Consider the following 133,132-nt stretch of genomic DNA (forward strand, 5'->3'; position numbering starts at 1 on the left):
AAATAGTTTTAATTTCAACTTTGGTTTCCAAACAGAGTTGTCTATTTTAATTTTAATTTTTAATATTTTAAAATACTCATCTAATTTATTATTTATCAAATTATTATATATATATATATATCATTTGAAAGGGTATTTAGTTTATTTATTTTTTTGTTTAGTTGGGAATTAAAAAAGAATTATCAGAATCTATTTCGATTTGGTTTGAATCACCTATCCTTTATTTAAATGAGTGGAATTCCAATATCTTCCTTTGGAATTGGATCTAATAATACCCTCATTTATAAATTATAATATTGTTTTCATATAGATTTCTTATTTTGAATCCAATTCTACTCTTATTTGATAGTTTTTAACATTAATTTATTAAAAAAAAATTATATTTTCGTATTGATTTCTTATTTTAAATCTATTTATACTATTATTTGATAATTTTAAATCTATTTCCTCAGCGTGGGTTTGCTCTCTTGGAGAAGCAGACACAACCACAAGCCTAACTATTGACTTCATCCTGAGGAAGACTTCTTAGGAGTTGGGCGGCAGAGACCGACTGCCTCCAAGTCAAAATGCAACTTTTTTGGTGTAATATAAATTAATATTTCCACCAACTGCGCCCACAAATGAGAAGAAGCAGTGCCAATTAACTGGTCAAAAGGCTCCTAATGATGCAATCCAAGCACAATTGAGATGCTCACCAATTTACGATCCATGTATTAAGATCTAAATTGCTGCAAAAGCACTCCAAATCACTTACAAAAGAGAAACTGACCTCAATTGATTGATGTCAATCAAAAACCTTCCGACATAGGAAGAACACCCTCAATATAGACCGATAAAAATACTTCGATATCTTAAAACATCCAAATCCCTATCTATAGCTTCATCATTTTTCTTATACCCAACCCAATCATTCACCGGACAACTCTGATCATCTCAACTCTTTCTGGCATCACATAATCACGCAAGCATTGGGGTTCTCCTCTGCACTCTGTACACAATAGTACGTGGTCATACAAGGATTGTAAGCCTTGTATGCCTTGATGAGCTCTGCGGTCAGTTCATTAGGATCCTTTTTCTTCTCTTCCTCCTTCTTGGGTTCTTCCTTCTTCTTCTCCGGCTCTTTCGCCGGGCCGACCGAGACTATCGCGGCGCACCAGTGTTTCCTCAGCTTGCCCACCACAGCAATCGGGTCAACGATCCCGATTACAGTGAGCTTCATGTCCTTCATGTCCATAGATATCGAATCGATCCCTATTATCACACAGAATTATAAGTTTACGAGGAAGAATAGTACGATACACAGAGAAAGAGGTCCGATTGATTACCTTGAAGGCTGGAAACTGCTTTCATCGCCTTCTTCTTGTCCTTGTCATCGTGGACGTCCACTTTCACCACAACCTTCTGCCATCATGCCAAGGAATACATCTATATATTAGCCTTAACGCAGATCCAGTTAAGGAACAGACGCAGAGAGCGAGGTAGAGGAGAAGAAGAAGTCAGAACTGGAACCTACCTGCGCTTCTGCGGACATCTTTAGGACTCTGAACTGACAGGAGAGATAGATGAACACGGTCTTGGGACTACCGGTTGTCTTGGGGAGAACGATGTGAGGTAAGCATGTGAGGAGGGAGTCTCGGATTTATAGTGGTGCGGGGAGCCAAGTCTTCGCACTGTGCGAGTCAAAGTCTCCTTGGGTGAGGAAGGTGAGAGGAGGGCTCTTCTTCTTCCTCGTGCCAACGGCGCATGGCAGCCGCCGAAACAGTTGTCACCCTACCCTCAACATTAGCAAACGAAAATTGAACATAATTAATTCTTTAGCTGATTTATATCATCTAACGATGACTTTGTTGACTCAATTGGTTCTTTCGATCTTGTGGATCCTAAATATCTATTTTGTTGAATGACTCACTTGCCCCTACACCTTTTATTTACCTTCATAAATCAATAATTTGGATTTAAAATATTTAATATATAGATATGTGATATCTATCACCTTAAAACTACGATTAGGGTAATTAATATTGTCCGACGGTAGTCATCAATTGAATACAATGAAATAGATCAATTGTTTATTGTTGCCATGTATGAAAGAGGGAAGAAGTTTGTCGATCACTCATCTGATGGTGTTAAATTAATATATGTTTGTTGTAGGCAAAAAAAAAACTTACAAAGAATCATAGCATTCTGTTTTAATTTAATAAATTCAGGATAAAAATATACCTAAAGATATTATTTTACATAATATTAATCTTATATGATCGTCATTAGTTATAAGAGATTGAGTAATAAGGAGAGTGTCATGAGTTGACGTGTTGCTTCACAATGTAGCAATTATCAATATATTATATCCATTCAATCCCATATGGTTAGCAATATGGTATGGATGAAAATGTCAACTTGAATCTCACGAGGTCGACTACATGATGGTGGTAAAGAAGTTGACTCGATCCGACCATTACCCCAAAATTGTGGATCGGATATATCGATGGACAATCTTACTGCCCACTAATGGTTGAATGATATGTATATTCAATTTGAACATTTATATTAGCCTCAACCCAATGGTTGCTCATCACCAAAGTGTGTTCTCGAGGATGGAATCTATCTCACTTTCAGATTTTGATACTTCGAGAAATTTTTCACTGGGTCTCGATTCTAAACCCTAAATTAGAATTCGACTTAACACGATTTTAAAATCTTTCACTCGAGTCCAAACATCTTATTTACATATATAATGTGTAAATATTAATCAATCTCACTTGAAATCCATTATACATGATAGATTAATACGTTTTAAATACCATAATGGGATGAGATAAGATGGTATTCGTTAGCCACACCTCGACATAAAAGCCTTCTCCTATGATAATCCCAAGAGATCGAATATGACTAATAGATAAAGTTGTAAATAAAATATATGATGTAATACTTATATATATTCATATATTTTGATTTTATTCATGTTTTGTATGGTATGCATAGGGTTTGTAATACGTTTAACAACTCTATTTTGATTGATTTTTTTTATTTTCTAATGAAAGTACACTTATTAGGGAATGACATATCTAGTTGATGTGTTATCATATCCATAATATAGCAATTGTCAACATATTATATCAATTCGATCCATATGTTAGATAGGATCCGATCCTATATAATTAGTAACATGGCATCGATAAGAATGTCAACCCAATCCCATAAGATCGACTATCTAACGGTGATAAAAAAAGTTGACTCGATAGGACAATTATCTTATAACTATGGCTCGAACAATTCGATACATAATCTTACTGTCTAATACTGAGTGAATGATATATATATATTCATTTTCAACATATACTCAATAGTCGCTGATCATACTATAAAAAGTTCCAAAGTATGCTTTCTAGTGTTAGTGAACAAATGTGCCATGGCTGATGAATCAACATAGCCTGGTCTACAGGTCGATATAGGGAGTTTCCTATCGACTGAGCTTGTTATCGGGGTCAATCAGGTCCTCACGACGGGGGCCTTGATCGGCGTTCTCCAGTCCGGGGTAGCTCGATGGCACGCCACGGGGACGTTGATCGGAGATCTCGGAGGATGGGACGCTCGCGTGGCGTTGAATGCCTACAAAAAATGACCTTCGTCTGGTGATCCCCGACTTTGGCCCCTCCGACGCGCAAGTTAGTAGTAGTTTTTTGTTTCTTTCTTGCCTCCTCTGGAAGAACGCTGGCCCGAGGCCTTTATACTACCGTAAGGGGGTCGATCATATGTGGGCTAGCGTGGTGGACTCAGCACGACCTTGGTACGGATCCCGACTTAGCGTGTGGGGTGATATCGTCCCGGAATTACCGGGACCAGTCGTGTCAAGCAGTGCCTTGAGGTACGAGTTCTGACGCGACATGTGACGTCGGTTATGACATGTCTTAGGGGCAAAATGTGCCCTATCATCTAGGATGGAAACTCTCTCACTTTTATATTTTGATACTTATTTAAATCCTTCACAGTTTTCTACGATGATCTCGATTTGAATTCTCTCATTGCCTGACATCTCAACTATAAACTCTCGATTTTTATACTTATTTAAATTCTAACATAGTTTTACCTAATTTTATGTCTTAGAATCTAAAATTTTTAGAAACTTCAATTGGAGTAAAAACGTCTTATTTACATATATGATGTGTGAACATCAATCAATCTCACATTCGATAGATGAATATATTTTAGACATCCTAATGGGACGAGATAAGATGGTATTCGTGGGCCACGTCACAATGTAAAAGTTTTTTCCCATAATAATTTCAATAAACGATTATAGAATGTGACTACAACCATTGCTTATGCTCACGATAAAGGATTGATTTGAGTAACGATTAATCCCAAAAGCTTATGCTTATTTATTTTCGACGATAATGAGAGAGTACAGATAAATTAATTCGAAAAGCATCCATATCTGATTCCCACATCAATGTTATCACCCACTTCGCATAGTCAACCCCGGTCAAGTCAATAATAATTCCACATATTCAAGAAGTGGACCACCACAGTGCATAATTGAGTCTTCCGTTCACCGACGTGAATTTTCTTTATTTTTATCTTTTTTATTATTTTCGGTGGTCCGGAATATTGAAGATGACGTAAGTGCCGGCCCATCGCCAGTTTAGGCCCAGACAGCATACGATCCGATTCCGGACGTGGCGAACTCCAATTGGCCGCAAAAGGGAACCACACGTGACTAGGACGTGTTGGGCTGAGGTCATCTTACTTTGACCGACCACATCACCAATATCTCTAGAAACTAATTGGATGCGGACATCTACTTCCAATATAATACGGACGCGATATATATCACCGATACATCCCACTTGGGTTGGACAGTCGTGTATGGCAGCGTACTAAATGTTTGACTAGTCAAAATGTGTGAGAGACCCAGAAAGAATAGGTTACCAAACATTTCTTCTCTTTGATTTTTTTAATTATTTAATATAAATTATTTTATTTGATATTATTTAATATAATATGAATATGAGATGAGAGATTAGAAAGAGTGAAAACTGATGACATGTATTGGATTCGACTCACAACTTAATAATTTTATGTTTTGGAATTGATTTGATGATCAATCTTATATATGTTAATCTTGTTTTTCACATCTTGTCCAAGTTTCTTTAAAGTACATGAAGGAATTATGTGAAATCTTAATGAAACGAATTCCCTTTTGGAAACCATAGCCAAATGAGTCCGTAGTTGATTTGTAATAATTTTAACCTACAACTGGATTTCCTTAATCCTTATTTGGATACAAATAATTAATTCTATTGATTATGATTATGTGAGACATTTCATGAAATTATTACTCTCAACCATAATAAGCTAATTAATTTTGACTTTTCTCCGGTCTTCTGTGTACTTTTCCTCTTTGTCTCACTTTGGAAACTATTGGTATTTGATTTTGACACCTTGATTGTGAATTTGGACGTCTATCAGCCATACATTTGCGTATGGACGAATTTTTCTTTTTTTTTCCTTCACTTGATGGATCTTCTTTTTCTTTCATTTTTCTATGACCGTTCCATTAGGTCAGTCAATCCAACTATAATATTTTTACACTATGTTATCGTATTTTTAATAATAATAATAATATATTATAACGCAATACAAGTATATTATAACATAGTATTTTAATATAAATTTGATAAAATACTATGTTTGGTACTTAAAAATACTATAATATAATATTTTTGCACTATATTAATACTGAATTAAGATGTATACGGAAAAATATTTTATGCTAAAATGATACGCGAACAACGCAAGATGTGAGGATTGTTGTTGTTAGCGCGTTACTATCAAGTCAATGAAAGATTAGATTAAATATGTATCGGTAATGGTGAGATTATAGCACCGTTGACTAGTCTAAGCTCGTCATTGGCACAAAATTAGGACTTGAAAGCTTAGACTAGTCAAGTGGCCAATAGCTCCTCTCACCTTCTTGACTCGTAAAGGAAGACTTGGATGCTCGCAGTATCATTATAAATCTGAGACTCTTACATGCTTGGCTCAAATCAGTCTCCCATGCCTTGTTCTTCATCTCGCTCCTCATGTAAGAGTGCTAACGTTCCAAGTTGTAGTTTCACAGTAGTAATTCTTATCATCTCTCTCTCTCACTCACTCTCTCCAAATAATATTACTTGATCTGGTTGTAGTCGGATGTGTTGAAGGTGGAGCTCCACGATGACAAGGATGAGGGAAGAAGGTAACGAGAGTAGTTTTCAGCCATCAAGGTAAAAGCTTTGTTCGCCTCGCCATTCTTTTCTTGACCTTCGAACCACGTAAGTTATGTTTTCGTGCATGAACTTTAACGTGATTTTATATCATAGCTGGGATCGATTTGATATCCATGGAAATGAGCCAGTTGAGATATAGTGTTTCGTAAATTAGAATTAAGAGATCGAAGAGGTTGGGAGATGAGATTGTGAGTGGAGTGAGGAGTATAATTTCCTTTGTTTTTATGAATTATTGAGGTAATTGATTGTTTATTTTCTTTCATCAATGATTTATTTTTCCTTTTTTGTGGGAATTGAGAAGAAAAAATCCCAGCAAGTCTCATTGATGGCAGAGAATTGAGGATTTCTGAGAAGGAACTAATTATCGAGTGGGTGTCGTGAGACCACATCGCACCTCCTTCAGGCATATTTGGTCAAACCATATCTTCGCATGACTTTGACCAGTTCAACTTAAATAGTCAAATTGCAATTTCTTGGTCTTATTTTAGTTGGTCAACCAGCTGCCTTCACACTTAGACATGGAATCAACTATCAATCATAGCTTTTTTTAGCAGTCCAATTGGCCACTTGATTACATCACGAAAATAGTCTAAAATAGTATAGAAATTAAATTGTCATAAAAGTAGTTTGATGTCGGAAATGATGTCCAAGATGATTGTTTATCACTTATAAAGTCAAATTTGTAGTTGAGTCAAGCCTTTATTATTGTCTTCCTCCAACCAATCATCACCTAAAAGTGAAGTATAATACATTTTGTCACCAATCCCATTTGAGGAAGAGAAGAAAAAACGTTCAACCGAAGACTCCTCAATGTATCTGTGCATTTGAGGAAGCTGAAAACATGAGAATCAAGCACTGGGGTTGTCCTCGGCACTCTGCACGTAATAGTACGTGGTCATGGCATCAGCTTCTTTTTTCTTCTCCCGTTCTCCTTCTCCGGATCTGTTGCCGGCCCGACCATCTCGGCGCACCAGTGTTTCCTCACAGCTTGCCCACCACACTCATGGGGTCAACGATCCCAATTACAGTCAGCTTCTCGTTCTTCGTGTCCATGGATACAAAATCACGAAGAGGAAGATTACGAGACACAAAGAGAAAGAGGTCTGATTGATCACCTTGAAGGCTGGAAACTGCTCTCATTGCCACCTTCTTGTCCTTGTTATCGTGGACGTCCACTTTCACCACAACCTTCTGCAATCACACCGAGGAAAACAACTGTTAGAGATCCAAGGAAAAGAACACGAGGAACTGGTAATTGTTCCTGTAGCAGCAAACTTTCTATTTTAATGTATTAGAATTGGAACTTACCTTCATGTCAGCTGACATCTTCTTCAAGAACGAGAGGCGTGGATGAAGGAAAGCTACCACAGTAATGATACGAGGTAAGCAAGTAGAGTCTCAGATTTATTGTATGGGTTAAATAATCTGTGAATTTTATTTAACTTAAATTATTGATCAAAATATTAAAATTAAAATTAAAATTATATATTTATTAAATCTTTATAATTCAATCTTAATTTCATCCGTTTTCGATGTGAAACTAATTAAGATGTTACATTTATAATATTACGAGCAACTAAAATTATTTGGTGGACGACTCAAAGGCATTGCTACAGTCTATTCTCATCGTTAAAACCCACATTTAACATTATTAACTCTTATCTTCTCTTAAATTCGCCTATGTATTCTGAAACCAGTATACATGATTAACGATTAAGTATTTCCTATTAATATTATTTTTTGATGGTGGTGAACAGTCGAAGGTAAATCTAGAGTGCCGCTTGATCGACAGTTCAGGGTAGGACAGCATTCGGGTCTGTTTGGCGACGTGGCGAACTCGGACTGGTGATAGCGACGTGACGTCACCCGATCAGTCGACGTTGGTGTCAGCCAATCCGATTTCCAGAATATGGTCGGTATGCATGCGAAAGCATGGATGGTTCTAGAACGCTGTATTGGTTCGACCCACTGCCGGTGAGAGAGAACCGAACCGAACTTAGATTCCAATTCGGCCGAGTCCGAGTCAGGTACCCAAACCTGATTTCGTGTTTTTATTATCTTTAAGATGATCGATTTTGCATATGTTTCCTATCTGAATTCCTGTGAAATGAGTGCATCACTAAACCTTAGGGTTTTGAATGATTCATTGCTACATGCTTGCTTTTGCAAATCCAAAAAGTAATTAGGTCTGATCATATATAGAAATTAAGATATGACAAAATAACAATAGGCTTTCAATTTTCTTGACCAAGAATCTCATCTGATTTTAAATTTCTTAATTTAAATACCTGATTTATGAATTTTTAACTAGACACATTTAACGTTAGCTAGTAGCTCTTGATACCGACGTGGATGATTATACTACAATCACAATATGGTGATTGAGCGTATATCTTCGTGACGATCGATAATTTTATATGATCATATTTCAAATTAATTCCTATGATTCTTTTGATTTATCAGAAAGCTATCATCAGTATCCTTAACTTATATAAGAAAAATACTCTTTATCATTTTCGATGTAATTTTATATAATTTTCTTTTTATCCTATTTACTAGATTTGATTTGGATTGCAACGAAAGTGTCACATCGGAGTTGACGACGTCCATCCGAAACCGCGTGGCAACTGACCTTTCAAACTCGGATTCCAGAAAACGACGAAGGATTCGTAGCAGCTTCCGCACGGCTTCCTCGCAACTTCCTAAGACCCTCTATTATATTTATGATAAATTTCCGTCTCTAGCAACACCTCATCCCACGCCTCGTTCCTCGTCTCAACACTCGGCGGAGAGGGCTAAAAGATGGCCGCGGACATGAAGGTGAGTTCCAGTTCTAATTCTCCAACTTATTAGTATCGGGAAAAAAGTTTCACGATGCAATTGCCAGTTCCTTCTCTCTACCTCGCTCTCCGCTTCTCTTCTTTTTGTCTGAAGCTTGTAGTTTCATTCCTTGGTCTGATGGCAGAGAATTGTGGTGAGAGTGGGACTCCAGTGTGACGAGGATAAGATCAAGGCAATGAAAGCAGTTTGCAGTATTGAAAGTAAAGCCACAGTTAGCTTCACCACTCTTTTCCGTGTGTCCAACCCGACTTCTGAACCATGTATTTTTCTGTATCCTAACAGAGGTTGCTTCAGTATCAGCGGACATGGAGCAGAAGAAGCTCACTGTAATTGGGTTCTTTGACCCCGTTATTGTGGTGTCCAAGTTGAGGAAATGCTGGCACACCAAAATACTCGTCATCGGCCTGGCAAATGAACCGGGAAGAGGAAGGACGAAGCAAAGAAGGGAGAGGCGGAGAAGAAAAGAGCTGTTAATGAACAGATCGCCGAGCTTACGGCGCCATAACAAGAATACTAGAGGGCTCATCCTCCTCATAAGCCAATTGAAGCTTACAGACAATTCTTTGGATACGGTGTAGAAATCAAAAATATATCCCTCTTGCCTTCGGCTGACTCCCAAGCGCTAACATGTCTAAAAGGAGTACTCGTCGTTGGAATAAATACTTTGCTCAGCTTGTATGTTAAATGAGCCGATTGGGAGTCGATTAAATAAGTTTTGTACTACCATATTGCGTAAGGGGGCAAGAAAAGATTCAAAGAACAGCAAAATAAATCTGTTTTGTAGCATACGTAAAATAGTTGTCTGTATCACCTGTTCATTCAAATCCAAAGCTCCCGAGTGATACATCCAGTAGTCTTCGTTGCTTCTTTAGTCACACAAACCGCATCATGCCATCGATTCGAGGACTTTTTCTGATTCGAGGCGAAGGAGACGACCTATATTAAGAGACAAGAAAGGCTGTAGAGCAGTAAGCTAAACACATTTCGCTGGATCTGCATGCATGAGGTAGATCACTGTATCGCCTGAAATGGGAAGATTAATCAGTGAGCAGCCTTTCCCTTGTCTTCTCCCTGGTGACGGAGGACCGACAAGGGAGCTGACCTCGCCTTTGGTGCAGTCGACGGTACTAAGAAGCCCACGAGGCACTTGACGATCCTCTTCAGTACCTGCCCCCTATTTGGTATATACCGCGGATGGTGGCCCGGTCTGGGGATTGGACTCGGCTTCTCTCCTTCTCCATGACTGCGGACTGCCATCGGTAGGAGATTACGGCCTCGGGGATCCCGCTTTTTCTCTCTCTTTCTCGCCTATTGCTAATATACTTATAGGTGGGCAACGAAAACGAAGTGGGTTCTATGATTCTGTGGAAGTTTTCTCTGCAGCTTCTTCGGTGCTCCTTCGTGACGGTTGCTCGATCACCCAGTTGAGATGGGCACTCGGTTGCAAGCACACTGAGCAGGAGCATGATTTCGAGGAAGACGCACGGAGCTGGGGCGACAGAGTGATAGAGTGCTTGCAAGTCAACATAGGTTGTTTCTTCCTGCGGAGTGCAGAAACAATGGGAAGGAAAGAGATTGCAAAGAAGCACAAATGTGAACTTAAACCTTCTGGAAACAAAACAAATATAATTCTCTCCACGCGGAAATGCTTAGACGTTACCAACATGTCAAAGCTAGTGCACAATTTTCAAGTTTGGCATGTATGATTCCGCTAGGATCGAAAGAAACACGTAGTCGTTCTCGATATCAATGCATATCTTGAGTATAATGATCCTGAATTCAAACTATAAAAGATACCTCAAGTGTGTTTCTTAAGATATTAAAAAATTCTTAGGGTTTTTAAGCATTTAGCTTCGGAAGACTTAGCACTTATCGATATCTCATTTCCTAGACTAACATTAGAATCAAAGGGAATTTGTTGGGGATGCTCCTATGTAGTTATACAAGGTTTGAAACTGTTGTGGTCTTCATACCATTAGGCATGAAGTTGTATAGGTCGCCCTTGTAGTGATCTGACAGGGTGACTGACGCGACACTGAGGTATCCGTGGTGGCTCGGAGGTGGCTTTAGAGGAGTCTCTAGCTTTTTAAGGTGATCTCAAGATTGGTCCGAGGTGGGCGCTCTAGTCACCTTAGGGGTCCTACACTAATATCAACATTGAGGGGAGGGGGAGATTTTTCGATCCAACCCCTCTAACACTCAAGTTATTATTGTGGAGCTGTGGGGGTGAACGACATATAGTGATAGAGAAATGACCCTTGGGTAGGTGTCAGGGTTCGGCTTTATATCTGGGAGGCTGAGGAGACCATTTGTAACGACCTCAATGCCTTCGAAGTTCTTGTCATTTGTCCACATGAGCACTAGTCCAAATGACCCCCTACAGCCTGTCACTTATAAAGGCTGACCAAGGGGGGAGGAGATCTGATCGACCACTTGAGGACCATTATCGTAGGCGACCGAAAGGATTAGCTTGAACGGTCTCCCGTGGACTATTGTCTATGGGTGTCGATAGGTCGTTACCTCCCTCATGTTGTTGTTGAGTGGGGGTTGATTTGGCTTTTGTCCCCCACATCAACTCCTTTGTGATGGCCAACTAGCGAGTCATGATTGATGTTAGAATATTCTCTATCAATTGTTCTTCTTTTGAATGCATGTCTCGAGTTATATCGATTTGGATATCTAGTACATCAAGTTTATGCTTCCGCCATAGAGGATATCTTAGTATGGTTCGGATTTTCCGACTTACACACCTTAGGTTCATTTGACTCGAAGCCTCCGCTAGTAGAATCTTAGCATGAGTCAAATTTTTCGACTCACATACTTGGGGCACATTCAACCCGAAGCCTCAATTGTAGTGGAAATCTTGCCATGAGTCAGATTTTTTAACTCACGTGTTTCGGGCATATTCGGCTTAAAGCCTCCGGTGTAGTAAAAATCTTGGCATAAGTCATATTTCTTAACTCACATGCCTCGGGTGTAGGGAAATCTAAAGGCGACATCACATGCACAACGAAAGAACATAAAATAAAATCTTAAATTTTTCATAAATGTGTTCACGTGTGAGATAGATGTATTTTACCTAAGGAGAACATATATCCCTGAATCTCTATATATCGGTAAGAAAGGATAAAGGAGGTCAAGCGTCCTCCACTTTATCGGTGATCTACACAGCAGGGTTGTAACGATGCCCCTCAAATCTTTAGGCATGTTATCTAAGGAGGAGAAGGGGAGATGAGAATAAGAGGTGGCAACTAGGAAGCCCCAACCCTAATATATCTTATTCTATTAGATACTAGATCTCTATCCAATTATCTCCCTCGTATTACTGTCGAGTGGGGGGTGATTTAATCTTTATCTTCAAAGTTAACTCCTTTGTGGGGATGATGGGTTGGCGTGGGGATGATGGGTTGGCGTAATGATATTCTGTAATTGGAACCTTAAGATTTCATGAAGATATAATATTTTTCGACACCAATCATGAAATAAAAAAAATTGGATCGACTCTAAATCCACGTTCCAATCGAAGAAAGAGGAGTTTGATCGACAGCTACAATACACTCCAAATAAAAGAATTAGTGAAATTTTATTTCTCTATCTACTAGGTAACTTGAAAACCATAAATATAGATGGTGTGGTGATACTATTTGGTTCATAGAACAACATTAAATCCCCTGTTCTCATTCGTTCCCAGTTTATTCCTGCATCACTTGGTCAGTCCCGTCCAAATCTATGCAGAGAGTCTTTTCTGGAAACAATACTGAGAAAGGAGCCGACTCTGGATCTTGTTCAGCCGGCGACGATGCTGCAGATCCCACTAAACCGACAGAATAGTTCGACTCGGGAAGACGGCATATATTCCCTCTCCATTATGCAACTTATATCTTCCCATGGAGGAGACACTTGGAACGACAGCAGCTCACTCTGCTTCCTCTTCAGCTTCGAAGAGGTAGACAACAGATTGAGTTTCAAGTTGCATTCGAGTTCCCTCCTCTCAAACCTAATCTTCTCTTTTCGAAGGTGGTAAGTCAAGTCTGATGTCATTAAGGAGTCGCCATCCCCGGTACGTACCACAAAGGGGTGAGGTGCTGCTGCGGATGATCAAGAGTCTCCTCCCCTGTTTCTTCCCATCTGAGCCCCGCAACGCCAAGAACGTTGACTATTATTCTCCGGGGAATCCACCGAGAGGGAAGGAGACGCAGAAGGGGAAACAAAGGAGATCTTCCTGCAGCCTCCACTCCATGGTATCAAATGGCGGCGGGAAGCAGATACCTGAGTCTTCTCCGGGTTAATGGAATGAAGGTATGGAACTCTGCTATTTTGTGAGTGTATGGAACTCTGCTGTTTTATGATGAATGATATATTGTAATAAAACCTACTAAAATTTTGTGAAAGTTCAACAAATTGAGATATGTTGTATGGGTTTAAACCCATCCTATTTTTCCTCCATAGATTTCGAAAAATAAAAATCATCTCATATCCAATTGCTTAGTGTATTATTATATAAATAATAAAGTTCAGATTCCTTTTCATATGCGAACGTCATGTCATTTAATGTAAAGAATAAAAAAATAAGAAAATAAAATTTATTAACTCGGTGTAATCCATCCTCTCCCCACGAGTGATGTCGCCTTTCGCGTCACCATCCGGTGCACTGACCCGCCTGGGAAGCGGATGACGCGGTTTTCTCTGGACTCGATGACGCGCTGGCCGCGTACGTCAGCGTCGCCAGGACGGCCGATTCCCTCACCATCCGTGGCGGGCCCCGCGGACGTCCCCGCGGTCCACGGCGGGCCCACGCGTTCGCCTCGCACAAACCATACGCTACGGCAGGGCAGTGTGAATATGGACTCTACTAATGATAATTTTGGTGCCTACAGGAGTAATTTTCTTTACTTTACTCATTATTTATTAGCAATTTGACACAAACTAAGAAATTGGGTTCGCCTGCACTTGTTCTTTCGAGTCGGAAGATAGCGACTGAAGCAAAGTGAAGCGAGAAAGAACAGAGCATGAATGAAGGTGGTGCAAACACGAGAAGAAAGAGAAAGAAGCTATCAGTCAACCTAATTTTGTTCCGCTGCCGGGATATATTAGTCAAGCTATCAAGGTCGCTCATGACTCGATTGAATTCAAGTAAATCCAAAAGAAAGCCAAAGGAAATCTTTCTATTAGAGCACTGACACATCCTTGAGGTTTGACTCTACAGCTTATCTACTCGTGTTATCGAAATGAAAAGTCACGTAGAAATCCTTAAGGATCGATATAAAACCGCGTAGATTGCTAAGAAGTAAAATTTTCATGTCGACATCAACTCATCCTTCAGCTTCGATGGAAGTGATATCGCTTTGTCGAAGTGGGCAAACGCGTGGGATCGACGCTTAGCTCGCTCGATACAGTATAAATTTCCGCTGCCATCAATTCATCCTTCCGCTGCCATCAGTTCATCCTTCCTCGGCTTCGCTTCTTCTCCATGGCGGGGCCCGCACGTCCACCGGCGAAGTTTAGGCGAGGGGGTGTTTTGAAGGGCATCCTGAGATCGCTGTTTCTGCCGTGCCTCCGCTGGTGGCGTCGGAAGGCTTGAAGTCCCACCATGGCAGCCTCCGATGGTGGTGTTCTTGTTCTTGTCTGATTGAGTTCTTCTTGTTATCGTTTTCTCTTTTATCTGACGCTGTTTCATATCATGTAGAATTCATTTTAATTGATCGTTGATTTCGTATCATCACTTGCTACGTGCATCTCTTTGTAGAATTTGTTCGATTCAAATGATGCCCAAAGCTTTCCAGACTTAATGGATCATGGCATGCATTTAAAAGCTCCAAACAATTTGGATATTATTCTAGCATTTATTTATTTATTTATTTATTTTTGGAAATAAAACGTGAGGCTGAGCATCATCGGGCACTTCGTATCTGATCGGATTCTACTTCGCTACTAAGACAATGATGAACGACATGACGTGCTAAAACGAAATATAACGTAATAACCATGTGGAGTCAACTTGGCGTGACAATGCATTTCGCTGATGAATATTTTCTAGTCGGATGTGGGACCCATGCTTTTTCATGCGCGTTATTGATCGCATCTTTTCTATCAATTTATTCATAAGTAAAAAAAAAATTATTGAATAATATTAACTCAAAAAAATCTCTACCTAACGATATAGGAAAATTAGGAAAATCCTCTCTCCACTACTACATATAACATGAATAATTTTAACATAATCTAATCAAATAATAAAATTTTAATAAAAAAAATTAGATAATATATTTTAATCTAACAACGAAAATTTTAAATTTTAAAGGACTAAGAAATATTTTTTTAACTACTTATAACATATTTTAATATAGATAAAATTAAAAGATAAACAAATATGAGAAAATAACATTCTTAATCCAAATATGAAAATCAGATTTCATGTATTCTATATAGTTTTAAATCTAAAATAAAAAACCTTTAAAAGGGATAAAAAAATATATTAAAAACTTTATATAATATATTTTAATTCAACAATAAATATTTTAAAATTAAAAGGATCGATAAATATTTCCAAACTATAAAAATTTTAACGTTTAAGGAATCAAAATAAAAAAAAAATTATTTTCAAGAAAGGTACGAAAACGTATTTCTCCTCAACAGAATCCAACTCTTTGTTCCTCTCGAGCTTGGCCTAGTGAAGAATGAAGGAAAAAAATCTCACCACTTAAATAAGAGGAGATCAGCCCTTCATTTAAGGAAATATTTTTTTTAATTTTTTATATTTATTTAATATTAATTTTCGTTTAATATATTAATGGGCGAGAGTGGGATAAGGCAACCAATCTATGCCAACTTTGTCAGCTCAGCCATGTCCACAGTATAACCCACCCAACCCATAACTCTTCCAGGCTCCGATGGGCTCAAGGAAGGAAGGGGTTCCTCCACTACATAAGAAGACTGAAGCCCCAAAGAGAAGAACACAAGTCTTCCTTGTATCCAACAAGATGATGTGAGAGCTGACGTAGAAATCTTTGGTTAGATTTGCTTTCTGTAATCTCTGTGCAAATTTTGGAGTCTTGGCCCAATTCAATTAATTCAACACGTATGATCTTTGAAGTAACATGGCATTATAGCCAACATGTTGTGATCTCCATTCCTAGCACCATATCAATGCAAGTATCCTTTTTCCCAGGCTCGAACACTGAGCTAATTTGTCAAAAGAAACCTGTTAAGCTCGTTGTTTTGTTGTCCCGCTAGGTGTTCGGTGAAAGGTATGCAAAGGGGGTTGGGGGGGGGGGGAGGGAGAGACACCCCGAAATGACGTCGCAAACGCAAAAGGGTACTGCTTTCCTGAGCCTTCACCGCTACGCTTGTTCCTCTTTCGATCTTTTGCTTGGTTTGAAGGTCTCGAAGGGGTTTAAACGACCAGGAGGCAAAAGGCTTTTTGTCTCTCGCGGCTCAGCTTGGATCCTTCTGACAGTTCATTTGAGATGATTGTGTCGCCCTTTTCTCCCCTAAGTTGCCCCCCCCACCCCCACCCCCATTGCGTTCATGGTGGACAACTTCCTTCTCTGGTGCAGTTCCTGCTGCTACCACCATGTAGCATCCTTTCTTCTTCTGTATCCATCGGACCGTCTTTAAAATTCGTGCGTCCAACATGCTTTCTTCAGTTCGTCGATAAGCGTCGATCCTGAGAGCCATACACCCACGCCAAACCCATTTAGTAAAAAGAGGACGACGACGACGAATTCAGTGGGCTAAGCGGCTGCCGCCAAAGAACAGAGGAATAAAATAAAGGGCTAAGCGGCTCCACTTCTGACCGTGGAAACCCGCGCCCGCCGCACCGCACGAATCGCGAGGCATCTTCCCATGGCGGCAAGCGAGCCGAGCGCCAAAGCCGAAAGGGTAGCTCCCCACCGCCGCTCCTCTCCAACGGCTCGTGAGATGACGAGACTCTCCGGCGGCCCCCACGATGCTTTCTCCACTGTACGATCGTGATCCTGCGGTGGACAGTAGCCCGGGCACGCGGGTACGCTGGAACTCGGTCGCCGGGCGTGGAGGGTCCGTCCCACGTCACATCAACCGGTCAGATCAGACCGGTTCAGGGAAAGAGAAGGGAAGCGAGGGCTTTGCGGGACCCACGACGGGGACCACCATATGGACGGCCCAAAGTCGATGGGTACAGACCGGACCTGATCGTTGCTGCCGTCCGATGGCTACTGAGGGTAGCCCGACAAGATCCTGGGATTGAACGGCTGAGATCACGTGAGGTCAGCAGGGCCCCACCCGATTCAAGATTTGGATCATCTGGTCGGTCCGATTAGATTCTGCCAAAAGCGCCCGTCGAATACTTTTCTCGATGACGTGGAATCTCTCTCACCAACCGATACTATATTTCGGTCGAGACACCACGCACGCAAGAGGGACCTCCCGGTGGCGGTCTGCTTGACGGCTCTTCATTTGGTCCCCTGGTTCAGTGACCAATAGAATGCTGACACGATGGTGACATCAGCATTTCCATGGATGAACCATGGTTGCGGCAAATCACTTTCTTATGAATCCATGGACCTGTTTGGTGAATACATCAACTAAGGTCAAGTCAAGAATCGATCATATGGTTTTTCCTGAATATGAATAATTTATCAAAAATATAAAATATTTTTAACATAGTAGAAAATTATTTGTATTTAATTTTTAAAAAAGGGCGGTGTTGGGTTGATCAAAATAGACATTGAGTGAGTTGAATTGGACCCATTGGAGTTCTCATTCAAGTACATGTATGTACTCCAAAACAAGACCCACATACATACTTGTCAGATTCAGACAAGAGGGTAGAGTGAGACAAGAATGAAACATGATGTTTCACTAGTTGAGCTATGATGTATGAATGATCCATACTCCACTAAGTTCCATACTGAGCTACCTACCAATGAACTGTGGTCACCTTTAGTGGGTATCCAACTTGATGTCAACCTTTCATAACTTTCTACCTTCATTCCCAATGCAGCATACACCCAATAATCCACCACCATCTAATGGGTAAATGCCTTCCTATGTAACTCTACAGTTGTCCTACTTGTCTTGCTATGTCACCTTTGACAAGAATTTTTATTAATCTTCCTAACCCCCCCTAAAATAAAAAAGAATAAAGAAAAGATAAAAAGATAAAGGTAAAAATAATGAATTGGTACCATAAAATCCAAAAAGGTTTGTCTTTATACTCCTTTTATTTTGTACATAAAAAAAATTTGCAGTAGAGGGAATAAAGTGAGATCAGTAGCTGCAGCACATATTGTGGTAGTAGGTGTGTATGTGCAGCCGAAGCATTTGTACTTTTGTCTTATGGAGGAGACCTTTGTGGCTTTATTCTTCTATATCTTCCATCATGGATGGGTTATCTAAACCCTAGCTTTAGCTTTTGGGTTCAATTTGTACATGCCAATTCAAATCATTCTATGGAACACTAATCTTAATTCTAATCAACATCTTGGTTCGATTATGATGATGATGATTGAAAATGATTGCCTGACCTTTTACATTTAGTCATGTAATTTTGATTTTCCATTTGGCATCCTGCATATCATTTAATATAATTTTAGGATAGTAACGATAATTTTAGGATCACCGGCTTGAATGAATTCATGTTAGAACTAACTAGATTTATCTCATATTTTTTATTCCAGGATGATAATTGAATCGCATATATCTTACATTTGAATGAAACTATGTTCGTCATGATCAAAAAAATTATTTAACTAATCTTATTATAATTATTGGATTTAACAAATAGATAATTTGATATATTACCGCTCATCTTGTTAGTTCAACATGTCGATCCAATATTATTCGTTCATTGACATCATCACTGGTCGAGACTTTCTCATCTTATTAAGGTAAGCTTCATCTTGGATATTCAATTATCTAAATGCATTAATCGAGACTTCCTCACCTTATTCGGGTGAGCCTATGTGCGATAACCATAATGCTGGACGATCTCGATAAATGCCCTCATGATCCAATAACGATATGTGATTCTGCATTACTACCTCACAAATTAACTGCCCACTTAACTCCAATGATTATTCGAGATCTTTATAAAAATCTCTAAGTATACAATTCTCTTGAATAATTCAAATACACAAACATATTTTCTACTTCTGAAATCTCCACTCTGAACATCTGATATGTCAGACAATTAAAAATATATTATTAATAAATCAAATTGGTCGAATACAATTGACTTGAAACCAAATCAATTTCACAATAACCATGATTCAATTTGAGTTTGATGAAGTTATCTCCTAATGTTTCAAACGTTCATCTTACATATATATTCATACTTACACTTTTAAACCTATATTCAACCTAAATATTTCTATAAAAATTCAAAAACATAGATAAATACTATAGTTTTGTTGTTGATTTCCTTCAAATATATTTCATATATTTCTATATACGGTAATTTTATATTTCTCCCTTTAATGTTTATAATGAAAGCACTAAAAGTACCATAGTTAACAACAATTAACTTAAATTTATTGGACGGATACCAATCAGATAATGTGCAAAGCATACACATTTTGAGGGTCATATACTCTATTTTATATACGAACCAATAAGTATGCTATTTTCGAACTTCTAATGGATACCCCTTTTATCATATGCCATATAAAAAGTTCATAGGGATTCGATGTCACAAATATTATTATTTCTTATTTTATTAATTAAGTTGGTTTTAATATATTCTTAATCCATTCATACATGCTAACTTTAACATGATTGTATTGGTGAATTAATTTCGTGCATTATAATTATATTAATACAAAATGCCTTTGTCCATTATAGCATTGCTAAGACGAAACTTTCGAACAAAAGAAATCTTGAAAACCATAATATGATAATCTTGTGGTGCTTTCTACAAAGTTAAATTATTATTTTATTTATAAATGCTTTGGTGAATATGTATGTATGTCATTAATTGGAGAATAGGTAAGGTAAGATCTTTTTTTTTTTCGTTCAATTATAGAATCTCATTTTTTTGTGTATGTCATCAATAACTTGGATGTCAAAAAAAAAAATTGTTTGGATCTGTCTCACTTTAGTAATTATTACGCCAAATCTATCATGTTGCTTATTATTACTTCAAACTAGCGATCATTGCTATGTTAATCTGGGTATCGAATAGATCAAATCAGGAACACTCAATATTAGTTTTTTTTATGCATGTTTGAGAGCATGATACTACCTCATGAGGTCAAAAGCTCCTCATCGATAGAGTTCCTCTCGTTTCGTTTCTCAACTCCTATCAAACTTGGACTTATCGATTCATTTCCATCGGCAATCTTAACATATATCATATATCTATTGTTGGTCCTAATGTCTTTCTCTTTCTAAATAAAATATAAATTTTTAATGTCATATCTAAGTTGGTGCGTTGACGTTTGTTGCCATCAATAATTAGCTCCGTCTATTCAGATATGTACGAAGTTCAACTTAACTTTAAATTATGTGTTTGGCAAAAGAGGTGTATAAAATATTTCTCTTAACCTTTTTATAGCAATAATTATAACAAATTGTAATCCTTCAACTGTTTAGGATGAACTATATCATTATTTTTTTATTAAACAATAACAACGATAGCAAGAAAATTTTTAAGATCTATTATATGAATATTTTATTATCATTGATATACGTAAAAAGTCATAAATTTAATTAAATTTAGAATACTTGAATATTTTATTTATAGTTTCTATTACCTTAAAATATTTTAAGGTAAGCCAAGCGGATGCCAATCCAAAATAGCCATTCAAGAAAATAGTATATTTTATACCCCAAAAATGATATACTAAGAGAAAAATGATAGGCTATGGGAATATTCTAAAAAATTATGTTTGTATCCCAAAAATGATAGGCTATGGGAATATTCCACTTGTATCATAGATTTTTTTTCCTACTTATTTGTTATTAAAAACTATTCAAATCATGATAATTGAAGTCAATTATTACTTATTAAAATTATTCCTCTTTTGTCGGGTACTAATTTACGTATAAGAGGAATCATATCGAAAAATTCATCTGATTCAAATCTTTGTATAAGTCACATATGGAATAATCGATCAAGTCGATCTCAATTATCGAGGAAGTATTTGAGCCTTCGGTTATACCATACTTCTTATACATGTGAGTCTAATTCGAATTAGACTAATCTAAATATCATGACAATAGAACAAATCTAGCACTTCAGTAAAAGATTAGAACAAAAAAAATTTTTAAATCGAGAATTCATAATCGGTAAAATCTCTCAACTATCTAATTAGGCGAGGAAGATGTTAATTTGTTATTCTTGAAATATAATTAATCATGGATAGTATATCTCTTACTACTCCAATCATTGTAATCCCACCATCTCATCATGTTTCCTCATATTTTACCAATATGAATAATAATATTATATATATATATATTATATTTATAAGATCATAAAAGTATATAGCTTGGGAATTCGATCATAATTTAGTGTGCCACCCAGAAAAGTTTGCAACACAATTAATTAGTTCACAAGATTGAGCAGCAGAAAGTTACCCCCCAAAAGGATTTTCCACAAGATTAAAAGAAGAATAAAAAAAAGAAAGAAAGAAAGAAAAAAAAAGATCAACATAACGAATCACGAGAAAGAGACAACTTTTCTTTTGGTTCCTCACTTTGAATATTATATTTCTTTCACCTTTTTACCTTCCCTCTTCCATTGACTGACTGCTTCTAATCATCCAACTTGGCTGCCCCTTTTCCCAAAAGCCTCCTATTTAACACCACCACCGCCTCCCTCCTCCTCCTTGCAGAGAGAGAAAGAGCAGCAGCAGCAGCAGCAGACTTGTTCTTGAGATATGATGGCCATGGACACCCATTTTCTATTCCCTTACCAACCCTCCTGGGATTGGGATCCACACACCTTTGGAGCTGGAGATCTCCACGAACAACTCGTGCCTTTGAGTGGTAGTCACTACCCTTCTCTTCTTTGGTTTCTGCAAACACTGGCATGGTTTTGAGCTCAACGGCACTGATGTTTGCTTTGGTGATCATCGATAGCCATGGAGATGGAGTCGCCAGTGTCGTCGCAGGCCTCCACCGGTTACTTGCAAGACGCGGTGGCCGAGTGGAGCGACCGGTGCAAGCGGCGGCGGCTGACAGCTTCGTCCCCCGTTCATGATTCGACGACCAACGAAGGCCTCCAGAATCTTCAAGTAATTAAGACTCGAATTATATATGGAGCTTAACGCTGAGTTGAGTTTTGCCTAACTCTCTCCTTCTGCCTTCTCCATTTGTAGGGTTTTTGGGACTCAAGCTGCCATGGCGATCCCTCCTTGCATGATCTGAGCTACATGCTACAGGATAATGTCATCATCCCAGGTAGTGAGAATTATGTCTTGCTTTGGCAAAGAATTATAGGTTAATGGTAATAATTCTACTAGAAGAACTCCTTTAATTGCTCCATGTTCACACAGATGACTCTTTCAACGTGCTGCTGAAGGCCAACACAGAAGTCACCGGTCTGCAGCACCCACAAGAGCCACTTCTCTCCTCTTCCACCTCCTACGAAGAGCCACACAACTCCAATGAACTACATGGAAAAGATCCTCCTCAGTCATCAAGAGACACGAAACCTTGTAGCTATAAAGCAAAAACGCTTACTTTGAGAGGTAATTGAATCATACATGTGTATGAACCAAGAACATGCACGCAGCACACTCTTTTGACAGAGTCTAATTCTTGTGGGCATGACAGAATGCGAGAGAAGACACTGCAGTAAGACGACGAAGGCGAAGATGAGCGTGGTGTACCCTTTTGCTGTGGTGAAGCCCGGGGGAGCGGAGGGCGACGTGACGCTTGACGACATCAACGCGAGGATTCTCATGCGTCCCAGGCGGCCTGTGCGCCACCCGGTGGGGGAGTACGCGCAGGGCCCCCGTGTGTCGCCGGACGGCCCTGGCCTCTCCGGTAAGGTGGTCGTCAGCCTCACACGGATCCAAACACGTGGGAGGGGCACCATAACAATCATAAGAACCAAGGGATGAAGATGATGATGTATCTGCTGCCACTGCATGCATTCCTCATAATAATTGTACATATGTAGTGCAAGGGAGTCTCTGTGATTACCTCTCGAGATCATTTTTGTTCTAATACTTTGAGAGAATGGAAGTTTCAGATACGTCTTAGCATAATGTTTAGGAACGTAATTAGCTTCTCCTTCCACAATACGATGGAACGGAAGTATTCTGCATGCAAGCTTCAAGTGGTGATCTAGTGAATAGATCAGCGGGCCCTTGTTTGACCGAAGAACAACGTGATCTAGTGTGAGAGAACGTGCAAAAGCCATTGAAGTGCATACTGTTGGGTGATTCAGCTTCTACGAAGAAAAAAGAGAGAATAAAACGAAACACAGAGAGAGAGAGAGAGAGAGAGAGAGAGAGAGAGAGAGAGAGTAACAATTAGAAACACTGCCGGACGAGACCTCCGGAAGAAGCAAAGACAACTCAGCATCTGAATCTGATATATATGTTTCAAAGGAAGAGTACGAAGGCCAGCTGGAAGAACACAAGTGCCTAACCCATATAATTCAAATGCATGTTGAAGAAACAACTCATGAATTCAACTAAACCCTACTAAATTATGGATCAGGATGGACTCAATTGGCAGGTGAGAACACAGAGACAAAACATGCCACAACAAATAGTGAATAGAAAGCAGGCAGGTGGTGGGGAAGCGAGTCGATATCAAAAGTTGCATCCTGTCGTCCTCCCCGAAGTCAAGCTGGTTTGAACAAAATTTTCCTGGACACGATAATAAATGGTGCTTCACCTTCCCCCACTAGCCATTTGAGACCGGAATGAGAGCTTGTCCACATGTCCTCCAACGCAGGATGTGTCGAAAGGTGTTGGCTACCCTCATGAGAAGAAATGATTGCGGAGCACCGACCCCACATCGCGTGGATTGGAATGGCCCCACTGGGGCTGCAGCTGGTGATCATCACTCTGTTGCCGATTTGATAGATTCAGTGATGACTCGTCTTCCACAGTAAAGTCACAACCCTCGAGTCGTGTCTTCATCGCCCACTAATTATAAGCTGCGGTGCTTTTCCCTTAATTATACTCGGATTGCACATGAATTCCTTCGACTTTTTCGTTACTTCAAATAAGTTATGTTCTTTGCCAACGACAGGTTCTGTTTCCATCTTAGTCTACTGGAATGGCTTAACTCGAACTTTAGCTTCTGGTTTGAATGATAAGTGATGAGTACTCCATACTGTAGACCAATCAACTGTCCTTTTCGAGACTATTGAAACAATCCCATTCACTTTGCGGATGGTTTTTTGTGAAGATTTGACACGATATGGAGGCGGGGAAAGAAGAACCAAAGCCATCAGCTGTCTGCATGTACACACTGCCACCCAAAAGGCCAGAAGAAGGCGACGGGCATGGGATCCATTATGGGAGAGAGAGGTGCAGCTCGCCTCTGTCCGGGGGGGAAGGGGGTGGTGGCCATGCAACGGGCGTGAACCGGCTTCATAATTAGAGGCCTCTCGTAGTGCGTGCCAGTACACGCCATGGATTCTAGTAAGCGGGTGGAGCTCATGTGGCCACAGACGTAGGCAGACAGGAGGGCAGACGAGGCTCCAGCGGAGGCCCTCTTTTCTTCCCCCATTAGCGTTACTAGATTCCTCATTCATGTTTCCTCACAAGAAGAGCGAAGCTGGAACTAGGCTCTGTCCTCCTCTGCTTGTATAACTGCCGCAGCGCCTCTGCCATGGGTGTCTCCAGTCGAAATGTGGAAGTCCATGTACAGGTGTGCGAGTGGAAGCTGGGCATGTGCATGGCTATCAGAGAAGCCAGGAGCTTGAACGGAGCTCCCCATGCACATGCTGCCCTACATCTTCCGTCTCTTGTGCGATTTCGTGGAGCAAGGAAAAAGCAAGCCACAGTGATTTGGTTTGCTTGTTTGTTCTCTGTAGGGAAATAAAGGTTTGGTGGTGGTAAGGGTGAAGGATGAAGGAAGAAGGAAGATGCCTCAGAGAGTTCAATCACTGTTATGATATATCGGATGTTAATAACATATTGATATAGTTTATACTGGAGATCAATCTCTCGAACAATGCATAGGCCCATCAATCATGAGTTATGCTTTCGATGGTCGAAAAGGAATTTGCATGAAGAGACTATTATGGATGGAAATCGAGATGTGTTTTCTTGTTGCGAATATACGATGTTCATGAATCTTTATGTCGTGGTCGAGGTGTCAGCATGACTTGATCTAGTCCTCGATGTACAAGGTCGCCCACGTGGATGCTCGAGTGGTGAGGGCAAGTGTCGGGTTAGGTCGGGTCGAGTTCGAGCATAATCTTCTCTCTTAGCGAGTGGCCTGCTTCTCCACTGTTGGGCTCCTGTACACGTTGAGGTCGGGAGGGAGATTTTCTAACTCGACAATTCTGAAGCTCAAGTCAATAGTATATATAAGAGAGTTGAGAGTTCGAAATGCCCCCCCTCATGATTAGGGAGGGTTAACTTTTATATCTGCGAGGATAAATTGATCGTACAGGGTCAATTTACTACGGTCGGCTCCTTGGGCGACCGACTTAAGCTTTTGTACGAGCGTTGATCGACCTGCACGGATCGGCGCCGCATGACGCTGCCTCAAGCTTTTCGAGATGGTTGTATCATGATGATGTCGTTCGTACGGAGGGGGTGACAAGCGGTTGCCCGTCATGTGTGTGCTACGCGCCATATTATACTTGAGGTTTTACATTTGTATCATCGTGTCTGCTTGTTTGGGTCTACGTGGGCGATGCCAAATATACTATATCATATGAGATTGTGATATGTAATGAAGATTAAGAAGTCATCCAAATGCTTGCTCTGGAGAGTTTTATTCTGCTTGAGTGTTTAAAAGTGTTATTAACCTCTCCGTCGATATATGTTTTATTTGATGATTAAATAGTATTATAGTCAAGAATGTCTTAAATAATATGTAAGAAGAATTAAGTAAGATTATCTCTTGTGAACAATCTATATCTATTCGATAGATCAAAAAAAAATATTGAGGACATAGCATAGTCTTATTTTGTCTATAAATTATTATGACCTACCCAGACGCTTTCTCGAGATTCAATGGCTGAGATGCTTAAGATTATTGATTTCCTTAGAGACTTCATTAATTGGATATATGAGTGCATCTATTCTCCATAATAGACGTCTTCTTGTTCCAACGGCGAACATTCTAGATATCCAAGGGTGACTAAGAGATTAGGAAAGATGTTCTCTTACCTCCCTATTTATATATTATTAATATTCAACTTCTAATTTCTTGATGAATATTTTCAATGTATCAATAATGTGCTAGAGTTTAAACTATATGAGAATCTATCTACCCAAATAATTAGTTTGTGTCAGAAAATCAAAATTTTTTCTCCTAAATTTTTTTATAAAATAAAAAAATATTTTTATTGTGTTAAATGATGAAAGACTCGGACGTAAGATCTATTACTTATGTAATAATTCATTAATCAATTCAAATGTCTAAACAAGACTTTTATCCTAAAATTTTGATTGATCGAAATTATATTTTCTTTTAACATTAAATGAGTATAATTTTGTTGGGTTCAACTCATGATCACAATATTGACTTTTATCTAATATATGTTAATCTTGATTTATTTGACTCAGACTTAGCATTATAAAATTTCTAACATGTATCAGAGCTAAGTGGATAAAAATTTGATATGAATGAATAAAAAAAAGAAAACCTAGTTAGACTACGATTTGATTGAATAAAGATGAATCGCACCATTAGGGATAGATGTCGATGAATGAACCATCTCATAGTATCGAAAAAGATAGGAACTCAAAATTTAAACCTTTACGAGTAAGAGGAATATCCTAATCTCGATATTGAAAATATTAGGTTTGACTCATAATTTAAAAAATTAAAGTTTTGAAATTTGAATTATTTGATTTTGAATGAGAGGTGGCAAGTGATAAAGTTCGCATTAATAGGTGATATAATTTTTGTGGCGCACGAGAAAAAGAAAACAAAATAAAATGGGGTGGGCGATCCTTATGAATGGTTCTTATGGTCTATTGGTGTCGATCGCTTTGTGTTGCCAATGCTACGTGGTGTGTGGACTGCAGAGTCTGAAACGATCATCACGGTCGACATCCCGAATCTTGACGCAAGGATTTCATGTGTACAACGATTTTTTTCTTCTTTAAATAAAAAGAAAACAAAAAAATTTCCATGTGAGTGATGAAAACTAATAAATAATTTTCAAAAAAAAAAGAAAAATCGCCCATATCCAAATATAAGCCGCGGCTGCCTCGTCACTCGGCTCATTGCGAGCGCGAGGGACGGCCGCGGCGGAGACCGATGGTGTCCGTCTCCGCTCATCTCCCCTCCTCTTTCTCCTTCGGTACCGCCTCAAACCCTAGACGGGACCTATCTCCTTCTTCTTCCTCCTCCTCTTCTTGGGTTAGTCCTTCCATCTCATGTTAATCTTTCGCTTGATACGAATCGGGGATGGATCCGCTGAACCGACTAGGTTTTGTCGAAATGGAATTTGTAGATTGAACTTGCCGTGAGCCGGAAAATCGCTCCTTTTCCTCGCCGTGGGGATCCAAGTGGCTGTCCCGGTCTCCGTTTGTGCCCTCCCAAGGCAGAAGTGCCCGCCCGAAGAGCAGGTCAACTTCGTCTTTGCGTGAAAGTTTTGTTCTTTATAATTTCTGTTCTAAAGACGAGGAAGAACATGGCAAATGATTGGATCTTACCGACATTTGTTTTGCAGAGACGTTTGATCCAGAACTGAGGTTGGTGCTTGAACTCGCGACGGATGCTGAACTAATTGAGCTAGAGCACATTCTGTTCGGACCGAGGTGAGTTTTCTTTGTGTTACCACTTCTTTCTCCGTATTTTTAGAGTTTTGAAAAATAAAAAGAAGGTTTTGCATGTGGAGTGCAATTTGTGCTTTAAATCTCGATATGTTTGCTTGGTTTTGTATGTTCGGCCGATTAATGGAAGTATGATCTAATTACTATTTCATGATATCTGCAAAATGTTTAGTTCCCGACTCAAAAGAATTTTGATTCCCTTGCTCTAATTTCACTCTCTTGGTTTGTTACATGTGGTTTTATTGGAAATTGTTAAGAGTTTATGTATTAGTTTGGCGCTTTTCCAATAGCTTAGGCTTTTGGGATTTGTGGTCAGCCAATTAAAATCTTATCATGTTATCAGATTAAGTCATGCCCCCTGTTATTTCACCCCGTGTAGATTAGGCTGAGCTTTTGAGACAAGTTGACACACAAGCAAATTCTTGCCAGAAACAATGTAGAATTCCATGCGGGAAATAGTCTACATCCGAGTAGTGATTATCTTGCCCTCTTTGAAGGTGAATACTTTGTTGATCTGTCCCATGATCAGTTTCCCTTTCCACCACACTTCTTTTTTCTTTGGCTAGAGTTTGAATAACTATATGGAAATGTAGGTTTCCTTTAATCTACTTTTTGTGGCCAATGAATACCATCATGAATTGTTGAGCTGTGAAAAATGGTATCCAATTGCTCATAATTAGTGTTAAATAATTAATCTCATGTAAAGATTTCTAAATCTTGAAACACTTTGTGAATTTGCTAAAAATGTGCTCCTCATGGTTTTAGACCTCAGAAGCTATTCATGTGCCTCCAAGTGGTGGTAAAAATTTGGTTTGGCTATAATTGGGTTGAGCTAGAAACTTCTAAACATTAACCCGGCCATTTACACCTATGGTAGACTGAAATATGATATACCCACAATACCTAGCCCTGAAGATGAGGCCCACATGTGTGGTAGATGATACATGTGAAGCAGTTATAATGTTGGATTGAACCTGCTAGGTCAGTTGATTCATGAGGTTGCAGATTCAATCCAACCAACTAGACCTGCTCGGACCAAGTTGCTCTTTAGTTTGGGGCAGATAAGATGGATGGGGTTGATCAGACCTTTTATCTTCTGAGATGGCACTGCAACCTGTTCTAAGTCATTGGCTTCTAGGAGAATATCTACAGGTCTCTAGGGAGAATAAAATTTTTGAGTATGTTGGCTAGGAAAGATTTCCCATATGTGGGATTTAGACAAAAAGCAATAGTGTATTTTAGTAAAACAATATTATAATTAGTTGCATTTAGGTTTGGCAATAGTAGCCTATATATAGTTGATTGTGAACATCTCTAAGACATTTGTACCACTAATAAAATCTTCCACTTTCCTTTAGTTTTGCAAGTGGAGAGCTTCTTCTCTTCATCCAACTAGAGAAGCACTTGTTAGAGGGTATGAGTTTCCTAACACAGTTTTACCCTATCTAGTTATAAATGTCGTAAATGTAGAGAGAAGTTACAAAACCAAAGAATTATTTTTTTAGTTTTTGAGGCAAGGGTGGGCACATCTTGGGGAATGGGGAGAGGAGGAGGGCTCTAAGCCATCAGTAGTTACTAAAATTTCAATTTTGAAGTTTTGAGCTTTGTACTGATCTACTACACTATTACAGTTGCAGCCCAAGGAAGGAGCTCAACCCTATCTCTATGGTCATAAGATTTTAAAGAATTTCAAATCAAGATACAGCTTGACTATTTAAGTAAACCTATTGTCAGTCAGTCAGTACCTTTGGCTTAATTGGTAGTTAATCTTATGCTTCTTGTAAGGGATATAAAGGGTCACCCAGTGTGCAAGACTTCCTTCTATGGGGTCTAGGGAGGGTCAATATATACGACCTTACTGGTGCAAGCAGATTGATCTTCTGAATTTTGAAGGATATCAATCTTCCAATAAAAATATACATACGAGGGTATGTATACTTTGCCTATTTTTCTCAGCACATGTTCAGTTTTCAAAGCTCCTGTGTGGTAATTAAGTATTTGACTATTGACCTGCAAATCTCCTGTTTTGAACAAAATTTAAGGTTTATCTGCTGCAGCTTCTTCAGCCCATTATTAAAATCTATCACAAGCAAACGAGATGCTGATTTCACTGTGAATGGTGAATATATTGAAGAACGAGAAGATTTTATAGAACACCTAGAGTCACAATTCTTGTACCTTGCAGCAGATGCTCGGGCAACATTAAGGTTCGGAACTTTTAAGAATTCAGTGTCCTGTACTTGTTATTTGCTTCTTAGATTTTGATGTATGTTCTCATTTTATTGTTTTTATGGTGAACTCAATCCATTGGCGTAAATTTTCCGGTGCAAATTGAATCTTTGGTTTGTCCCTGATTATAGTGAGAATCCTGTATTACATTTACACCATTGTTTGTTGCTATCTTTGAAGGGGTTGGAGACCTTCCTACAGAAATATCTTACTTGGAGTTAGAAAAAAACTTGGCATTCCTTGCTCAAGTAAATTGTCAACAGAGGACCTTGAAGTAGAAATTTTTCTCCACTTGCTGAGTGAATATTCGAGGTACTTGTCACCATCCCTTTTGGCTATGGAAGTTAAAGATAAGTGAATTTGTTTGTGTAACTATAAATGTTGAAATGATGAATGCCTTAAATGACTGCAAATACTTTCATGGATATGTTCTTTTTCAACCAAGTGACTGTAGTTAGTAGTATTTGCTCAGCTGCAACATATAATGAACATAAAGGAAAATTGTTGCATGGAAGGCTCTAACCACAGAAGGATAAGGAAACAGTAAAAAGAACTATAAGCATCTACTTTCCAAGACTTTTAGAATCCCAGTAACTTTTTTTTATCAGTGGATGCATTTTTTTCATTGTCGTGCAGCATTTCTTGAAAGGTGTATTGTTAAATGTCTCTGTCTGTGGAACCATTTTGTGTTGTGCATTAATCTGGAGATTGAAAAATATCATGTTTGGGTTCTCCTATGGAAGCCTTTTCTTAAACATTTTATGATTGTTGCTTTGTATATAGCTTGTTGAATGAAAAACACAGGTCCTATAACCACCATAACTTACAAAGCAGAAGATATAAATAAGCAGAAACATTTGGCTTGTAGTTATCTGAACTATTTTTTCAAAGCCCGGTATTTACTGACGCATGACAGACTTTCTCCGACTGATGTTTTACGTACGTATGAATGACTATTTATTGTAAAATCAATTCTTTCATGCAGATTTTCCCATGAAACAGTCAGCCAAAACTTTGGGTTTGCATAAGACATCCTAATACAAAGCTGGCTTCTTTATTCGCCCAGCCAGCCACCAATCCAGAAAATAAGTTGCTGGCATTTACTTTCCATACTAGGGACTGTAGGTAATCCTTCTAAATAACGTGATCTAACAGGACAGGAACTGAACCCAAATTAAGAAGCAGAACTCTAATATCGACAGCTTAGATTTGACACGAACTTAATTAAGTTTTGACCCCAGAGAAACCTTGGGTGGATCAGTTTTTCTTTTAGCCTTAACCTAACTTAGACTTGTTTAACATGTTTCTCCTACGTAATTAACAGTCTTAATAGCTATAATAGACAATTGGGTATCTTGGCATTAGTTTATATCTGAGGATGTCTTAATTATGCTCCAACTGTATGTCAATATTAAGGATTTTAATCTGATATGCTTTGGATCTTCAGGTGTTTTTTCTTCTTCTGATCAATACTGGTCGATGCCTGTTTGCCAAGCTGTGCAGTCACATTTAGATGACTTTCTAGGTGACTAGCTCTTTGCCTATCACGGTTGCAACATTAGATGTTAGGGATAAATATTAATACAATGTAGTGCCACACTTGGCATCATGATATAGATACATGCAAATAGTGACAGAGGATGAAGTTCTTCATCTGGGATATGGTTACATTATATGGAATAGGGCAGCCCAGTGTGCAAGGCTCTCAGGATGCGGTGAGTGGTATTTACTAGCCTTACCCACCAGGCGGAGAGGCTACATCATCAATGATTTGTTTCTTGGGTATAGTGTTGCATTGGGGCCACCAGTTAAACTGGTTTGGTAGGTTGGTATATGCCAGATATTCACTAGTGATCTTGTACAAATTGAAAAAATAATGAAAAAAAGACAGAAATAGTAGATATATTTTTACTGAATAAAGTTCTATCTTACAGTGAGAACCTCATCAATAACCAACTAACATCTTTAATGGGTTGTGGAATTTGAGGAATGATTTCTGTTGTGGGATAGAGAAGAGAGACAGGTGGGGGGACGGAGAGAGTACTAAAGAGGCAATGCCACAATAGAAGAGAAGGTAATTTGTTCCAGTCCATTTTAGTTGAAACTGCTGGAACTAGTTGAAAACTAGTATTGATAGATGATCTGAGATTAGTTTTAAACTTTTAATAAAAAAGGTAAAAATAATTGTAAATGAGAAAATTGATATAAATGTCCTTTTGTGTGTGCCACCCAAAACTAGGCAAATTTCCTCTTGGTCCCTGATTGGACTGGTGTAAGAAGTATACTTGGTAAGTTGTTCCATCACTATTTTCACCTGTGACATGTAGGTTGCATCTGCTATGATGGATTTAATTGCCTGATCTACTTTACAAAGCAGACTAAGATGATGACATTTATCCTTTTTCTTTCATCTTAAATCCTGGTTAAGTTTGTGATAGTGTAGAAGTGAGAATAAATTTCTTTTGCTGAGGTATGAGTGCTTGTGTGATTCTTGTTTCTATATCATGACATACTCATGTATCAGATAAGTGTTTCTGGCTAAGAATATGCTGTCTGGTATCCTATTTGTCCAAGGCTGACACCAATGTTTATCATGTTGTGTTTTTCTCCTGCATTGATATTGGTATGACATAGTAGCTGGGTGTAACATAGACCTTCCTTTGGATTACTTGCTGATTTCAGTGAGGAGATTCATCCTGTTTCTCTTCCATCAGTTGGCAAAAAACTCTCGAACAGCCATGGAAGTCTTGAAGTTGGACTAAGTCAATGGAAGGTCCTTGCTCTTGGGGCACTGAGAGGTGGGGCAAAGGAGCTTCAACATGCAGTCATGAAGGTTTACTGTCTTTAACTTTTTTTCCTTATCACTACATGTTTTATCTTGTTGTATTTTAACTAACTAGATCTTCTATCTTCTATTAGGGATGTGGAATGTTAACTGTGACAAGGATATATCAGTTGGTATGCATGCATTTATCATGATGCCATATAAACATTTGTTTTTTATTCCATCATATTATCATAATCTCTCTTTTTTGTGTTATATGTTAGTTGGCCAGGAAATTTTCTGGTAAGATGCTTTTGGAGGCTGCCAACTATGAGATAAAGCATGAGATAATTAAGCGGGTATGCAGTTTGTCCTTTTGTATTACCAAAATATGAATAAATATGCATTAAGTTAATGTAGCTGGTGACTTTGGTATAACACTATCACTAAACCAATATTTTAGTTGATAAAATTTGTCGGACGAGGATTCAAATCCTTAACATTTAGTAAAAGTGGGTCTCATACACCATCATCAAACTGATATTTTAGATATATTCAAATCATACACCATAATGCAAAAAATTTGTCGGATGAGATTTTGAAGTCTTAATCTTTGATGAATAGATCTGATAAATCTTTTAGTTATCTTGCACTTCTGCCACACTTGTATATCTAGATTTGTGTTAGTTTTATCATGCACATTATGAAAGCAATTTCTCTAAGAATATATTTATTTTTATTAGATACTTAATTCTCAGAAAATGTTTGTTCAGCATCTGAAATTTAACTGTAGATCTAATATTTGGGAGCTTTTAACTTCTGACTTGGCATTGAAACTATATTTAAATTTAATGTGGAAGTTTAAATTTCATGTGCCTTTTACGTTTACACAGCTAAACATATATACCAAATATGCTAGCTTTCACACATATATAAACAACTAGATATGGATGTATAAGTTGTGCACACGCCTTTCAGGCAAGTTGAAAACTTTAGTGGCTTTATTAATTTGTTTATCAATTTTCTTGGCAATATTGCATATGAGAAAAGAACTTGATTGTTTGTACAAATTTTAAGCATCCTCTGTTTGTGATGCTTTTCTTCTGGTACTTCTTCATCATCATATTATGCAAACATGACTATTGTTGTCTCAATGTTATTCTTTAGAGTATCAAAGGATAATTTTACGAATGAGGGAATTATGGGCTTTAGTTTTATCAAAAAAGCAAGAACCCTGCAGTTTGTGTGAATAAATGTCCAATAACTAGAGATTTTTGGACTTTTAATTTCCTTTTCTTAAGATTCAGTGGTTATCATGAATTTGGACAAACATTTACCTCTTCTAGTTCTGCTATCCTATATTACTTTTCCACAATAAACATGTTTCATCTGTGGTGGTTGTCAGGGTGGACAATTGGCTGCTATCAACCTGGAGTCAAAAGCAGCTGAGCTTGCTGCAAGACAGGTCAACCTTTCATTACTTCTGGATAGACATGATTTCTTCTCCCACTCTAATAGCATTAATTAGTTAGGCAAGCAAAGACATAAGCAAGATAATCTATTAACCCTTGATACACTTAAATTATCCAAATATCTTTTGCTTAACATCTATTAAGCAGGGTTTGGCTCATGCTGCATCAAGATATCTTGGACTTAGAAGCGTGATGATGATCCTAGGACCAGTGTGAGAGTTATTTGTATTCTTCAAAGCAACTTGAGTAAAGATTTGATGCTTTTGTTTATATCGATGACATAACTGCTGGCTTTCATCTTTGAATTCTAAATGTAGTGAACTATACGAAAAAGTTAAATTTCTGAACTGTTCTTGAAGTTAGACTTGTTATGCAAACTTTTTGTACATGTGATTTTCAATAGTTCTATACTAAAACAATTAGAAAATATAGTTTTGGACACAAGAATTAAGTGACTTGCTTCTAATTGCTAGGTCTGCTTTAGATGGGTTGTTAGATATGACATTAGCACCTCTATCATTTTCCCCATTATTTGCTGAGACAGCTTGTGCTCACAAGGACTTCAGAAGAAATAAAAATGCAGACAGAAAGCTCACAAGGATTGTTATAGCATCACAAATCCTAGAAACTCCAAAACACTAGATATACATATGCTAAAAGATAGTAAAAGTGAGGGTGGGTGACTTCTGGTGGTTCAGAAATGGGACAAAAAAAGAAGATTTATTCGCTTTGGCCATGGCTAGTGGTTTGCAAATTTTGACTAGAGGGAATAATGCCCATGTGTGGCGTTGCTTGCAGTCAGCATAAATGCTGACAACTAGAGACTTGCAGATGGCCCTCTGCCCTCAAGAAGGAATCCAACATTAGAAGCGATTGTAAGAAACAAAAGAGCCCTCAATTGGTTTACTCTTTTTGTAGTATTTATTCTTGTTTCTGCTTAATACTTATCAGTGATGTTCCCAGCCAAGAAAGATGGACCAAGCATGCTTGAAATGTGAAGATATAACAATTTTGAAGAATCAATGTTTTGCAATTTCACAATTGTAATCTCATGTTTTTGAAAATTGGAATTAGGATAACTAGGATGCAAATACATACATGTATATACACAGACTCATCCCGATTAAACAAATTGCCATGAAAGCTTACCAAGTAATTGAGCTATATTTTTAAGCGAAGATGTCCTGTGTTTCTGCATTTATAGCGCTCATACGCTACATGATTGAAATTGTAGATGCCTTACTTTTTGTACAGGATGTGGGGGACATTTCTGGCAGATGTGGTGATTCAAATGCTGGGGACTGATTATGCCCGAATTCTGCGAGCAATTTATGCATTTGCCCAGGTAAAACTTCAATTATGTATGTGCACGACAATGCCCTTCCTGCTGTGAATTAAAGTGTTGTTCTTTGGGTAGATTCGGCTTACTCGAACGTATGGCTGGCGATCTATCGAGGATTGACAGCAAACCCATTTCTTGCATCTGTACATAACATCATCGAAACCTGCAAAGTAAGCTCTTGCATAGATTGAAGGAATCCACCATATTGCTACTACTATCTGACAGCATCCAGCATAGGAGCATTTGCATCTTCAGCTAAATGACCCTTTAAGCTGGTCTTTCATGTGAGATCCGAGTAAGCTGCCTTTTTTAAGATGCCATTATGCTGTTCCTCTCCATGACAGACATCTACTGTGTCATTCTTGTATATTTGGCAAAATTGCATTAAGCTATTTTCTCTCCGATGATGTCGAGTGACTCCTTAATGAATGATGCATTGCGGGATCCAAATTTACTATCTCCACCAAAGGTGGATTGACTCCATGCAGCTTGACAATTTCCTTGGTTGATAGATGGATGCATTGGTGGCCTTCTTGTAGGGTAGAACATGATCTATCACTGTACTACCAATGATCCATGCCTTATTCTCAATATTAATGTTGCTTGCACTTATTAAATATCACTCTGCTCAAGTTCACAAACTCCATCCAAGCCACCTAACTGTGTTATAAGATATGATTCACGTTTGAGAATACACCCCAAGTTTCTAGAACATGCATTCCATTTTTAAATACAATAATATACACTTCAGATGGACTCAAAAACTTCAATTTATCACAATCCAATGCATTTTTAGCTTCTCTATTTGCTCGTCTCTTCATCCATCTGTTTGATATGGTGATCATGGAGGGAGAATATGAACACACCAATCTCGGTGCCAACTATAAACCTTTCATGGCTAACAACACCTTTTCTCTGTTGATTTTAGAATTCAATCATGCTGAAAGCAAGTAGGCTTTCAGCCAATTTCATAAGAACAAATCCATATGCTTTTATCATAAAATTAATTGCTTAGGCACCAAGTGTGTGATCATACTGCACAGGCTTCTGTGTTCTCATCCAACACATCATATAGACTTCTACCAAGCTACTTCAGCTCAAAGATGTTGATCATGGCCAGGTTGTGCATCCCCTTTGAAGGTGCAAGGAAGAGGAAGAGAGGGGAGCAAAGCTTTGGGTTTGACTCGTTCTGTGACACAGGCAATCCAACTCATCTCACTGGCTCGTTCCAGGACAAACTTAAAGCCCTCCTCATGTTTGCCCACCCTGAAGCTGTAGAACAAGGAGAGCTGCAGTGCCATTCTTTTCAGCTCGAACTGCATCGCCATCCTCCCACAAGTGTTCGACTGTTTGTCTTGGAAGAGGACGTAGAAACATCAACCTGCCGTCGATGTCGCTACTGCGTCTCTGTTGGTACCATCAAACTCCAGATATGAATTCGCATTCAGTTCTTTTCCACAACATAAATTATTAGGTTCTAGGCAGAATTTTCTCAGTGATGAACTTTATCCAATATATACTTTTTATGTGATATGCTGTCTCCTCGGGAGATCGTCTGAGTAGGTTGGGGTCACCACATTATTTGCAGCAAGAGATTTCACTTTGTCTTACCCACCAAAGACACTTTGTCGGAGGTGCAGAACATATGCCTGCACTCCAATGTAGAGTGGTCAAAGAAACCTACAGCAGGATCGAAGCTGGTGAACACAAACCGCTGTTTGTTGCATGGAGTCCTGCATTCCAATGGTTTTGGGCATCTGCTTCTCATCAATGGCTTTGAAGGTGGTTCTCATTTCCTTTCCGGTCATCGGATTATGGATTTGTGGGACAGGATATGCACAGCATTGCAAGTCAGGTAGTTTCCTTCATCCATTTCCTTCTGTTCAGCATCAGTTCTTTGCATTTGTTTCAATTGCACACTAATACACAAAGTTTCTATGAGTTCTTGAACTTTTGAAGGAAGATAAGCGTAATCGATGCATCAACGAAGGGTAAAATGGAGCTCAGATTGGTCCATGGTGTAGCCTATGGTGAGCCGTGGTTCGGTCGATGGGGATACAGGTTTGGTCATGGAAGCTATGGAGTCACTGAACAGATGTATCAACGCTCTGTGGATGCCCTCCACGCCCTTTCTCTCCGTCTTCTGCTTCCTCATCTCGCTTGCTTCGGTCGTGAAATCCCAGTTATGGTCGGCAAGTATCAGTCGCTCTGCAACCAAGTGCTGCTCACCTTAGGCGACCTGTTCCGCTTCATGATCGAGTTGAAGACGCGCCTTCCGCCCAACTCCATGGATTACCATGGAGCCATCACTGAAGCGTCGTGCAGGTGGTCGACGAAAAGGGTGGAGATGGCGGCTCGAGTAATCGTGGAGCAGCTCAAGAACTCCGAGCTGAGGTGGGTCACGAGGCAGGAGATCAGAGACGCTGCGAGGGCACACATCGGCGACACGGGATTGCTGGACTACGTCCTGAAAACGCTGGGAAATCACATTGTTGGCAACTACGTCGTTCGTCGCACCGTGAATCCGATCACCAAAGTGCTGGAGTACTGCTTGGAGGACATATCCAATGTGTTCACTGGCCATGACAACTTAGCTTCAGGTAACCATTCCAAGTCGAGGATCAGGTTGCAGCTCACCAGGGCGCAGCTGATGAGAGACATGTTCTACCTGTACAAGCACATCCTGAAGGAGCCGAGCTCAGCAGCAGCCACCGGCATGCTCGATGCAATTCCGGTAGCGGTAAGGATGGTCATGGACACTAAGCAATTGGTCAAGGAGTATCAACAGGGACCGCCACCTGAGAAGGCCGAAGGTAGCCATGGGTACTTGAAGCTTTCGTGCAGCATCCGCATGAATGGAGCCGATGTGGAGAGAACGCCACCACATGAACCCATGGTTGTTCCTGCTCACGCGACCATCGGCGAGCTGAAGAGGGAGGTGGGGAGACACTTCAGGGCGGTGTACTGGGGACTGAAGAGCTTCGTTGCAGACTCCATCGTCGGTGTCAGGTGCAGGGACTCGGACTTGGTCCATGAACTGATGCAATCAGGAAGCAGCATCGTGGTAGAGGGGAGGATGGAGGGGGATGACGGAGAGGAGATTTACGAGGGTGGAAACGGTCGTCATAAGATCGTGGATTGCCTGTGTGGTGGAAAGGAGGAGGACGGAGAGCCGATGATCTGCTGCGACATCTGTGAGGTTTGGCAGCACACACGCTGTGTGGGGATTCCGGACGAGGATGACGTCCCTCCGGTCTTCCTCTGTGGTCGATGCGAGAACGACATGCTTGCCTTGAGGAATTTGACATGACATGCAAACATGTATCGTTAATCCTCCATTAAAACCTTCGAAACGGCCTTTGAAGGTTCAGCTTTTCCAAGGAAATGGCATCCCTTAAAGCCATGAATGAATCAACGTTCAGTTCGACCAACTCTTCCCCTGTGTTTTCAGCATCAGATTCAGATTCCTTTGTTATTTCTTCGTCTTCGTAGCTTTCTATGGCTGAAAGCTCTGTAATCGCAAGTCCTATCTGTTCCTTCAAATCCTTTTACAGAACAACATTACTTAGACCATTCCATTCCTGACGTTCCACCAATTGGGCAGCAAAAAGAATACTCAAGACGAGCAAATCCAGTCAATATAAAACCAGTTTGACTTCGCCCTAATCTTCCCCACCAACCACTTCTTCTGGTCTTCTCTTTCTTCTTCTCCTCTCTCTGTGTCTCCTTCGTGCCACCCACATTCCTCTGCTTTCCATTCTTCTCCTTCTATGATGCCCTGTCTCTTTCCTGCTACCGTCCATTATGCCAGCCAGAAGAAGGAAGAAAGCTGCAGATACGATCAAGGGTAGTCCCACATCGGCAAAAGTCTTCTCTTTGATTCAAAGATCGGCGCGCGACACCCCGCACCATGACGTCGCCGAGGGAGTGGTGGCGCCGAGCGGCGGCGGCCGCGAAGGATAAGGGCAGCCTATGCATGACGAGAATGGCCAGCGTCCGGCACCACCACCACTGCCCCCGCCGTGGTGGGCGGGAGGTGGATGCGACGGTGATCCGGGCCACGAGCCACGACGAGCGGTCGGTTGATTACAAGAGCGCGGGACGCGTCTACGCGTGGGCGCGCGCCGCCCCGACGTCGTTCCTCGACCCGCTCATGTGGTCCCTGGCCCACCGTGCCGCCCGCACCCATTCCTGGGCCGTCGCCCTCAAGTCGCTCCTCCTCGCCCACGGTCTCCTCCTCTGCTCCGAGGACGCGCCGCCCTCCGCCCGCCTTGGCCGCCTCCCCTTCGACCTCTCCGACTTCCGCGACCGCTCCTCCTCGTCCGGCTTCTCGGCCTTCATCCGCGCCTACTTCCGCTTCCTCGACCACCGCTCCCTCTTCTCCGCCCACAACAAGCCCGTCAAAGACGCCACCCTTACGACCAGCCCAGCCGCGAAACCAGGGGACGAGGAGGACACCGAGTCGGACGCTGACCTCGCTGAGATCGAGCGCCTCCAGACCCTCCTCGACCTCTTGTTGCAAGTCCGGCCGTACGCTGACGGCATGGGGGTGGGGCTCGTCCTCGAGGCCATGGACTGCGTCATGATCGAAATCTTGGAGGTCTACAGCAGCATCTGCAACGGAGTTGCTCACTTCCTCGTCGACATCCTCGGCCACGACTCTTCCAAACCCGTTCATAATCGACGATCGGAAGCAAGGAGACGGAGAGGAGAGATCGGAATGAGGGTGCTTAGGCGAGCATCGGCGCAAAGCTCGCAGCTTTCCGCTTACCTCGATCTCTGCCGCACCCTCGGAGTCATCAGCCCGGCGGAGATCGCCGCGGTGCAGAGCATCCCCGACGAGGACATCGCCGACCTCGAGCAACTGCTGCTCGGCGGCGTTCCGAAGGAGGAACAGGAGGAGAAGGAACTCGGAAGGGCAGAAAGCCGTTCCGGGACGGTGATCACCGAGCGGTGGGTGGTCTTCGACGAAGAGGTAGAGGGGCATTCCGGGAATCCCATCCTTAGCCAACGTCCGGAGAGATCGCGGCCGTCGTCTTCGTGGGTCCCAACAGAGGACAACGGCCGCGCCGGTGTACCGTTGTGGAATACCAATTTGACCGAACTGATCTGACTCATATGCCCTCCAACTTCCCATAGAACGACACGTATGCCATTGTTCTCTTTTCCTTTTGTTTCTTCCTCCTTTTATTTAGCTTCTTCGCATTATGTTTGATGGTGGTGATTTACTGAATCTGTACTTAGACGTCATGAAAGGAGGATTATATTAGTTAATAATCTTGTAAGAAGAGATCGGTTGGTATCATTTGCTTGCTTCGGTTCATCTCATCCAGTTTATTGGATGTATTGTAATTAATTTGTTAGTTTTTTGTTTAATTTTCTTCTACTGTCAAAAATATTAGTAGAAAAAGTCATTCACAAACGGTTTAACATAGTTCGGATCTATATACATAGAAATATTCAAGATGTGATGGAAATGTTCGGATCTATATACAAAATATTCAAGATGTCTTTAAGATGGAAATGTTAAACTTTTAAGGTATTACTTGAATACTCAAAGTCTAAAAGTACAAATGATAAAAAAATATCAAGATTTTTTTTTTTTATCAAAGCTAATCTTTATATTTAATCATAAAAAGGATAAAATATTTTATGAAATATTATACGGAGACAGTCTCTAATCGTTTTCAATCGTCTCCCCTTGATCTCTTGTCCAAATGGACGACAAGTGGGAATCGATCGTAAACATTTGTCTTGGATGCTTGTCCATGTGACTAGACCGATGAAAAATGATCTACGTCTTCCCCATTTATCTTGGATACCATATGATAATTATATATCTGATGATGATGATTAAATGATAATGTACTTTTCATCACTATTTAATATAAATAAAGCATGATTTTGATCCACATGATCATCTCAAGCGGGTTTGCTTGAAGCACTAAGAAAAATGGTTTTGGTTAAAGATTTCTTACGTTCAACCATGGCAACACCTGTAAGAAGTTGCTGCAGGCTACAGTAACATGTTTGAGGCACCAAATGAAAAGAAGAGGATGACAGTGCTGCTCGTTGCTTCACCACAACAGCTTTGCTTTTATCCTTCTTTCCCACTTTCCATGTGTAAATGTTAGAATCCTACCATCACCAACTCCAGCTTTACTCATCTCAGCCACAACAGGAGAGACAGCAAAAAGAGAAGGCTGCTTAGTACTGTTTCATTGTATCTTCACACTTGATAGATGTCACCTTGCTCTCTTTCTCTTCCTCCTCATATACTGCTCACAATGGTGCGTATGCTCAGTGTGTCAAAGATGCTTCCTCCCTTGCCAGTCCGGTCTTCCTAAGGTGAACTCCAAGCTAGGGTTTTTGAGTTCCTGATGATCATCAATGATCCCACAAAATTCAAGAACAATGTGATAGCTTTGCAGTATCTTATATATTTGAGTCCAGAAGGTAAAACCTCAGTATCAGAGGAGAATTCTGAAGGCCTGAGTTCATCTATGTCACCAGCACTTGGTTGTGCCCATGCATCTCTGCTGAAGCTACAGCAATATCAACCAAAATCTTTCATCAGGCAACAATCAAGAAACATAGACAGTGATCCAACATGCTCACTATCTTTCTCTTTTCCAGCAATCTAAACAGCCATGTATATATCGTGTTCGATTTAGCGAAAAAAGAGAAATAAACAAGGGAAAAACATAATTATGTTTTGGAAGTGTTCTAATGTTCTCTGATTAATTCCTTCTCTCCACTCTATGTTAGATTCTCTTATGGATTTGTTTTAGTTATAACACAATTAAAACTCTACTAACTTTGAAGAAAAAGAAAATAACTGTTGAAAATAATTTGCTAACTACTTTTCTCACCAAAAAACAATGATAAGCCCATTAGATAGCAAAATGATACATTAAGAAATCCTCTTATCGGCTTGCCCGAAAATAATCCTAAAGCCGAGAATAATCACAAAATCTTTTTAATTGATCCTTGGTTCTTCCAAATTACTCTTAGGGCATAATTTCCTCTTTTTGGATCTGTAAATCAATTTCTCACATATGTCACAGACAGCTACTTTACATGCAATTGAACCAAGTACAGATTCTGGAATAGAAAATTATTTGGACGGATATCTTTGATCTAGATCTGTCATCCTGCTCAAAATAATTAGGTTTGGATCAGTAGATTATGTCCCGATCACGGTTTCGACTCGCAAAACCTCAATTTGATTACCAATGTTTTTCAGGTTTGGGTTTAGTTATGTGTTCAATGGTCAAAATTAGAACAAGATGGTAAACTTTGGCTCAATGTTAGACATATGGATCGGAGATTCTGAGGGAAACAAACAACGAGCAAAACATAGAATTCAGAAATTATGATCGATATAATCTTTATTTCTAGAATAAATTGCTCATAACTATGAGAATATGCTCGGAACTATTTTAGTGAGGTCTGAAATGATTACAGATGTTAAACAAACAAAGATGCATGAGAACCCTTAAAGACCTAAGAGTGTTATGTAGATACTTTAGCCATAATCTCAGTAATTAGACATCCAAATGCAGGCATAATGAATGATAGCTTCAGAAGATTAGCATGACATTTCCATGGAAGTGTATATTGGAAGAACATCCATCCTTATTCGATTACAATAATTATTTATGACTCAAATGAGTATATTTCTATGGTTGAAGTTATCCATGTCTTATATCAGAAATATGATGTGAATCCATTTAGGAAATCTGGCAGAACTAAATTCTGAGTCATTTCTCAGAAAAAATCATATTCATGGAGCTAAGTTTAATGACATAAATACCAGTTATCTAAGGTTTGGTTCTTTACTTGCATCATAGATTTGCTTTCCTTTTCTTTGATATGACAATAGCTTGCTTTAGAGACACAGAATAAAGGTGTATGAAGAAAGCCAAACCAACCGAGAGAGTTTGTTCTCAGTTCTTAAAGATATAAAGTGCATGAGGATCCAATATGTGCTACACATAACTCTGTGGCAATCATGGAGCTCTCTTCAGCACTGATCCATTATATCATTCAGCAATTTTTTGTTTAGGATCTTGAATAGATTTTTCACAACAATGTTTACTGTGTGTGTTCTTCGTTTTCAAGTGGAAAGAGGTAATCAGAACTTATCAAGTGACCAGCAAACTGCTGAAAGCAAAAGACACAGAATCAAATTACTAGAAGTTTGCTCAAAAACAAGAGAAGCTTGAATAAGACTAAAAGCAGCTCTGGTAGTAAGAATGAGCATCAATAAATAATACAAGGCTCAGCAGTAGTCACATTTCTAATATGTATTATTATTATTATTAAGTTCTCCAGGCAAAAAAGAAGGCAATGGTTTGCTGAGTCCATGTCCTATCAGAAGGTTGCAAGGAGGAGAACTAAAGAGAAATGTGGAGGGGAGAGAGAGAGAGAGAGATGAAAAGGTGTGAGAGTTTAACAGGCCAAACAAGGCAAAAGCAGCCACAAGAGATACTAATTTGGAGATGAAGGAACATATTGGTTTCTGGGTATTAGTGCATGTCAGGTCAAAAACACATTTCTGGAATCAGAGCCATGCATTGGAAGGAAAGATAAAATAAAAACACCAAGTAAAGAAAAGGTCAAGAGGTGTTGAAGAACCATCAAAATGCCACTATAGTATAATGTAATAAAGCCAAAGGGAGGAGGGTGCTTGAAACAAGAGGTATAGTAGGTCTTTTTTGGTCCTATGTGACAATGCATCAGTGCCTAGGGTAAATCTTGACACTGCCATTGCACATAGGCACCATAAAAGTTGACTGTTCCTTGATATGATTTTGAACTTGTGTGTCTTACTTCTTTTCCTCTTCTGTCTTTGCTTTTTTAAGCCCTCCAAGTTGAGTACCATATCTCCCCATGAAATCTCAATCACAGAAAAGGAAGACAAAAGCAAAAGCTGCCATTAGACCCCTTTTCTTTTCAGGTAGATGTGGTCTTGATGATGAATCCCCATCAACCAAATCCCAAGCTCATGAGTTAAACTACATCTTTTGTAAAAGATCCAAGGCAAAGGTGAGAGAAGGTAGAGCTTGCCTTGATGGGTTACTCCACCTGGCAGCAGTGTTGGTAATGCTTGAAAGGGAGTCCAAACCATGACTTGGTTTGAGTCCATCTGCTGATGATACTCTCTGCTCCCCTAGCCGTCCGAAGTTAAGATCGTCATTACTTGGAGCTGAATCCTCCTCACCCGAGCCATCCGATTGACCTTCATGAACGAATAAGAAGAAACAACATTGAGGTCCAAAAAATTCATTAGAGGGCATTGTGTCAGACATCATTGAGCTTAGAAGGCTAAGCAGCATGAATTACCTGAGGAAGCCGCAGGCTTGTCAGTGGTCTTCAGTGTTCTATACATCTGCAGAGGCAAAGTTGGAAAAAATGCATAGACCAGTCAAGAGAGAGAGAGAGAGAGACTGTGAGAAGCATCATATAGGAAAAGAGCATGTCCTGTAGAAGTGACCTCACGAGACGGCAAAGGAAAGAGAGGAAAGAAAAAGAAGGGAGGGGAAGACCCATCTGCAATCCAAGTGCCGATATCTATTCTTTCCTTTTAAGGGATCTTTTCTTTCTTGTTTTCTGCCTTACGTTGATGCTGCGGAGTCCGAGTTTGGTGTTGCATTATTGTGAAATGATGACAACTTTTTCTCTCCTTACTCTCTTCCTTTCTCTCTCATTCGGCACAGTAGCCAACGGATGCAACGATATGCGTGACTGACTGAATGAGTGAATGAAAGAATAGATGTGTCTGCTTCTCGCAGAGGAGACTGCCGTACGCAGATAAGATGATAGGAGAAACAAAGAGAGAGAGAGAGAGAGAGAGAACGAGGATCCATGAAAGTCTTGGAGGTAAGTTATACACGATTATTGTGCAGAGCGTACCTGCAAATGGCTCTTGACATGAGCCAAAGTGAGGTCTTTGACATCCATGAGCTCGAGTACTGACTTTGGAGTAGCCCCTAATCATACGTCAACCACAATTAATCTCACCGATTAGCTTTAACACCCAAAAGTGTCAGAAGAAATCAACGCAGAAAAAAACTTCGAGAACATCTGCCCATCACACGACATATTATCCATAAGAGAGACATATCAAGTTAACTGCTTACTTTCATGGCCGCCGAGGAGCTCCACGGCATGGACAAAGCGCGCATGGAGGGTACTGGTCCACCGCATTCGGGGCGCGCGCATGCTCCGCTTCCCGGGGAGCTTTGGCAGAAACCTCGACCGCATCAAGTTGTGCGAGGAATCGAAGGGTCTGGTGCCATAGTGGTTGCTGTAGTGGTGCTGGTGGTGCGGATGTTGGAAGAGCTGGTGGTGTTGGTAATGGTTCTTGATCAACAGATCTGGTGAGAACCCATTGAACCTTGTCGGTGGCGTGACCATTCGGGTGTATGCTGAGACGCCACCGACCGGGTTAAGCAAGGACGATGGCATCATGTCTAAATTGGAAGAGAAGCTCGACGAGGAGGACGATGGAGGAGACAAGGAAGATGGCAAGTATGGGGAGGAGGACCACTGAGGACAATACGATGAGACCCGGTTGGGTAACCCATACTTGGGATCTAAAGGGAGGAAAGGGAAGGCACTGTTGTTGTAGACAGGGATGCCTTTGATTGGCCTCGACCCCTCCATCAAGCCATCGAGCGTGGAGCGGTTGCGGCAGCAGTGGTCGAACGGCGGCGACTGTCGCACTGATAACATCCTTTGCTGCCACGAGCTCTCCGCCTGCGGTGCTGCCCAAGGGTACGAGAGGGAGAGCTCCGTGTAGGCGTTGTTGCCGCCGCCACCGGCCTGGCGAAGCTCGATGGTGCTGTTGCCCTGGTCAATGGCTATCCCGCCGCCAGAGACGGAGGGCGCAGTGTTTGGGAGGCTGATGTGCAAGGAGAGGTCCGGCGATGGCGCCGACGCAGCTTCCATGAAGACTCCTTCAGCTGGCATTTCCATTCCTCTCCTCCTTTCTGCCTACATGCAACTGGAACAATCGAACATCGAAGCCGCTCTAGGTATTGTTCGGATAAGGGGAAAGCGAGGGAGGAGAGCAGGAAAAGACTCGATCTCTTTTCTTGCTTAATAGAAGAGCTAGGGCGGATCTGGTTTTCCCAAGAGAGGGAAAGAGGACGGTGAGGGTTTGGAGCTTGTGTTGTATTTGATCTCTACCTAGTTGATCTATACATATATATATACATATCTAAAGAAAGCGAAGAACAAAGAGGTGTTGAGAGATTTTGGAGTGCTCCTAGGTTTTACGAAGGAGGGCTACTCTAAGATCAAAGAGAAGGGCAACTGGTTGAGTCTCTGCTTGGATTGAAATGAAGGTCTTTGTAGGGACAGATCAGTGTGAATTCAGCAGTGCTGGGTAGGAATCACAAAGGTTGGCGCTTGGGGAGGGATTTGGGTTGTGGCTGTGAGGGGAGTATATATGAGGAGATGACTGTCATCTGGACAAAAGACTAGTCCTGGAAGAGAAGCATCCAAATTGTTTTAGTATTCCATTTCATCCAGATGAAGAGGAGACGAGGAAAAAGATAGAGAGAAGAAAAAGGAAGATAGGCGAAATGAGAAGCTCGTGCGGGGATTCCTTTTCTCCCACAGCCTGCGTTTGTGGACAGTCGTAAAATTCTCTCTTTCTCACTTCCCTTTTTTTAACGCAGAAAAAGACGGGGAGAGTGGCGTCTCTCTCTCTCTCTCTCTCTCTCTCTCATATACACACACTAACTGGATTAGACAAGAGAAGAAGAAATAAGTTGAAATATTCCATGAATTTGCTACCAGTCTGCTCCTTTCAGGGAACAATGCCAAAATGTTTGTCTTACACCCACTTGGAGGATCTTATCGCACACATAATGCAATGAAGCTGTGTGCATCCACTGTTGCACTGTAGCCGCGACTATTCAAAGCTTTAATTGGGATAACCTGCTGTCAATGATCTGGTCAAAACACTAGAAGAGCCTGTTGATGATGTACTAACCACTTTGCCGGTTGGACCTCCCTTGCCATAGCTTTGCTTTTCCGATGAATGCACAAGGCTTGTCAAGGAGAGCAAGATGATACTGCAGATACCAGGACTCCTCCTGTCATATGTATATTACCTATTATTAATACTTGATTACACTGTGACATCCAACAAAACAAAATGCATGTAGTTAAGATCTCTTTAAACTATCATGATGGTTCAGGTACTCAAAAGTGTAATCAAGAAGAAGCCAGTCAAAAGAAAATTCTTGCACTTGATTATTCTAGGATTATTGTGTTATCTTGACATGTTGACCTCCTTCACACAGTTGACTCTCTCCTGTCCTCCTTCCACATGACTGGAATTTCAAACCCCTGTGACATACAAAAGAATAAGCTTTTTACTCGTTGGAAAGTACAATTAGTTTCTTGATGTTTTAACTCGAGCTGATAGATCTGCCACAGAGTGCACCTTGAGAGATGATTGGAGCTTCCACCAGTGTGTAAACAAGCAATATTACATTGCACACAAACTCACAACTCCTGCAAGGAAAGTAAAGTCTTGAGTTACTTCCATGGAAAAGAAATGGCAGCTCACATTCCCAAGTTTTGAGCAGGCCGTGGGAATATAAAAAACATCTATGGCAATGCTTGGTGAACCCAACCCTATGAGTGGTGCATTTATGAGATTTGAAATGTCCATAAAATTCAAATTCAATTCATGACAGTGATGCCTCCATTTTTATATACAGACATGCATGTATAGATGAACTACATTTTTGAATCATTGGTGGTCAGATATGCTGCATCGAGTGGCTTGACTTTATCTAATAGTGTATCAATTTGAGTCCTTAAGAGGACTAAGTTGCAAGTGATGCGCAGGACGTTCTATATGGATTTGACTCATTCGATAGCCTTGGACATGGCAAAGAGTTAGGTCATGGCTTCACTTGCTTCAAAGCATTTGTTCCAAAGCGTCACATCCTTATTCACACCAATCTGGACCCAAGGAAAGAAAGCATTTTGTTCTAATGCATCCCAACTGATAAAAGATGCTTCCCTTTGGAACCTCACAGTTCATTGCTCACCTCCTTGTCAGAGAAAGTGAAGCTCCCACTTCTGACCTTTTCTTTTTTCTTTCTCACTTTCATTGTTGACTTGGTCACCCATTTACCATATGATGTACAAGATTAATCATAAATACTAGTTCATATTACTGTAATCATAACTAATATGGACTGCACCAAATTAATGTACCTCCAATAGAGTGACATGGTATGGCATGTCAATGGACATGCCTAGCTAACACACTAGTGCAAACACTACAGAATGAGTGTATTAATTAGATATGTCTAATCCTAACACATAAAGTTAGCAACTCGATGACTTATTTTGGTAGTTGGCAGGTCATGTCATCAAATTTCCATCCTTCCCCGATGATAGGACGTTTAGTTATCTGTAACTCTCGCCTTCTTAAAGAAATTTGTAGCTATATGATTGGATGCTCCTTTTCTACACATTTATAGTATGGATTTTTCCCGTAATTTCTTTTATTATGATATGTAATGCAACTAAACAACTTGAGGATGGCACACAAGCAGCAATGCATGGTGAGCTACCTGATAATGATGTGTCGGAATTGGTAAATATCTTAGGATTTTCGATGAATGAAAAAAATTTAGTATGAGAAAGAGTTTTGATTTTTAATTGACAAGAAATTCTAGTATGAGAAAATAATTTTGTAAAGGAAGAAAACCTAACAATTCAGATTTAATTCTTTTTTAAGACTCGTGTATTTTTAGATTTTAGTATAAAAAATAAGATATGAGGAATATTTTAGATTTTTTATTTGTCTCTAGGATATTTAAAGTTCAGACTCTTTAATATTTCTAGAAAGAATAAGAGAAAGGTTTTCAAAATTTATATGAGAGAATGTACAAGGGATTATTCTCGAATACGGATAATTATGGAGTATTATAATTGATCTCAAGGAATATTTTTTTTTCCATGAATATAAGGAGGAGTTGTATCGAATGTTACATCGATTTTATAATATATTTTATATTTTTTGATCGTTCAGCAATATTTTGTTTCCAGTAATATAACTGATATTTTATATTTTACATTAAGCAATGAACAGAATGTCTTAAATAAATGATAGGAAATGTCAAAACGATTTATGGGGATGAGTGAGTAATATATAGGACTTCAAATAGATGTCAATCTAACTCAGAGAATGTAGCATTCAACATTTAACACCCAATAAATTTCATGAAATTTACCAAAAATGTATGAACAAACAAAAGATGGTTATCTCACTGCTGTGCTCTAAGTAATTGCAAAGATTTATGTTCCTCGAGTCCTCTACGGGATGCCTTTATTCACAGGAAACGAAGTTAAAGCTTCACCTACACCTATTAGCCCCCATGCCAAAGCAGTGCTGTGGTATACCAGTGTACAATCTCCTCAGCGAAAGGGAGGAAGAGCCACAGGGTTGCTGAGAGAAGTGAATGGGATAAAGTGAGGCAAGGCTGTGTAAATGTGCTGTTATATTGCATACGGATCCATGCAGACCTATCGACAGATGCCATGTGTCTCCATGCAGACATTCTAAATAATTGAGCTCAAAACGTTGGGATTTGAGAGAGAAAGAGAGAGAGAGAGAAGGAGAGTAATGGACTGATTTGGAAGAAGCAAAGGAATGTGATAGATGCTAAGAGAAGAGAGATTCCTGGAGGTCACGTGAGCCGAAGAACTCATTACATGATCTTAATGATGGATGAATACGAGAGTATTCTGTGATGTTGCAAAGCTGTACTGCATACGCATCTCAAGAACATCTGGGAGAATGCAATGCTCCGTAGATTCTGCTCTCCTTGACCCCATCCAAATAGTTAACACCCCTCCTCGTCTTGTAGCTTCAGAAAACACATGCTATGTCACTTCTTATGCCCACCCTCTCAACCGTGACTGAATGTTTTGTCCCCAAGGATTGGTCAATCTTGAAGATATTATTATTATTATTATAACAGATATGATCTGACTAACACGTTAGCATTCTATGTGACTGAAACATTTGTATTTGTGATATCTTATAGGGATGCGACTTTCTCACTATGTATACGAGTTATTGATTGACACATGTTTAGTGAAAAAAAATAAACAAATAATACAGCACTCAGAGTAGTATAAAAGAGAGTTTTATATGTACACTCGATATATAAAAAATAATAAATAAATTTTATTTAATTTGTCTGATTAATCTGACTTATTCGACTTGAGTGTTAACTTGAGCGTCAAATGGGTGTTATCGAGATTGTGTCTGACTTAGTTTTATAGGAATTGAACATCCAACTTGATGAATTTTTCTACGATCAATTTGAAAAAGAATTAGGTTGAATTCGAGTAAATTTTCACCTCAGACGATTCAAGAGACTCGATGGAGGGTTTTAGAGAGGAAGTGAAATATCTAACTCTAAAGTCTGATTTGTGGAGTTACAAGGAAATAAATTACTGTGCCTAATTCAATGGAAATAAGTTACTTTGATCATCTTAACATCAGCCTTTTCTTCATATAGGTTTTACACTAGTATAGTGTAGCTTGGATGATAGACTTGTGAGACTGCTTCAAGTGTCGGATTCTTACAGATCGCCGGCATTTTTGAATTCGAGTCCACATTTGAATATCAGGATAATATCCAGATTTGGATTTAGATTGCATTGGAACGACTGGATCTGTTTCTTTGGTGTGAAATAAACTATAAAGAGAAGAATTCTTGTTCAAGCTTATTCATTTATGCTTCCCATGTTGACTCGTCTACTGTCATGTACACAGCACAAAGGAAAGGATACAGTTTCTGTGACATGTGTTACCTTTCCCAGATAACCTCTTTCTTCTAAGTCAATGGGAACAATAATGTTTCTTTTACAGACTCCAAGTCATTTATTACCCCTCATTTAATGCCTAGCGACCTTGTTACTATTTCCCAAGCACACTGTGCATTGTCCCCAAAAAAAAATGGTGGTTCCATTAAGGAACAGGGATTTGTACTGCTTCTAAATAGTTGTGTACATCTATATATGCCCCAGAGAGAGAGGGGTCTGAGGGAGTGGGACAAGGGAATGGAAACAAAGTGAATGACGGAAGCTATCATCAATAAATAATTGCATTGTCCATCGGAAGGTATCTCGCAGTTATATTTGGACTGACACCCACTGCCTACATCATAAATGTCATACTTTTGCCTCAGCCTCTCTCTCTCTCTCTCTCTTTCTCTATCCTTCCTCGCTACATATACACATGCATGTCATCTCTCTCTTTGCAGCTCAAATGTAGGCTGAGGTAATTAAACTCCATTAACGAATGTTCACTTGTCCGAGCCTAAATTGTCATATATGTTGACCGACCCATGGCTGTGTCACTGAATATTACGGCCACTTAAAAATCTGAATGGACATCACACAAGATGGTGGGGGAAATGCTGTCGGCAAATGGTTGTCTGCTACCGTCAGCTACAGTGAAGAGGAAATGTGGAACGCTTGCAGCCTTCTTTCGCTCTTATCTTGAGGAATAATTGATTTTAACGCATGTCATTCTCCGAGCGACAGGAGAACCTGCACACCTTCTCCTTCTGCTTGCTTGATCGATCGAGCATGAGGAGAGAGAAGCCAGCAACAGTGTGTTAGCTAGGAAAAGCCTCGAGAGAGTTTCCAAAACCCTAGAGACTGTACCTGTCACAGAAGTCTGTGTACAGCCAAGAGAATAGTTATTCTCACTGGTTAGAAGTTGATCGTCTTGTTCACGTAGGATGTGGAATGTTGGGTTGGGGTGCATTATACACCGCCCGGAAATCCGTTGTCTTCTTCCTTTGCTTTGACTTGTCCATCTAACTCCTTCCCGTGGCCTCATGCATGCCAGCGTAGACAAGTCATAACGCAACGATCAAATGGGTCCTCGAGAGTTGATTGATGGCGATCCATCACATGTAAGAAACAGTAACTTACCATTGCTTGTACTCCGATGACAATCCGGAACTGTTCCTTTTTCTTTTGGCCATGTAAAGTTCCCCCAGGATGGATATCACTCAACTGTAGTAGTCCTTGATCTCCCTCAGCTCGAAGGGACTGGATCTGCGTCCAAGCACTTAAGCCAACGTACTCATAGAACTGCTAGGCTTTCGAACGACCCAGTAAACATGGTGTGTTACTTTCTCCGTGAGTCACTGCACAACCTCAGGTAGAAGAAGCAGACCAAACATTGTCTTGGCTGGATCAAATGCCATCCGCATGATGGTATCATTTAGGTGGAGTCCCCGAAAAATCATGTCCATCCTAAGCAATTTATTCATAAGGAGATACATCGATATATATATATATATGTGTGTGTGTCAGTAGTTAGCAGTGGAAGGGAAGAAGGAGAGCTTAATGCTTAAAAGATGGAGACCTTTTGTTCGACCAAAGAAAGGCAAGCAGTGATGGGAAGTGAGTAGATAATTAAATGGAGGACTTCAATGGTAGCATTTGTCTTGTCAACTCTTCCCAAGAAAGAGGGAAGATGAAAAAGGAAGGAAGGAAGGATTAGCATCTCTTTCCCAATCCCAACGACAACAACTCTCCCTCAAACCAAGTAACGCCAAGTGCCAAAAATGACTATCTCCATCTTGTGAAGATTTCTCAGAAGGTTGTCAAAGAAAGCACCAACTTAAATGTTCAAGCGAAAGATATAGCAGGATTCTACAGAACTAGAATAACGTAGCCCAAGAAGAACCCAACAGGAAGAAGGTTAGCAAGAGCAAGAGCATTAAATGGGGAATCAGACATGGACAGATAGCAAGATAGCAGTACTCCACCCTTGTTCTATTATTACTCCTCATTGTCAGAGAGAGAGAGAGAGAGAGGACAGAAGAGTGAAAGATGGAGAGAAAGAGAGAGGAAGGAACATGTAAATGATTTTGTAATCCATTGCTTTATGATTTCACTGTGTATACACCTTTTTACTTTATTTCTTTTTCTGACAAAGAGGAAGTCATGATGGCCCTATGATAAGCAACACCCTATATTGTCTTCCTCTCTTGGGTCTTTTATTTTTATGTTTATTTCTTGGCAATTCATCGAGAAATCTTTTATGTGTATGAAAATGTGTTTTTATTTATCTTGACAATCAAACAATAAAATAAATAGTCAAATACAAGAAGTATAACGTCAAAAACTTGAGATTCGAGTAATGGATATAAAATCCACACAGACGTAAAGCTTAATTTTGTCATGTTTAAGAAAGAAGAAACCTTGTCGACCTATTTTATTTGGCCACTTACATATTTGCATACCTCGATATGCTTGACCCACATTATCCTAATTAGTCTATGTTTGATGTGGGCAGTTGATTTCCATCACAAACATATGGAATCATGGAGTGACAAAGCCTTGGCGTTTGCAAATGCATAAGACAACAACTCAAATATGTTCCTTGCATATGACTTTTTGCACACATAGAATAATTAGAATAAAGTAGGGAAGGACCACAAGTTCTTAAGGTTCTTTTGTGCCTGTATCTATCCCTTTGATGTGTATGTCCACACATATCCTACATTAGAAGATGTTGGTCCCGACTATTACGTCCTACAAGTTCATATAATGCTAAAATCTTGATCATAATTGGCATGAGTGGACCTCAATGTTTTGATTCGCGCCGGCACCGCGAATGGTTGTATTTATTTTAGTTACTTTAAGTAAAGTTTAGTTTTCTTCTTTTAGAAAATAAATAAATAAAATCTGCAATTCAAACATGTACTCGAATTTTCCACTCAAAATTTGCATGCTAATGCTCTTAAGCTTATATGGTTTCTTTTATGACTCTTATGATGGGGTGTAGTACTACAGATTAGTATGCCTTCGTCAGAAGTCTTTGCATTTAACTGGTAAGTGAACATCTTGAGGATGTGGACATCTAGAGGACAAGGTCAGGGAGCAATAAGAACTTAGGAATAGCATTGTAGATAAGGACTTCAAAGATTTAATAGAAGCATATATACCGATGACATGAATCAAAACTTGTTTGATTCACATGGATTTTTCTTGTTCTTGTCTTCATTTGTTCATCTTATTCTCATGGAATATGTTTGGACGGCTATGCCTGTATCTTTCTCATGAACTACTAGCTCCGAAGATCTTAAACAATGATCACAAGCTAGGAATAGAATCCAGAAAGAACATCCAAATAGATGGAATGGCTTGCTTTGGGACCCGAAAGCTCGATTCGGAAGGACGAACTATTAAGTAGAAACCAAGCACAAATGGCCTGCTCAAATTCTTCTGTTCCTTCTCAACATTAATGAAAGATATTGATGTGTATCTTCCTCTGAGAACATGCTTCCAACAAACAATTTCTTCCTTCTTCCTTCTGGAACTCATTTGTTTATCACTTCTCTACGCGACAAGGGATAACTATCAGAATCGCTCTAACTCGATGCGAAAATTCTTTTTAATCTATTTGTGATTGATCAATTGCAACATTCTAGTTTGTCATAGACTTAAATCAAATATATGATATTTTCTTTTCATTAAAGAAGTTAATATTTTTGATCAGATTTAAGAAACAATCTTTTTCTTTTGGTGATATTCTTGATTGATAATTTTTAGGATATTTAATTAAAATTTATAATATTTAATAGTATGAATTCTTCTCTTTTTTTTTCTGCATTTGATTTATTTTTCTTGTAACTTTATTACATATGCAAAATATTCTCGAAGAAATAAAATTTATTTGACTAATAGATCAACTAAATTATATAGTTTGTAGTTCATCACAGTTTGGTTTTCTTGAGAGAATTAATGGATCAGTGATAGTTACATTAGCTTTCAACAATCTTGAGACATGTCATGGGTCTGCGTCATCTTTTAACCAAAGTAAATTAAAAGAAATAATTTTTACTTCAATAACCACAATAATCCAATAATTCTATACATTGCATAACTATTTCTCAGTGCAAACTTATAGTGTTTAGCTTTTATTTCTCAGTGTTTAGCCATCACATTATATTTGTTTTCTCCTCGAAGAGGCTACAGTGAAGGAATCATACTCTCACGGAGCGAGCAAACACAAGAAGCAGCCTTGCCATTGGTCAAAATGTGGTCCCCGACGGTACAGACAGCCATTTAGTGGCACGCAGTCTCGGTCGCTGTGCGGAGGCATGTACAACCATGTCTCCTTATACAGTAGAGGATCCGGATCCGGCCCCGTAAGAACTCGAATTCCGACCCGGTTCCGAACCGAACTCTTAATCCTCCGCTACCCGAACAACCACAGGCTCTCGCCGCCTCTCGAGATCCCGCGCCTCGGCCCTCCTTGCCCCTAGATCTCCGGGTACGAGTAGCTTCCTCCCTTTGTTCGGGCATTTGCTGGTTTTGGCCTTTGGGTTTCTCGATTGCTTGATTTGATCTTGACGTGGGTGGTTCAGGGCTTGGTCGTGGCCGTCCGTCTGTTCGGAAGCTCCGCTCGATGATCCTGAGGAGCGACGATGGCGGGTGTGGAGGCGAGAGAGGAAAGGCTCGTTGTCGTCAGCTTTACCCACAGACTCTGTCAGGTTATCTATATTGAACGAGGAAATGAAGCCGATTGCTATTTTCTCCGTTTTTCAGTTTGGAATTTTCTTTACATTTTTTGTTCTAATGAAATTTATTAATTCTTTTATGGATTTTTATTTTAGATACCGATTATCGTTCATTATGTACATGGGGTTTAGATGTGTAGTAAAATGTAAATTGGGTGCAAATTGGAGTAGCAAAAATAGTTCTTGTTTTCTTTTTGATAGGTGGTCTTGTTGTTGGCTGTTCCATTGTGTCATTTTGTGTATGTGTTCCTAAGCAAGAGAGCTTCTTCACACCCAATGGGGCCTGAAGTTCTTTATTTTTTTTCTAAATAGTGGGGATTGAGCAACATTCTATATGCACTTGCGTCCGGTGTTGTTTATATTTTTGGTACATCTAAATACACAAACAAAGTTTAATATCATGCTTTTATAGTTGTAGGATGCATTTTTCGACCCTAATACCTTTTTTTGCTCAATGAATAGAATGCAAAGTTCCTAAATTCTAGACACCTCAAATGAAACTGATGAAGGTTCGGTCCTAAATTGTCCATTTCACTTCACCTTTTAAATCTTCTTTTTTTCAAATGGTAAATGGTGAAGGTGGGTTTTGATCTCAAGATCATGTAGTGATTTGACAAAGTTTTTACCTAGAAAGCCAGCAAGCACCTTTGACCTTTTAAATCTTGATCCTCTTGACTTTGGAACAAAAAGAAAAACATTCAAAAAATTGATCTGATCAAATCAGATAGGTGGTTGGGATTAAAAGGGGAGCACAATGGATGGTTTTGAGAGGACCCTTGTAATTTTTGGATACACTCATAGAATTTGCATTCCAAGAAATCTCTATTCGACAACTTCCTTCCCTAATTTGGAGCATACAGTAGCGATGGAATGCTTTCTGTTTCTATAAATTTTAGAACAGGAAAGTTCTTACTTCTAGATCTGTGAAATTCTGTATCAATTTCTAAAAACAAGAAAGCCTGATGGGTTAACTAGCTTATCAACTTCGTTTGATCTAAACCACTGATCAAAATACTTAAGCTGAAGTTAAACATAGTACACTCATCAGACTCAATTAGCTTGACGTCCTCGTCAAGGCCCAATATAACCTAGATCGAACTTTAGCATAGTGCATGTGAGGTTTAACTCAGTGGTGACTCCACACTGTGATGAGTTCTCGACTCCATCCACGGGTAGCCATTTCCTACTCGAGCTCTCTCACCCTGCTCAAATGCTAGGTCGGCTCTGATACCAAATGTCACGACTCGAGCCTGATGGGTTAACTAGCCTATCAACTTCGTTTGATCTAAACCACTGACCAAAATGCTTAAACTGAAGTTAACGTAGTACACTCATCAGACTCATATAAGCCAATCATACACATTACCTACTTTTGATGTGGGACTAATGGGATGTTACAACTGGTTTCACCAAAATCTTCATCATTAGAGTAAGTATTTCTTATTGCATCAAATTCTTTTTGTTGGGCACGTATAATATTAAGAAGTGCTAGTCGTTGACTGAGTGCTTCAAGACAAAAGTATACTCTTGTAAAAGGGACACCTATCTTGCATGTTGCCTATTGAGATTTGCTTGAGAATTTATATGTTTAATAGTTTCATGATCAAAATTTAAGATAAATTCTCTTTGGATTAATTAAGGTCTCGAATGTTGCAGTGCTTGAACAATAGTAGAAAATTCGATATCATAGGTTGAATAGTTCCTTCTTGTATTGTTTAGCTTTTTACTAAAAAATTGCAAGTGGATGTCCTTCTTGGCTAAGTACTCCACCAATACCATCATGAGAGGCATAAAAAATCAACTTTAACTATTTAAGAAAAATCTGATAATGTATAAACAGGCACACAGTGGACAATTTCATGTTTAGTAGTTCAAAACTATTGTTTGCCTCATCTGTCCATTGAAACACACCTTTCTTTATGCAATCAGTTAGAGGAGCTGCAGTGGTGCTGAGATTCTAAATAAATTGATGATAAAAGTGTGAAAAATAATAGAAGATAAGAACAATTATTGTAGAAGCTTTATTGAAGAAGAAGTGAAGAAGCTTTATTGAAATAACTTTAGCTTGAATACATTAACATGTCCTTCTCCTATTTATACATATTAGGAGAGAGAATTTTCCTCAACAGAATAGAGGATTTCCCTCAATAGAGTAGAGAGATTTTCTCATATAGTTGGGAAAATCTTATCTTCTATCATGCCCCTGCAAGATGGTGCTCCTGTCAAGGATACCAATCTTGGATCGACGTAAATAATAATTTACGAGCCAGAGGCTTCGTGAGTAGGGCAAGAGCAGATCGCTGCTGCTATTGTTGCTGTTGTTGCGGTTGCGACGGCGACGACTGCAGTAGAGGAGAAAGCTGCAGTAATAGAAAAAGTTATAGCAATGCTGTAGTAGAGGAATAAGCTGCAGTAGAGGAGGAAGTTGCAGCGATTTTGCAGCGATACTATAGCGGAGGAGGAAGCTACAACAAAGGTGCAGCAGAGGAGAAAGCTGCAATAGAGGTACAACAGAGGAGGAAGCTGCAAAAGAGGAGGAAACTGCAACGATGCTACAATAGAGAAGAAGGCTACAGCAAAGGAGGAAAGGTGGGGCAGTGCTGGTGAGCGTAGCACTAGAGACGCCATAGCGGAAGGGAACAGACGTTGGTGCAAAGTGGCAGTGGAGAAGATAGTTGCCGTTCGTCGAGTAGTAAGTGGCTCTGATACCATGTGAAAAATAATAGAAGATAAGAACAATTATTGTAGAAGCTTTATTGAAGAAGAAGTGAAGAAGCTTTATTGAAATAACTTTAGCTTGAATACATTAACATGTCCTTCTCCTATTTATACATATTAGGAGAGAGGATTTTCCTCAACAGAATATAGGATTTCCCTCAATAGAGTAGAGAGATGTTCTCATATGGTTGGGAAAATCTTATCTTCTATCAAAAAGGATTCCAACCCATGAAAACTCTGAACATCTTATATGGATGTTGGTGTTGGCCAAGTCTTGATAGTTTTAATCTTCTTAGAATCCACTTGGATACCTGCATGGGTTAATATGAAGCCCAAAAAACTAGGTCAGAGGTCATGAAGGAGCACTTCTTAAGATTTACATATAACTTTTTTGCCTTTAAGGTTGATAAGATAGTTCTCAAATGTTCAATATAATTAAGTTTGTTGCGACTGTAAGTAAGAATATCATCAAAGTAAATAACAATAAACTTCCTAATATAAGGGCATAGAATTTCATTTATTACCTGCATGAAGATGCTCAGAGCATTTGAAAATCCAAATGGCATAACTAACCATTTATATAAACCTTCTCAGGCCTTGAAAGTAGTTTTCCATTTATCTCTTTGTTTAATACAGATTTGGTGATAACCATTTCAAAAATCAATTTTATAAAAAGTCTGAGTACCAACAAACATATAAAACATATCATCCACACGTGGAATAGGAAATCTATACTTGATGGCAATCTTGTTAATAGCTCGATTATCGATGTACATCTACAAAGTTTCATTCTTTAGAGTCAATAGAGCTAGAACGGTGCATGGGCTTAAGCTTTCTCTAATATAACCCTTGTGTAGTAGATCCATAACTTGTTTATTCAACTCTTCATATCCTTTTAGACTCATCCGGTAGTGAGATTTGTTTAGTAAGATTGCTTCTGGAATTAGATCGATTCGATGTTGAATGTCTTGAAGAGGAGGCAGGCCACTAGGAAGTTTTTCAAAGCAAATGTCTTTGAATTCCTCCAAAATAGCTTTTACTTCAGGAGGAATTTCTATAGGTTGTATGCTTTCTTTAGCAGCTAACATAAATACAACTTCACTTTCTTCGCATTATCTTGTAAACATATTCAAAGTAATGAATTTATTTTCCTGCCTTCTGAGTTAAAGGTTTGGGAGCAAACTCTTTTTTGTATGACAAAAGCACAATTCTAACTCCGTTAAATTTATAAGTATAGGTGTTCTTTCTACCATCATGGATAGAACACCTATCATATTACCATGGTTTTCCCAAGAGTATATGATTAACATCCATTGGTACTATATCACACAACACGTCATCTTTATAATTTTTGCCCATAAAAGAAAAGACATCGATTAGTAACTTGTACCTCATTAACTTTCTTGAACCATGCAATCCGATATGGCTTAGGATGTGGTTTTGTCTTTAGGTTGAGCTTGTCTATCATATTTTGAGATACAATGTTCTCACGACTGTCACCATTAATAAGAAGAGAACAAATTCTACCTTGAGACTTGTAGCGTGTTTCGAAAATATTATTTCGTAATCATTCTTCATTAGAATCATCTCTTGGAGTAGCAACGACTTTATGGATTACCAAGCATTCGCCTTCTTCCAGTGCAATTTCTTTAGAAGCGTCCTCAGTGTATTCATTATATATTGGTTCTCCAATATCTTCAAGTTGTTCATTGGTATCTTCTTCTTCGGCAAAGTTGACTCGTGCATCAACTTGTCTATTTAGATACTCGTTCATGCAATGTCCTATTTGTTTGCATTTAAAGCAAGTAGGAAGGTGACTAGTGCGGCTAGATTGTCCTCCACGGTCAGTAGGAGTTAGCTTGGATGCATTTTTCATGATTTCGTTAGCTTTTGATCAACTAGCATTATAACGAGCAAAGTCAACTTTAAAAGAGGAATGTAAATAAACATCACAATACCTCATTGCTCCACTTCTAGCAAGTTTTATTTCAAATTTTAATGCTAATTGATAAGCATAAGATAACCTCCATAGTCATTGCATCTCCATTTATTCTCGAATCATAACTAGTAGGCCGTCGACATATCTTGCAACAAGCTATTCTTTCATCTCTTAAGTGTTATTTTGGGCCATCAACTTATAGAATTTTCAGTGTAGTTGATGTCAGTTTTGCTACATTGCTGAAGATTGTTAAATTGTGAAAAGAGAGTTTGAACGTAATCGGATAGAAGAAAATTTTCATGGAGCTGAGATTTCATCTTCTTCCAATATAAAATATTTATTTTCCCTTTTCGAAGGCATATCTCTTGCACCTTCTCCCATCAGATTGAAGCATAACCTCTAAGCCTTGTGGCAATTAATTTTACTTAAAGAATTTCTCAATGACACTAAGGCAATCAACAAACTCTTCAGGTTGAAGTCAACCATGGAACTCCGACAAGTCAATCTTGATATTATCATTTGCATGAAAAAACCTCTCCATGGAGTCTCCTGTAGCTTCTTTGGATGACAAGGGGATTCATGTCTTTGAATCCATCACTTGCAGAACCATAGCTTAAGCCTCTAGAGCCATGGGTTTCTTGATGTTTGAGGCACATGGTAAGCTCTTCAACTTGTCTCTTTAGTGTTACAATTTGTGCATCCTTTTCATCTTTATTTGGTTGCATCATTTTTTCTCCGTGTCAGCCTTTGCCCCTTCTAATTGCTATAAGAAGTATTCCAAGAGCATAGTATGGCTCTGATACCAAATGATGTGAAACAAAAAATGAAGAGAGAATGAGATGGTTAGAAAAGAAGTGAAATATGGGACGACAAAAGAGAACTTTCTCTATTTCAAGGGATACTAGGAGCTAATAACTCGAAATACAAAAGCTTGATAAGGTTTCAAAAACTAGAATGCCCCACCAATCTTCCTTCCTTCCCCTTTCATAGATCTTTTGTACATTGAGTCCTTCAACCACTTAATTAATGGGTCACAAGTTACCAAAAGTCAAGCACAAATTACAATACATAGTGCATTGTACTTTGGTGATTTTGAATTTTCATAATTATTTCAAGATATGAATCATTTTCTTGAAATTTGATAGGGTTGAGCTTGGAATTTCTTGTCTCAGAAATTTGGAGCATTCAATGTTCACCATGCACTGTATCAGTTTGTCACTATGATGAGAATAACATGTTCTGCTATACTTTGCAAGAGAACAAAGGTTGTTTCTCTGATAAAATTAGGGAACATTTAGAAAATAAGCATTCTTCAAATTAGAAATAAATTTAATTCCCACATGAATTTAGCTTGTAGTTTATTAGAATTCCAAGGACTAATATATTTTTCTTCCAAAAAGTTGTTGAGACCTGTCAAGATAGAAGCCTGTCTATGACTCTTTTTTGCTAATCTTTTTTCTACTTGCATAATCATCATAATTTATATAATTTATGCAGCTGAAGTTTCCAAATTTGACATGCAGCTCTTTCGCCGACTGTTGACATCACAGCCTTGTTATCAAGAAGATGGATTCTGTAGTTATATCCTTGAGTTTACCACGTGGACGGAGGATGGATGCTGCTAGTTGCAAAAAGGTGCTGCAGCAACTTATTTTGGTTTTTGGAGATGCTCTGACTCGATGTTGTTTGTTAACTTGGTATCTTTTCTAGTACAAAATATGTTTATATTCAAAAAGCATAAGTAGACTAAGAAAATAATAACATAATTAAGAAAAAGAGATTTGACTGGCCTTAGTCTACTAGTGATATTGCCTTATAGCTTAACACTAAGAAAATGATCTACATGTCCGTGCCTAAGTAGTTGAGACATTACATCCTTTTATGCAAGTTATGAAAGTGCATTAGGGTACTTTTGCCTTCTCAATTACATATATATTTTCTTTAATGTCTAGATGCCATGTGATTTGAAGAAACACAATTTTCTTCCATTGCAGGCTTGATTATCTTTCTTGAAGTATGATTCGGTTCAGAGTTCAGGGTCCTCCAATACTATTATTGATCTTCATGGCAATATGCTGTGCCAAAGGGAATCATGTCATCTCTCCAAATACTGCTTTTAGGTATACCAGTTGCTTTGTCACACATGGCAACTAATGTCTTAGATGATGTCTCTCAGTGTAAATGTGATCCTGAGTTATCCAGTGAACTTATAATGTTTAATATAAATGATATTGCCAGTTCTTATTTATCACCACTTTCCCTTCAAATAATTGATTGTGACAAACCAACCATTCATTGTATCTAAGTTTTACTTTCATAGCTTGAACAATTGTAATATATATTTTTTATTTTTTGACTTAATCAGTTCTACTCTTTTTGTTGTATTGAGTATGTTATCACCATGAAAACATACTGACAACTGAAGGCAAAATTATGGTTAGCAATTTCATCAAGTTGAGGGACACTCTACAGCATAATTCATCTGGATATCAGATTTAGAGTTAAAGGTCCACAAAGAAAATAAAAACATGACTTATAAAATTAAAGTTATAGTTGAAGTTCATATGGAAAGCATGCGGTTTATTTTTTCCAATTTGAATATCTTCTGCTAGTAAGCCATTTATTCATTTCTTATCATTAGTTTGTTTGCTTGTAGGTTTATCCCTCCAGACATGTCCTCCAGACATGTTCACCATGGGATATTACAACTTGCAGATTCCTTTGATGGTCCAACAGCATCACACTCTCACCATTTTCTTTGGCTGTATCTTTCAGAATTTGGAACTTGGTAATCTCTCAAGGACATTATTCTTTGTGCAACATTTCATCTATCATAGTTATTTTCATTTTTACCGGACCGGTACAATATCGGTATATCATCCTAAAAATATAATATCGACCTTGGAGTGGTAAATACCGTCGGTACATACTGTACCCATCCATATTCTATTGTTATTAGCTTGTGATTATTGCACATCATACCACAAGCTCTATTTGAGTGACCTTGGTGAGAACATCAAAACACCAAGTGCAGTTCAACCACATGCAGAAGAATCTCAGCCAACTCATCTTCATGTTGAGAAGCAACCAAATCTGTTGTTTCATTCCTCTCTTTTCTCCAGCATAATACCCAGCCAGAGGCCCACATCCTTCCCTGCTCAGTCCATACAGAATCTATTGAACGAGAAGAAAACAACGAAGACCATGTTCCAGTGGCTGGGAGAACCATCATAGTGTTATCAGTCCATCTTCTTGAACTCATCAACATTTTGTTATTTTTCAGAAACAGTTCCAGTGATGGAAACATGTTGACATAGACTTTTATCCATTTGGATTGAATTTGATTCAAAATAGTTGTTATCTGTGATGCTCAAATTATCCAGAAAGTAAATGATATGAGAATGTTTTTTATTAATATTATGTGTGATGCTCAAGTCCATGGTGTTGATCATGTGATGCTCAAATAGTTGTGATTCAAATCCAAAGTTTTTATCCATTTGGATTGAGTTTGATTCAAAATAGTTGTGATCTGTGATGCTCAAATTGTCCAGAAAGTAAATGATATGAGAATGTTTTTAATTAATATTATGTGTGATGTTCAAATCCATGGTGTTGATCATATTGAAATCGACAATATTTGTGACAGCATTACTTCTTGAATCAATAAGCCAGGAATAAATATGAGATAATTCAACAAGAAGGCAATTTCTGATCTAAAATTCTTTACATGATAGTTCACACTATACAGCACAAATTCCATTCACTCTAACCAGAGGAAGCACTAGAACTTATAATGCAGCATCAACCTGTGCCACCGAGCTACGGTTGTGCCGGGCCCCCCCGCGGCGGCGCCGATGGCCACCGTATCTCACACCATCCGGTCCATAGTACTGCCTCGTCTCAATCTGATCGATCTTGCACTCAGCTGGAGGGGTTGGGTATCGATCACGATCGTAGCAGTAATAATAGGTCATGTGTCTCCGGCGAAAACCATCCATTTGGGCTCGTTGCTCCGGTGACATGGTCGATGAGCCGTAGATGGCCGCATCAGGCCTCTCGCAAGCCGAAGAATGATCCATGGGGTTCACTGCACAGCCATGGATGACAAAATCTTCGAACTCAGCGACGTAAGGGGCGTATCCGTAGTTGACCTTGTAGCGGCCGCCGGAAGTAGCCCAACCGGAGCCATCCCATATGGTGGAATACAAAGACATTGGCTTGGAGGGGAAGCACCCCGCCATGGCCTCACTCCTCACTGTTTCCCTGATCGGGATGTCATCAATGTAGAATCTGCACAACATAACCATTGAGTTCAAGAAATCCACGTATGTTTCCGAAGGGATTGTCGCAGAATTTTCGTCGGATTCTTGCAACTCTTACGTGATTCTTTCGTGATTCCAAAGGATGGAGTAGCGATGGAAATCCTCGGTGGGGTCAAACCAGAGCTCGTATCGCTCTTCTCTTCCGACCGCTGTGCTCCCGTTTCCATAGACGTTGGTCTGAACTCTCCACTCCCTCCCCCTTATATTTCCCAAGAACTCGAAGTCCAGTTCGTCGTGGGTCTTCGGGAATACATCCCCATTCGACATCTACAGTTCAAGAGAAACAAGATGAGACATGCCAAAATAATTATACAGAGAGTAGTATGGAAAGCATACGTAGAAGGCAACGACGACGCCGGCGGCGTAGTCCGCAGGGAGCTTGATGGAGGCGCTGAAGAATCCATGGAGATAGAGGTCTTGGGAGGTGAATCCGGCACCTGAGGCGTTCAGAAATCGAACACACTATACCTTGTTAGATGATGGAAAAAGATCAAAAGGTGAGATTTTGAAGGGAAGCAGAGGGAGGAAGACCTGTTCGCTCGTCGAGGGAGATGCGAACCCTCTTCCCATCGCGGAGTAGGATCAAATTGCCACCACCGAACAGCTGGGCGTACCCCTCCTCGAACGAGAGAGTCGGGAGGCTCTCCAGAAGAGCAGCAGATGCATTGCAGAAGAATAGGAATAGAGGAGAGCAGACGAAGAAGAAGAAGAAGAAGAAGCAGAAAGCTGAAGGAAACAGTGTGCTCACCATCTCTCCTCTATCTCTGCTGACTCCCCTGTGTCTGATTTCAAATTAAAGGAGAAAGGTGGCTCCTTTCTTCTTCTTCTCTCTCTCTCTCTCTCGGTGGAAAGGGTAAGCAAAGGCTGCCCTCCAATGTCGAAAGGAGTGAGGAGTTGTTCCCTTCTTATTGCTCTTTGGATGCTTAGAATTTTCCCTTGTTAAAAAATAAATATTATATATATATATATATATATATATAAATAATATTGCAAATGTGAGATGTAGGATAAACTGAAGGAATCATTCCCCACATTATCTCTTTTGTTTTCTGAAACAAGCACAATAAACACTTATCTTGCTTTCTTTACAAAAATAGCTTAAATATCTGTACCTATAAAAGAAAGCTATATTATGCAAACTGAGGCACAGTAAAAATGCAACTTAGTGGATGAAATAGTGTTTTGGTAATGGATTTAGGTGAAACAGGGAAATGTTATTGAAGTGAAATGAAGGAATCAAGAAACACTTTTCTTGCTTTCTTAACATAATAACTTAAATATCCATACCTATAAAAGAAAGCTAAATTATGTAAACAGAAACACAGTAAAAAATGCAAACTATTGAATAAACAAGAGTTTTTATAATGGATTTAGGTGGGGAAAAAAAAAGAAATGTTATTGAAGATGAATCATTTGGGGAGAGGGGAACATGATGTGTTGCTGTGGACTTCTGTATTTGGTTGCTGTAGTTTATGGGTGTCATCAGTAGGTATCATTGAATTGGAGAAGTAAAATAGTGGGCAAGCCAGTCACAAGTTGCAGCTTAGTTTTGACTTCAAGCATCAGCTTTTATGGCACTTAGCAAAACAAGAGTCTGATGGAGCTAAACTATGACAAAAGTAACAATTCAGACACAAAGAAAGAAAGAAAAAGCTTAGTTGTCTTACTGTGTGGATTTTGCATCAAACTCGTGTGTTTTTGTTATTTTCCTCCTAATAACATGTATATTGGATTGAACATGACAAATTGTGGGGACAAGTAAGGCTTTGTCTATACTAATTTTTTTTATTTGTGTGGTCTTTTCTCTTACACTAAAGTTACTAACAGTGGCAAAATTTATAAAATACCTTGATATTTATTTCAGTTTTCTATATCACATAGTGTTTAACAAATATAAATAAGGTTCAAAGATAATCCATGCCAGTAAAAAATACTTAGAGGTGTTGAAGGATCAAGCCACTATGGGTCAGTAGATTAACATGATTTATGAGAATCAATAATTATTAAGACGATAGATACGAGTACCACGAATAGACTAATGAGTGGAATGAAAATGATGAATATGAGAGATCAATGAAGTTATGCTCAGAATGAATTTTCAATATTCTTGAAGAGCCTGATGATAATTTAAATTCGTCTTTCAAATATTTTGACTGTTAATAAAAAGAATTGATTATGAGAAAGTTAAAAAATGAATTAAAATGAATCATATATATATATATATATATATATATATATATATATATATATATATATATATATATATATAGTTCCGCAATTTAAACCTATTAACCCGTATTAATTGTTGGTGATGTTTTGCTTGTTGAAAAATCATTTTTATGGAAAGCCAAAAATTTAGTTGACTACTTAAATAGTAAAAGATTTCAAGTATTCTACTCATCTACACAATGCACTCAGTGTGCAACCACTACTTCCTCATATGCTCATGCCACCTACCTTCAATTATGATCCTATCTCCCTGAGGCATCAAATGAGTGAGCATGATGATGGAGAAGATAGAGCAAGTAGTTGCATTAATGGAGTGACCATCATAACACAGTGCATATGAGTGCATAAGTGTATACTTTTATTTATCGTACATGTGCTTTAGATAAATAAATAATGGGGCAGATTGCTTTGTTGCACCGTTGAAATAGTTTTAAAGATCTCAAGTCACATAGACAAAATCATTTAAACTATATGAGCACTTATGAAGGCTACTAATCAAAGATAAAGCAGAAAAAGGAAAAGAAAAAGAAAAATGATTGGCCTCGATTCTCTCAAAAAGTTGTAAATACATGAAACAAAGATCAAACGATCTTCCCTTTGTTTTCGATTTGTGTGTCGGAAATTGAATTCCCTTTTAAAGTTATCAATGTTATAAAGCAATGAGGCACATCCCAATCTCTATTTTTTCTCTTTTCAAATTAAAGTTACATTAAAAGTATACTTTTGTTCATTTTTATGTGTTTTGCTCATTTTTATGTTGTATTATATATATATATATATATATATATATATATATATATATATATATATATATATATATATATATAATGCGTGTTGTTTTCTATCTGGGTGTCTCCCTTCATTTAATAGTTTTGTTAGGATTTAAAGTCCTAACTTACATAAAAATCTAGGTAGCTCAATATCATCTTTACTAGCAAAGATTATATTAATCGATAAGCTTATGCTTTATTAATATGTTTGAGTAATATCATGAAAGTTTTATTATTATTATTTCTTTTAGAGGGATCAAGAAACCACTACATGTATAGCGTTAGACTAATCGACGCACATCCACCTGAGACAAGACTGGAAGCTCCTGAGCTAGTCGTCAACGTGGGAGAGGCTATGTGCGTATAACATCCTGCTAGGCAGTAGTGGCTTGGTGCTACTATTAGTGATTGCTTCCATGACGATGCTTCCTTTCGCTATTGAGGGAGGTTTTAGTTTTTTTCTTAAAATTGAAATTACATGTGTCATTATATTAATAATTTATTGTGAGTTAGTATGTTATGCAAGTAGACTCTAACATCTATTAACTCAAACAAGAGAGATTTATATTATATGTTTTTTAAAAATATAAGGATTATTTTAGATACGACGAAACCATAAGAGCTTAAGAGGTCCATGACCAAAACTACAAAGGCTAAAATGAATCTTAATCCCAAATTACATGTATCATTCTATTAATGGTTTATTATGAGTTAGCACGTCACATAAGCAGACTCTAATGTCTTTTAACTCAAATTTGATAAGGGAAACTTATATGCTATTTTTTTGAAAATGCAAGGATTATCTTAGATATGAGTAAACTATAAAGGCTTAAGAAGTTCATAGTCAAAACTATAGGGGCTAAAATTGACCTTAATCCTAAATTATATGTATCATTATATTAATAATTTATTATGAATCAGCATATCATGTGAGCATACTCTAATGTCTTTTAACTCATACTTAATAGGAGTGACTTATATATTATGTTTTTAAAAATGTAAAGATTATTTTAGACACGAGTAAATTATAAGGACTTAAAAAGTCCATGATCAAAACCATAACGGCTAAAATAAATTTTAACCCAAAAATAATTAATGACATGGGTTGCATTATCAATAATTTGACATGGATATATATGCGTACTCGCACATATACGATCATATATAAAATTATTAAATATTTTTAAATTATATTAGATGATTTTTTTAGAAAATATTAATATTTTGAATATCGTTTAAATAACATAGTCCCTTTTGATTTTTCTCAAATGGTATCTTTAATTAAAAAAAAATAAAACTATCTCCTCCTCCATCGTCGTTGTTACCTCTATCATCGCTTATTAACTATGTTGTCTGATACGTGTTGTCTCCATTGCCTCCATCTGTAACTCTTTTTGTGAGATCTTATCATTAGTGGAGAGGAGACGATGGGGAGGAGAGAGAGGGTGGACGAATAGGGAATGAGGGGAGAAGAGAGTAGACAATGGGTAAAGACGTGTGACGAGAGAAGAGGAGGAGAAAGAGAAAAAAGTGAGCGACGATCGAGATGATGACAAAGGTGAAGGTGATGGTGACGGAAAAAGGAATAATTTGGGTACTTTTTGAATTAAAGAGTATTGTTTAGAAAAAAATAAAGATGTTGTTTGAAAAAAATCTAAAATATGAATTTTTTTAAGAAAAATGAAATTCTCTCATTGGATGAGAGTTTTGATAAAATTTTAAATTAAAATTGTGTTAATATCAATTTCGATCATCAAATCATTGTGGTGCAATTGACTCAACCTAATTTATAATTTTGAATTGAATTAGGAAAAAAGTTAATTTAGGAACGAGGTAAAATCCAAAAGGTCCAAGAAGCTCGTGCTTGAGCTAAAAATGAGCATTAAAAGTTCAGAATAAGAAGGCATTTAGAATAACTATCTTTTTTAGCATTCATTATATAACCGATTAAATACCTTAACAAGAAAATATTCTGATTAGATGTCATATTGATTTGGACATGCATAGTTGATAGATCATTGATTCCAACTTGAGGATCCACGTATCATGACCCGATTAACTATGGATAATTATGATATCAATCGCCGAATATAACTCATATATATATATGTATTCGATGATGTGAGATGGTGGTACCATTTGCGTGCCAGCTTTTGGTGGCCATCATCCATGATGACAAGTCAGCTGAGCCGCGTCTGAATCACTTGTGAGTTGTGCAATTATTGTTTGTTTCAGGAATGGCGAAACATCAGAAAGCAAAAGGCAGCAGCGGCAGGCATCACGAGCTGGAAGACGACACCTTTCAAGGTTCGAATGAGAGACTGACTGCCCAATTCCTTCCCTCTTATGGGGTAATGTGGGCTCCCCAACCAGCAGCATACGATGATTAGGTCCGCTAAGACGATGACCATATTCTCCTCCTCCTCCTCCTTTCATATTATCGACATGGAAGGCATGCTCATGAGAAGAAGTCTCTGATGCATCCACTGGGTTGATGAACATCTGCCTCACCACTCATTTCTTTGATGCCTGCATTTGGATTAATTTAACACTCTTGATGCTCTTAAACATACCCAACTTGCAGGATACTATATATCTTTATTCATGTATTATGATCTGAGTCCACAGCTTTACCTGCTTTCCACCTTGCCTTATTCTCATCCTCTGCTTATCATTCTCTTAGGTGTGTACTATATACACATATATGCTGTGGACAGGAAATGGCACTCTTAGGGATGAAACATGGCTTGGAAATAAAAGTAGGCTGTTCTTGAAAACAACTTTTTATGTAAACATACATCGATCCTTCTCGGATCTTGCATTATCGGTGGAAGCGTCGTATCGTATCGCTCGTGCACTAAGTACACCCGTTCTATATCAGTAGAATCATAGTTCTGTTACTGATAGTGCATGGGTTGAGAATGAACAGATTTATTGTCATTCATCTTGCTAACTGGATTTTCTTCAAACCCATGTTATGTTCTTCTTTAGCACAGCACTCAATCAGGAATTCTAATGAAACAGGAAAGGAGAAAGACATTATGAATTTGATCATTCAATGAGTTTTACCTGTCTGAAGAGGACACAATAATATTTCTAAGAGAACTTGAGGAAGGGAACATTTGTCATTTGTGCTCTCCTTTAGACATACATGGCTGCTGAAGGGTGAGGAGAAGAAGCATCAGTTTATCTATACTTATTTCCACTACATCCATGACTTTGATCCAAGCCCAATCTACCAAGAGTCATGAACTAGTAGATTGCAAAGAAGTTGTTCCATCCACACAAACATCCACCAATGCAAAAGTCCATATAGCTTTTATTGAACAGATCTTTCGATAAGCAGCAATTCTGCTATAAATCTCCCAAATCCAACTGAGGTATGACACTATGACTCCAAGAGACTTCAGGAAAGAGCAAGAGCTATTACAGCCAGATATATTTACAGTTATCCTACCTGAAGCTCATCAACATGAAAACACATTGATTCTATCTTTGTCCAAATCACAGAAACAGCTTCTTGGTTAGGAGTAAAGCCACATACAACATTCTCCCAACCCCTGTATTAATGGGAGCCTCATAAACTGTACCACCACCATTTTATCTCGATAAAAAGACTAGAAGTAATCATAGGATAACATGTATATCATGGAACATATAGAAAGATCATATTAAAATTCTTAAAAGATTTTACAAAGAGAGCAAAATTAAGTCTACAGTAGATATCATGGACAAAATAAAATTTACAGTGATGCATGCCCGAATGGAACCTATATATTGTCTTCAGGTGCCATCAAGTGGATTCCAGTATTCAATTGGTCCCACTGACATGCTATCAGTGCTTCAAGTAAACTCATTTGATGAGCATTGTTTTCAGACACCTTACAATTGTAATGCAGATATTGTCACAAAGGATAAGTTGATAATATCCCAACAGATAGATCCAAATACTGCAACAAAAAATCCAACATATCAAATTTGGAACTGCTCAAATATCACAAAATTTTCTGGTGAAGCCAGAGAGCAACATATGCCCTATATTTTTCTTTTAAAGAATAATAATTTAAGGAATACCATAAAAACACACTTCCGAACAGCATGAAAAACGAAAACAAAAACAAAAACGAAAACAAGGCAGCCCCACCAATTCAATAACATTATGCCATTTGATCTCGGCCACGAACTGTTTTCCACTAATTCCACCAATTCCATCATCATCAATAATATGCTTCAAGTACAAGCACCTTCCAAAGAAAAGAGAGTGGGGATTATGTCAGATACTGCTGGAAGAGCGATGATGTAACATAGCATCCCAAGGAACATGTTGCTGAGCCCACCTTACTCATTTGTACACACTATCCTTCCTACTAATGGCTCTATGGACTATCACCACTAACACCATCTTGTTGTGTGTAGAATGCACCATGTTATAACTCTCTGTAGAAAATCTTTGTCATGAATCTGAGCTGGGTTTTGATACCAAGAACTTGGCAACTGCCTGAAAAAGCTGCTGCTCCTCAAAGGGCTTGGAGACATAACCATCCATTCCACATTTCAAGCACTCCTCATATGTAGCCTGGATCACATCAGCAGTCATGGCCAGAATCGGCAGGTGCCACTCAACTATCATAGAATCCTCTCCTCTGCTGGCTCCTCCGATACTGATTTGTTCATTTGCCTTGCTCTCCATCAAACGTATCTGTCTAGTTGCTTCAAACCTGAAGAATAAACCTTCCCTCGTGAATTTATTACACTATCAGTAAAGGAAACAAGAGAAAAAGACAAGTTGCTGATATTCCTATAATTTGATAGTTTGTTTAATTTCCTATTCATCTGTAGAGAATTGCTGAAACAATGAGGTGACTCTAATATGACAACTTTGCAAGTAATGGAGTATCCTAGCTCTCTTATTGTAAGATAGAAACACCTCATTGTCTGGTGCCATTCATAAATCTTCCTGTAAGATTGTCTCTAATTCATCTTATGTGACTTGCCTTTGTGTTGCCAACTCAATTTATAGATCTTTAGATATGGGTAAAAAGTCTTCAATGGTCTTCACTCATATTATACACATTTATTACTATTTTTATTTTATCTTAATATATGAGAAACCCTTCTTGGGTGGCTCTTCTCCTTTTATATGTACATATATATTCAGACAAGTATATACATGCATGTACATCTATATAGAAACATGTACATGAATATATGTTGCTACTTTTTAATTGAATACCAGTATCTCCTATAATGCATATATAAGTTCATATAGTTTGTTTTGCTTCAAAGTAATTTATGTTAACAGGGTCATCAAAGAGTTAGAAAATGAATAAATTGGTAAATTTATATTCTTTACTTGACCTTAAATTCTATTAACTGAGTGGCACAAGCAATGTGTGTGTACACAATCTTACAGAAAGATTTGTGACTTTATTTGAGGTGAATAAATCTCAGATATGTATAATATCTTTGCAAGTAATAGGGTATTCTAGATCTCTTATTCATGTTTGCAATTGAAAATTCTGTCAAACAGATTAGTGGTTTTAATTTGATTTCTTGTGTCTTATTTTGAGAAAATATGTAACAAGATGGATAATGGAGGAAAGAAACTTTATGACTAGAAAGCATAAAGGTCCAAATTAAGCATATTATTATTGCCTGGTTTAGGTATTAGACACATAGGTCAGTGCAAAAGTTACTAGTACGTAAATGTCAACATGCACAGAATTCTTCTTGTCAATACATATGTTAAAAATGCAAATGACATTATATAGTTTAAGGTGGAAAATCGAGATAAAAGTGCCGACCATACAAATAAGTTGGCTAGTTCATTGAAACTTAAAGGGCCATAAAAACTTAGTAAAATCTATAACCAGAAATTATATAATACCTAAGTGAATTAGATTCATAAAATCAAAAACTAACTTTATGCCCAAGGATCACCCAAACTAATCGATCCCAACTCTTTAAATTAAAGAGTCATCTACATAATATTCCCATGACATACAAATTGAAGACGGAGGAAAGTAACGAGGGATTAACAAGATCATGATTACAGCTAAGCATACAGATCAAGATCATGATTGCAGATCAAGATCATTATTTGCATCGATTGAACTGAACTCAATGGATCCCAACTCTTTAAAGTAGAGGCTTCTCAGTATCATGCCCATGACAAATACAAATTGAAAATAGAGGAAATTAGTGAGGGATTAACAAGATCTTGATATTGCTATGCATATGTTCAATTATTTGCATCCATTGATCTCAACTCAAGTCAAACTAGTAGCGTTTTAGTCACTTTCATATCCGAGGGAGTTCCGATCATTCATTTACATATGGCTATAATATAACCACAGCCCATAGCATCTCATGCCAATCCCATCACACTGTGGGGGTTGACAGACCTGACAACCTGAAAACTCAACCCAAATTAAACATGACATATGAGGTATGAATCCCCATTTTGGTTGCAAGTTCCAAGAAACTCACTGTGGATCCATAGTATGAAGGACTCGCCATGGATTCAGGCAAGGATGCACAGGCACTTACATAAAATTATCATAATCATGTACACCATCTTTCTGACCCCTACATGAATATGACACTTGCCTGACACATATCAGACACAATCAGTGTGATATAATTTTAATGAATTTGTGTCTCAATAGAATTCTTATCCTTATTAGAATAGGATTCCAGTTGAGGCTATACTAATATGAGTCTGATCATATGAGGCTAGGAAGGGGGCATATTGTGGTTGAAAAATCATGATATCATCTTCTTCCTCAGATAATTTCTCTTCAATCTCTCTCCCTGCTGCATCCAGCACTAAACCACGGGTGTTGAGGTGTTATAGTGTGCTTGTCCTCTCACATGGATTTCCAATGTGCATGGGAACATTCCGATCTCTGAAAGAAGGAACCTATCACCTCTATAGATTTGGCTTGGGAGTCATTGGATCTTGATCGAGATGATCGTGTGTTTTCTCCTGGCCAATGTCCAACATCGAAAGCCAAGTAGGCAGCAACATCCAACACTTCTAAGCCTTTGGCCTTCTCCTTTTCCTAAAGCCTTTGTCTCCATTGGTCCTATTATCTCCTGTCATCCATTGTTGCCACCAACATCAATGCCAACACCTCTATCAACCCACTGACTAATGCTTTCGACAGGATTGCGAAGCTTGTAGGCACCATGAGTCACTGTAGAAATGGCAATAGCACCAGTTGCATATTCCATAGAGTCAAGGTGGTCCGGACACCGGTAAAGATGATGTCACAAGTTTATTGTTGTTTAAGCTCCATGAGCTAACACAGATTGTTCAAGCGTCAGTGAGACAAGCCCCAATGTTTATAACTTTATATACAAGCTCCTTTAAAATGATCCTTAACTCATTTCCTATTCAATGAATCATGCATGAAGCTTGTTCATTTAAACTCTGTTTGTTTACACCCCTAACCCCAACCACTCTGGTCATGTATGTCCAGGCAAGATTTTAAAAGCAAACGTGGTACACAAGTGGTTTGGTCATTGCATAGTACAAGCATATATGTAGACACATATTCAACTATATTTAAAAACATAAAAATAAGATAAACCAAAAAAAAATCAAGGGTCAACTATTTAGATACATTTCAAGCAATATAATTGAATATTGTTATTGATAGCAAAGCATATCTTAGATCAAGCATATAATGGCAAGTTGATTTGCAATATATGAAATTACAATAAAGTACACTTGTAATTTCTATGGAGGGAATTGAAGATATGATATGCAAATTATATTAGATAAGTAGAAAAAACACAAATGATGTATATCTTATGCAAAACCATTGGAGTAAATATCACTTTGCTAATAAACTATTCATGGAAAATCCTATTAACAAATAACAAGCCCTTGAATATAAAGTATTTCAAGCAAATAACTATACTAGCTACAATTTCAAAATCAAACCATGATAATTAACTAAAAGAATTGTTTGACAAGAAAATAAAAAATCCATAGAAGAGTTCTCCAAATTTTTGGAGAAAATAACTCATTGTTTTCAGATTAAAAAAACATATCAAGCAACAAAACCTCCTTTTTCTGATTTTTCTATATATTTTCCCCGAATAAAAAAAACTTGTTCATGCATCACAAACACAAGAAAGGAAATAGGGAGAAATAAATTTTTGTTTCCTATTCCTTTCATGCAAAAGACAAACCTGAACTACCTTTTACCTAGGAAACAAACAGGCCCAAATGAAATTGTATATGAAAACTATTATTAAACATTAAAAACCTTAAAAAGACAAGCATAAAAAGTATTTGCATAGTTAATTAAGAAATGGAAATTGTAACTGAAAAATAATTATTCATGCGTACCCATCCATTTCAGGCATCTGAACATCCATGAAACAGGCATCAAACTTATGTGGCAGTTGAAGGAGTGACAGGGCATCTTTCCCACTTTCAGCACATTCCACTCTCGCCCCATATTTCTTAAGAGCACTTGCAGCAACCCTAAGATTTACTTTGTTGTCGTCAATCACTAATATGTTCTTACCTGCTAACAGGTTGCGAAGATTAGTTGGACCATTGGACAACTCTTTCTTCTGTTGTTTTTCCATTCCAAGCACCTGCTGAAGGCATGCTGCCACAGTGCTTGCCCTTAGAGGCTTGTTGATTACAGTATCAACTAAGGAACCAGTACTCATTTTATCATATTCACAAGTCACCAAAAGTATGATCTTTGGCAGTTCTAGTACACAATCATTCTGCTTAAGTAACAGCAACTGATTATGCAAGTAAACATCCATACCAGTGTACCATGAGTCCTTTTCAATTAATATAATGTATGGTTGTCTCCTGGAAGCAGTAAAAACAAACACAAAAATGTTAGTCAATGGAGATTGCAGTATATGAAAACAAAAAACGGGAAAAATTTTGATAAGCTCATTTGAGAATGGCTTCCACAATAGAGACACTAAGGTTTTACTTTCAAGTCATATATTCATAATTATGGGCAACAGTCAGCAGATGAACCACAAAGGCAGTTTTGGAGGATTGTCAGATTAAAAGAAAAATGGGCTTTGCTCAAGCATGTGTAGGCAAAGACCGAAATTTTTGAACCAAAAATTTTCAAACATTAAAAGCAAGGGTTATCATGTTGATAAGCATATGTCAGCACAACAAAATGTAGAAGCCAGAATGACATGGTACCAGCACACATCATTTTGGCCCATTCCTTGAGTTCCCAACATATAACTAGGACATTTTGGAATGTGTCAGCTGGCACAGGGGCATGCTGATTGGTATGATGGGAAACATGTTATGCTAAAACTGGAAATTCTTGAATGGAAAAAACAATTTTAATATCATCTTTAAGCCTTAAGAAACAAATTATGGTCAACAGCATATGTTCTGAGACTTACCCAGTTCTAAAATTAGAATTTTGTCGGGTCAAAGAATTAAGCATCATCTTGACAGTATTTGCAACCTCAACAGCTATGCCCAACCTCTTTAAATGATACCTTGTTACAGCATTTCTTACTGGCTTTCCATCAACTATAAATGCTTTCATTCCCCTAAATCCAGTAGGTAAAGCCTCAGAAAGAGTTCTCTTTGTGTCTGCAATTGCATCCTTGTTGCATCGTTTAAAAACAGCAGTAAATGTAAATGTACTTCCAACATTTGGTCGGCTAATGAAGTTAATTTGTCCACCCATCAATTCAACCAGACATTTAGTAATGCTCAGGCCAATACCAGTTCCTCCATAGTTCCTGGAAGTTGAGCTGTCAGCCTGCATGAAAGGTGTGAAGACACGATCCTGGGCACATAATGGGATCCCAATCCCTGTATCCTCAACACGTACTATCAAGGTGACAATATCAGGTTCTTTATCAGATGTTGAGGCCTCTGGCAAAATCATTTCATCTGAAAGCAGCAGCTTGAAATTTTCCCAATTGTTTCTGGTGTCTGCAGCTTCGAAACCACTTAAAGTATCGAAAGTGCAATCAGACATGATTTGTACCTTTTCTGATTGTGATAGCCCATTTAAGCCAGAATAAACTTTTTCATCTGCTCCAAGGTCTGAGTTATCAGCCAAATGAACTTGGACAAATATGTGGCCCCTTTCAGTAAACTGGCAGGACATAAATGAATAATCATATTAATAAATTTTGATAAAACAAATTTCTCGGATAAACTACTCAAAGAGCTAAAAATTAGTTTAAAAATTGCTGACATCAAATTTCTATTTAGACAGTTAAGTTCCAAATAAATATCCTGTGAAGTTTTAAAGGTAGTATATGACAAGTGACAAATAGAAAGTTGCAAATGAAATCATCAGTTGGCATGAATGGACTTACTTTAACTGAATTGCCCACTAGATTTGTTATTATCTGTCGAAATCTCCCTGGATCACCAGTGACAACTTCTGGAACTTTGTCCGATACAAATACAGCAAGCTACAATCAGCCAACATGGAATAACACAGAATAAGATCAGCATGCATGTAAATCCACGTCAGGAACTATGCTATCATACTAAGTCAATACAATCTCAAAAAGCCATCAGGAAATAGATAACTAGAAGAATGATTTGAAGCAATAGCTTCCATGGTGACTAAAATAAAGAATATATATCAAGCATTGAACATTAAAGGGTGCTAGACTTTACTTCAATGCCCTTTTCTCTTGATTTTGAAGAGAACAATGAAATAACATCATCAAGGATTGATCTCAAATCAAATGGAACTGCCTCAATCTCTAATTTGCCAGCTTCGATTTTTGCCCGGTCAAGAACTTCATTAATCAGTGATATCAATGCTTTTCCACAAACTTGAGCAGTTTGGGCATAATCTTTTTGAGTTAAATTCAGATCTGTATCCAAAAGCATGTCCAGCATTCCTAGCATAAAGGAACAGCAATGATTGGATTACCAGCTAGCAGATTACACACTCCAAACTCACAAACAAAAGAATGTCAGTACTCAGTACAAAGTAAGAGATCAAGATACCTAAGACACCATTCATGGGTGTTCTAATCTCATGTGAGACAGTAGCAAGAAACTGTCATTGGAGAAAAAGAGAAAATTTAGATCCATGAAAATGGAATAGGGATTTGAGCTTGATAAAAAAGAATGTCATGCCTGAGATTTTGCAACATCTGCAGCCTCTGCTTGAACTTTTAGCTCTTCCATCTTCCGACAATCTTCCTTAACATTGTCATAATGATTTTTTGCGGCAAATACTATGTAACCTCCAAGCATAATGATCACAAAAATACCAAACGGTGTTGTAATGGCTGACAATGGAAGGGGAGGTTTTTCCCTATACCTGCTCAAAGATTTAATTATTTTGGCCATGCATAAGCGTGAGAGAGGTTTGTGCACATGAACTAATTAATAAATCTAACCTGCAGTGCATCTGGTGCTTCCTGAATGGATCTCCAAAGTCAAGCATGCTGACATGTGAAAGTGGCATATAACCCTCTGGAATTTGAGGGCCATACATTATCAATGGTTCAGAAGCATTGGTGATATCATAAACATTTATAGTAATATCCTGATTTCCAGCTAGTTGCCTCAACAAATTTTCCACGAGTGACTCGACATCAAAAGCACCACCAAGATATCTGCCAAATGAAATTATGTCAAGCATGAAAGCAAGGAAAAGATTTTTCTGCCTAAAGATACAGTCAATTAATAAACCATTGCATCATTTTTTTCCAAAGTATATTTTAAATCCCACAGAAAATAAACTTAAAGGAGAATCAGAATAATCTTTCTGCTTTAGAATGATTATCTTGGAGCTAGCTAAATGAAAAGGTATACAAATAAATGCACACAAACTTATCCCTGCATACAAAGATGTTTCAATGACTTGGTCTCTTGACAACAGGTCACGATGGAGCCATCTTAATGTGAAGCAACAACCATTCAGACTGTGTGCACATAGAAACATTTTGTGAGAAGATTAAACTTGTAAAGTATAACTGGTGACAGGCTACCCACTTTTCTAATTGTAGAAAATAAGCTTTTTCTTCTCTTATGTTGTACATACATGATCATTAGTGAAGCAATAATGAACTTGCAAAGAATGTACCTAGTACATTTTAACTTACTGACTAAGGAAGAGATGAGCATCTTCATATTAAACAATCTTCACAATTGATGTTTAACTATGATGATCACATATGCTTATTGTTCTAAACTTCTAATGACTATCATAATAAGATGCACTTAAACAAACACAGACTCACCAGAATCTTTGTTTAAGACTGGTAGAAGTCTAAAGAAACAAGGTAGGTGACAAGCAACTGACAAGTTTTTTGAGTTCCAAAGTAGCACATACTTCAAGAACTGTCAGATCTCCAGTTCCAAATTGCAAATGTGGATCTACTTATAAGTCATCTAATCAGACTTGGAACTAACTACTAACAAGTACCATCTAGTCAAGATGACTAAAATAAATGTAAGGACATGCAGAAAATAATTGTAATCAGGCTATGCACGAGCGGTTATCTCACCCTGCAGTTGCTTCCACGCGTTGTTCTACTGTTGCATCCTCAGGAAGGCCAGAGCGATATACTGGAAATGTCAAAACTACACCAAGATGGTTAGACTCAAGCAGCCTAAAAGGTTTCGTAAGAACAGCTTTCCCAGTAGCCCTAGCCCGTAAAATATTCTCTCTATCCTCCTGCAATAAAACATAAGTAACCTGAAGTGAAGGCAGCAATGATATTACTTAAATATATCAGTCAGATGTTAAACCTCGCCGGACATCATATCAATTGCCTCAATGTAAGAGACAGTCTCCTGAGAGTAAATCACAGGAGCATATTCATCTTGCATGGGTGATGGCTCCCTTTTCATGGTCATGATCGTCCATCCCTGCCTAGTCTCAAATATCTCGCGTTGGGAATGAATGATTCTCTCTGCATATGCAACCCCATTCAACAATGGCCGTTCGAATGCTGTTTTGGCAGTGTAGTATGCAAATGTCTCCTGCAATCAAACTTAAAATCAAGAAACAGCACTAATGCTCAAGAAGTTAAGAACAAAGATTCAAGAAGGAACATTGTTCCATGCAAACACAAAGAATTACCATCAGACATTGGTTAAGCATCACAAGGGAACGAAGGGACAAATATTACAGCAAAAACATAGGAAGAAAAAGACCAAAACAATTTGACAGAGTAAGAAAAGGTGGAATTTAACATTGTTCTTGAATCAACAAATATGACTTGAACAACATATTGATAGTGGAAATATGAGAGAAACATATGTATAATTATCTTTTGTATACCTAAGGGAACAAATAATTGAGAGAAGCCAAAGAATCAACCAAGTGGAGAAACACAACCACAAAGCCCAACCAGTTCAGAGCAACACGAGAGCAATAATAAAACCCATTGCTTAGCAAATCTAGAGATGAAGATAAGGGCAGTCCACCTGATCAAGAGCTGGGGGCTGCTTCTGGTAGTAAAAGGTGGAGATGAGGATGGCGAGGGCGTGGACGTGGTTGACGCTTACTGCGAATTGGTCCTGGATCATCCTCGCACGCTCCTCGCACATGCTCACCAGAGCCTCCTCCGCCTTGGCCATATTCTCCCTCCGAAAGTAGCAGTGGGAACCCAACCACACGCTCACTGCAATCGTCACGCCCGCCACCACCGCCGCCCTCCGTTTCCACCACCACCTCCTCTTCCCTCCGACCGCCATCTCCGTCCGTTGCCTGTATCTTTTCCCACCCCAAAGCCCCACCAACTTCTGCAAAACTCCCACCTTTTCGATCTCCTTTCTCCCGCACCACACCCTGCAGCAAAAGTAGGCGCCTAACCTCTACTTAGCTCTAAGCAAACGGCATCAATTCTTGTGTTGATTTGCGCGAAAGAGGATGAAGGCGTGGTTAAGGCCTTCTCAAAAGAAGCAAAGGCTCACTTATCCCAAAGACAATGAACGAGAGAGAGAGAGCGCGAGAGACCCTACTCTTCTCTGTTCCCTCCAATTAAATATAGAAAGCAGCGAAGGCAACTCCAGTTTCTGTTTGGCACTAGCGACAACAACAGAGCACGTTCCTCTTATATCCTCTGTTCTCCAAATATTAAAGGAAGAAAAAGAACAGCTTTAAACATAGAAAGAAGGAATCGTATGGGAGAAGGGCATTAGGAAATACATCTCCTTTTCCTCCCCGGAGTAGGATTGGGAGACAAGATTAGGAAATACTCGAAACATTGCCCTTTCCCGACACAGTTGAATCGCAGATTTATCGCAAGATACGCTGTCAATTAACAATTCGCCTTACTCCCTTACAACATTCCGCTTCCCCAACTCCGTCCGGAACACCCACTTCCCTTTCATGCACTGCTTCTGTATCCTTTCTTTCTTCCGGTCTCCTTCATCCCTCTCCCCCCTCTATCAGCGAACTTTGGAGGGTTGTTGCTGCCTACCTGATCAAGATGGATTCCACAATGCCGTCGATTTCTACCCCCGGGACCAGAATTTCGACGCTACTGGCACCATCTGCTTCCAAAATGGCGTCTTTTGCCATCACCCGCCATAGCTGGACTCCTCCCGAGCTTCCCTCCGATCCTCCTCCACCAGTAGCGATCAAAGATCGAGGTTCAAACCCGAGCTCTCGTCTCGCGGCTTTCGAAAGGGACTGTTCGACGGCGCCGAAGCCGAGAGAAGCTGGGGAGCTTGGATCAGTCCGGAGGCTAAATGCCAGCTCCGGATGAATTGCTCGATCTCAAAGGATTAGGGCTTAAATACTGTTGTGGAATCCTTTACTGCGCTCGCAATGGGGAGCCCATCAAAGAAAAAGTAGCAAACGGAATCGCTTATCCCATATCTCTCCGACAGCGACCTCCGACCGTGGCGGGCTGCGGGGGGACCACCAACCGGGCGGAGCTCGAAATGACCGCAGTGCCCTCGACCTCGACGCCGCCATCCGGAACGACGTGGAGGGCGGTCTCGTCATTTCGAGGGATAAAGAAGACTCGGGTAGGGTGGGGGTGGGGGGGGGGGGGGGGGAGGGTGGGGGGCGAGGGTGTTCGTTGAGGCGCCTTCGCCTTCTGGGAATTTGGCAGACGCCGGAGATGGCGAGCGCGTTGACCACCAGTCGAAAGTTGTGAGAGGACGGGAATGGCCTCGGTGGTTTGACGGAAGGACGCTCGTGTCCTCCGTCCCCCATCCCGGCGTCGTCTGACACGAGACGGCTCGAGGGCCGAGGTCACGGGAGGCCGCCCGGTGCGCGCGGTGACGAAGACGGCGCTTGCTTTTGTCGTTGCGCCATGTGAGGCTTCGCGTGGGGATCCTCTCCAAGTGCAGGTTTTAACGAAGGAAGGTCGACTGGCTTCATAGATGTCGGCCCCACCTTCTTTTTGTGAGTCGGGACTCATCGAGCCGTCAGATCGTATGATGTTCCCGCACTGTCATTGGACAGGATCTTCCCGCCGGACGCGAAAGACTGTGTTTAGCTTCCCACTTCGAGTGGAACCGGTAATCGCAGGCAGTAAAGAAAGCCATTGCTGCGTCAATCAAGTGGCAGGTAGCCGTGCGAGTATCGTTGGAGGGGGGAAACGTCAACCTTTGTCTTCTTTCTTTTTATTGTTCTTCTTCTTCTTCTCCATTTCTTACCAATAACAAGTTTGAATATATAGTTGATCTGTGTGCTTCTTTCTAATATATTTCATGTATTTCTCGTCAGAGGCATCTCAGGTTCTTAATTTCTTTTACATACCATGCCATATTGGACGAGATTTGAGTTCCTGTAAGGTGTTGGGTTACATCCCGTCCAATCTTATACCACCCGATTCGACAGTGCTAAAATGGCTGATATTGCGTATCATGCAGTTGCTTTGGGGGGAAAAAAAAAAAAAATATATATATATATATATATATATATATATTACCTATAAAAGCTTTTAATATTAAATTTCCATCAAATGATAATCTCCTTAATTAATTTTTATTTAAAATATTATTTTTATCAATTTGATGAAAATATTTTCTCTCTGTCATTTTCGTCACCACCACTCTCAATTGTTATCGTCGTCTAGCTTTTCACCGTGAGCAATGCCTCTTTTTCCTTTTCTTTTTTTTCTCTGATCGAAAAGTGAAAGGTCGAGAATATTTTTATTAAATTAATAAAAAAAATTAATTAAGAAAGCACCATTTGATAAAAGCCAAGACTATTCTAGATAAAATGTCAAAAAAATCAAACCAGCACACGAGAAAAATGAGATTATCTTAAGCTTTTTGGATAGCAAGCAAAATCAATGCACAGCCTCACGTGAAAATGAGATTATCTTAGCTTTTTTGGATCCGTTCAGCAAGCAATCAATGTGCAACCTTGCGAATTATCTTACCAAAACTAGTGAAAAACACATAAAAATCAAGCTAAGCAAAACCTCAAGCAATTGTACAAGAAATCAAAACCAATAAGCAACAAATGATCTCATGAGGAAGTTGTTGCGGCTCACGAGGGCCATAATACCTAAGTTAGGTTCGTGTATCCCTCAATCAGATTTGAGATGAGTAATCTGAGATGAATCAGGAAATCCTTTGCATTATTTTAAAAAATATGTTTAATTTGCCATTCAGATCTGATTGAATCAGACCGAAGATACTGAACCCGAACCCGGCCTGTTATCCCAATGGGTCATCCATATCCAAATGTGTCCTTAACGATGAACCTTTCGATTCATGAAAGAAAAGAAAAAGGCTAATACAACACATAGTAGTCTCTAACAGAACCCACATAAACATTTTGGTTACAGGAGGTAAATTAACATTCTTGCTGCCATTATTGGGTGCACAACCAATAACAAGATAACAATACATGATACATAACCACCATCGGCAAAATCATACTAGCTGGAAACCCATTTCATGAAACCCTATCTGTTCCAGCAAAGTGGGGCTGTGTTTCCCTTCAGATCAGAATGAGAAATGACTCTGTTTAACATTGGGGTTAGTACACCTGACAAGCATCTTCAATAATCGCAGACCTTGAACACCCTAACACTTTGATCCGCTCCACAAGATGCAAGTTCTGTGGCCCTTGAATCACCAGTGCATCGCTCCCTCCAAGCTAAACGGAGCACCGTCGAAACATGGCACAGGACAGGATCAAATCGAATCGAAAGAACAGCACTAAATGCTGATGGCTCTGAGTCATGACCAGCGGCAGTTTTTCCAGCGGAGACGCTCCAAAGTTCGATGAGACCATCATCCATGCCAACAGCAAGAATTCCAGAGTTAATGGAGCGTTCACGGCCCACCCAAGCTAAAGCTGTAACACTATCATGGAACTGGGGCAAGATAGAAAGCTGCTTGACAGAAGAGGAACCGTCAACAGCCCAGATTTTGACAGTCTTATCCCTTGACCCTGTTGCAAATTCTTGGCCGAATGGGTTCCATGCACACGCCCATATTATTCTTTTGTGTGCCTCCTGCTTGGTGATCAGATGATGACTGGTGTCCCCTAATTCACAGAAGGATAAAATCATCTTTTCAGCAAAACATATTATAAGGTTCACCTGAATGAGGTTACTAACAAGTCATAAATATAAGAGACTATTTCAGATAAAGATTAAGGAACCAGAGCCAAGTGGAGATTCTTCAAATTAAATCACAATCTCCAGTAAAAAATTCTAGTATATGATTAACATCAGATTTCAGAGAAACATTCGAATACTAAAAAGATAAATATGAATCACATTATGATAATGATAAGATTTTTCTGTTGGGAACAGTTACAGATAGTAATTGGTTAAGAAGCCCACAAATGTCTATTGTGATCAATTGAGTAAGCATATGTTGCCTTCCTATATAGTCATTAAAATCGCATAAAAAGCAGCTCAGAATGTTGGTATGTTTGTACATGTATAAAGACAGATTTCTAATAATAATCAAGAAACAAAATCTATCATGTATATACAGATGTTTATATGTGTTTACTGTTATCATATAATCTACACTGAAATGCATAAAATATGTCTCAGATGCGAAAAGAAAGATTAAATCAGATGTAATAGACCATACTTCTGATTTACTCCAAACAGGCTCAAGGGTTGGCCATCATTACAAACCATATAAACTATGAAATGGTTTTCAAGGAAAACTTTTATGTTCTGTAAATGCAATTACTGGTTATTCAGGTAATCAATGTGGTTTACTCAGCTTTCCTTTGTGCCAGTATTTTAACAGCACAACAGTCTATTCATGGTTCCAAACTTATTGGTGATGACTAACATAAGGGTTGCGCTTACTGCAGCACCATGAGATGTAACCGAGCACCTTCTGACAAGAACTCACATCTGGTACAACATGGCATGGTATGTACAGACACTTAATACAGGAAATAAGATGGCTCACATATCATTAACCTTGGTCAATGAGCAATATTTTAAAGGGTCAACGTCAACTCTCAAAGTTTGGATATAAGACAATTTGGTTTTATAGCTGACATGCTCTAATGTCAATATTGAAATACTTATATCCAATGTTTAGCTATAAGACAGATTGAAAAAAGCAAACATCTATCTTCATTAATAATCAGAAAAACATACTGGATTTTCCAATTGAGAAGATGGAAAAATGTCGATCCCTTGAAACAGACAAAAGAAATGCATCATCATGAGAGAATTCCAGCTGTGTAACTGTTAAGTTGTGGGATTGTAAGCGACCAACTGGTTTCCAAGATCCAACCTGCCATAGCCATATTTCTGCTACAGTTGCTGACTGCGCCTGCATGATAGAAAAGAAAATATATATCTTTGCTGAAACCGTAAGTATAGACAACTGACAACAGAGTCTGTTAAAAACAACTTATTGAATTTAGTGTCATAAACAAACTTATCATAAACATTGGCATTGTATTAGATAGAACCTGAGTAAAAGAATTGAATGAAGAAAAAGCTATCAAGCATTAAAATGTCAATTTAAGAGTCATATGTCAAAAGCACGTAGAACTTTTGGGAAAAAATATTTTCTAAAGAACAAGTTCAAACTAGTTTACTTGCTATACAGATGAAAAAACAAACCATTCACAATTTCTAGCTATGTTAAAAGCATCACAGAAGTCGAAAAATACATTGTGATTATGGGGAACGGTATAAAATGCAAGAGGGTTCAAACCATAAAATCAACATTTTTGAGAGGGATAAAGCAAGAAAATGTCATCCAAATCATAATCAAGAACCTTAGAGAAAATGTGGTATGAGGTAGTTAACCTGGCTATGGTGGACCACCAGAATTAAGACTTAATTAACCACTTCCTCTGATGTAGAGTCTTTTTCTTTAGAAAAACATATTCTCATTTATCCTATCCAAAGCTTTTCAAAGAAAATGATTGGTGCAAGGTTCAACATATTGCCCTAATTGGTCTGTACCAGATGGTATTTACTGGTCCAATGAAAAATGAAGGGTGGATTGCCACCTTTTAGGCAGTTCGGGACCTATATAGGGGTTACAACCCGGTAATCTATTAAAACCTGGCTTACTGTCTGATTCAAAATAGTTAATTCGGTCCAAGTATTTAGGGTTAACCCCCCTTCCTACAATGGCCCCACTCTCGTATTTGCCTCCCTCAATCCACTCATCACCACAAGGTACTCCTCTCCTCATTGGCCTCCTGACCTCCTCTCATCTTCTCCTCTTCCCCCTCTTATTTTCCTTCTCCCCTTTCTCTTTTTCTTCTCCTTCTCATCCTTCCCCTCTTTTGGTACTATGGTACATACCGATGTATAGTATGTCAGTATGCCAGTACATACCTGACCCGTAGCAATACAACCAGGGACTCACACGGGCCCGGTATCCTAGATCTAGACCCATGCATGATTAAAAATGTCATAAATCGATACGTAACATGCAGTATTACTAGTCCGAGGCTAAACTGGCATGCAGAACAGGGTTTTTCACCCAGTTCCATCTGCTATCCAGGTTATTGCCCCAGTCAGGTTACCACTCAGTAATCTGCATGAAAAAAGTGGTAAACTCACCCAAAGGACGCTTGAACCAAGTTTGATAGTTGTCGCTATCTTTTAGGTAAGATCTCTCATTCACTCAGTGCTATCTTGTCGCCCCCTACTCACTACATCCCACCTGCTCAATATATCTCTCTGTCTCCAAATCCTCCTCCTACTCCTTTTCTTTTCCTCTCCCCATATCGCTGTCAACCAATATACTGATGTACCATGTATCATTAAATTGGCACGTACCAGATCCATATTGGTCCATCCAAGGATGGGTATGGGTCTGATAACCAAAATTTTAAGTCATGTTATGTTTTACACTATACTAGCTGATCAAAGATCAGATACATTGATTTTTGGACCAATCTTAAATCAGGTCAGCCAATCCAAATCAAGATCATTTGATTTTAAAATGATAGCTAGATGACTAGTCACACCATAAAACAGAATAATTCAATCGGATTTGACAGTAAGGTTACCCGTGTGGTCTAACCTGAGGGGTAGAGGGACCATGGTGATATTGAATTGAAAGTATTAAGAATCAAATTGTCTAAATATTAGTCGATGGATAAAATCAAAACATTGACCCAAACTTCAGGGACCCTGTTGCCATTGTTCCAAATATTAATAGACAACATAATGAGCAAACTACAGCTTAATAGGAACAATTTTTCTATATTTGAAAAGTTCATATCAGTAACATGAATATACCTTGCATGAAGAAGCAACCAGCTTTCCCTCATGGTCACAGCAAAGAGAGAACAATTCATTTCCATGACCATAAAGTTTGTGAGACTCGGGCCACAATGTATGCCATGATAGTTGCTCCTCAACAGGAGGTTCTGTAAAAACAGTGGGCACAGCATCAGGAACTGTTTCCAGAGAGTTGGAAGCATCACTCTGAAGCCTGCTTGGAGTGTCAGTGTTAGCTGCACATCAACACAATAATATCAGGCGCAACTATAACTCAGACATCACAATATAAATAAAAAAATTATACGGACAACACATGAGTACAAAATCCTAGAACAGAAAAACTGGGTAGAAGAAGGCTGAAAGTAATATTCATTACTGTATGCTGGTATGTAGTTGGATACTAAGACTAACAATCAGAAGTAGCAATAATATCATTTACAAATCCAAGGATGCTAGATTGAGTCGATATGCATTTATGACGGTTTGGTCACAGCAACTGAAAAGAATGAAATTGCATGAGGCATAACAATTACAAGAAATGAAAATCAGATATTGAAACTTACTAGACTATAATATACATATATATGTGATTGTATTACCTATGGTTCGCCTTATCAATCCGTACCAATATAGTGACCACCTATCGGCACAGTATATACCGAGCTGTAACGAGTTATACTGAACGTACCAACACATGGTACATGGGGGCATGCCGATGTATCACCTGTACCAATCCCCTGTCAAACTGGTATGTACTACTCGTACTGAGCAATATGTCATGGAATGGCAAATCTTGGATTACCGTAGGTGATTGTCTTAGATCTTACATAGACAATCAAAACCACAAGAAAACAAACCAATATTATGAGCTTCCAAGGAAGCAAAATGCAAAAAATAGTTCATAAATATTCAAAATTTCCAATATTTTGAAAAAAAAGATAGTCAAATTCCACAAATTGGCGGCCTAACAATAAATAAATTATGCACACCTCTCATAGAATCATTTCTTAGGAATTAAGTGGCACTACTTACAAGCCACAATGTTAGTCAGCTATAGAAATCAGCCCAAATCCAGATATTATTTGGTCACCTATTAAGTGACTAAAACTAGCTTCTAGCCACCCTGAATAATTTCTTAAATTGATTTGTTCTAGACCAGGCAGCCAAACAATGGAACCACAATTTAGCATGGGTATACCAAGTACCAACTATATGAACCAACAATACTATTGACTAAACTCGGGTATATATCACCAAGTGATCAGGAAAAGAACCTCACCATGCATATAAATGGGCTTCTGTGATAATCCAAGAGCAGACATGTTAGCCCCCAAGATCTGTACATCTTCATTAATATCCTCAAAGCAGACAGATTTTTGGACTGCATGCATAAGAGTCTTCAAAAATGATACAGGAGACTCAAAAACTCTAGCAACTTTTTCATCAGCGCCACTAACAAACCGATGATTTCCAGTCCCTTGTATGATGGCGACACAATTAATATCGTGACCATGAACTTGTGGACGAGCGATTTCATGCCAAGGAGTCCTATCACCTTCACTATGCCATGGAGCAAAAACCCGAGTAGTCTGCAAATAAAGAATTGACATGACATTAATGAACTAAACAATGATAATTCTTGTAGAACCAGCTAAGCATGCAATTGACACAATGATGACAAAGAACAATCAGAAAGCTACATGATGAGCAAAATTACTAACTTGGTCATGGCTAACAGATAGTAAATATTCACCATTCCTGGCCCATGCAATGTCTGATACAGAGGCAAAATGACCAGAGGGGACCTTTTGTGGCTGCCAATTTTCAAAATCCATGCCAGTGTTTCTCCATAAATGAAAAGATCCACCATATCCATGAGCAAGAATTGACCCACCATCCGGTGCCCAGTGACCACCATAAAAGCCCAAGGCAGAGTGACTTAACTCACCAACAGTCACCACATTTACCCAGATACCAGTGTTTTTCTCAGGTCTCCATATCATCATTGTCTTGTCCATAGATGCTGACAAGATGCTCATTGGTTGGTGAGCTTTACTTCCATTAATAAATGGAGACTGCCACTCAACAGAGTATACCCAATCTTCATGCCCAACAAGCAAAGATTCCAAAGAAACCTGATAACTAGTAGAACCAGCCAAAAACAAAGGGCCTTCAATGTATGATGTCAAGCCAATTCCTTCGTCCTTCTTGTACGGCACCTGAGAATTAGATGAAGAAAGATGCATAACCATCTTCCATATGCGTATGCTTCTGTCCTGAGATGAACTTGCAAGGAGAAGGCTTTCATTTTCACCATCTAAACAAAGAGGTAAAGAAAAATCCAAACTTCTGATCCAATCTGTATGACCTTTTAGCTCACAAGCACAAATAAACTGAATATGTAAAACTTACATCAGTTATCAATTTGAGTAAAAAATGGAATAAGAAAAAGTGAAAACTCTGGGCAAACTTCACTTACATTCCTTTTATGACCACCAAGGTAAATGTGAATCTTTTGGTCTAGGCCCCCCATTGCTAAAATAACATGCCCTGATTCTCCTGGCAAATCTGCTAAAGACAGTGCAACCATAGGCTTTGAACCCACAGAGAGAGACTCCAAGCAAGAAATTTTGCAATCTCCTATCACATGATCAATGTAAGAACTCAATTAGTCAAAAGATATTCATGAAAACTAATGAAAAAATCATTCTTTGTAACAAAATCCATAAAATTAAAAGCAGCATCCTAGTGCAAAAGGCACCCACCAATGTGGGAGCTAGGGATGGTCAATGTAGCAACCTTGCTCTGGCAAGCAAGCTAAGAGCCTTTTTCCAATGACTCTACCCTAGTCATCCAAGTTGCAAAGTCACAACTTTACTAAGGCACCAAGGTAAGCTAAAAATCAAGACACTCATTATCAGTATATTTTCAATAATTCCAGGCCAAAAGAATTACCAATGACACAAAAATACATTATTGCCTACTATGACTTGCTTCCTTTCCCTACCATAGTCTTGCAAGTCAAGATTCTGGGGAAGAGGGCAGTCAGGCAACCAAAGTTGCTTTCACAGATCTGGCCGAGCATATTGGCTGCCAAATCAATCAATGAAACTCATCAATCATCATGCATGAAGAAAGCATGTGATGTGCTTTCTTGTTATTATGCATCATATTAAGTTCAATAAACAGTAGAAAAAATTAATTTAGCATAGATATTAACTTACGCAAAGTAGCATATGGAAGAACCAATTCCCATATAACAACAAGGCCATCAGAAGAAGCAGAAGCAAACATTGCTGTAGTATGGGAAATTATCAGGCCACTTAGACATGTAACACCTTTCTTATGCACGTCTGATACTTGTAAAATACTTCTCCACTGTAGCATAGACCATAAGAAAGAAAAGGTAAATTATGATGTTAGTTAATTGGCATCATCAATTAGATAGACTAAAATCATTTGAATAATAGAAAAAGATGGAAAGATATATCAAACAGTTCTTTGACCAGCACTTATTTTAATAAAGGTCAAAACAAAGCGACTAAAATTAAGATTAAAGAAGCTTCTCAATGAAAACTAGGACAACTATCATAATTTCCTGAATATATACCAGACTGGCTCTAACCCTGAACTAGTGCACAGGTTTTAAGTTAAACCAATTTGATCATTGTCTATAAAGTAGCCCCTACAACAATTTGCAGGGTCAAGCACTACATTACATATACAATAGCACCTTAAAGTGTTTTCGACTTATGGTGACCGCTATAATGTTCTAGTGGTCAATGCTTGCTACATTGCATGCATGTAAAGGTTGCTTGATGCCCAATTCAGCATAAATATTTCTTTAAAAAAAATGACTATACTATTAAACCTCCACCAAACTCTACTACAAGGCCCAAAACTCTACCCTGATTAAGTTAAAAATTAAAATTGTTATATTTTGATATAATGAATTTCCATTTCAATATCATAATACAACTACACAACATAAAGCTTGTAACCTCTAACGTGGACATTTGGAATTTAAATCTTTGTTATATTGAATTACAGGATTTCTTTTAATAGTATGAATCATAATTTACGTTAGTTATCTGCTTTAGACTTGTGATGCCCGGTATAGCAACCACTATACTATTTGCCATGAAAGCCCTTTGCCACTGTGTGTCTGCTATTTGTTATATATAACATCAATTTGGTTGACTCTAAAGCTCAAGTATCCAAGAATTTTCACTTCTTGGCAACCAGGACAAAGAAGAGAAGAAAAGAATGTACATTTTTTTCCTCCCTCAGTTTAAAAGCCTTTAGATCTTTTATTTCCGACTGGTATCAGTTAACAGCAATGAGATAACTGTTCAGAATGGCAGGTGCAAACCAGTATGACTAAAAACAGTACAGGACTAATATACCAAAAGGCAATCCTTGACAGTGACCACAAAAATATTATTGTGTCTTCAAAGAAGAAATTAGGAGAAAAACAGATGCTTCAAAATTCAATATCTACAGAATAATGTCAATGTTATCTAACTGAATACCTCTCTTTTCTTGAGGTCCATTTCCCATACAATGAGGACACCATCAGAACTTCCTGACAGAAGATAATGCACCTCGGCATGTTGAACTGTCACAAACATTTTTTAGTAATTTTAGAACCCACAAGAATTATTTAAGAAGTATACATCATGACCAGACAAAGTTGTGATTCTTCTTCCTATAAGGTGCAATTAAATAAAAGAAACAAATATAAAGGCACTTTTAGACCCGTATGTCTTTAAGAAATCATCTGTACAATCTGACTACAGGATAATCTTTCACCATTTGGATGCAAGGATCTCCTACAATGAATCATAAAATAACAAATATGAAAGAAGATAGTTCAGTTGAAAATAAATAGTCCTAACGGAAGAGAAAGATGGACAAAACATAGAATAGGTAAGTATACAAATCATTCAGCTTTTCAGCTCTCATCTCCATTTATATCCGTTTTTTCCATTCATTTCTCTATAAAAATGTTGTCGACGAGTAAACATAAAATGGGTAAGTTTACATTCATAAAAAATGATTTTTAAAATAGAATAAACCATGGATTGTGCCGGTGGTCAGTGAGTAGAGTAGCTAACCTCAAATTTTCAAAAGGCAGGGGAGAAAACCATGGAAAAGATGACTTATTTGAATAACCCGGTGACCTACCAATTGGCTTGAGAAAATCAGGGGGGTCCTTCCCCCTGAATAAGGCCTCAAAGCTGGTGTATAATCCACCTTCTTCCCCTTGGATAGAGGAAAGGTGTCTGATGCAAGCCCTTTTTTGGACATCCAAAAACATGTTAATTCAAAGCTTCCAAACTAACAAAAGGTGGGCACCATCCTTCTTGTCAGCTCTTTCAAATCAGTGATATTCCCTTTTAATCAACATAATTATCTAAGCAACAGCTTTAGCATTCTTTTCCAGGACATACAAAGTAGAATTAGAGGCTCAAAAATTGACCTACATGGTGATATGTTAGTTTCACACATCCTCCTTTTGGGTGGAAAGTATTAAGAAATCTTTGGATCCTCTTTTCTTTGTATATATTGTACCAAAAGAGTCCAAAGCTTTGTCAACCTTCACAATTTTAAGATCCGTTTCCATCTAATAAATAGGTCCTAGATATCTCTTCACTGGTTTAGCAGATAGTCACCAAAGAACTGAACCAATAGACCAGAATATATGTTAATACTAACCAGTTATCACCAAAAAGTTCAGCTGCTTGCTGATATTTTTAGTAGCCAATGAGTTAAAAGTTAAAAATATCACAAGAAAAGCTAAATTTACTGATCATAAACAAAATATGATGCCTTCACAAAGCTGGTCCAACTAACTGGAAGATCTCATCTGAAAATTCTGTGAAGAATCTAAATTCTAAAACTATAAGGAAAAAAAGAAGTAAATAAATGTCTAGGCAAGTTAATTTGTCAGGCAATCAAGTAAACAATTTGAAGATTTCTTCTAAATAATTAATAATTGCTCAGTTACATACAAAAAAGTTACTGGCCATATGAATTGCCCACCTTTTTTTGTCATGCACACAAAGAAATAGCGAGAGTTTATCCTTATGATACTTAAGAACATCATAATATAAAGAAAAGAAGAAAGGTGACACCTTTGAAAGCATCTTTGCTAGAAGGAAGCCACTGAGTACAGTTAACGACGGCCTTGTGCCCAGGAAGCGTAGTCAATATCTGAGCAGTCTGCAACATAACCACAACAAAGGAGAACGAACGAATGAGAATCGGAAGAAAGCAGTCAAGAAACTAAACGAGGACAGGAGAGAAGACATGGAGTAGTCCACTCACCTGCGGGCAGAAGATAGCGACGGCGTTCTGGGCGCCGAAGGCCACCAAGCCCGAACGGCCCCAGGAGACATTGTTCACGATGCGGTTGCAGCCGGCGCCGATGAATTCCCGTTCGACCGCGAGCGCCATCGCCGTCGCGGCCTCTTTCGTGGAGAGTATACGGCTTCGGAGAGGACGACAGGACGCTCTATTAAACCCTACCACGAACACCTCTGGCGGTTTCCCGGCGTGGCTTTCGGCTCGGTGAATCGGATTGTGGATCAATCGGTAACCCGATTTCTAGATCCGAATCCGATAATATTTATTTGGCTGATGTGACCTCAACTCTGACTCATCCCTCTCCTCTTCCCGTCGAGCTCACTCTTTTTCGGACTCGCCTGTGCTACTCTTCATTTACATGATGCTATGGTTTGATCATTATTATTTTTTGGTTAATCAAGATTCATCATGTGAAGTCTACTCGATTCAAATATGATATGGACATATCATGTAGGTCTCGTAGATTAATTTGAATATATTATATTAGTATCATATTTAAAATATATATTTCTTGTATTGTCACTTAATATTTTATAAGCGATGATAGTTGTGAGATTAGTAGTCTTTTCGAAATATATTTTTGTCTCTAATTAATTAAACCAGATTTGATAAACAAACTTAATACTTTATAGGTCTTTTTCACCTGCAATAGTTCAAACAAACTTTATCGTCATAGTAGTCATGTCAATCAGAAAACCTAAAACAAAAATAAGATATGAGATATAAATATTTTTACCCTATAAGAAATTTTTTCGTCCACCCATGACTCTTGTAACACATGAGTAATTTTTTTCTCTCTTATATACGTTGTAATATTTGAAAATCGAATCAAGTTAGATCACTTTCACCCGATCAAAAATGATAGGAGGTACAAATTTTGAAGAATATATTTGCATCATGTAATTAGGATTGACAACCAATAAAGAACTCGTAAGTTTCATCATATCCTTTTTTCAGAACTCGAACACTACTCGAGTTTGTGAACCAATTCTAAACCCACCCGATTTGAGTGTTTATTTTACTCATATTCGTCGAAAAATGAAAACATAGATTAATAATCTGAGAACACTAATTTGACTCTTTGGTAGGTGCGAATACCCAAAAAGAAGCACTCCGCTGCTATCCCTTCGTATGTACTTTACAGGTGTGTTTCGATCCACCTCGAAGTCCACGCTTTCGCTCGCTTTTAGCCACCGTTATAACATCAACCTTCCGTTTCAATATGTTCTTCACAGTTCCCGTCTCTTTTATCCTGTTTTCCAGTGTCTTGAATTGAACAAGTTGATGCTGTCTTTGATTCCTGTCACCACTGCGTACCTGAAATATCAAGCTTTGAAATGTCAGATGCTTTGGAAACATCAAGTTTATATTTGTTACTCAGTGCCTTGTTGAACACGGCTTACTGTTTATGTCAGATCACACGACGTGATTTATCAGTAGATGATCGATCGACAAGAAATTTAATTTAATGATTTAAACATGTGCAAAGATATCAGTCATTAGAGCCCTCCAAACGCTCGCGTCGATAGCCAGCAACAAAATCTCGAAAGATTTCAACTGTAAAAAATTGTTCGGGCGACAGCATGATATGTGATACACATTTTGTATGAATCATGTTACAAACAATCTGATCTCACCTCTGTGTTAATAACGTATGGCAACTGAGCTGGTTATTCTTCGTAGCAGTGTCTTAATCTGCAACAAGGTACAGCTTCTGGTTATCACATATCATGGCTACATCAGATATCCTCCCTCCCTCCTCTGATAGAATGCGTGAGCCTGAGCAGTTTAGCAGCTCTTGTGAGGACTCGATGAGTTCTTCCATGGTGAGAGGTACCCACAGCACTACTCCCTCCTTTCTCTTTTCTTTTGGGTCCCATGGGTGGAAAGGGAACACCGTGCATCTCCTCCGGGGTTGGGTTTTGTCTGAGTGGAAAAATAATGACAAGAAAATGTCAAAATATAGTATTTTTGTACATGTAAAATGTTTGGTGCAAGCCGTATAAACAATGATGCACACAGGACTTGCGATAATAATTTAGGGGTATTTAGAAAATGCCAAGCAGTTATTTACAGAAAAATAGATAAATTAGGGATTACTTGGTCAAGACATTGGTTGCAAATCTGACAACCCAAGCTGTATTTACAGAATAACTGTAATAAATAAGGATTTCTTATGGATTGTAACATTTTATTTTGGTCAAGATATTAGTTTATAACAAAGATTTAAATACTAGTTAAATATTGGCAACCTGTCAGACTGGCATGGTACCCAAATACTAAGTAATATTTTGATAAAAATGTCAGGATATTAGTTATAACAAAGATTCTGGTAAATACTAAGTAATTCAATTTTTATAACCTGTCAGACTGGTATGGAACATAAATACTAAATAATATTTTAAACTTTTACTATCTTTTATTTATCATTGGAATCGATAATAAAAAATGTGATACGTCCAATGATATTTGGCTATATGGAACATGATGTCTTAGGGATCTTTTATGACTGGTGACATTGTACTTCAGTCAAGATATCAGTTGCTACAAATATTATCTGTTTGATATCAAAAGATCTAATGGATGTATCACGACCTTCAACTGCCAAGAAAAATAATATAAAAAAAAAACTGATATGTCCAAATGGTACTGAGCTATATGGTTCATTTTTTGGTGCTTTCTTGGATGGTAAACAATGACTGAAATATTCGGACCTGATTGGCATATTAAGTGGGTGTTGATAGGAAAGTGAATGATGTATAATGTTGCCATAAAAAATGGAATAATGATGCATACCAATTTTAGCATTAGTTGTGGATTCAAACTAAAAGTCTAGGGTAGAAAGCAATTTATCCTGAAATGTAAAACTAAATTTAAGAATCAGCTTTGAGAATGCAAGATCTGAGAAGCAATGTGGAAAGTGTTTGAGAGCTACAGTGCATCTACCTTGAGTTTGTGTACCACGATCAGGAAACTTGGAGAGCTCTTCAAGCTTTGCATCTTCCAGCATCATCATCAACGATTTGCTTCCACATTTTACTGCTTCATCTAATGGAGTACTTCCCCACCTGCAGTTTAGCAATTTCTGCGACTAATGTTTACATTCATAACAGAGACTGCCGGTAAAGAAAAGCATAGCAGAGAGATCCATACTGAATGCCAAATCCAGTCTATCAAAAGAATAAGAAGAGGTTTGATGTCTCTAATGAAGCTTTGGCATGATATATGTGACGAGTAAACACTTGGGGAATTACTGCAAGAATAGGATCCAAAAACTAGTATCCAAGACTTGAAGTACATGGTTTGCTTCTACAAGAAAAAGCTACTTTGTTTATATTGCATGTTGTTGTCAGACTGCTTTATGAAAAGTGAAAGAAGCATTTGTTGTATTCATGAACGAATTAAACAAATATCTAAATTGATGAGAAAATTTCCATATATAGCCACAAAAAGTTCACTCAATGATAAGAAAAGCCAGAAATAGAAAGCAATGTAGGTAACTAAAGATAGGTAATATTACTTCCTTAAGTGCTAATTATTCTCAGAATTTTTAAATTGTTTTTCCCTATTAGACTTGTATAGAGTAATACATGGTTTTACCTAGTTTAAAATCTGTAGTTCTTCAGAGTCAAATAGTCAATGTAATTGGATCCTACAACTGTATAGCCTCATGGACAATCTCTGTTCAAGCAAGATAGTTGAATTTGACTGTTGACTTCGATGTTGGAAACTCCTCAAAGAGATTGCTGTTGCTTTTTCTCATGTTTTCATGTTTACTTCTTGATAGGAATATATGGTATTACCTAGTTTAAAATCCCTAGTTCTACAGAGTCAAATAGTCAATGTAATTGGATCCTACAACTGTATAGCCTCCTGGACAATCTCTGTTCAAGCAAGACAGTTGGATTTGACCTTTGACTTCAATGTTGGAAACTCCTCAAAGAGATTGCTGTTGCTTTTTCTCCTGTTTTCATGGTTACTTCTTGATAGGAATACTATCAAAATCAATGATCCTATGCATGCTCCTAACTTCCTAAGATCCTACTAAAGAGGATATAGCATCACAGATCTATAATTCAGTTGAATTTTTATAGTGAAAAAGGAGCATATTCGAGATTCAAAGTAAAAAAAGATTTAAATAGATTACTATCTATAAAATAGACATGTGGAGAACCATACGTATCATGGATTGGACACTTACAAATTAGATAATGCAGAAACACTTGTTGGATTCTTCATATAAGGATGTGTTTTTATAATAGAGACTGGAATAGTTCAAAGCACTGTAAAGGACACTTGTTGGATTCAATTTCTTAATCAGATATATAAGGGATATGTGAGAACTAGGGGCTCAACAATATACATAATGTATTGAACTACACATGACTTAGATATAAAAGGAACATTTACTGGGTATATTCAAATATTCAATATTTATTAAAATAAATAAAATGACAAGAAAAACTCAGACATAACTGAGATCAAGATTCAAATTGCTAGAAGCTACCACAAAATGTGCTAGGCACTACAAATCAATTGGTGCACATGAACTTATGATGTACAACTAGGCAGACAATATTAAGAGTTGTTGCAATCTAAAGTTATTCATTATTTTAGTAAGATATGAGGTTCATCATTTATTTCAAAGTGAAACTTCTATCCAAGAGAATAAGTTTCCTGATGATCCATGTGTTAAGAGTGAACAATATTATGAGTAACAATATTTTAGCAGTAGCTTGTCTAAATGGAAAATGTTGTGGACCTGTTATTCATTATATCATAGCAATACCATAAGTGTTAATAATGGTATTCATATTTGTACCATATTATACACTTTCAAGGAAAAAAAATTGTGTATCTCCATCCCATTTCTGTCTGTAACTATGTTTCACTAAATATTGTCAACAGTAACAAATTTCAAATATACACCATTTTTAGAAGCACAACAATGATGCTGAAACTATATTATCTTGACATGTGAAAGAAATTCAAAAATTCATGATAAAGCATTGAGTGTCACAAGGTAATCATAGTTGAATAAAAAGGGACTTGACAAGCACATGTCAAACAGATGCAGAAAATGTTATGTATCAAGATAGTACCTGTCAATAGCAAAAACACTTGCCCCAGCTTCTAAAAGTATTTTTGCAATAGAATATAATCCATCAGCAGCAGCTATGTGGAGTGGTGTACGATGATCATAATCGCTTGAGTTTGGATCTACTCCAGAGTTCAAAATCCTTCTAATAAAATCTGAGTCTCCTCTTGCAACAGCTGCACAAAGTTGGCTGCCAGCATCTTTAAGATGTAGTTTGGCCCCTTTACTATGGAGTAAAGAAGCCACCCGGTCATGACCATGCATCACAGCTTCTAACAGTGGCGTGTTTCCGAAGTTATCTGATGACATGGATAATGTATAAGCATTAGCAATGCAAAGATGCTTTGTGTAAAGTAAATTGACATGTACACAAGGGGTACCAGAAAGGTTGATATCTACGCCTTCTATAATGAGGAATATTGTGATGTCTTCAAACCCTCCTGAAGCTGCAAGATGCTGGGCAGGATAATAAAGTTAATAGGTTCATACAAAACCTGAGTAAATTGAAAGAAATATCATGATAGTTTGACCTCCTATCAAGTATTTAATCATATGGAATAATAAGTAATGGTCTTTTGTGTAAAAATAGTCATTGCATGACAGTTGAAAGTTTCAACTTGAAACATGTAACTTTCTTCCTGTGTTCATAAAATATTTTAACCAAAATGATCATTGTTAATGATGCATGTTTTAATTGGTATGTCCCTATTTACACCATGAAATACTCTAATACATACAGGTCCAATCATCCTCCTTGTGTCATGCATGCTAAAGTCAAACACTAAAAATGAAATTACAAAAGAATTACAAATTTCAAGGTAATCAACATAGGTCAATATGGTGACTTAATGATAAGAACTCAAGAAGCATGAGCAATCCTGATAAATACCATCTGAAATACTAAGGTATCCTTTATTTAAAGAGAGTCTTTCCGTAACTAATAAGCTTAAACCGAAAAGGATAACATTCAGATATCATTGTAGTTTTTCTTGGTCCACTTTTCATTTTGAAATTATTATCTACCACTCCAGTGTTAAGGTCTTTCAGAAGTTACAGAAATAACGGAATTGGGGAACTGGAAGTTTCAGCTTTGGGTTGATTTTCTGGCTGATGTTATCCCTCTTTCTGTTAACTTATGAAAGACCAAAGTCACCAAGCAACTAGAAAAACTTGCCATTTAAATTATATAATCAAAGAGAAGAGAGAACATGAATACACATTTAATCATAATCCACTGAAAGAAAATGATTAGTATGCAATTTAGAACTAAGAATGTTCTAAAGTGTATTCCATTAATTCATACCAAAGGTGAACGCCCATCATAGTCTGTCTTCTTCGGATCAGCTCCCGCTCTTATCAGACCTTTTAGATGACGCAGATCTCCATAGTAAGCAGCACTATTAACCTTTAAAGCAAGTTCGGCTTCTTGCTTTCCGATATGAGATGTGATATCGGATTCCAGTTGTTTGATACGCAAAGTAGATTCGTTTCCCTTTCATGTACAAAAATGTTCCATTAATAAACATTTAAAGAATTGTGGAAGAAATTAGTGGATATGAAGATTCTAGCAAAGAAATGCAGAGGAACAAGCATAAGACAGATATTCAAACAAAGAATTGCCTGACAGTAATGTGCACAAAACTTTACCTCAAGAAGGTTACTCAATATTGTCCTACCATCCACAAAATACACCTCCAGAATATTTGTGAAAAGTTGTTTATCAAGACGTAAGAGTCTACAGAGTTCACAGACACGAACTGTATAAGGCTGAGGAATGTTGCAAAGAATGGCAATTTCTCCAAATGAGCTGCTGGGCTCTAATTGCGTAACAGTCTCTTCTGATCCATCTTCACCAACCGCTATTCCTTCCTGGGGGAAGAAAAGTGTTAAGAGATAGATAAGGCAATGTCCATAATGTAATTTTCTCAGTTGGACCTGGAATTGTACATGTTTAATCCAATTTTATTATATAATCCTAATGTTTATGGGTGGGAAGAGAAAGAAACCCACATTATACCTAATAAAATCCAAAACATGAGGGTTATTTAATGCTATACTAATTCCTTTTCATGTGTGGCAGGTGTCATCTTTTAATACTATTGGGTCTCACAAAAAAAATCAGATTATGTCCACCTTATTCCTTTTCATGAACTTTTCATTTGCTATAAGATCATCTTTATTTATCAAACATCACTTAATACCAACATAATGTCATGTCCTACAAAAAAAAATTGCACCTTAATGTACGAAACCATTTCGTGGCATCCATTTAATCTTATGAACAAGCAAATATAAATGGTTCAAAAAATCTAAAATTTATAGTTTGTAACAGGGTTTTGAATACCGATTCGTACAGGCATACCAAGCTCTTCTCCGTACAGTATATACCGGTATCCACTGTCAATACACCAAGGCATATTGACGACATGCTCTAAAACCTTAAAAATACCTCAACCTACCACACCGTACCTCGATAACGGTTGAAATCCGAGGTGGTACTAATCGGTATACCTCGATACTGGTTGGTACACCTCAATACCAGTCAAAACACTAATATCGCCCGGTAGAGAGCGGTCCATGTATTGGTACTTTCTCGGATCGGTATGCATCGCTCGTACCAGATGGTACACATTGAAATTGAAAACCCTGATTTGTAAAATCCCAAAGAACTCTATTTTGCCTGTACCGGTCCATACTAATCAGTATATAGTGGTCCAAGAATGAACTGGTATATGAACCACCCCATTTCAAGCAGTTCAATCCAGTCCAATAAAAAAAATATCTTTTAATTTTAAAGCCCCACTCCTTTAGGGCTTGTGAATAGCCAAAGTGAAAATTGTTATGCACCATTGACAAAAGTTATGTACACTGCTTATTCAAATACATAAAGCGCTCAAAATGAGAAATGTTTACTATGCTAACTATTGTATATAATTAGAATTCCTGCTTAACTATGACCATAAGTTGGACCCTAACAAATAAAATATCTAAAGAGAAGAATGATGTACAGAATCATAGATTATGATTGTTACCAGAACACCATGGCAAACAAAATATAGCTGGTCAACTGCATTGCCCTGTTCCAGAATCAGTTCACATGGAAGGAAAAACTCTTCCTGCAGCCTGATTACCTGCAACATCATATCAATGAATTAAATACTGTTTTTTAATTGAAATAATCTAGAAGAACAATCTATTTTTGGACAACATGAGACAATGCCTTCCCAGTTCATTGTGTTAAAATCACCAGCCAATAAAATTGAAGAAGAAAAAGCAGTTTGGTTCAGAGGAAGAAGATTTGCAACACAAGATGAAGCATAATTTCTTTAAAGTTTTTATGACAGGATTGTATTAAATACATGGTCAGTAGTACATTCTTAGACATAAGAAAAAATAGAGGCTAATTGAAGAAGCTTCAGAATGTTGATTTGATGCATCCCTTACATGACCTGAGTTAGATCAATTTGGGAGTTGATTGGATTTATTCTAGAATCAAACCATTCTGTCCTAAGATTATGGAGCTAAATGCACTAATTTAGTGAATTAAAACATTTTCTATGTTCATTAAAGTAAAACCAACTTTTAGATTTTTTATTAAGTAGGACTAAGACTGGATATATGAAATACAAATTTATTAACACAGAAACAAAAACTTATCATTAAGATTGATGGATAGTAGGGTCAAAAAAGTGGAAAGGGAGTATTGAGGGTTGTGTTATGTTCGTGTGACCTTTTGATTAAAACAAAAATTTTGCAAAATAGTTGAAACTTGTAAGGCCAGTCATTCTTTACAGTTCAGTACAAATGAGAATCTTAAGTTAGAAGTGTGCAGTTTCTGTATTTGTTGTTTGCCCATGTGAATCTCACTGAAATGACAGCTAAGTTCAATGAGGTTCTCACTAAAGTGGGTTCTAGAAGGGTGAGTTTTATGAAGCCTTGCTCCTGCATGTGGGATGCTGACTTTATAATTTGGGTACATGAAGCCTAAGTCACAGGCCCACCCACTATATTAAAATGCCTTCCAGTGAATCAAGAACCTTTTTTGTTTTCTATGTGATTCTCCAATGGTCAATGATGTTAAAAATCAAACAACCTATAAAATCGACATCATGAGTAGTAATCAATCAAAAGTGTATTCTATGAAGCAATCTTTTAAAAGCCAATAGGAATATATCATGGGGACATGAAGGCAACAAGAATTCATTTTAGCCGTCAAGAGGGAACATGATATTTATATGAATGAGGCATTCAGCACTTGAATGATTTATTGACAGTAATTACAACATAACGTGGAAAATTTTAGCTATAAAATCACTTGCTTAATAACAAGATAGAGAAGGCTTACAATCTGATTTATGAATTCTGATGAGCATCCCTTTAAGAGTGGAACATTTTCAATGCTCGGTCTGTATAAAGTTTGAGAAATCTGCAAAAAAAGGATCAGTTTGTTATTACAAAATATCACAAAAAATAAGGTAGGGAGCAAAGACATCAACATCATCAACAAAGGATATGATGAATGATATAACAGTTCTACTAGAACTTGTAAGTTTTTTTTTCATTCTTTTCAACATATGAACAGGATATGCTATACTGGTAAGCTGCAAACTCATACAAGAATAAGTAATACAAGATAAATTTTTCCGTCCTAACAATTCAGGAAATAAGAAATTTAGGACTCAAAAGTCTATAAAAACATAAGTATCACGTAATAAAGTAGACATGAAACACCAGAAAATGGAAATGGAATGAAGAGTTGTAACTGTTTTACTCATAATGGTCCAGGGATTCTTGTCATTTGCACCTTAGCACGAATTGAAGCTGGAATATCTTGGAGAACTGAAGCTTCAGTATAGCTGCTTTCATACTGCAAGCGCACATGTCCTTTAATCTGGTCACGTATGTCCTTCCCTAATCTGTTTCTGTTCATGTATCGTATAAGATCTTTCATTTTGTCTCTAAACCTTTCTGTTTTTGATCCTTTCACAATCAGTGCAGTCATATTACCAATAAGATAAGCTCCCAGAATCATATCAAAAGAGACATAGATCATAATAAATACCATTTCTCTGGGATTTACTGCATGTATGTCTCCATAACCTGTAATCATCAGAGTAAAAAAATTGAGAATTTCAGAAAGAAAAAAATCATATAAAATTATGACAATCTGTTGTAAAGTAGATCATTAAATACCAATTAGATGAGTCTTAGATGACACATAAAGAGTATTAAAGCTAGTGTTTGGAGAACATATATGGTAAGAAAAGAAGAAAATTTCACATACAAATATCATACATATTTGTATATGAATATATAATATTCATCTGATATATTTTTTGCAGTTTCCAAATTACATGACACCTTTGCTCTTTTCTTCTTAATTTAAGACATCCAACTTCAGAGATCAACGCTAGAATTTATCTTCAAACAATGTTTATTCTTGTACTACTTTTCATTATTATCCTGAAAAGTTTTGTGCTTCAAAATCCAAGCCAGCACAGCAGAACAAATTAATCTTCCACAGTAATATGATGTTTTAACTAACTTGTCTAACAAGCTTCCAAGTGACTAGATTAAGCTAAATTTATAATACAAAGATCCAACCGAGAAATATTATAGTTTCATCAGCTAGAACAGAAAATTATTAGAGAAAATTTATTTATTAGAAAAAATGAGAATTAAAGGACAAAAAAACTACATGAACAGCTCAAATGCCCAAAACCTTGTCCATAAAAACTATGAACGTGAAGAATTAGGTTACATATGCAAACTATAGTTTAGTTCAAGGTATACAGTTTCGAATGGTACCGAGCGGTATGTATCGGTTCGATAGTAAACCGGTACGCGGACCGCTCACTACCGGGCGATATTTTTTTATTATATATATATATATATATATATATAGACGACGTCGCCTCATTTTTCTGCAATGTCGCCCCGCCTGGGGAGAAGAGAGGCGACATCGCACATTTTTTTAAAAACTTTTATATATAAATATACAAATAAATAGATATATAAATAAAAGATTATATATATATATATATATATATATACACACACAAAGAGAGAGAGAGACAAATTTTTTTTTTACTTATAAATATAAAATATATATATATATATACCGAGCGGTATACCGCTCGGTATATAGTACCGTATCATACTGAGAGAATGTCAAAACTTCGGTACGGTACAATATTTCAATCCTTGGTTTAATTATAAAAAAACTCTCCATGCGTATATTGAATATAAAAGAAATTTCGTTGCATAAGCAAATTATTGCTTAATTGTATCAGAAAATGCACAAGAATTCATGGATCATGATCATCATGTCAAGTTATCAACATAAAAGACTTGCAGCAGTTAGGGTCTCAAACAGTTGTATAACACTGATGTCCAAGTAAGATAAAAGAGAAAATGGAGGTTAGCAAGATATGGGATGTCCAGAAATACAAGTTGCTTCAGAATGAGATAACAATACATCAAACAGATGCTCCTGAACATTTTTGGCAAAATACAATGTCAAACTTCATACTTGTAAGCACAAGGTTGGTTCTGCATGTACACACTTCAGCATAAAACTAGTTAAGGATACCACAAAACAACATGAAGGTCTAAATCAAAAACTTGACAATTGATTTTTGCATATTTAGGAGAGTGCAACTTGGTATGTCTATTTAGAAGATGATTGCTCTGTTTCTTGATGAAAGGAATAACCTATAGTAATAGAGCCTCTCTTATTATTTGTGAAACACATAATTGCATACTTATATTTATTTTTCTTAAATAAAATGTTGACGAATACTTACCAACAGTTGCCATGGTTACTATGGCAAAATATAATGATGTTATGTAGCGCCTCCAAAGATCAATCTTTCTGAAATGGTTATAGTTGTAATCACCCAGCTTTAAGCTTCCTATCCACGTATAACTTTCCATAGATTCAGGCAGAGTGGTTGCTAGGTAATAAAAAATGCAGGCAGCTGTATGTGTGCAATAGAGTTCCACAACTATAAGTTTAACAATTCTTGTGAACAAGTAATTGATGCGAATATCCTTCTCCATCTTCTGAAAAAAAGCTGTGACTTTGCGAACCCGAGTTAATCGAATCCACAGTAGGTATCTTATTTCTTCTTTATTTCCTGAAGCCTGTATCAGCAAATTGAACAATAGAAACTCTTGACTAAGCTTATACATGCAAAAAAACAACCTAAAGTAGAAGGGTCAAAGGAAAGTAAGTTACTTGAGAGTTGAGACATCAAAAATAATGTAAAAACCACATCCTTTTTTCTAATGACTTTGATATATTGTAAAGTAATAGCACTTGTTCACCTTTAGTTTGCTAATAACGCTCCTTTCATTCAAGCTTAATAATAAGTTAATAGCAAACAATCATGAAAGTCAACTAATATGGAGAAGGGCCAAAAAGTCACAAATAAATGCGCCAAACATTTTTTTCAATAATAACCAAAGCTCAAAACTTGAACGCTCAATTCAAATACTTCCCTAGCATTTTTTCTGCCAGTTATTTTATTTACATATTAAGGTCCTTTAAGCCCCCAGTTTCAATTTGGCATGCCTTCAATTTTCAAGGCAATTAATAGAAGAGGAATGGTCTTTGGAGTTACAGGTTCAATAATCTTACAACTTAGCTAATACAAAAGGAATGGTTTTCGAAATTGCTGGCTTGAATTATGGTTGATCTTACCTTCTGCAATTTAGATTTCTCTTAATCCACTTTATTAGCAAGATTCAAGCTTTAAATTATTCAAAAATCTGCTTGACAGTTATTCTAGTAACTCCCATCAACCAAATTACTTAATTGTCAATTGACAATAACTTGAATAAATCTCGAGTCAATGTTTAGTTCCAGAAGCATCCAAGAAGATTTATAAAAAGGTACTATAAACTAATTACACTAATTTTCTTCTTTTAGGAGCAGCTTTTATATTTAGTTTTAATTGTCTAGTCCTTATTATTCAGACAGACATGCATACAATCTAATAGGACTTCACATTCTTCATTTCCATAATGGTTTTGAGGATGAAGGTGAGCATGAATTCTTTGTACACCTTTGCCATAGTTTTTTCATATAGTTGAATTATTGCCGATTGATGATCTTGTGACTAAGTAGAAAATTCTAAAGACTGATCGACGTCCTAAAGGGCTCCCAAATACACTCTTGTTAAAGGTAAAGCAAAAAAACAATCCGATGGAAATTTTGCTAGCAGAAACGTCATACATCATCTGCTTGAACCAAAAGCAGAGATATGAAATTAGAACGTTACCTTATAAATATAATCCCAAGGAAGGCAGCCGAGCAAATCAAAAACAAAGTTCGATTTCATGTACCTGAGAACATCAGGAAAACCTCAGATGAAAATTATTTCGGAAGTTATTAATCCAAATGCATAAGGAGTATGAACAAAAACGAGATTACCGCAAGGCAATGGCCGTGGGGTTGCGTACCATGCGGTACGTGTGGGGATCCCGGTAGGCGAGGAGGAATTGGACGAAGATGTCGACGAGGAAGGCGACCTGTCCAGCGACGTCGAGAAGGAATAGGTTCTTCGGAAGCCCAAGGAAGAAACCGAACTCCATCGGCGTGAAGAAGGACGAGTACACCGCCCACAACAATATGAACTGCGTCCATAACTGGTACCACCTGCACCACCACCACCACCACCATCAGCACCTCGGCCAGTTGTACTGTCGATCGAATCTCACCGCGAGTAACCATAACACCATTGGGCCTCAACTGCGGCTAACTCGTTTGGAAACGTGAACTCGCCCCGTGGGTTGGCAGCTCGAGGTCCACAGAACAGTAGGACCCACCATTTTGTCCAATAAAAAGTAGCCATGTCTGCAAATTAGATGTACCCTGACATGGCCAAAACAGCTGAGGTAGTACCAACATGCGGCACAGGCACTTCTTGTACAGGGCAGCTCTGCACTGGTCGCCTAAGCGGCGAACAGCTGCAGACGATGTACCAGTACGTAATGCCATTTTAAATTTGCGAGGATCGCGGAGTCTACCATACAGCGAAGTATATATGCATATCCACAATATAAGTTAAACAGGTCTTAGCAAGAACATGGAACGTAGCAACACGACAAATTTCTGATCAACTTCAAACGTCGAACATCTCCACCAGCTGGAAGGCTACACACAAACCACACCACGCAACCCTTGTAAGTCTATTTTACTATCAATTTATCTGACTCTGTAGAGTCGATTGAGATTTATGCTTTTGTTTTCTTTCACACATGACATGTATGTGTGAAACTGATAGTTTTCTTTTTCTAACCTTTGTGTGTCTGTGTATGGAGAAGACACTCCTGGATTCAACTCTTGGTTAATGAACGTGACTAGATTTTACACTTTATATCGTGATTTGCCAGAAAGTTCACAGCAATCCGAGTTTGATATTGATGCATAACAAGGGGACTTCGATAAGGTTCATTGACCGGTCTCTTAAGTTCTTCTTCACATGTTATGAAAGGGAGGGTTGGGTCCCGCACGGACCCGCCAGGGTTTGGCCAATCCGTTGATGGCATCAATTTGTATTACTACTCAGTGTGAACCAGATAGAGAGAGTTATATGATTCGTGTTCTGTTGAGATAACGCACTTTCTAACCGTCCGTTGAAGTGCCATCTTAACGCTACCGTCGACGTCCATTTCGTGGATCGCAATCGAGTTTGAGGAAAAACTCATCTAAGACTAAAAAATAGAAGGAGAAAGAAAGGAAGGAGCGAAGGAAGAGGGAGGGAGAAATTGTTACCAGTTATCAGGGAGGATGACGAAGCGATCGAGGAACTTCTCGCCGCTGGGCCTGCAGGCGATGCCGAGCCGGAGGTCGGACGCCAGGAGCGCGATGAGGCTGCCGCGCGACGACCCCATCGGCTCCTCCAACTCCTCGTCAGCCGCCACGTCCTCCTCGGCCTCCGCCGGTCGGGGCGCCATCACCGCCGCCAGTGCCCGCCTCCACCGGGCCCGTGCTCTCTCCCTCTCCATGATCGGGTCGGATCGGAACGGAAACCTTTATGGCGGGCGGATCTCGATGGGAGGGCGAGGCGAAGGCTCCTCCTCCGCCGTAAGGATTAGGAGGGAGCGAGAGAGAGAGAGAGATGGGGTGAAACGAGAAGGACACAGCGGATAAAGAATTTGGAGAATTTATAGGCGCGCCGCGCGCCACAAGAGAAAGGGTGAACTAAAATAGGTCCCCGGGCGCAGTTTAAGGGATGCTGCTGCGAGAATAAGGCTTCTTCCAATGCACCTGCGGCATATCTTATCTTATGATATCAATATTTTATTATTTATTTTCTATATATTTATAGTAATGCGCGCACATATATATATATATATATATATATATATATATATATATATATATATATATATATATATATATATATATATATATATATATCCATCTCGAAGTGTTTTTTTAATGAATAAACCTTGTGAATCATTAAATTTATTTGTTAACTTAATATTTATTGGTGAAATTTTGAAAAAAAGAACTTTGAGTTTTTCTCATAAAACGCTTAAAATATTTTCACGTAGTTATATGAAGAGACTTTTTTATCCTTATAATATTAAAAAATTTATGCATATTTCTTTTGCTATAGCTCGAGCTCTAGTTACACCTTTGTCTACGTCAAACCACTCGACCCACTGACCATCGGCTACAGTAACAATGTTCACTAAGAGTTAGTCAAGAAACCTATGTAGATGGTGGTTAGGTCTCACACGAGGGCTATAAGAAAGGGGGCAATCTTGTGCTTGATAAAGAAAGGTGATTAGCCTTCACGTGAGGGCTGGAGGTAATAATGAGACTTTACATAAGGATTGCAGGCAATTATGAGATGACGAGAGCCAAGAGAAGTGTTAAGAGAGAGATGCGGCTTTGGTAGGCCCTCACACAAGGGTTGAGGTAACAATAAACCCTAGTGCAAGGGCTACAGATGAAACCTCACGTGAGGGCAACGACGAGATAACAAAAACTAACGGACAGAGTTGTTAGGCGTAGGGCAAAAGGGTGTGATCGACAAGCAGAGAGTGGTGATTGACAAAAGTAAATTGATCATTTCTAAAAAAGGAGTGTTCTAATTTTTTTTTAAAATTTGGAGCACTCGACATAAAAAAAATAAAAATAAAAAAATTCAAAATTAAAGAGTTTTTTTTTTAATCGCCCAATATTTATTGTGAATTCTAGATTTTGATATATGTCAATGTCATATGAATTCAGACAAAATTTGTTGTGCCATGTCTATCAATAGTGACAACAACACCACCATATATAATGGATGTATTGATTGGATATAAGGATCATTTTCCCTTCATCTCTAGTCATGTAATCTTATCATCTACTTTAACATTGTTATACATGATAAAAAAAATTCATCTTGATTTTATTGCTTTCTTATGCAACAATGAAGAAAGGATGGATGGATTAAGAGTACACTAAGTTTGTGTTGCCCTATAAGTTAATTGATCTTTCTCTCACTAAATTGTGGTGTCCACAAGTTGAAAAGTTGGGTTTCGTTGACAATGATGCTTTTGTTTTCTTAAGATCAATTGCTTGATATTTTTGGTTCTTTCTTCAATGACACCGTAATTATGGAGCAAAGGTTACCTTTTCAAACAGTCGATTATCACAATCACATATATTTCATGAACATAGCTCATTGTTCACAATATCATTTTCTACTGTCCTTATACCATTCATATACGGTGCATTAATTGCATATCGCACATGGACGGTATGAGAAGCTCATATTCACGTATAAAAAAATAAACTAAGTAGGTCATTAACTTCACGAAAAAAGATCATTATATCCCACAATTTCTGAAGTCTTTTCATATAGCACTTATAGCTTAAATAAATTTTTTTATTTTTTATTTGACTTGATAATCTTAGTGTCCTAACATCTCATGTCTCAGAAACACATGTAGTATTTTAACCATAATTATTATCTATCAATAATAAATTAAAATATCTAGAGCCTTTTATAGTACGATATACGATGTTCGGTTGAGATTATAGTTAATGTCAGGAATAATTATGTATAACGTCTAACCATAAATTCACCCACTGTTTCCACGTGTCATATTCTCTAATTCTAATTCCATTTTCATGTCAAACCTATGTTCCTGGTTTGGATGCATTCCCAGTCCAAATGGCAAACCAAACCCACCCACTGTTTCTTCTAACTTAATATGTGGTCAGAGAGAGACTCCATTTGAGCGATGGAGGATACTTCCTTCCATATATTATTGATCAGTGGCATACGGACCAGCACAAGTAATGAGCTAGCGTGAGTAGATTACTTAGTTAATACTTCTTATTGCATGCGAGCCCTCAGTATAGACTAATGAACTCCAATCCTCACTACAGAAAGACCTTATGAGTGCCACCAAGAGAGAGAAAGAGAAAGAGGGCGTTAGTGGATCTCATTAGGTCAGGTGGGAAACAACTACACTACGAGCCTGTAATGGGATCTTAGTGGAGATGAGCTCAATGTCATTAAGGACATGTCTAAACAAGGGTTTGCATATTTAGCTGTAATGGCACACAAATGGAGTATTAAACAAGAAGTCACTGGTACAAAAGACGCATCATTTCCACGTCAGGAGTTGATTCCTTAGAGCTTCAAGTGAAATATTCTATCACAAGTGTGATCCGAGTTTGCTCACAGGCGAACTATAATAAGAGATGTCGTATCTTGAACTTGTAGACTACGTTTTAGTGTTCTCCGTTCTTTTCTCTCACGTACTGTTTCATCCAACCATTGCTTCCTTTTTCCTCTTCTGCTTTCCAGGCTATATGTAGTCCTTACTACACCTTGTAATATAGTATCAAACTATGCTTAACTTGTGACTACTATCTAACTTATATCGAGAAGGACATTCGACAATCACGTCTCATTCTCATCATATTACATGGGGCTAATGGGAATCTCAACACCTATCCCCAAACCCCAACATAGAAGGAGTTTATACTATATATATATATATAGCCAAAGTAGTAAAAATGCCAAATTTATGTTGCATGGAAAGAGAAAATGATCCTGAAAACTTGCTAATCTAACTTGCGACTTGCTCGATCAAATTAACTCAACATGGTTTGCAAATACTGATTAGTAAAAAAATAATTAAATTGAGAGTGATTTTTTATGACTCCACTTTTAATTTAGGGCAACAAAAGTGCCCTTTCTTCCATTGGAGTTTACATTTCTTTCTGTTCATAGATGGCCATGGAGATAAAGATTGTGTTTTACATTCAAATTTTAGATTTAAAGAGAACGTAATAAATTCATGCTTAAAAAACATGGAGAAATATATAAGATTTATTATCTAGTCTTGAATCGATTGAGCCTTCAAGTTACCCATTTGATCAAGCATTCTCTTGTCGGTGAGCATATCAACGTTTAGATGATACTGCCAATCGATTCAATGCAACAAGCGAAAGCTATGAACTGAAACGCAGCAAGCCATCCATTTCTATTTTCTTCTCTCTCTCTCTCTTTCAAAGTTTTCTCCGACCATGTTTCCCTTCTTTAAGGAACTTAAGGCTAAGAGTCCATAAGATGTGAACTTATGAGAAGTGATATATGTAACAAGAAAAAGTAGAAGTAGATGAGACGTTGGAGATACTACTTTGGACTCCAACTTGGTATTTTACGTAGTGCACATTGGTTACAAGACACACCCACTCTGGCTAAAGAAGTGATACCCCACTGTACAACTGCATCCCATGCACGTCTTGGCCATCTCTTCTGTAAAGGCAGAGGCAGATGAGATGATCCATCACTTCAATAAATATTTCTTGGTTTGGACAGAAGTGTAGCTTCCATACTAGGGAGGTCAACAAGAGGAGCAGCCATTTGCATTGCAGTTGAACATCTCTTTCACAGGTAGCAAAGTGGCCTTTTTCCTGGTGTTCATGACTCATGCACCTATCGGCCTTTTCCTGGTGATCCCCCATGTTCGGTTTCTGCACTTGAAGCTTTACCCCATTCGGTGGCTTATATGCCGATATAAAAGTCTGCAGCTGCTGAAAGCCATAAAATCTGCAAACCATGAGCTCACTGAAACCACTGAATTTGTCTCCGGAGGAAAAAGGAGAAAGAAAAGGAAGAGGATAATTTGATAAGGACTGATCCATATGAGATCAGTATGCATTGAAACACTTGAAATGACTGGGAGAGCTGCACCTCAATCCAGTTGACTCATATATACCATTAAAGTTATTTTAATTCTCATGTATTCCCAGGGATGAGATATTGGCATGTCTCTTCAAGAGTCAAATGGGGTTGCTTCTTTGATCTGTCCCTTTCCACAGTGCAGTCGCAGTTAGTGATCATCCCTCAAGAACATTCCCTTTTGACTGGTCAAGCTAAGTTGTAATGGTTGGTGCAGTGTTATCTGAAATGAATTAGCTTAATAAAATCAAAAGCAGACCTAAACTTGACCTAAATAAGCTATAAAACAATGCATCTTAAAGTAACATTTTCAAGGCATATCATAGTATTTTACTCAAGTGAAACCAAACTCATAAAGATTATTTCACACATATCTTGGAGGTCATTTCTTGCCTTGTATTGTATTCTATTGCAGCCTTATGCTGTCACCATCTCATGCAAGTTGTGCATCTACATAAGCCACTTTATCTAAACAAAGACTGTATTGGTGCTATGCCCTATCTTTGTCTCAATCTTAATATTCTGATAGCTGCTGTTTTAGATTACGTGGGTCGACCTAATTCTTAGTGTTTGCTTCCACAACATTTCTTATACTAATAATGCTATTTTTTGTCCGGATGATGTGGTCTCTTGGATGATACAGTGAGAGAGCTACTAAAGTATAAAATCTTCTACTTTTTAGCACAATTAGCTAGCTAGAAACTCTAACAATTGGTTGCAAGATATATATTAAGATGATCAATAGATACCTAGAAATTAACATGCATTTAAGTGAATGGACATGCTCCAAGAAAATATGGTTTTAGATATGAACTGATGTCAATGTCAGATGAGGTAATCTATGCAAAAGATAACTTATAATCGTCAATCTCAAGAGCTTTTACATCTTCAGATAACTATGAAGCATTAGCTTCGACAGGGCATGACATGCCTCTTACGTTGTAAGGTCACTTAGCAGTGATACCATTCTATTGAACAAAATATAGAAAATATTGCAACTAGCAAAAACTGTATGTATATCATTTTTCATAGCATATGATGCCATTGCAAGATTTAGTTATCATTATAGCAGCAATCATCAAAATGTTCTTTTTGAGATGGCTTTGTATTGGCTTAGTGGCTTCTATGGCCACTAAGTGTTCAAGTAGAACTCTCCTTGGATGAGCAGTCACGGAAAATGAGCCACCATTGCCATTCCTAATATAAAGATGGAAGTTTGAAAGGCCATTCCTACTGGAAATGAAGGTTAAGAGTGTGTTGAATCTCATTTGACAGTAGCATTATTGATTATAATTAACCTTATGTCAGATGAATATAAATTTTGATTAGAAAAGGAAGTATATAGTTATATAAAAACGTATGTATATTTCTTTCTTACATTGATTGGGTCAACCCATTAGACAAATTGGTTGCATTAGCTAAAGAGAATAACAATAAAAAGAGAAGATAACAAGCCCGGAAATACGTATATGTTAAATTTTGTTTGATAAACTATTTTTAGGACCGACTAATAAAGATATTATTTGTGAATTTTAACATTATTTTATTAAATTAACGAGGTATTAGAAGTTTTATATGATCATCAAATATTTTTTATATTTTTAAAAATATATAAAATTATTTTTAGGCGCATCATATGTTTATATAGTTAAGATAAAAATATTAAGATGGATGTATAGAGACTTCACAATCTAACATAACATGAATACTTAGAGCTGAGCATATTGCAGCTTGTAACTTAATCATGGTTTTTGAGAATATACTCAGACCAATTGGAGGTAATTATGGTGTTAAAGTCCCTGTTCTTCTTTCTAGGCTTGCCTTCGTGGGCTTCCATGGGCTATGAATCTTCTCTCTCTCTCTCTCTCTATATATATATATATATATATATATATATATATATATATATATATATATATATATATATATATATATATATATATATATATATATATATATATAATACGAAGTTCCATAGAACATGCAACGTCAAGTAGTGTCATACTGACACCTGGCACGGACGGCGACACTTCTCTTAATTATATTCATATTTTATATTAATTAGATAGTAATGATTTATTTTGTCTACAGGTGTGCAGACCATTTGCTTCCATTATCTCTTTATATCTCTACGATATGTATGATTATAATATGATTTTTTATATTATAATGAGTTACGAAAACTGGACGAAGAATAATGGTGAACAGAATCTGTGCACTTCAAGAATTGCAAAGAAATAAATGAATGAATATAAAGATATGGATTCCGTCTCCGACACACAAAGTTGTGAAAGCGAATTTGTCTTTGATTGAATGAGTAAAGAATTGAATGCTGAATCACGAGTTAGGATCGGCTCCAACTATTCTCCGTGGTCTATTAAGAATTTGATTTTTTCGCCGATCAATTATGAACGGTTGGTGTAGCTATTTGACGGTTTCGATGTTGAAGTTGAAGGTTTTCATTTAAAAGAATATTTGGAGAGGATCGTTCTCGTTTGCAATACAAAAGTCCGAGCTCTTCGTCTCGCTTCGTCTTTGCAATCGGATTCCTGTTCTTGCAGATCCAAAATGGCGACTTTGTCTTTAAGGGGGCCGGCGGGGAGCAACTTGTCGCTGGGGCCGAGGAGGGCGGCTGCTCGGCCAGATCTCCGGCTCCGCCGAGTTCGGATCACCGCGGCGGGAGGGGGTGATGGCGCCGCGGGCGAGCCGGACCTTCGAGTTCGAGTAAATGGCCTGGAGATGCCCAATCCCTTCGTGATCGGGTCCGGGCCGCCCGGGACCAACTACACCGTCATGAAGAGGGCCTTCGATGAGGGGTGGGGCGCCGTCATAGCCAAAACGGTGCGATCCGGTTCTTTTGCTTTTTTACACTGCGTCGCAAAGCCGAGTTCTTGACCTTTTTCTTCCTTAAAAAGATTTCCTTTTTATATGGTTCCTTTTGTTTTTGGGTTATATTTGGCATCGAATTTGATCCTGATATTAGATTTCTAAATCTGAATCTTAATTATATTCTCTGTTTCAGGATACAGATTCTTTTTTATATATAAATAGATTAGAGAAAAGTAATATTCTTGTACTAATCTTTGATGATCGTTATGATTCCTTGGAAGTTGAATGATCCATCCAACTAATTGGGATTATCTTGATCAATCAATTTCTAGTTCGAGCATCTTTGTTTTTTATTAGTACACTTCTTAGATCTTCAAAGAAGGCGGCATTTGAGCGTACTGTCCGTTTGCTGTCGTCAATGAAATAAAATCGAAGAGAAACGGGAAAGGAAGCTAAATAGCATGATGATGTAAGCTATTCTGTGCTGGTTGACTTTATTATGCATTTTGGACACATCCTAGTTCTGCCTGTAGAAAATGGTGGTATCACAAAAGGATTCTGTATATGTGTAAGTTTGCATGGATCTGATCTTGGAGTGCATGGCTGACACATTTGTGCAGCTGGAACCTGACATAGAGCAAACGTAAATGAAGTAGTAGATCAGGAATTGAAGATGGAGATATACTGGTTTATTTTGTTGGACAAATACCACGACTTTGATAACAAAAATATTTTTTTAGTTTTGTATTATATATCAAGATTACAAGATAAGAAGGGACGTTTTACCTCAAATTCTAGGTTTGATACTATACGTATGCCTGCAATGTCTTTCCATCTAATACGTATAGAAGCATGGCATTGTGGGTGATGACATCATCTTTCAAAAAGAAAAAAAAGTGATTGCATCTACTTCTGAAAAGAGGAAAGACAGAAGGGAACACAAAAGCAACTTCCATTTTCTCCAATGTGTCTTTAGCTTGGTTATCCTCTCTTTTCTTTTGTTTACTTCTCTCTCTCTCTCTCTCTCTCTCTCTCCTTTATTTCGCTATATATTCCAGTTATGTCAAGCCAATATGGCTTACCAGCAAGTTGCAATCCTTTATGACAAAAACACAATTCAAAAGCTCATCATCTGGTATAGATATTTTGTCATGGAATTTTATGGTAACTGTTCAGCACTGAGATGTTTATCATCTGGTAAGCACCGTACAGTGACTGGGTGGAATACTCCATTCTGGACCAAACAAGGCATAAGCAGTGGTCTGCATTGGGGTTGACTTCGAACTGATAACAGTCCAAACTGGCTAGTTTAGGTTGTTTTTAAAACCTTGACACCAATAACCAGTGCCACTTCTAGAACCTTAAACTTTCTAACTATGATGAAAAATTTCTAATTAATTTTGAATTTCTTCAACTCCATTATCGTAATAAGAAATATTCAGTTAATTTTACAGTTTCTTTGAGCCATTTACTCACATTGTTGATTTTTTTTCCTTGTTAATATTAGTATTATTCTTCAATTTGGAAACGAAATGTTGGAATTTTCTTAGTGATTTCCATTTTTTTTTATAGTAAATTGATGTGTTTTCCGTGCCAGGTATCCTTGGATGCTGCGAAAGTAGTGAATGTGACTCCTCGTTATGCTCGGCTTCGGGCAGGATCAAATGGGTCAGCAAAGGGACCAATTATTGGATGGGAGAATATTGAACTTATCAGCGATCGGCCTCTTGAAACTATGTTAAATGAGTTCAAGCAACTAAAAGAAGAGTATCCTGATAGAGTCCTTATTGCTTCAATTATGGAGGAATATAATAAAGATGCTTGGCAAGAACTTATTGAGCGAGTGGAAGCAACTGGAGTGGTAATTTTCTTCTTTTCCCTTTTCTGTCTAATGTTTGAATATCTAGAATGAACCAATTTAACTTGTTAATCCTTCTATCAATCAGGATGCCCTTGAAATCAATTTTTCTTGTCCTCATGGGATGCCAGAGCGGAAGATGGGTGCTGCAGTGGGGCAAGACTGTACACTTCTGGAGGAGGTATGTGGATGGATAAATGAAAAAGCAACTGTACCTGTCTGGGCAAAGATGACTCCAAACATAACAGATATTAGTCAGGTCAGCAAGTGCACCGAATTTCAATTGTAATCTGCTCTTGCATTTAGTGTATCGATGTTTAGTTTACTATCTTTTCCTTAATGAAGAGAAATTGCAGATAGCATTCATCAAATATAATTTGATGATGGCAACTGTTTATTCATTATTTCTTACAGCTGTTGACAAATGGCTATTCGATTATAACAATATTAATGATGCTTCTTAATAGGATATTTGGTGTAAATTAATCTAATATTTTATTTCATGCAGGGTTTTGCATTTGTTTAAAGGTATATTTTATTTATTGAATGTCAACTTTTTGGTTAGTTTATGATTGGAAAATAGTTCACAACAAGGACCATGCTGTTGTTAGTACTTTGTTAGTATCTGCATGCTGTATTTCATAAAGCTATTTGAAGTTTTTTCTGAAACCATGTCATCACTTGACAGAACTTTGAAGTAGGATATATTGTGAGAGTATGGATGTCTAAATAGCAACTGATTTTGTTAAATCACCCAATGTCTCTCAGTCCTGGCTATCCTAGATATTCATGAATATAATTGTGTCATCTGATGTTCATCCAAATTGTCAAATCAAACTAACAACATATTTGATTCATCCAATGCCTCTCGCTTATGGATTTGCATATGACTTACAGTGCCATCTCATACTTATCCATCTAATCAAATTAAACTATTAACTATAGACCATAGTTTAGATATTAATGTTCCAGTGTCATCTAACGTGAAGTTAAAGAGAAAATCAAAGACAAAAATGTGTTTAATTCCTCCAATTGTTGCAGCAGCCTATGATCTTGGGTACATGTTCCCAGTTTAAATGAAATAGTGAGTTCAAATGTCAGAAGGCTAAGCAATCTTTATTTCTTTCGTGTAACAGGTTCAAAAAAAAAAAGAATTTTCTGATCCTAGATTTTTTCTTCCTTTTTCCATTGCTTTTATGGTATGCACAAAGTTCACCTTTTCCAAAAGTGCTTCCATTGGGCTTTGTGTTATCTATTACTAACCTTTTCCGAGATATAAGATTAAAAAAAAATCTTTGATGTGTCAGCTTGGTTCTTGCTGCTGTAACATAAGGAAAATTAAACAAGGTCTTCAGTGTGTCAGCTTTGTTCTAGCTAGTCCATGAGCTATAACTGTGAAAGGTATATTTGTTGTGCTATTATGATCTCTGGAAGTGTGCTTTCGTCTGAAAGTTGCTTTTGTGAATTCCTGTTTAAATGGTTCAGATGTTTCTCCAAATTGACAAAAGTTACTATATATTTACTTTTTTGGCCTAGTAATCTCAACAACTTGTATGTTACCTTCTGCAGCCAGCTAGGGTGGCTTTGAAATCAGGATGCGAAGGTGTTTCTGCAATTAACACAATAATGAGCGTGATGGGGATTGATCTCAATACATTACGTCCTGAACCCTGTGTCGAGGGGTTAGTTAATAGCTACTCAACTGGACAAATCAGAGCCTCACTTGATGTTATTAATAGCTTCATATTTTCTTTTTCTTTGTCTCTTTCCTTTTGCTCTGTACAGTTACTCCACTCCTGGTGGCTACTCTGCAAGGGCTGTCCATCCTATTGCACTTGGAAAAGTTATGCAGATTGCAAAAATGATGACAACAGAGTTTGGTAATACAGATTGTTCACTTTCTGGGATCGGAGGAGTTGAGACCGGTGGTGATGCTGCTGAATTTATTCTTCTTGGAGCAAATACTGTTCAGGTTAGCATTTAAAGAAATATTTTGTTGTGTATGCCGTTAACTTCATTTGCCCACAAGTTAATTTGAATAGCTCGATAAGGTTCTATTTAGACTTAAGATCTCGCATGATGTTTTCTCTTTTTGTAGTTGGATATATACCCCTGTATATCTTCATTTTATTGCTGCTAAGCAGCATCCTTGAAATGAGTCCCTTGAGGACACTTTTCTTTGGTCTATGCAAATATTGGTCCTAATATGTGAGAAGCTATGTGCTTCCTGTAGCTTTAAATTCTAATTAACAAGAAACATCTTTTCTTTTAGAGATAGAAATACAAGGCTGTATATACTAAATGATTCTTGACCTTTATCTACTTTGACTTCCCTATTTTTTTGTAGGTTATTTCAATGCCTTCCTCTTTATGTTCAATAAACACTGGATGCTTCAATATTGGATCATTCATGGAAAGAAGATTAAAATAATATTTATCAAAGTTGTGGAACTTTAGACGATGCAGGAACCCAGTTTTACAATTTAGTTATGTAGGCTTTATATTGAAAACGATACACTTCAATTTTAAATGATCTTGTATGATTTTCACATATGCACTTAATCTATTTAATATTGGGACATCGTTCACCATTGACAGCCTTAGAATAGGTTGTGTGAAACTTATTTAGGAAGCTGTGGAAAAAATTAAAGCATGTATGGATGACAATACCATTTGAATTTGCTAGTATGGAAGCATGTATGTTCAATCAGTACAGGACTAACTCATCCTTCGATGGAAGCTGTCATTTCAGCTTCCTATTTTAGTGTTCTGCTTTACATTACCTGCATGCTGATGGCTTGCTAACCGTTGTGTTCTTATCATCATAGGTATGCACAGGTGTAATGATGCATGGCTATGGTCTTGTCAACAAGCTTTGTGCTGAGCTGAAGGATTTTATGAGGAAACACAACTTCTCATCCATAGAAGATTTCAGGGGGTATGATCTGTTTTCTTTTATTAGAAGTGACATGATATTAGGAGGAATAAAAGATATTTAAGATTCATAAATTTTTAATGAATGCATACAAGTACAAAGTTTCTTGATTTGTTTTAGTGGAGTCTTCAAACAAGACTAACCATATCAAAAAAGTACAAAGTTCTTGAAACTTCATCTATAATTATAACATTTAATGTGACATTGATTTATATCAGATTTAATCGGATTATTGTATCATTTCAATGTTATGATTCTTTTATAAGGTAACACATTTATATGTGACAAAATTGCATATGCCCCTCTCAGAATCTAGTCTTTGCAAAGCTTGACCCTTGAGAAGGACAAATAGTCTATAATCTACATTATTTAGCGATAGAAGATATCCAAATTTTTGCTCTGGCAACTATTCAGTTGCACACTTGTTCAGGGATAGAAGATACCGATGTGCACTCATATATTGTATAGGGATATTGATATGCACATTGTATATGTTTTTGCTCTGGAAACTATTACAGTTTCACATTTGTTCAGGGATAGAAGATATCCATGTGCACTCCACTCATATATCGTATAGGGATATCGATATGCACATCGTATATACATGTTTACCTGATGTAAAGATGAGATCAAAATCGAATCATTATACTGTATACTTTTCGTGACTTTGAACCAACCTTCATGAATCCTTACCACATTTCTGTACTATGAAGTTCTTACTTGCAGTTCTCACTTTATTTCAGCGTCTCCCTTCAGTACTTCACCACCCACACCGATTTGGTGAAGCGGCAGCAGCAGGCGATTAGGCAGAGGAAAGCCGTGAGGAAGGGTTTGCAATCGGATAAAGAGTGGACAGGGGATGGATTTGTGAAGGAGAGCGAAAGCATGGTGTCCAATTAAAAAGCCATGGAAAGTGAAATAAATGTTGGTGAGAAACCAAGGAATTCTCCTTCACGCTCATGGGAAATAACATGTTCTTTTTATCGTATCAAGCCTGTACTCTTTCCCTTTTCATGTTCTATCGTGTTGAAGATGAACAAATTACACATGTCAAATGAGATGGTGGCATGATTATTCGTATGTGTTGTTTCATTTTACATCAATGTAGAAACACATCAAAAAGTGGCAAAATTATGTTGTCTCATTATTAGGTAATTAGCATCAATTGTATAAAAGAGCTTATTGTTACTGTAAAGTTTCTTGTTTGCGATCTATATATCGATCTTGTTATGCTCATGAAAAAAATGGCAGACGGTGGGGAAAGAAATCACAGACGACAAAATGAACATCCTTTTTCATAAGTAGATGAGATTTCCTAAGTTTGAGGAAATCTCTCTACTCTGTTGACGGAAATCCTCTAATCTGTTGAGCAAAATTCTCCCTTCTAACCTGTATAAAAGGAAGGAAGATATGTTAATAACAATCAACTACTTCTACAACTTATTTATTTATTTATTTTCTAACATGGTATCAGAGCAGTTCCTCCTTGGCGACAACAGTATCACCGTGTGTTAGCCAAGCGGCCAAGCGGCTGCTTCAAGCGGAGTCACTGAAGAAGCACAAGACAGGGATTCAGAGCCTGGCTCTGCTCATCCACTTCTTCTCTTTCTTCATCGCCGATCTTGCTTTTCTTCGCCGGCCTTGCTCCCTCTCCTATTTGCTGCCTACAGCAGACACTCTCCGTCGTCGTCACGCAAGGAGGAAAACATTCTCTCACTGCCTCCTCAATAGCGGTGAACGGCGAACAGCGGTGTCTTCCTCACTTCCCGGCCAGCAGCAGTCGCAACTGCTGCATCTTCCTCTACCGCAGCAGCCTTCGCTGCCGCTTCCCTCTACACAACGGCGCCTCCTTAACGGCGGTGTCCTCCTCCTCAATAGCTACGAACTGTAACGGACAAACTTCTAAACAAGATGTTGGATGTAATGCTTATGTCTGTCCGTTGTCTTTTGGCATGTTCATGCCTTGTACAACAGGTAGAGGGGCGGCCGAAGGCTAAATAGTCCCATGTTAGTTGGGTTGGTGGCCTCTTTAGGCTTGTAAATAAAGGTTGTGTCATGTGGACACGTGCGAGAGCTTTTCGGTCTGTAATGGACCATTTTACCCTTTGTTGTGCCACTGTTCAGAGCTTGTAAAGTCTGTTTGTAATTTGCATAGTCTATGAAGTGTTTTTCGGACATGTTTGCTTGTGGATCCCGATTGAGGCGTTCTCTTTAACCCGTTCTCTCTTTTGTTGGTCCTAAGGGACAATGGGGGGGCTTCGGGGAGGCTGACCTTTGCGGACGGACGCGCGAGGGTGCCGCATGCCTTAGGCAAAACCAGCTAAGGTCGTGACATTATGGCATCAGAGCGGGACAAGCACTCATAGAAACACTTGACATGCAAACGTGGGGGACCTAGTGGTGCTGCGTTGAGGGCAATCAGCACACGCGCGACCGTTTGAGGGAAAACGGGCATGGAGATGTAGGGAAAAGAGTCGCTCAGAGGAGCGAGCATCTGAGATTGGCATTCAGAGGAATGGCCAACCCTTCGCGCAAGAGGCACCACGAGAACAGGCAAGCTTGGAAGAATTTGGAGCGCACAAAGGTTGGGATGGCTGAGTTTGAGCTACGGCTCAACGTTGACAACTATACTTGATGGTGCTCTAGGCAAGCGAGGTGCTTGGCAAGAATGAGACCATCCAAGGTGGAATGAGTTGCTCAACGACCAAAAGAGTTATGCAAAGCTCACAGAGGTGAGGGGAATTGCTAACTCGAAGAATTTGGTACTCATGCATGGGCTTGTATGCGGACGATGGAATGTTTGTGGCCATCCCAAGGCGATCGAGACTCGGCGCCATGGAGCATTGAAACTTTCTCTTCGGCATGTGAAGGATACGTCCGTAGGAGGTTGAAGTGTGCAATGAGTTCAACATGTTGCTAGGCCTTGAGGGGTGCAGCGGGGGCTGTATGGACGTGGAGTCGCAATCTAGCAAGTGCATTTGCAGGAGGCAGAATAATGCACAGTTTGTTCAGCAGATCGGAGTAGTCCAAGGGGATAGTGGTCTCCGAAACGAAGAGAGATGTTGCTCCAACGGGGTAGTTATCCAGGAGGGATAAGTCCCGGCTCTCGAGAGGGAGAATCATGTGAGACGGACCTCACATGTTGAGGAGGAGTACCTCAACAAACAACAACTCCACGAAGCTCGATGGACTGAGCAAGCGGCGAGGAGTCGTCGCATGATCTCGCTTGAGAGAATGCATTGGAGGATGCATTGCGAGATCAAGTGGGGGAGCAACTTGAAGCAACTTAAATAAGGCACACTTGGAGTTGATGTGGAGATCGAACTCAAGGGAGGGTTGACCCGTGGAATGGTGGGCGCGAGGGCCACCATCGACTCAATGCAAAAACGAGGAGCGGAGCAACTTGGGTGTAACTTGGCGAAGTACCCAAGCCGCATGAAGGGAGCCAGCATAGAAGTTGGAATATGGAGCAGAGGCACAGTGCTTTCCTTAGACAGAGGTCAAGGACATGAACTCTTGCAGAGGCAAGAGTAGGATCATGTTGTTCCATGGGTCCTTCTTTCTGACGGAGCGGACTCATCTTGCATGGTGCCAAAGATGAAGGGAGCTTCGCGGCACATGCACCTTAACTCGGAGAAGCATTTGATGGAGGAACTAAGGCGACTCAATTTGCGGAGGCGAAGTTAGGTTCAGAAGGGCCTTAGCACGGGGCAAGAGGACGCAGAGGCGGGTACTCTGGAAGAATATGCCACAGTGTTGTCATTTGAGTTGCTATGATGGAAGCAGTGCGCAGCGGAGATTGTGCTGGTAGGGGCAGAGGCCCAGGATCCAGACAATGGTGCACAGATTACAGTGAAGTCGATGGACTTCGAGAGCTACTAGGCGACGGACTGTCCTAGAGCGGTGCTTCATCTATGTGTGACCTAGGAGTGGGTGGATGAAGGTCGATTGCCAGAGGAGCGAACAAAATCGAAGGTGGAAGGGACCCTGCGATGTATTGGCAGAGGCCACACATGGAGGGTTCACAATTCGAGTTTATTCCACAAGGATCAGAATGCAATGGAGATGTCACCAGGAGGCAACATGGTGTAGCGGATCGTGGTGGAACAGTTCGTGGCAATGCGATACACACAATCAGTCCCGTGAGGGATGAGATCATATGGAGGTATGATCGGGAGCTACTGGGAGCTCCACTTCGGTGAACAACACGACGGCAAGAAGGGCTATGGATTCAAGGAGTGAAGGCCATGGTACCGCAGAGGCAGGTCTTCCGGGCGTGCATCGAATTTTGCATCAGATGAAAGCCTTGGTCATCAGCATATGGGGGCTGTGTTCCACCAAGGGAAAAGTTCGAATGCAAGTACCAGTGAGTTCCATGGGAGGGACTTGATCATACAGAGGTATGATCGAAGCAGCTGGAGAGTTGGACTGCTCCAGAGGTTATATTTGCTTAAGGGAGCCCGACAAGTCAGAGGACAAGGTCAAGTAAGCGAACGTTGCTACCAAGGAAGCTAAGGAGAACAGAATCGGTGCAAACTCTACAACGTGATGGCAGAGGCCATGCATGGGAGTTGCAGTCTGTCTTTCCATCGACCAAATGGACTGCTTGGAGAACATAGTGGTGTTGAAGCAGGGGGTCGAAAGGGGCGAGGAAGCGACGACGAGTCCAGAGAGACTTAGCTACCCAAAATCAAGCATCAGTCAGAATGGAGGTGGACTCAGAGGAGTGCCACAGAGACATTTCTACTGATCATGCAGAAAAGGGATACAGATGCGAGGCGATGGATAGTAGGGTCATGGGCATGGCAGCGCCATGGTACCGCAGAGGCGGGACTTCCGTACAAGTCATTGATCCCTTGCTCTCACGGAGGGAGAGCGCTTGGTCGTAAAAGGGGCCGAGGAGGTGGAGCATGCAGAGGCAATCTCCAAGTACCGAGACAAAGCTGAAGGGCAGAGGCCAAGAAACTTCGTAAGACCGGTGTCAACAAGTTTCTCATCAAGATAGCCGTAAGTGAAGGACTTCGGGTCATGCAAGAGTGCACGACCAAGGAACGAAGCAGGCAGTACGCGGTGCTGTACCTTTGCTACTCAGTGGAGTAGGCGGCAGGGTTGATGGAGAAGACGGTACAATCCCAGAGGCGACCTCATCTATCAGAGAATTACTCCAAGTTGGGGTGAAAACTTCCTGCATTCCAGAAGTTCAATGGCATTGAGAAGGTGAATCACAGTAACTAACTCAACGCAAGGAGTGCAAACACTTCAAGTGCTTCAGAAGTGTGAGCAAAGAGCAGGCGAAGGCCAGTAACCAGCTCGATGCATGAAGTACAACCTCGAGGAGGCGGGCGAAGTCAAGTAACTTTTGCCTTCTCAACTCTTAAGAGAATGGGCGAAACCGAGTACCCCAATTCTCTTATCTATCCAGCAGAGGAGCTCTGCACAAGTTCAAAGACCCTTCGAAGATAATGGAAGACAATAGTTATCAAATCCTCACCAACGGTGATCAGTGCTACTGAGAGTAGATTGTCCGCTTCATTTCCCAACGAAATGCCAATCGAAAGCGGAAGTGATGCGAACCTACTTGGATGTGACAACTAACTGAAAGAAGAGTCAATGAGCAGATTTTGTGGAGGAAGGACCCAAAACTTCAGAAGTTTGCGAGGCGATGCTCGTTAAAGCTCCAACAAGCATCCACCCAGTTCAAGCAGCATGTGGAAATTTTGAGAGACTGGCGCAGTAAAGATGGTCTTTTCCTTCATTTGGTGGATCCGCAGGAATCAACAAGGATCAATACAACTCAGCCAACCCCACACCAGAGTCAGAGTCATTGGCGAGTTGAAGCAGCATGGCGGATCAAAGGTTCGACTACTCAGAAACAGCAGCGAAGAGCAGCTGGGAGCCAGGAGGCGCATTGCAGCTGGAGCGGAAGATTGAAGACTCAGCAAAGGCGAAGAGTTGCAGTGTTCACAAAGGCTTCGACGAGGACGTCGAAGGGATAAGTGGGGGAGAATGTAACGGACAAACTTCTAAACAAGATGTTGGATGTAATGCTTATGTCTGTCCGTTGTCTTTTGGCATGTTCATGCCTTGTACAGCAGGTAGAGGGGCGGCCGAAGGCTAAATAGTCCCATGTTAGTTGGGTTGGTGGCCTCTTTAGGCTTGTAAATAAAGGTTGTGTCATGTGGACACGTGCGAGAGCTTTTCGGTCTGTAATGGACCATTTTACCCTTTGTTGTGCCACTGTTCAGAGCTTGTAAAGTCTGTTTGTAATTTGCATAGTCTATGAAGTGTTTTTCGGACATGTTTGCTTGTGGATCCCGATTGAGGCGTTCTCTTTAACTCGTTCTCTCTTTTGTTGGTCCTAAGGGACAATGGGGGGGCTTCGGGGAGGCTGACCTTTGCGGACGGACGCGCGAGGGTGCCGCACGCCTTAGGCAAAACCAGCTAAGGTCGTGACAGAACGGCGAACGATGGTGTCTTCCTCGCTCAGTCTTCCTTGCTTAACGACGGCTGGTGCGTCTTCCTCCTTCGCTGTCGCGGCCGCTTCCCAGCCAGCAGCAACCGCAACTGCTGCATCTTCCTTCCTCTACCACAGCAGCTTTCGCTGCCGCTTTTCTCTATACATCTAATTGCTGCAGATTTCTCTCACTGCAGTTTCCTTGAGTAACACTGCAGATTTTCGCCCGGCGAACCGCTGTTTTGAGTACCGTTGCAGTTTTCGCAGCTATCTTCCGGCGAACTACAGCCTCTCCAATTCGCTGCAACAAGCAGCAATCCACAGCAGCGAACCATAGTCTACATCTAATTGCTGTAGATTTCTCTCACTACAGTTTCCTTTAGTAACACTGCAGATTTTCGCGGCCATTTCCCGGTGAACCGCAGTCTTGAGTACCGCTGCAGTTTTCGCAGCCATCTTCCGGTGAACTGCAGCCTCTACAATCCGCTGCAGCAAGCAGCAATCAACAGCAGCGAACCACAATCTTGAGAATCGCTGCAGTTTTCGCGACCATCTTTCGGCAAACTGCAGTCTCTACAATCTGTTGCAGCAAGCAGCAATCCACAGAAGCTGCCGATAACTTTGGGCACTGTTGTAGATTGCCCAATCTACTGCAGCAATCTATAGCAGCAGCCCCCTCCCTCATTCTCCAATTCTTCTAAAAAAAAAAAAAAACGAAGAAAAAAAAAACAATGTCTTCGTGCACTTCTTCTAATGTTTCAGTTCCTGTAGGGACTCCCACTTCTTGTTCTTCTACAGGGCTTATCTCCATCAATGCTGTCACGCTGATACCCTTTAAGTTATCAAAGGGTGGCAACTATGCGTCCTAGCGAGCTCAATTTTCTAATTTTCTAAACCTTTTGAAATTATATATACTGATGTTTGGGGTCCTACTCCAATCTTATCTTTTGATAAGTTCCGATTTTATGTTATTTTTGTAGATCACTTCTCTAAGTACACATGGATATATCCTCTTTCCTATAAATCTGACGTTTCTCGCATTTTTTCCACTTTCCAGAAGTTGGTCGAAAACTATTTTCAGTCTACCATTAAGACAGTCTACTCTGATGGTGGTGAATATCAAGCCCTGGCATCCCATCTCTCAGCTTGTGGCATTCAACACCTCAAGTCTCCCCCACATACTCCTCAACTAGTTGGTTCTGCCGAACGCAAACATCGGCATATAGTAGAAACTGGACTCACACTTCTACATCAGGCTTCCATGCCTTCAACTTTTTGGACAGCAGCCTTTCAAACTGTTGTCTACGTAATTAATCGAATGCCTACACCAGTTCTACAATACCGGTCCCCCTTTGACATACTATTTCACAAACCCCCTAACCTTCGTAAACTCCGAGTGTTCGGTTGTTTATGTTATCCTTGGTTACGTCCCTATGCCTCTCATAAGTTAACATCCCGATCTACTCCTTGTGTCTTTATTGGTTACTCACTTGAACATAATGCTTTCTGCTGCTATAATCTCCACACTCATAAAATCTTCATATCACGTCACGTTGTCTTTGTTGAGTCTAACTTTCCTTTCCAAACCCTTCCATATCCTGCCATACAGACCACTTCACTATCTTACTGGGGTATACCTTCGGTCCAATCGGACGAGCCTCCCATGACTTCGTCTACTTCCTCCCCTCCTGATCCGCACTATATCACTCTAGTTCAACACTTGCCCGTTCCTACTCCACTCCACTCTTTCCCAATTGATGGGGCAATATGTTCCGAGACACAACCATCCTCTTTATCTCCTTCTTGCCCAAGTGCCCCTGACGTGTCTCCACTTGACCCGACTTATGCCACAGATCCTCACCCAACATCACCTCCCAATCCTGTCGTCTCTAATCATCCTATGACCACTCGCTCTAAGCATGGTATTTTTAAACCTCGTCAGGTACTTAACCTTCAAGCTATCATGAATTCCTCATCCCCCAACGTTGAACCCACCACCTTTACTCAAGCCCAAAAATCTCCACATTGGCATACTGCCATGAGTGAGGAATATAATGCCATCCTCCATAATTCAACGTGGGATCTCATTCCTTTCCATCCTTCACAAAACATCATCGGGTGTAAGTGGGTCTTTAGAATTAAGCGGAACCCAGATGGCTCTGTTGCCCGATATAAGGCACGCTTAGTCGCCAAAGGGTTTCATCAACGACCTGGGGTTGATTTCACTAAGACGTTTAGTCCTGTTGTTAAACCCACTACAATCCGGCTCATCTTGAGTCTGGCTACCACTAAAGGCTGGCAATTACGACAATTGGATGTTAATAATGCATTTCTACAGGGATCTCTATCCGAAGATGTTTTTATGCAACAACCCCTCGGTTTTACTCATCCTCAGTATCCACAGCATGTTTGCAAACTTCGGAAAGCCATTTATGGACTTCGTCAGGCTCCGAGAGCTTGGTACACTGAACTTAGCTCATTTTTTATTTCTGTCGGCTTTCTTAACTCCAAATCTGACACTTCGTTGTTTCTGCGACATTATCATGGAAACACAATGTATATTCTGGTATATGTGGATGATATTATTGTCACAGGCAACAATCCCATCAGCATCCAAGTGTTCATCAAACAGCTGGCAGCTCGATTCTCGCTTAAGGATCTCGGACCCTTGAGCTACTTTCTGGGCGTCAAAGCTACCTTCACATCTTCCGGTCTCCTTTTATCACAACGCAAGTACATTCAAGATTTGTTATTAAAGACAAACATGCAGGATGCAAATGCAGTTACAACCCCCATCTCTACTAGTGGTTCTCTCAAATTATCGGATGGAAGTCCTGCTACAGAACCCACTCAATACCGCCAAGTTGTTGGCTCTTTACAATACTTAGCTCTCACGCGTCCAGACATCTCATTTGCTGTCAACAAATTATCACAGTTTATGCATCAACCATCTACTCTACACTGGTCTGCGGTCAAGAGACTTCTACGATATCTTAAAGGGACCTTAAATCATGGACTCTTTTTTCGTAAACACTCTCCACTTTGTCTTCATGCCTTTGCCGATGCTGATTGGGCAGGTAACCTTGATGATAGAACATCCACATCAGGGTATATTATCTTCCTTGGTGCTCATCCAATCAGCTGGAGTTCTAAGAAGCAAAAGACAGTCGCTCGGTCTACAATTGAAGCTGAATACTGTGCCATTGCCGCTACCACTGTAGAACTCAATTGGATCACGAATCTACTCCAGGAACTCAACATCGATTCCACCCCTATAATATATTGTGATAACATTGGAGCTACCTATCTGTGCGCTAATCCGGTATTCCACTCCCGCATGAAACATATTGCTATCGATTTCCACTTTGTACGCGATCAAGTTATCCGCCGTCAACTTCGTGTTTCTTATGTTCATACGGCTGATCAATTGGCCGACTCATTTACGAAGCCTCTAGCTCGTAAACTTTTTGCATTACATCAGTCCAAGATTGGCCTCCTTGATCGGAGCACCATCTTGCAGGGGCATGATAAGTAGATGAGATTTCCTAACTGTTTGAGGAAATCTCTCTGCTCTGTTGAGGAAAATCCTCTAATCTGTTGAGGAAAATTTTCCCTTCTAACCTGTATAAAAGGAAGGAGGATATGTTAATAACAATTAACTACTTCTACAACTTGTTTATCTATTTATTTTCTAACACTTTTTACCCTATTATACGAAGAAAGGCGACATTAAAAGCTCTTGTTTCAATCTCAGACCACATGATTGCTCCAGCGAGATCGAAACAACCATTCGCATGAGCATGTCCTGTCCTGTAGAAGGATCGAAGTCCTTCGAACGTTCACATGGGAAGGCAAGTGTTACTTCCAAACTTGCAATCCAAAGCGACAGGTGATAGATAGTGACGTGCGAAAGTGATTGTTGTGCGCCGGTGAGGAGCTGAATCCATCGTATGTTAATTAATGTTCACAGTTTACACATGAAAAGTTCTTCCTGACCTCTTTCGGCTGTTGTGCGGCCAATCTGCACATCCTGTCGTTGACACCGAAGCGTCTGTGAGTTGTACGCTCTCCGTGTGGATTCTCACCCGAATCCACACTTCCTCGAGAATGGAAGACTTGATGGCTTTGACCACCATTTAAGTCAGACGTTGGCAAGATTGGGAAGTTGTCATGCATCATGTGGAACATTCTGACACATCACATCATCACATCACAGGATTGGGAAGTCATGTCATTTGATTCATTTCAAAGTGAGTTTCGAGAAAGCTCACTATAATTTCAATGCTATATATATATATATACACACACCATTTTGGAAGGTCAT

General features: G+C 38.7%; 12 protein-coding genes and 1 long non-coding RNA gene across 28 annotated transcripts; 7 read left to right on the forward strand and 6 right to left on the reverse strand.

Moving 5' to 3' along the window:
* Nucleotides 1–688: 688 nt before the first annotated feature.
* LOC103995269 (heavy metal-associated isoprenylated plant protein 39) lies at nt 689–1,658 on the reverse strand. Its single transcript, XM_009415820.2, has 3 exons — nt 1,514–1,658; nt 1,326–1,401; nt 689–1,251 (listed from the first exon to the last, which is right to left on the reverse strand). Exons 1-3 carry the CDS (start codon nt 1,529–1,531, stop codon nt 950–952), a joined length of 396 nt encoding a protein of 131 aa, XP_009414095.1. The 5' UTR covers nt 1,532–1,658; the 3' UTR covers nt 689–949.
* Nucleotides 1,659–5,944: 4,286 nt separating this feature from the next.
* Nucleotides 5,945–9,960, forward strand: LOC135588082 (heavy metal-associated isoprenylated plant protein 39-like). Of its 4 annotated transcripts, none has more exons than XM_065080024.1 (7): nt 5,945–6,085; nt 6,189–7,520; nt 7,589–7,651; nt 8,027–8,296; nt 8,829–9,089; nt 9,235–9,310; nt 9,393–9,960. In XM_065080024.1, exons 5-7 carry the CDS (start codon nt 9,072–9,074, stop codon nt 9,686–9,688), a joined length of 390 nt encoding a protein of 129 aa, XP_064936096.1. In that variant the 5' UTR covers nt 5,945–6,085; nt 6,189–7,520; nt 7,589–7,651; nt 8,027–8,296; nt 8,829–9,071; the 3' UTR covers nt 9,689–9,960. The 4 variants fall into 4 exon arrangements, with proteins under 4 accessions (XP_064936096.1, XP_064936097.1, XP_064936095.1 ...); XM_065080025.1 differs by having other exon boundaries at nt 7,606–7,651; XM_065080023.1 differs by having other exon boundaries at nt 6,189–7,651.
* Nucleotides 9,961–21,938: 11,978 nt separating this feature from the next.
* LOC135589156 (protein XRI1-like) lies at nt 21,939–23,401 on the forward strand. Its single transcript, XM_065081454.1, has 5 exons — nt 21,939–22,079; nt 22,173–22,327; nt 22,412–22,493; nt 22,589–22,783; nt 22,869–23,401. Exons 1-5 carry the CDS (start codon nt 21,971–21,973, stop codon nt 23,156–23,158), a joined length of 831 nt encoding a protein of 276 aa, XP_064937526.1. The 5' UTR covers nt 21,939–21,970; the 3' UTR covers nt 23,159–23,401.
* Nucleotides 23,402–27,447: 4,046 nt separating this feature from the next.
* Nucleotides 27,448–36,232, forward strand: LOC135585012 (uncharacterized). Of its 4 annotated transcripts, none has more exons than XM_065080027.1 (12): nt 27,448–27,602; nt 27,697–27,811; nt 27,916–28,003; nt 30,076–30,225; nt 30,428–30,559; nt 32,930–33,080; nt 33,167–33,205; nt 33,296–33,370; nt 34,417–34,476; nt 34,631–34,695; nt 35,738–35,828; nt 35,884–36,232. In XM_065080027.1, the coding sequence occupies exons 1-12, from the start codon at nt 27,501–27,503 to the stop codon at nt 35,974–35,976; spliced, it is 1,161 nt and encodes a 386-aa protein (XP_064936099.1). In that variant the 5' UTR covers nt 27,448–27,500; the 3' UTR covers nt 35,977–36,232. The 4 variants fall into 4 exon arrangements, with proteins under 4 accessions (XP_064936099.1, XP_064936100.1, XP_064936101.1 ...); XM_065080028.1 differs by having other exon boundaries at nt 35,901–36,232; XM_065080029.1 differs by lacking the exon at nt 34,631–34,695.
* Nucleotides 36,233–36,683: 451 nt separating this feature from the next.
* On the forward strand, nt 36,684–39,142 carry LOC135588084 (PHD finger protein PERSISTENT TAPETAL CELL 1-like). Its single transcript, XM_065080030.1, has 2 exons — nt 36,684–37,680; nt 37,785–39,142. The coding sequence occupies exons 1-2, from the start codon at nt 37,640–37,642 to the stop codon at nt 39,133–39,135; spliced, it is 1,392 nt and encodes a 463-aa protein (XP_064936102.1). The 5' UTR covers nt 36,684–37,639; the 3' UTR covers nt 39,136–39,142.
* Nucleotides 39,143–39,720: 578 nt separating this feature from the next.
* Nucleotides 39,721–41,143, forward strand: LOC135588085 (putative clathrin assembly protein At1g25240). The gene has a single exon (XM_065080031.1). The coding sequence runs from the start codon at nt 39,736–39,738 to the stop codon at nt 40,936–40,938; it is 1,203 nt and encodes a 400-aa protein (XP_064936103.1). The 5' UTR covers nt 39,721–39,735; the 3' UTR covers nt 40,939–41,143.
* A 627-nt stretch (nt 41,144–41,770) lies between these two features.
* LOC135588086 (transcription repressor KAN1-like) lies at nt 41,771–47,431 on the reverse strand. Of its 3 annotated transcripts, none has more exons than XM_065080034.1 (6): nt 45,971–47,431; nt 45,744–45,820; nt 45,174–45,219; nt 44,898–45,069; nt 42,289–42,361; nt 41,771–42,202 (listed from the first exon to the last, which is right to left on the reverse strand). In XM_065080034.1, the coding sequence occupies exons 1-6, from the start codon at nt 46,806–46,808 to the stop codon at nt 42,134–42,136; spliced, it is 1,275 nt and encodes a 424-aa protein (XP_064936106.1). In that variant the 5' UTR covers nt 46,809–47,431; the 3' UTR covers nt 41,771–42,133. The 3 variants fall into 3 exon arrangements, with proteins under 3 accessions (XP_064936106.1, XP_064936105.1, XP_064936104.1); XM_065080033.1 differs by having other exon boundaries at nt 42,289–42,364; XM_065080032.1 differs by having other exon boundaries at nt 42,289–42,370; nt 45,971–47,427.
* An 8,642-nt stretch (nt 47,432–56,073) lies between these two features.
* On the forward strand, nt 56,074–64,497 carry LOC108953590 (uncharacterized). Of its 4 annotated transcripts, none has more exons than XR_010476077.1 (6): nt 56,074–56,178; nt 56,273–56,398; nt 61,554–61,739; nt 62,606–62,717; nt 63,077–63,202; nt 63,739–64,497. It is a non-coding gene; the product is annotated as an uncharacterized LOC108953590 (long non-coding RNA). The 4 variants fall into 4 exon arrangements; XR_010476078.1 differs by lacking the exon at nt 61,554–61,739 and having other exon boundaries at nt 63,739–63,870; nt 64,205–64,497; XR_010476079.1 differs by lacking the exon at nt 61,554–61,739 and having other exon boundaries at nt 62,580–62,717.
* A 266-nt stretch (nt 64,498–64,763) lies between these two features.
* On the reverse strand, nt 64,764–66,293 carry LOC135588088 (probable xyloglucan endotransglucosylase/hydrolase protein 28). Its single transcript, XM_065080035.1, has 4 exons — nt 65,936–66,293; nt 65,741–65,841; nt 65,463–65,671; nt 64,764–65,372 (listed from the first exon to the last, which is right to left on the reverse strand). The coding sequence occupies exons 1-4, from the start codon at nt 66,153–66,155 to the stop codon at nt 64,871–64,873; spliced, it is 1,032 nt and encodes a 343-aa protein (XP_064936107.1). The 5' UTR covers nt 66,156–66,293; the 3' UTR covers nt 64,764–64,870.
* A 5,837-nt stretch (nt 66,294–72,130) lies between these two features.
* Nucleotides 72,131–83,218, reverse strand: LOC103995262 (probable histidine kinase 4). Of its 4 annotated transcripts, XR_010476080.1 has the most exons (13): nt 81,836–83,218; nt 81,155–81,388; nt 80,911–81,080; nt 79,798–80,016; nt 79,532–79,718; nt 79,400–79,451; nt 79,061–79,290; nt 78,751–78,849; nt 77,815–78,524; nt 76,766–77,248; nt 72,741–73,121; nt 72,548–72,647; nt 72,131–72,353 (listed from the first exon to the last, which is right to left on the reverse strand). XR_010476080.1 is itself a non-coding variant. In XM_009415812.3 (11 exons), exons 1-11 carry the CDS (start codon nt 82,103–82,105, stop codon nt 72,857–72,859), a joined length of 2,919 nt encoding a protein of 972 aa, XP_009414087.2. In that variant the 5' UTR covers nt 82,106–83,218; the 3' UTR covers nt 72,371–72,856. The 4 variants fall into 4 exon arrangements, 1 of the variants encoding a protein (XP_009414087.2); XR_672505.3 differs by having other exon boundaries at nt 72,548–73,121; XR_001979224.2 differs by lacking the exon at nt 72,131–72,353 and having other exon boundaries at nt 72,371–72,647.
* Nucleotides 83,219–85,063: 1,845 nt separating this feature from the next.
* On the reverse strand, nt 85,064–95,600 carry LOC135588089 (elongator complex protein 2-like). The gene is made up of 10 exons (XM_065080036.1): nt 95,389–95,600; nt 95,196–95,283; nt 93,591–93,676; nt 92,283–92,436; nt 91,538–91,698; nt 90,780–91,451; nt 90,338–90,647; nt 89,074–89,291; nt 86,959–87,136; nt 85,064–85,871 (listed from the first exon to the last, which is right to left on the reverse strand). The coding sequence occupies exons 1-10, from the start codon at nt 95,515–95,517 to the stop codon at nt 85,381–85,383; spliced, it is 2,487 nt and encodes an 828-aa protein (XP_064936108.1). The 5' UTR covers nt 95,518–95,600; the 3' UTR covers nt 85,064–85,380.
* A 691-nt stretch (nt 95,601–96,291) lies between these two features.
* On the reverse strand, nt 96,292–110,700 carry LOC135588090 (potassium channel KOR1-like). 2 transcript variants are annotated; one of them, XR_010476082.1, is made up of 14 exons: nt 110,307–110,700; nt 108,963–109,187; nt 108,811–108,874; nt 107,332–107,671; nt 105,330–105,625; nt 104,871–104,951; nt 103,558–103,656; nt 102,173–102,394; nt 101,829–102,017; nt 100,906–100,981; nt 100,530–100,824; nt 98,374–98,495; nt 97,065–97,353; nt 96,292–96,744 (listed from the first exon to the last, which is right to left on the reverse strand). XR_010476082.1 is itself a non-coding variant. In XM_065080037.1 (13 exons), the coding sequence occupies exons 1-13, from the start codon at nt 110,537–110,539 to the stop codon at nt 97,118–97,120; spliced, it is 2,478 nt and encodes an 825-aa protein (XP_064936109.1). In that variant the 5' UTR covers nt 110,540–110,700; the 3' UTR covers nt 96,869–97,117. The 2 variants fall into 2 exon arrangements, 1 of the variants encoding a protein (XP_064936109.1); XM_065080037.1 differs by lacking the exon at nt 96,292–96,744 and having other exon boundaries at nt 96,869–97,353.
* A 6,563-nt stretch (nt 110,701–117,263) lies between these two features.
* Nucleotides 117,264–123,434, forward strand: LOC135588091 (dihydropyrimidine dehydrogenase (NADP(+)), chloroplastic-like). The gene is made up of 7 exons (XM_065080038.1): nt 117,264–117,573; nt 119,159–119,422; nt 119,508–119,678; nt 120,989–121,101; nt 121,205–121,391; nt 122,248–122,357; nt 123,098–123,434. The coding sequence occupies exons 1-7, from the start codon at nt 117,301–117,303 to the stop codon at nt 123,252–123,254; spliced, it is 1,275 nt and encodes a 424-aa protein (XP_064936110.1). The 5' UTR covers nt 117,264–117,300; the 3' UTR covers nt 123,255–123,434.
* The last annotated feature ends 9,698 nt before the right edge of the window (nt 123,435–133,132 follow it).

The sequence above is a fragment of the Musa acuminata genome, chromosome BXJ1-8, assembly GCF_036884655.1.
Source record: "Musa acuminata AAA Group cultivar baxijiao chromosome BXJ1-8, Cavendish_Baxijiao_AAA, whole genome shotgun sequence".
NCBI classification, from domain to species: domain Eukaryota; kingdom Viridiplantae; phylum Streptophyta; class Magnoliopsida; order Zingiberales; family Musaceae; genus Musa; species Musa acuminata.

Bases quoted from the DNA above. Each gene is read 5' to 3' on its own strand.
- LOC103995262 (XM_009415812.3), bottom strand. From the start codon at position 82,105: ATGGCGGTCGGAGGGAAGAGGAGGTGGTGGTGGAAACGGAGGGCGGCG. The intron at 78,850-79,060 runs GTAAAGTCTAGC...GGCTGATTGTAG, and splicing joins CAAGAGAAAAGGGCATTGAA to CTTGCTGTATTTGTATCGGA. The intron at 73,122-76,765 runs GTACGCATGAAT...TTTATTCTTCAG, and splicing joins CAGATGCCTGAAATGGATGG to GTTTGAAGCAACTAGACAGA.
- LOC135585012 (XM_065080027.1), top strand. From the start codon at position 27,501: ATGGTGTCCGTCTCCGCTCATCTCCCCTCCTCTTTCTCCTTCGGTACC. The intron at 28,004-30,075 runs GTGAGTTTTCTT...TATCTGCTGCAG, and splicing joins CACATTCTGTTCGGACCGAG to CTTCTTCAGCCCATTATTAA. The intron at 30,560-32,929 runs GTACTTGTCACC...TGCTGATTTCAG, and splicing joins TTGCTGAGTGAATATTCGAG to TGAGGAGATTCATCCTGTTT.
- LOC135588090 (XM_065080037.1), bottom strand. From the start codon at position 110,539: ATGGAGAGGGAGAGAGCACGGGCCCGGTGGAGGCGGGCACTGGCGGCG. The intron at 104,952-105,329 runs GTGCAAATGACA...CTTTTTTTGCAG, and splicing joins CAGCTTCAATTCGTGCTAAG to ATTTCTCAAACTTTATACAG. The intron at 100,982-101,828 runs GTATGAATTAAT...TATCCTGCCCAG, and splicing joins ATGATGGGCGTTCACCTTTG to CATCTTGCAGCTTCAGGAGG.
- LOC135588091 (XM_065080038.1), top strand. From the start codon at position 117,301: ATGGCGACTTTGTCTTTAAGGGGGCCGGCGGGGAGCAACTTGTCGCTG. The intron at 117,574-119,158 runs GTGCGATCCGGT...TTTCCGTGCCAG, and splicing joins GCGCCGTCATAGCCAAAACG to GTATCCTTGGATGCTGCGAA. The intron at 122,358-123,097 runs GTATGATCTGTT...ACTTTATTTCAG, and splicing joins TCCATAGAAGATTTCAGGGG to CGTCTCCCTTCAGTACTTCA.
- LOC135588089 (XM_065080036.1), bottom strand. From the start codon at position 95,517: ATGGCGCTCGCGGTCGAACGGGAATTCATCGGCGCCGGCTGCAACCGC. The intron at 93,677-95,195 runs GTGTCACCTTTC...TGTTTGTGACAG, and splicing joins TAGCAAAGATGCTTTCAAAG to TTCAACATGCCGAGGTGCAT. The intron at 87,137-89,073 runs GTATATTCATGT...TCTATCATGCAG, and splicing joins TGGTTGCTTCTTCATGCAAG to GCGCAGTCAGCAACTGTAGC.
- LOC103995269 (XM_009415820.2), bottom strand. The intron at 1,252-1,325 runs GTAATCAATCGG...GTGTGATAATAG, and splicing joins AGCAGTTTCCAGCCTTCAAG to GGATCGATTCGATATCTATG.
- LOC135588082 (XM_065080023.1), top strand. The intron at 9,311-9,392 runs GTAAAGCCACAG...GTATCCTAACAG, and splicing joins AGCAGTTTGCAGTATTGAAA to AGGTTGCTTCAGTATCAGCG.
- LOC135588085 (XM_065080031.1), top strand. From the start codon at position 39,736: ATGACGTCGCCGAGGGAGTGGTGGCGCCGAGCGGCGGCGGCCGCGAAG.
- LOC135589156 (XM_065081454.1), top strand. From the start codon at position 21,971: ATGATGGCCATGGACACCCATTTTCTATTCCCTTACCAACCCTCCTGG. The intron at 22,080-22,172 runs GTAGTCACTACC...GATCATCGATAG, and splicing joins ACAACTCGTGCCTTTGAGTG to CCATGGAGATGGAGTCGCCA. The intron at 22,784-22,868 runs GTAATTGAATCA...TGGGCATGACAG, and splicing joins AAAAACGCTTACTTTGAGAG to AATGCGAGAGAAGACACTGC.
- LOC135588084 (XM_065080030.1), top strand. From the start codon at position 37,640: ATGGATTTGTGGGACAGGATATGCACAGCATTGCAAGTCAG. The intron at 37,681-37,784 runs GTAGTTTCCTTC...GAACTTTTGAAG, and splicing joins TGCACAGCATTGCAAGTCAG to GAAGATAAGCGTAATCGATG.
- LOC135588086 (XM_065080032.1), bottom strand. From the start codon at position 46,808: ATGGAAATGCCAGCTGAAGGAGTCTTCATGGAAGCTGCGTCGGCGCCA. The intron at 45,220-45,743 runs GTACGCTCTGCA...TTGCCTCTGCAG, and splicing joins ATGTCAAGAGCCATTTGCAG to ATGTATAGAACACTGAAGAC. The intron at 45,070-45,173 runs GTAATTCATGCT...TCGTTCATGAAG, and splicing joins CAAGCCTGCGGCTTCCTCAG to GTCAATCGGATGGCTCGGGT.
- LOC135588088 (XM_065080035.1), bottom strand. From the start codon at position 66,155: ATGGTGAGCACACTGTTTCCTTCAGCTTTCTGCTTCTTCTTCTTCTTC. The intron at 65,842-65,935 runs GTCTTCCTCCCT...TGAACGCCTCAG, and splicing joins CTCCCTCGACGAGCGAACAG to GTGCCGGATTCACCTCCCAA. The intron at 65,373-65,462 runs GTAAGAGTTGCA...TATGTTGTGCAG, and splicing joins TGGAATCACGAAAGAATCAC to ATTCTACATTGATGACATCC.